At 38.6% G+C, this 144179-nt stretch overlaps 1 long non-coding RNA gene and 1 other non-coding gene across 4 annotated transcripts; one reads left to right on the plus strand and one right to left on the minus strand.

Moving 5' to 3' along the window:
* Window positions 1-32580: 32580 nt before the first annotated feature.
* Window positions 32581-105640, plus strand: LOC118148846 (uncharacterized). 3 transcript variants are annotated; one of them, XR_013528910.1, is made up of 5 exons: window positions 32581-32703; window positions 37251-37474; window positions 38184-38251; window positions 91687-91895; window positions 104690-105640. It is a non-coding gene; the product is annotated as an uncharacterized LOC118148846 (long non-coding RNA). The 3 variants fall into 3 exon arrangements; XR_013528909.1 differs by having other exon boundaries at window positions 37251-37452; window positions 104690-105637; XR_013528911.1 differs by lacking the exon at window positions 91687-91895 and having other exon boundaries at window positions 37251-37452; window positions 104690-105637.
* Window positions 46073-46206, minus strand: LOC118149060 (small nucleolar RNA SNORA22). Its single transcript, XR_004736226.1, has one exon. It is a non-coding gene; the product is annotated as a small nucleolar RNA SNORA22 (small nucleolar RNA).
* Window positions 105641-144179: the final 38539 nt, after the last annotated feature.

Genomic DNA, 144179 nt, shown 5'->3' on the forward strand with positions numbered 1-144179 from the left:
GCAGAGATTTCCATGCTGCTGAACAAGGCTGGGGTTCTGACGAAATAAAAACGAAGTCTATTTGTTAGGACCGTTTGAGTCTATGTCTCTAACCCCACATCTCTTTTAAGAAGGGCTTATTGAACAGCTATGTTATTTCATCAGTGCGTACATCTTGGATTTTTATTTCACCTATGACTCAAGGACCATAGGACCATATTATAGTTTATCTTTCACATTCACCCAAAATTACTAAAGTTGTGTTGCTGCATTTCATGGAAACAATACTGGTCATGAAATCAGAAGACATGGCCTTCAGTCGTGGCTTCTCACAAACTAGGTGACCTCCCCTGTGACATGGCTAAGATTTGGTTTGCTTACTTAATATGGCTATTGTGAAGGCCAAGAGGAGATAAATCAATTTATAGGGCTGTTAAGAGTAATACAAAATAAAGATTTTCTAAAATAGAAAAAATCTTATAATTACTGGCTCTACTGGACCATTGTGATCAATATCAGTATACCCATCTAAAGGGGTCACCCTGCACCTTCTAGTTGGCTTTTGTATTTAAGTAGACCTGGGCTCACATCCAGCCTATTTATTTTACAAGCTATTTAATCCCGAGGAAGGAATTGCAGCTCTCTGAGTACTACTTTTCACATATTTGCTATTTCACACGTGGTAAGGATTATAGCAAACACATATAACTGCCTAGAAGAGTCCTTGTCACCCAATCAATGACATTTTATTATCATTTCACTTTTTGACCTTTGGCAATTATAAAGAAACTCTGAGATATTATAGAACAAACTCTAAGATCATTATGGAACCTCTGTCTCTGGCTCAGATACTGACTCCAGAAGGAGGTGCTAAGTGTCCCTGAGGAAAAACTACCTCAGAGGCAAACTGTCACTGATTCTCAAATGACACTTTTTTTCATTTTTCTGTTCACATGGACCTAATTTTTGGCTCCGTAACTTCTTTTCGTGCCCACCTATGCTTGCCTGACTTTGAGCTCCCTGCGTAACTGCCTGCTCTGACCTTAGTTCATTGAATAATGCCACTTTTGCAACAATGACTGCAAAGGACAGGACGCAATGCCATCTCTCCTGTGTAACCGTCTCTGTCAGCAAGCCTGCACTGGGGTTCTGCCTCCAAAACTCACTTTGCAATTATTGTCTATACTCAAGCAATCATTGTCTGTAGCTCAAGTAGCACCTTTTCATTCTTTTCTCTAATTATCTAGACCACACAATATAGTACTATAAATACATGCATGCCCTGAGCTTTCTCTTTCTTTTGTGTATTGACCTCTTCGGATACATTCTGAATGGTTTTCTGGGTGTGAACTAAGCATTTTCTACCACTTAGCACTAATACAGAGTTTGCAGCCCATGGGGGTTTGGCCTATGGAGGGTTTTGATATAAACTTACTGTCTGATGGAAAGTCAAAGTGGTTTCTATAGTGAGGATCTGTTTATTTCATGCTTTGGCTAAAATTTAGAGGATTTTCTCAGGAGGCATATAAATTGCTTTGCTCTATTGAATACTTTTTAAGGGTTCTTAGGAAGGTTTGACCAAAGGCAGTACCCTGGAAGAGCAGAGGGCACCAGATAGGTATTCATATATTAAAGTTACTTGTTTTGTAAAATGCCAGACACAAACAAGTACATATAAAATCATTTACTTGTATAAGTTTCAAAAATAGACAAAATTATGTCCTTACCTCTACCCTGGGGTGTGCAGTGGTTGGAAGAGTATAGGAAGAGGTTTCTGGAAAAATGCAAATGTGCTAGTCTGTGTCTTGATATAAAAGAATGGTTAGATAAGCACGTTTAGCTTTGTAAAAAAAATTCCAGCTAAGTACTTACAATTTTTGCCAGTTGGTTTCTGTGTGCTATTCATTCATAAAAGAAAAAAAATCTTGTTTTTGTTCTCTTATTAATTTTATCTCACAAGAGCAAAAGCAACATCAGTTTGGACTCAGAATGAAGATGATATTATTGTGACTTACTTTAGATTCCTCCTCTCCTGTACACCTTGGAAATGAGAAAGGCTGCTCACATGAGATTGTCTCTGGGACTTAGAAACAAGATTTACAGAGAAGTGAAAGTTAGCCACCTATTTGAGGTAGAAAACCTAGAAGTTGTCTTGCCTAGACAACTCAGATGGCCTAGTAAGAAGTGGGGACAACTCTTGTTTATTGTCTGCTAAGATCAGACATCTCTCTATTCTTGGCGTAATTAAGAATGGCCATCTTACAAGTCTCAGAGATAGACAGTCATTTATGGAAAATGTTATTAAGGTGTTTGCATGTCCTTTTAGGTATCCAAGTCTCATGGTTTATTAAGGGATTCAAAATATCTGCCTGTGGTCTTTTTTCCTTTTTTGACTTACTAGGTCAACAGCATATCCTTACCAAGCACAAATTTCCTGGCTACAGACAAATTATTTTATATGTTTCTTTGCTTTTGCAGAAGGATTGACAAAGAAGCTCCAGTGACACTATTTTATGTTGTCTATCTACCTAGAAACAGGACCTGTGAAAGAACACAATTGCATTCCCTGAGCATTCATGAACTTAACTCATATCACAGGAAGAGAGACTAAAGTCTGTCAACACATCTGGGCAGGCTTTTGTCACAATTATTTTCTCTGCTGGCCCAGTAGACATTGTATCAGGCTGTTGTGTGTTTTCCAAACCCATTGAATACCCCTAAAAGTAACTTATTAGTCCTAAAATTGTCGCATGTTATGCATCTCTCCTTCCCCAATACAGGAGGGTATATAACATCTGTACACCATTTGGTTTTTGGGAAATAATTCTCCTCTAATTCCTTGATGCTATGCTGAAATGAAATTTTGTATATGTTTTCTCCCATGAATCTGCCTTTTTTCAGTTAATTTTTCAGCAGATTTTCAGAGGGTAAAAGGTGAGTTTGATCTTTACCCCTACAGTTTTGGCACAATGAGCAGGATAACTCAAAACCACTCTGCTCTTCGGGAAGCCACAGTCAGGGGAACCCAGGACCTGACAAACTGGCAGAAGGGCAAGAAATTTTTGCCAGCCAGACTCCTGGCCTGTCTCTGTGGAATCCAGTAGAGCTGATGGTAAAAATGACTGTGTTGTCTGTTTTTCCTTTTCCAAATTTAAGATTAATTAGAGAAAGGCTTTTATATAGACTAGCCTTAAGTGTAGTGACATTTTTGTTATGAATATTCAGAGTGTCTGATCTTTTCCCTCCCAGAAATAGTATTTATTTTTTTCTTTTCTTTTCTTTTTTTTTTTTTTTTTGAGACGGAGTTTCGCTCTTTTCACCCAGGCTGGAGTGCAATGGCATGATCTCGGCTCACCGCAACCTCCGCCTCCTGGGTTCAGGCAATTCTCCTGCCTCAGCCTCCTGAGTAGATGGGATTACAGGCATGCACCACCATGCCCAGCTAATTTTTTGTATTTTTAGTAGAGACGGGGTTTCACCATGTTGACCAAGATGGTCTCGATCTATTGACCTCGTGATCTACCCGCCTCGGCCTCCCACAGTGCTGGGATTACAGGCGTGAGTCACTGCGCCCGGCCTTATTTTTTTCTTTGTATCTTTCTGTGTTGTTTGACCCTCTTGTCTTGTTGTATGTCCATGAGAGCTTGACTTGTGATCAGGTAGCAATACTTCTTAGTCTGTACCATCCTGGGGGTATAATTTTTGGGAGTCATTTCCAGTGGTCAGCCTGAAAAGATTAGAAACCCCAAGACACCTAAGATATGAAGCATCACAGCTTGTTCTAAATATGCCAGGCTCTCAAAGAAGTTTGCCTTAATAACAAGTCCCAGGCCGGGCGCGGTGGCTCAAGCCTGTAATCCCAGCACTTTGGGAGGTCGAGGCGGGTGGATCACGAGGTCGAGAGATCGGGACCATCCTGGTCAACATGGTGAAACCCTGTCTCTACTAAAAATACAAAAAATTAGCTTGGCATGGTGGCACGTGCCTTTAATCCCAGCTACTCAGGAGGCTGAGGCAGGAGAATTGCCTGAACCCAAGAGGCGGAGGTTGCGGTGAGCCGAGATCACGCCATTGCACTTCAGCCTGGGTAACAAGAGCGAAACTCCGTCTCAAAAAAAAAAAAAAAAAAAAGCAAGTCCCATTCATAAGGGCTTTTGTTGTTTTATATTTTTGTTTATTAATTTTCTTCCAACTTTTATTACAAGTTCAAGGGGTATATGTGCAGGTTTGTTAAAGAGGTAAATTGCATGTGATAGGAGGTTTGTGTACAAATAATTCTGACACCCAGATAATCGGCATAATACTCCTCACACTCTCCTTCCTCAAATAGGCCCCAGTGTCTATTCCCTCCTTTGTGTCCATGTGAACTCAATGTATAGCTGTCATTGATAAGTGAGAATATGCAGTGTTTGGCTTTCTGTTCCTGCACCGATTTGCTGAGGATGATGGGCTGCAGCTTCATCCATGTTGCTGCAAAGGCATTGATCTCATTCTTTACGTCTGCTTAGTATTACATGGGATATATGTATCACATTTTCTTTATCCAGTTCACTTTGATGGGCATCTAGGTTGATTCCATGTCTGCTATTATGAAAAGTGCTGTATTGAACATACTGAGGCATGTGTTTTTGTGGTAGAATGATTTATATTCCTTTTGGTGTATGTCCAGTAACAGGATTGCTGGGTTGAATGGTAGTTCGATTTTAAGTTTTTAACAAGTCACCAGATTACTTTTCACAGTGGCTGAACTAATTTTCATTTTTAGCCATGGATGAGTGTTCCCTTTTCTTCACAAGCTTGCCAAAATCTGTTATTTTTTGACTTTTAATAGTAGCCATTCTGACTGGTGTGAGATGGTAGCTTATGATGGGATTAGTTATGTTGAACACTTTTTCATATGCTTCTTGACCATGTGTATGGCCTCTTTGGAGAAACGTCTGTTCATGTCTTTAAGCCTATTTTTAAATGAAGTGGTTTGTTTTTTGTTGGTTGATTTTCTTAAGTTTCTCATAGATTTGTGATATTAAACCTTTGTTGGATGTATAGTTTGCAAATATGTCTTCCCATTCTATAGATTGTCTGTTTGCTATGCAGAAGCGCTTTGGTTTAATTAGCTCCCACTAATTAATTTTTCCTTCACTTCAATTCTTTTGGAGTCTTTGTTGTAAAGTCTTTGCCTGGGCTGATGTCCTGGATGGTATTTACTAGGTTTTCTTCTAGGGTTGTTATAGTTTTAGGTTTTATATTTAAGTCTTTAATCCATCTTGATTTTATTTTTGTACATGGTATAAGAAATGGGTTCAGTTTCAACCTTCTGCATATGGCTAACCAGTTATCCCAGCACCATTTATTTAACAGGGAGTCCTTTCCCATTACTTAATTATTGTTGACTTTGTCAAAGATTGGATAGTTGTAGGTGTGTGGCTTTATTTTATGTGGTTCCATTAGTCTATGTGTCTGTTTTTGTACCAGTACAATGCTGTTTTACTTATTGTAGCCTTGAAGTATAGTTTGAATTTGAGTAATGTGGTGCCTCCACCTTTGTTCTTTTTGCTTATAATTGCTTTAACTATTTAGGCTCTTTTTTAGTTTTACATTAATTTTAGAATTTTATTTTCTCATTTTTTGAAAAATGTTTTTGGTAGTTTGATAGGAATTGCATTGAATCTGTAAATTGCTTTTGGCAATATGGCTGGTTTGACAGTATTAATTCTTACTATTCATGATGATGGAATGTTGTTCCATTTGTTTGTGTTGTCTCTTATTTATTTCAACAAGGTTTTGTAATTATTGTTGTAGAGATCTTTTACCTCCCTGGTTAGCTGTATTCTTAGGTATTTTATTCCTTTGTGGCTATTGTGAATGCAATTTTACTATTGATTTGGCTCTCAGCTTGAACATTATTAGTATATAGAAAAGCTACAGGGTTTTGTATATTGATTTTGTATCCTGAAACCTTACTGAAATTGTTTATCAGAATGAGGAGCATTTAGGCAGCTAGTATAGGGTTTTCTAAGTGTAGGATCATATCATCTGCAAAGAGAGATTGTCTATTTACTCCCTTTCTATTTTAATGCCTTTTATTTTATTCTCTTGCCTGATTGCTCTGGCTATGACTTCCAGTACTATGTGAAATAAGAGTGGTGAGAGTGAGCATACCTGTCTTGTTCCAGTTCCCAAAGGGAATGCTTCCAGCATTTTCCCATTCAGTATGATGTTTCCTGTGGGTTTGTTACAGATGGCTCTTATTATTTTAAGGTTGTTAAATAATACCTGAAAATACCTTCCATGCCTAGTTTGTTCAGAGTTTTTAACATGAAGCAATGTTAAATTTTATCAAAAGCCTTTTCTGCATGTATTGAGATAATCGTGGGAGGTTTTGTTTTTAGTTCTGTTTATGTGATGAGTCACATTTATTGATTTGTGTATGTTGAACCAACCTTGCTTCCCAGGAATAAGGCCTACTTGATTGTGGTGGATTAGCTTTGTGTTATTGATATGGTTTGGTATGTCCTCACCTTGATCTAATCTTGACTTCTCATGTGTTGTGGGAGGGACCTGGTAGGAGGTAATCAAATCATGGGGGCAAGTCTTTCTTAGGATGTTCTCATGATAGTGAATAAGTCTCATGAGATCTCTTAGTTTTAAAAAGGGCAGTTCCCCTGCACAGGCTTTCTCTTTTTGCCTGCTGCTATCCATGTAAGATATGACTTACTCTTCCTTGCCTTCTGCCATGATTGTGAGGCCTCCTTAGCCATGTGGAACTGTAAGTCCATTAAACCTCTTTCTTCTGTAAATTTCCCAGTCTTGGGTATGTCTTTATCAGCAGCGTGGAAATAGACTAACACAGTTGTGCTGCTGGATTTGGTTTGCTAGCATTTGGTTGAGGATTTTTGCATCTGTATTCACCAGGGATATTGGCATGAAGTTTTATTTCTTTCTTTCTTTTTTTTTTTGGTCTCTACCATGTTTTGGTATCAGACTGATGCTGACCTCATAGAATGAAAGGGAGGAGTCCTTCCTTCTCTATTTTTAGGATGAATTTCAGTAGGATTGGTACCAGCTCTTCTTTGTATGTCTGGGAAAATTGGGCTGTGAATCCTTCTAGTCCAAGGCGTTTTTCTGATTGGTATGATTTTACTAATGGTTCACTTTTGAACCATTAGTAAAATCATTGTTATTCATCTATTCCGAGTTTCTGTTTCTTCCTGGTTTAGTCTTTGGAGGTTTTACATTTCCAGGAATTTATTAATTTCTTTTAGGGTTTCTAGTTTGTGTCTATAGAGGTGTTCATAATAGTTTCTAATTTTTTTTTGTATTTTTATGGGGTTTGTGGTAAAGTCCTGTGTGCCATTTCTGATTGTATTTATTTGGACATTCTCCTCTTTTTATTTCTTAGTCTGGCTAGCAGTCTATCAATCTTACTCATTTCTTCAAAACACCAACTTTTGGTTTCATTGATCTTTTGTGTGTTGTTCTCATTTCCATCTTGTTCAGTTCAACTTTGACTTGGGTTATTTCTTTTACTGTACTAGCTTTGGAGTTGGTTTGCCCTTGTTTTTGAAGTTCCTCTAGGTGTGACATTAGATTGTTAATTTGAGATCCTTCTAACTTTTTGATTAGATCCTGTCATCATGTTGTTAGCTAGTTGTTATGTAGACTTGATGGTGTAGTTGCTTTACAGCATTGATGATCTATGGATTTCAGTATGTTTTTGTGGAGGCTGGTAATGTTTTTCATTTCCATGTCTAGCATTCCCTTAAGGGCCTCTTGGAAGGCATGGTGGTAACAAACTCCCTTAGCATTTGCTTCTCTGGAAAGGATTTTATTTCTCCTTTGCTTATGAAGCTCAGTTTGGCTGAGCATAAAATTCTTGGTGGAAATTTCTATTCTTTCAGGATGTTGAATATAGGCTGCCAATCGCTTCTGGCTTATAGGGTTTCTGCTAAAATGTCTGCTGTTAGACTGATGGTGTTCCCTTTGTAGATGCCCTGCCCCTTCTCTCTAGCAGCCTTTAGTTTGTTTTTGTCTCACATTCACCTCAGAGACTTTGGTAACTGTGTGTCTTAGGGATGGTCATTTTATATGGTGTCTCTCAGAGGTTCTTGAACTTTTCTGAATTTGTTTGTCAAGCTATCTATAAATGTTGGAGACATTTTCATGGATGATATCCTCAGCTATATTTTCCTAATTGCTTGTGCTCTCTCCTCTTTCAGGGACACCTGTGAGTTGTAGATTAAATCTCTTTACATAATTCCACATTTCTCTGAGACTTTATTTTTTAAAATTCTTTTTTATTTTTGTCTGACTGAACTAATTGGAATAACTGGTCTTTGGTCTCTAATATTCTTTCCTCAGCTTGTTCTATTCTGCTGTTAATACTTCCACTTGTGTTATTAAATTCTTATAATGAAGTTTTCATCACTGTTAGCTGAGTTTGGTTCTTTCTTAAAATAGTGATTTTCCTCTTTCATATCTTGAATCATTTTCCTGGATGCCTTGGATTCTTCAGAATAGGTTTCAAGTTTCTCCCGATCTTGATGGTCTTCATTACTGTCCAGATTCTGAATTCTGTTATTTCAGCCATTTCCTTCTAGAATCATTGCTCAGAAGCTAGTGTGGTTTTTAGCTGTGGTGTAATTTGAGTATAGTCAATTTGCTTCATTTCCAGATGTTTTTCAGAGGGCTGAGGCTTTGTACAGGATCCTTATTTGTGGCTGAATTCTTCTCCTTGGTTTCACAGGGAGGTATATCAGCAAAATATTTTTTGTGTTGAAGTTGGGGTTGCAATCCTGTAGGTGGTACTTAAGTGTAGGTAAGCTTTTCGTCAGCCACATGGCTCGTATGTATTTCCTGGTGTTTGCAGCTATGCTCCCTTTTAGTGCACTGAGAGTGTTGGTTTCTCTTCCACTTGTATCCTTGCTACAGATCTCAGATTGGCAGTCCCAGGCTGCACACTGCAGTCCTGGGGCAAGATTAGGCTTTTTGTTTCCTCCCCCACTTGGGAGCAACTGGGGTGAGGACCTTGACAATGGCAGTGGCAGAAGACCTTTCACTTGTCTCTTGGGGCTCCACCTCAGAGAAAAACAGAGCTGCTGCCAATCAAAATAATCAGCCCGGGGTGAGACAGCTGTGCTGCATCCCCAAGAAAGGGGCCCTTGCCTGGTGATGAGCAGGGGGAACAGGGCGCTTGCAGAGAAGACAGCCTGGCCTCTTCTCCATAAGGCAGCAGCAGCATGCTGGAGATGCAAGTAAAACATTCAGACTCTGTCTCTTCCCCAGCTTAGTGGCAGCAAAGGCAGGTATGGCTATTGTGGCAGTGGCAGGAAGGCTGACAGTGGCTTCTGGGGATTCCACCCTAGAGAGACACAGAACCACTGTGAATAATGGGAAGTTTCAGTCAAAGGTGGAGTGACTGTGCTATGGGCCCAAGCCAGGGCCCCTGCCTAGTAAAGAGCAGGAGATTGGGGGCTCACAGGGAAGATCCCTTAGGGATCCACGAGGGCCTGAATGGTATCTCTGCCTAGAATCCCAGAATCCGGGCATGTCTGCATGTCAGTCTGGAGGCCCCAGCAAGAGGGCATGGGGTTGAGGGGGAACCTTCTGTGTCTAGGGTTTCAATAATCTATGGCAGAAGTGAACTGTGGGAGCTCTCGCTCACTTGCCATTTCCTGTAATGGGGAGTCGATCCTTTGGCTCCATGCCATTTCCTGGTGGGTGGCTATCCTGCCTCACTGTCTCTGTTTTCTGTGGGTCACATTATTTCCTTGGTGAATCCCCTGTTTTAACTTTCGCTGCCTTGTTAATCCTGAGAAAGTTCAATCCTAGAAGGGCCGACCTGGTGTCAGGGATGAATGGGTTTATGATGGGCAGCCCCTCACAAATTTGTGCGATACTGAAGGTGCTATACACACAAACGCCATCCTCAACCATCTATGACAACAAGGCTTTTGCTACCTTAGCCTATTTCTGGGAGTGAATTTTTTTTGGGTGATGATAAGGGTTACACTGTCTTTGCCTACTTTAAAAATACTGCTTACATTTATGGTATTCTACACGTGGAAAGTTATCTCTGGGACTACCCATGAAAAAGGCTTATTGGCTTGATTTGCTTATGGAATAAATAAATTAGCTATATTTAAGAGAAAACTTTTTAGAGTTCTCTCGTTTTAAAGAGGTGTCTTATTGGTACCTATGAAAAGATACAAAAGGAACGTAACCTTAGAAATTCCTTTGACGAGATTTTTTTAAAAGGCAGAAATCAGAGGTAAAACAAAGTCCTTTGTATGCACAGACTGCCTGCTTCAGATCGTCTGTGAGATTTGCAAAAAAGGAGCTCAAGCCTGTCGTCTAGTGGCTAGGATTCTATGCTTGTAGTGCCGTGGCCAGGTCGAATTCCCAGTGAGGGAGCCAGTCCCTTGGAGGTACTTGATGTAAACCCTTTAAACCCAGGAGGAAAAATAAACGTTGATAAAAATTAGGCTGGGGCTCTCATGGAGGCAGCTAGCATGAAGCTGAGGAGCACTGAGCCTCATATGGTGCCCTGCATTGCCAAGACAAGTGAGCAATACAGTAATAATGGCTAAAGGTGACCTCAAAGACCCAAAAGGCAAAATATCTACTAATGTCTTCTTCGTGCAGACATGCAGAGAAGAACGTAAGAAGTTAAAACCAGATGACCCTGTCAGTTTTTTAGAATTTTTAAAAGTACTCTGAGGTAAAAGACAGTTTGGAGAAGGGAAGATAAGTTTTGTGAAATCTCAAAGGTGGATAAAATATGTTGATTGGGAAATGAAGGATTATGAATCAGCTGAGGGAGACAAGAAGAAAAAGGACCCTAATATCCCCCAAAGCCCATCGTCTGGATTCTTCCTGTTCTGTTCTGTTCCATTCAGAATTCTACCCAAACATCAAATCCACAAAACCTTGAATCTCTGTTGGAGATGTGACCAAAAAATGCTGGGTGAGATGTGGAATATTTAAGTGACAGTGAAGAGCAGCCTTTGCATCACTAAGGTGGTGAAGTCGAAGAAGTATGAGAAGGACGTTGCTGACTTTTAAGTTTAAAGGAAAGTTTGATGGTATAAAGGGCCCGACTAACAATGCCTTGGAAAAGGTGGAAAAAGGAAGAAAAAGGCAAAGAAGACAAGGATGAAGAGGAGGAGATGCCGGGGGAGGAAAATGAATAAAAACTGTTGATCTGACTCTGTGTGAATACCTTAGAAAAGGGGAGCGCCAAATTGACACATCTCTTATTGAAGTGTCTATTGCCCTCATTAGGTTTAATTATAAAATTTGATCATGATCATATTGTAGTCTCTCAGAGTGCTGTAGAAATTGTCAGTGATTTACATGAAGTAGCCATGGGTGCCTGGAACACCCAGAAACAGTATCAAAGTTGTACATATCTCTAAACATTTTTAAATTGAAAAGTCACTCTTGTGTTCTCCTCACTCTTTGTACTTTGCTGTTGGTGTGACAAGGCATTTGAAGATGTTCCTGGAATTTCTTTTTTAATTTGCAAGGTGGTATTAACTACATGGTTATTGACTAGAAATCCTGAATTATTGACGATTTGCATCTACATTTTGTAAAAGGAGCAAAACAACTAAAACCAACTCTCGAAGACCCTTGCTTGGCATTGAGCTGTGGAGCATGATGTCTTTTGAAAGGACCATAGCTCAAGTCATGCATGGTGAGGCTGGGCCTGTTTCCATTGTAATGGGCATCCCTTTAGCTTCAGAGTGTCTTATTTTTATATATTGTAACATCACATTCTGTTGCCATTTTTAGATGTGGAAAAGTGGAGATCAGTTTGCATGAGAAATGGTTGAATTTTTTTTTACATTAAGTGCAGAGTAGTTTTTAAACAAATGATAGAGTTCTTCATCGTTTGCAAAGCAAAGAGCCATTGCATCGAGGAAAGTTGAAGAACTGGCTAGGTGTGGTGGCTCATAACTCTAATTCTAGCACATTGGGAGGCCAAAGCAAGTGGATTGCTGGAACTCAGGAGTTCGAGAGCAACATGACAAAATCCCATCTCTACAAAAAAATACAGAAAATTAGCCAGGCATGGTGGCATGTGCCTAAAGTCCCAGCTTTGGGAGACTGAGGTGAGAGGATCACTCGAGCTCTGGAGGTCAAGGCTGCAGTGAACCATGATCACATCACTGCATTCCAGCATGGGCAACAGAACAAGGCTTTGCCCCCCACCCCCCCAAAAAAGTAAAGGTTTAAGAACCTTGTTTAAGAACATGATTTACTTTTTGTATGTTTAGCATACTGAAATGTTTTTGAAGTTAAATAAACAGTATTATATTTTTAAAAGTTAGCTTGAATTGTGTTTTGGATTTATATTTAGTGTCTATTGCTTTTTGGGTGATACACATTTGTTATTGATGTTTTTTGCTCCCCCGGTTAGCTATTGTTTTTCTGTTAAGTTGCTTTTTTCTGTTAGCTGTTTTTGGGAGTTACTCTGGATCTTGTGAGGTCTGCTTCTCGATATTCCTTTGGACACTCTTCATACCTCCTTGGTTAAGTCATAAAGATTTATTAGTTTTGGTTCTGAGTCACTAGGTAACTTTAGATTAAGAGAAAGGTGAAAAAATAATCAAGGGCCATAAATATTGGCTGTTTTTCCTGGCTAAAGTGGGATAATAAGAGATTTAAAAGACTTAAAGAAAAACCCTCCATGGCCAAAATTCAGCTTAATTAAAAGCTGATATTCGTGCCACAATTTTGTAAAGTTTCTCTGTTCTCTTTTGGATTCTGTTTCTCCCTTGGGATTTTTTTCCTCAGTTGACTGAAACCCCATTTTAATTACATGTTTAATCCTTCTGTTCACTTCCTTTTTGTTGGCATCATTTTTTTTTTTCTGAGAAAAATGTAAAATTACATTGGCCTTTTTTAGAAGCTTAAAATCTCCACAAATTGGCTCCTCAAAGACTTGTTCTTTCATTTGCTGTTAATTCTCCTTCCTTCTGCAATCTTTGATGCCACATGAAGAGATCTAGAGGGGACTTCTAATGACTCTGAGACCCCCTTGAGAAACACACACACACACACACACACACACACACACACGCACACACACACAGTCACCACCTACACCTTATTTTAGAGTTTTCTGTAGTTTTGTGATCCCCAAGAGTCATGGGTAGGCTCCTATTAGGTTTAAAGTTCTGATCTCTTACATTGAGCTCCCTCATCTCTTTGGCCTTTGTTTACATACATATATACATGTGTGTGTTGTATGTTGTGTCTATATGTATGAATATGTCTAAAATATAAATTTTATATTATCTATATGGTACCAAATTGACTTAAATAAGTACTCATAAATTTAGTAAATGAGCCAAAATAATTTTTTAAGTTCACATGACTCTAGTACTCTTTGGTAAATAAAAATAATGTTTGTTTAAATGTATGTACTTAAAACTACCAGAAATATGGAAAACAATTTTGTATGCAGCATATGCAAGAAAAACAAGATGTGTTTTTGGTGAGAAAAGTTATAAAAAACCATGAAGACCTGTGGCTTTATGGAGAAAAAAGCTAACTTTGTCTAGTTTAAAGGATATTTAAAGACTGTTTCAACATGCAGGGATAAAGTAAGAATGTGTAGATAAAACTGACTAGATATAGAAAGTTGGAGAAAGAAAGATAATAAAAAGATGGAAAGAGGATATAAAAGGAAATCCTTTTATGGAAATCTTACCTTGTGTGACCAAAGCCGACTAATATTGGATGGATTTATTTACCAAGTTTTGTTAAAATTAGCTTTAATATTAAAAGTACACTAATATAAGACTAAAATTTGGTTTTCTCTTTTAAATGAGATTTTCTGGTAGAATAAATAAAAGATAATAAAACATTTTTGTTCCCCTATGGAGTAAATTGTAGAGAGAGAGATGAAGAGAAAAGAAAGAGAAAGAGGAATAGGTTCTGTGTGCTCCATGTTATTAATCATATAATCAAAAGGTCTTTATTAGGCCTTTTGCTTATCTGGACAGTCTCCTTATCAAAGAGTAAAAGTTTTTGCTTTCAATTTTTTTTTTCAATTATCACCTTGGCTAAACAAATGACTATTATCCTACAGTGACCTGTGATTCTATTGTTGAAGTGTTTTAAACCCTGGACATATTTAACAGCTTCCAAAAATCAAATTTCAAATTCTAAATTAAGTATTTTGAAAATTATATTTTATATTCTGGGATACATGTGCAGAATGTGCATGTTTGTTACATATGTATACATGTGTCTTGGTGGTTTGCTGCACCCATCAGCCCGTCTTCTAGGTTTTAAGCCCTGGATGCATTCAGTATTTGTCTTAATGCTCTCCCTGCCCTTGCCCCTCATCCCCAACAGGCTCCAGTGTGTGATGTTCCCCTCCCTGTGTCCATATGTTCCCATTGTTCTGCTCCCATTTATGAGTGAGAACATGTGGTGTTTGGTTAGTTTGCTGAGAATGATGGTTTGCAACTTCATCCATGTCCCTGCAAAGGACATAAACGAATTCTTTTTTATGGCTTCATAGTGTTCTGTGGTATATATATATATATGCCACATTTTCTTTGTCCAGTCTACCATTGATGGGTATGTGGGTTTGTTTCAAGTCTTTGCTATTGTAAATAGTGCTGCAAAAAACATACATGTGCATGTGTCTGTATAGCAGAATGATTTATAATCCTTTGGGTGTATACCCAGTAATGGGATTGCTGGGTCAAATGGTATTTTGGGTTCTAGATCCTTGAGGAATCACCACACTGTCTTCCACAATGGTTGAACTAATGTAAACTCCCACCAATAGTGTAAAACCTTTCCTATTTCTCCACAGCCTCACTAGCATCTGTTGTTTCCTGTCTTTTTAGTAATTGCTCTTCTAACTGGAGTGAGACTTATTGTGGTTTTGATTTGCCTTTCTCTAATGACCAGTGATGATGAGCTTTTTTCCATGTTTTTTGGCCACATGAATGTCTTCTTTTGAGAAGTGTCTGTTCATATCCTTTGCCCATTTTTTGATGGGGTTGTTCGTTTGTTTTCTTGTAAATTTATTTAAGTTCCTTGTAGAGTCTGGATATTAGCCCTTTGTCAGATACATAGATTGCAAAAATTGTCTCCCATTCTGTAGGTTGCCTTTTCACTTTGATGATAGTTTTTTTGCTGTTTAGAAGCTCTTTAGTTTAATTAGATCCCATTTGTCAATTATGGCTTTTGTTGCCATTGCTTTCAGTGTTTTAGTTATGAAGTCTTCCCTCATGCCTCTGTCCTGAATGGTATTTATTAAGTTTTCTTCTAGATTTTTTATTGTTTTAGGTCTTACACTTAACTCTTTAATCCATCTTGAGTTAATTTTTGTGTGAGGTCTAAGGAAGCAGTCCAGTTTCAGTTTTCTGCATATGGCTAACCAGTTTTCCCAGCAGCATTTATTAAATAGAAAATCCTTTCTCTGTTGCTTGTTTTTGTCAGGTTTGTCAAAGGTCAGATGGTTGGAGATGTGTGGTTTTATTTCTGAGGCCTCTGTTCTATTCCAGTGGTCTATATATCTGTTTTGGTACCAGTACAATGCTGTTTTGATTATGGTAGCTTTGTAGTATAGTTTGAAGTCAGATAGTGTGATGCCTACAGCTTTGTTTTTTTTGCTTAGGATTGTCTTGGCTATATGGACTCTTTATTGGTTCCATGTGAAGTTTAAAAAAAAGTAGTTTTTTTCTAATTCTGTGATGAAAGTCAATGGCAACTTGATGGGAATAGCACTGATTCTATAAATTACTTCGGGCAGTATGGCCATTTTCATAAAATTCATTCTTTCTATCCATGAGCATGAAATGTTTTTCCATTTGTTTGTGAACTCTCTTATTTTCTTGAGCAGTGGTATGTAGTTCTCCTTGAAGAGGTCCTTCATATCCCTTTTAAGTGTATTCCTAAGTATTTTGTTCTCTTCATAGCAATTGTGAATGGGAGTTCACTCATGATTTGGCTCTCTGTCTATTATTGGTGTATAGGAATGCTTGTGATTTTTACACATTGGTTTTGTATCCCAAGACTTTGCTGCAGTTGCTTATCAGCTTAAGGAGATTTTGGGCTGATATGATGGGGTCTTCTAAATATACTATCATGTCATCGGCAAACAGAGATGATTTGACTCCCTCTTTTTCTATTTGAATATCCTTTATTTCTTTCTCTTGCCTGATTGCCCTGTCCAGAACTTCCAATACTATGTTAAATAGGAGTGGTGAGAGAGGGCATCCTTGTCTTGTGCTCGTTTTCAAAGAGAATGTTTCCAGCATTTACCCATTCAGTATGATACTGGCTATGGGTTTGTCATAAATAGCTCTTACTATTTTGAGATATGTTCTGTCCATAGTTTATTGAGAGTTTTTAGCATAAAAGCGTGTTGAGTTATATTGAAGGCCTTTTCTGCATCTGTTGAAATAATCGTGTGGTTTTTGTTATTGGTTCTGTTTATGTGATAGATTATGTTTCACCCCAAACTAATTTGGGGATGCTCCAAAGGGACCTTGAAGCATCCAAAAGTGAGATAACAAACATATTTATTTAATATGTTAAATTATATGGGAAAGATTCCAAAATAAGAAATTATGTTTAACCTTTTTAATGTTATTAATATGTATTCCAAAATTACATGTGATTCCTAAAAATCTGATATATCTTGGTGTATGCTATCCGTCATTATTACAATTATTATGTTGAATTGTTATGGGTCACAAAAAAAGATCAAATTTTTATGTCAGTTCCATCTTTAACCATTACCATTTTAAATCTGGTTGTCCACAGTTATTTGCTTTTCTCAGATGCTTCTTTTCCCCCTGAAAACAGTTTGCAAATTCTAAAGTGTGACTTCAAATAGGTTCATAAAAATGGTGAGAAAAAGCTTTGACAAATGCAGATTCTAGCAATTTTGAGATTGTATCATTAGATTGGGTAAAAATTTCTAGAACTCTAATAAAAAAATAAATACTGGGCTCATAAAATTGTAATCCAACATCAAGTAGAAGAAGAATTAATTAGAATTAATTACATTGAATTGAAATGATTTTTTATAACTTTTTTTTTTGCCTAAAACATTGCTGCTTCTTTTTATATTTTGTCTTCCAGAGTTAAGGAAATTTCTTTTTACTATGAAGCTTTGCAGTTATTTGGTAAAGTGTTCTTTTGTGAGAAAAATTAAAACATTTCTTTCTCTCTACCTGATCTCTCCAAAATTTGGAAACTATTCATAAGTATTTTTATGTGATGGCAATATAGTTGTCAGAATACATTCAATAAGAATTCTTTCTAAGTAACAGGACACTGTTGGAAACATTGCTGGGATGTTATTTCTTCAGTATGATCAGACAGCTTTAAGGAACTGAGATTTGAGATTGACTTTATAGAAGCAAAACCCACTCTATCTTGGAATGTCTGGCCTGGTATCTTGTTAACCTGGCTCCCTTACAGGTTTCTAGCCTTGTGTTAAGTAAAGAATGTCACTTTCTGATGGGTCTAGGAACCTCAAGATGTTTTTAAGACCTCGAGAACAGAAGAACTCAACTGGGCACAGCTTAATGATGAATCCTTGACTTGACTCCAAAGCCTGGAGAGACTTTTCAGAAAAGTCTAATCTGATGTTCCTTATGAAAAAGTTTTAGCAAAGCCAACGTAAAAAGAGTATATATGGCCAATCATTCTCACTAAACTTACAAAATCATTAGGTCAAAGCCTAAACTTATTTTACAAACAAACTAGTCTTCCTATAATTAATCTTTTGTAGAAAGGTGGGACTTGGGAGAGAAAAATTATATTTCAGAAAAAAACTAAAGTGAACCTGCTATTAGATTACAGCCCTGTTCATTTTTCAGTTTTTTAAAAAAATTTCTGGACTGAATTCTAAATTTTTAGTCTCCTCCAATATCTGGGTGCAACTCTCTTGACAAATGTTTTAAATTTTTCTCCCACCTTTTTGGCTTGAAATTACTAAAATTAAAACTGCCTTTTCCCTAACACCCTGAAAGATGAAGCTTGTCAACTTGGCTTTAAAGAAAAATTGCTGCAATGGTTTATATTTGGACAAACTTTACACAAAAACTACAACCGAGAAAAATCTGTTGGATTGCCACTGGTCTTCTCAAATAACTGCCAGACTCTAGATGAAACTAGTTTACAGACTACTCCAGACATTAATGTTCCTTTTCCTGGTTTCATAAACATGTCTCTTATTAAAATCTGTTTGCCTCAATATAGAGGCCAACCTTAAGATTTCACCTTCAACTCGATTTTCTAAAATGAGACTCAACTGTGTGATTGGACTGGCCTATTCTCAGACATGAGACTACCTCAATGGGATCTTTGTCATTTAGCTACTAACTCAGTTTTTCTCTTCACAGCCACCAACTCAGTTTTCAGTAGGTAAAACTTCTAGGGACATTTCAGATGGGGCTGTTGAGGCTCAGAAAACAGTATTCTACAATATGTGCTTTGACATGCTGAACTAAAGAACTGGCCTCAAGGTCACTCTGACCTTCCTCCCCTGACCATGAGACAAGAGAATGCTGGGACTTAGAAACCAGTATCACAAAATACACACTTTGACATACTGGACTAAAGGAGCAATTTTAAGGTCATTCTGACCTTCCTTCCCCTACACAACATCTATCTCTCAAGCCTCTGTCTCTCCCAAAGCACAGGACAAAGTTTTGTTTTATTTTTTTTTCTAAAGTTCCTTTATCTGCCTCAAAACTGGACCTGCCAAAGAAGAACACCATTATATTATCTGAGTTTTCATTAACTTAACCCAGATTGCAGAAAGAGAGACCCAAATCTGTCAACACATCTAGGCAGACTTCTGTCACAAACAACTGTTTGCTCTGTAGACCCAATAGACGTACAAACAGGCTGTGTGTGTGTTCTCTAAGCCCATTGAATCCCCCTAAAAATCATTTGCTATCCCTCAAATTACTATATTTTTTTAATCTCCTCTTCCTTCATGAAGATTATCTAAATATATGTATCTGGCTGGGCACGGTAGCTCAAGCCTGTAATCCCAGCACTTTGGGAGGCCGAGGCGGGTGGATCATGAGGTCAAGAGATCGAGACCATCTTGGTCAAGATGGTGAAACGCTGTCTCTACTAAAAATACAAAAAATTAGCTGGGCATGGTGGCGCGTGCTTGTAATCCCAGCTACTCAGGAGGCTGAGGCAGGAGAATTGCCTGAACCCAGAAGGCAGAGGTTGCAGTGAGCTTAGATGGCGCCATTGCACTCCAGCCTGGGTAACAAGAGCGAAACTCTGTCTCAAAAAAAAAAAAAAAAAAAAAAAAATATATATATATATATATATATGTATATATGTATCTAATTGGGTTATTGAATATTCTCCTACAATTTTTTCATACTGAGCATGTTAAAATCAAGTTTTAGGTCTTTTCTCCTGTTAATATGCCTTTTATCAGTAGATTTTTCAGGGAACTTTCAGAGAATAAAGGGTAAGTTTTTCCTTTGCCCTGCACTGTTCTTGGAGACAGAAATACTAAATGCCATGATAAAATAGATTTTGTGGCCATGTAACCAAGCCCTAGTATCGAGGTTTTCTCAGTTTCACCCTGGGACACCTGGGATGGTGTTTCTCAACCATGCATCAGAATCACCTGTGTTGATTATTAAAATATGAATTTCTAGTCCCCAGCTCACACATCATAAAGTCCTGGAAAGCAGGTCCCAGAATGCTACATTTTAAATAAGCTTTCATGGTGATTCTCATGTACACTATACCTTATGTGGCTACTGGCAAGTATAAAACATTTTGTGGGTGACCCAGGAAACTTCTTGAGAACATCTAGGGAAGAATTTGTGTTGGACACTTTTAGGAAGTTGGGTTCACAGTGCCACAAAGAGGAAGGCAGATCTTCTGAACCTAGGTGGGAAAGATGTGCAGTCATAACAGAGCTTATCTTCTACACAGCTAGACTAGCATTCTGCGTGTAGACAGAGAGCCTGCTGACCTTACACTTCTAGTGCTTTTGCTTCTAGGACCTTACGCTTCTCTGTCTTTCTGTGTTGGCAGGCATTCTGACTTTTGCATTCTCTTTGAATCACAAAATTGTCCTTTTCTGTGTGTTCCTTTTTGCCACTGCAGGCAATTTCTAAAAGAACAGTCTTGCCTTTCTTTTTGTGGATTGTTTTCTTTCTCCCTGAAAGACATTTGAAAGAATGCTACCTTCCATGTTTTGCTCAGTAGACTTTATTACAAGAATACACCACTAAAAAGCACATCTAGCAATGTGCTAGTCAGAGGAGGGCAGGCAGTGGGGACAGGGAGAAAATCTTTGTAGAAAAGTAACTAGAAATAACCCACGAGAGAAAAAAAAACTCTCTGGTGCAAATCAGTATGTCTTGGGAAATGCTTGCAAGGAGCAGCCCAAGGCACACTGGTTGGTTCCTTCCATTCTAATGTGGGTATTAGAATTAGAAGCATTGAGAATACCTAAGTATTATCTTATGATTTCACAATTTTAATCTCACAATCTGAGACAGTCTGGAATTGTGTTCAACTTTTTCTTTGGTGGATTAAAAAGTGGCAGATTTGCAAATGAAATAAGGAAGGTGTCAGGTTCAAGAGACCATATCTTAGAATTATAGATGTGAGAGTTTGGGTCCTCCACAGGAAGTTATAACATGTTACCCAACTACATGGACTTATTAATAACAAAGATAAGTATGAACCACCTACAAGACACCAAGGGGCACATGACAAGGAAGGCTGCATTTTAACCTAAAAACTTTGACACATGATTGTGAAAATTTTCAAAAACTTGGATTTCAATCAGTGACAATGCCTGAAGTCATTTTCAGTTGAGTATGTGCCACTGGCATCCAGCAGGCAGAGGCCAGGGACGCAGCTAAACAGCCTACCTGTTCAGGTTATTCCCCAGTCCCCAACAAGGAATTATCCAGTCTCACATGTCAAATAATCAATGTTAATTTTGAAAGCAGGGCACAGTATTGTCAAGATTAAGGAAACTCTCAGAATTATGATGGCACTGAAAACTGTTTCAACTATTTTTGGAACAATGGGTACCAGAAAGGCACACTGAAAAAAGTATCAAGTTTGTATCCTAAAAAAAAAATTTGGATATTAACATGATGAAAATAAAGGAGAATGTACAATTCCTATTTTTGTTTCCATTGTCTATAAAGTGAAAGCATTTTCCAACAGAAAAGAAGAAACTAAAGACAAAATAAGGCGATGTTATAGCCTAAGATACATGAAGAGTCAGTAAAAGAAAATCCAGTAAATTTAGAATAATTCATGTACTGGGAATAAAAGTGATCACGCCTATAAAATGCTAACAGAATTTAGATGCATGATTTCTGAGTCTGAGTCATTGTCAGTGACCTCCAAGGACTTATACAAGAGTTGTAAAAAATGGCAATAATCAAATAATTTCCAAATTCTCACAAAGCAAACTTCTGGTTGACATTAAATGGTAAGCTTGATACAATCTTACACAATTTTGAAATAGATTATTGAATTGTTTATGTACTCCTAAAAAGGCAAGGATTCATTGCCACTTGTTTGTATTCATTAAGAAGAATACATCTTTAGCCAATTTCAGTATCTTTATAGATACCTTGATGAGGTTGATGGATCTAATTAGACTTAGATCTAATAAGGAATTCTTATTGGCATATCTAGTTAGAATTCTTCTTGAGGACAGCAAAGCATTCTATAGTGTTAGATTCACAGCTGATTGTATGAATCTATGTCCTCGTGGGTAGAGGTTTCCCATGAAATTCCACAGGCCTCAACTTCTGGTCTTACAACTCTTGGTCTTTTTAAGCCAGTGACTGAATGAAATGACTGAAGCAAGGATGAATAATGAATATGTTGATTACAATAAAATTTCTATATATCCTGTCAGCAAATTAAAATGATCAGTAAAAATCTTCCAAAGGAAAGTTAAGAGTGGGAAAAATATGATCCTAAATTTTTCTCAAAAAGTTAAACATGGGAATAAAAATAAGGAAGACTTGGTTTGGCAGCAGCTTATGAAGAATGTCTGGGATTGTGATGGATCACAACCTGAACAATATTAGATAGTTATCAAGAGATAGAAACTAACCAATAAGACATTAGACTGCTCAGGAGAAGATCATAAGATGACTTTTTTTGCGCTGACTAGGCCACAAAGAAAATTCTATTGTGTTCTGGTATGATCTTTTAAAGAAGAATATTATAATTGAAAATTTATTAAGGTGAAGATGATGGTGAGTTGGTTTAGAGACCATATCCTGGGAGAAATATATGAAGGAGCTTAAGAAAGAAAGAAAGAAAGAGATGTACAGCAGACCTGATGATTAGCCTCCTCCACATTTTAGAAAAGTTATTACATAAGATGGATTATTCCATGCTAAGAATTAATATGGGGGTGTAGAAATTTTAAGATTTTTGCACTTCGTAGAAAATCACTCTCTAATAACTGAAATGACACGACGGATGATCCTGGCTGCTTGAGAGTAAAGTATCCCTAAGAGGTTGAAGCAAGGAAGTCGAAGAAAGAATTCCTTTATTTGAGGGAAGGTGGATTAAATCAGAAGGTCCTACACCTGGTTGCTTACTTGAATCACTAGGGATTTATTTTTTAAAAATACTAAAGTCAGAGAGATCCAACCCAGAGATTCTAGTTCAGTAGATGTGAAGCAGGGCCCAAAATTCCAGATTTTAAAACAAAAAGTTCCTCAGATGACTCAGATGTGCAGTCCAATTTAAGAACCACCAAGGCCTTCAAGCTCTCTCCAGCATTCAACTTCAGGCGGCTAGGTGAAGACAAGGAGCCATGGAGGCAGGTCTGACAGCACCCCGAGCTGGCTCTGTGGTTCTCCACTACAAACCTGCATTTCTTCTTTATCTCCTCACATTTTGTAGAGTGTCTGTCAGAGTTAGGCACCTCTGTAAGTTGCTTACATGGATTATTTTAGTTAATCTTCATAACAAGCCTCGCTTGTATAATCATTTTGTGTTTGTGGAAACTGAGATTCAGAGACATTAGAAAATGACTTAGTAGTAGAATTGGGATTCAGGTCTGGATTACCTGATGGCCAAGTTGGTTCTTTCCATTGATAAGTTATCCTTCCTTCCACTATGCCATTCTGAAAACAGAAATGTGTTAATTCCTAAGAAACATGAAGTTACATACCCTGGAAAAGGCAGGAAAATGACAAATGTGATAGATACTTCTTGTTTTTCTCTCCTTACCACCTCCTTGCTCAGATTCTTATCAGTTCTACAGGTCCTTCATTCTTCCTTCTCCCAACACATTAGTGAAGCATTTGTTACTTTTACTCTTTTTTTTTTTTTTTTTTTTTTGTGAGATGGAGTCTCACTGTGTTGCCCAGGCTGGAGTACAATGGCATGCTCTTGGCTCACACAACCTCCGCCTCCTGGGTTCAAGCAATTCTCCTGCCTCGGCCTCCCAACTAGCTGGGATTATAGGTGTGCACCACCACGCCTGGCTAATTTTTGTATTTTTAAGTAGAGACTGGATTTCACCATGTTGGTCAGGCTGGTCTCGAATCCCTGACCTCGTGATCTGCCCGCCTCAGCCTCCCAAAGTGCTGGGATTACAGACGTTAGCCACCTCACCTGGCTTACTTTTATTCTTAAAATAGAATGCCTTTACTTCTTAAACTGCCAAAGTAATTCTGGATCTTTGATTTTTTTTCCCAAATGAACATTAACAATATTTTCGTGGTCTATTTAGGATTTTATTTATACAGAATTTATTTGAATGGGTTGGAAAGAAGCTGTTTTAAGAAAAATCTCAGTAGGAGTGACCACCATGCCTTCATCCTTACAAGCATCTTGTCTCAGGCACAATCCATAGACTAGCTGTGACAAGAATTCAGGTAGGAATACAAAGAAAGATCCCCCAGCCAACTACCACCATAATGTGAATATCATTTCTTTAAAATCCCCTCTAAATTAAGCACAGTGTGCTTGGCTACAAGTCATGTGTGCTTGGCTACAAGACTGTACATGATTTGCATCATCAAGCATTTGCTCAGAGAATCATGTTTTTTTTTTTTTTACAATAATAACACTATATGTATGTATGTTTGTATGTAAGTATCTCTCTCTCTCTCTCTCTCTCTCTCTCTCTGAACTACTTGTCTCATTAAATATTTGAGTTGGGATTCTAATTTTCCCAACACAACTGCTAGAGGAGCAGACATTTTGAAAATATTTGTAATCAGCATGCTTTTGAATAAGTTTCATAAACACAACGGGCAAACAGTTCAGTATTTGTCATCTCTCATCGACTCCCATTCCAGTCTTCACAGAACAGGTTTCATATAGCTGATTACCTATCAACACAAATCAAATAAGTTCAATAGCCCTTTTATTACAAGCACAGATTGAATATACATATTTAAAATGACCTTTTTTAAGGAATAGTAAATTTAACTATAATCTACAAGCAGGCTGCTCAGATGTGTCTGACCTTTTTTGTAAATATGATATATGGAGTTCCAATGTAAACACTGTGCCCCAGGTAGAAAGTTCTGCCTTGTGGAATGGCAGGTCTCCAGGCAGAGGTAGATAGATGGGTTTTACCGAGCTGTTTCAAAAGAAAGATGAAAGGTGAGGGCGGACTGTGAAGCCTGCGCAGGCTTGCCAGAACTTTTTAATAAACCATTATTAGGCTGTAGGATTCTTTTCAGGCTTTCAGCTCTGCTCACACTTAACTGATGGCATGCCTTTTTCACAGCTGCTTCTCACATAACATCTTCAAGCACTCATTGGAGTCAGAGTGAGGTTTGAATTTCAGCCAAGCATTGGATTTCCATTAAATTAAACAAGGAGAAAAAGGCAGAAGAGGAAAGGTATATTTGAGGGAGATTGGGCATGCTGTCTGGTTTTCATGTTCTTTGAGAAATTCTGTTTCACTTAACAAACATCTGTGGCGCTCCAAGTTGGGGAGAAGCATGGTGCATCTAGAGGCTTGGGGGTCCTGTCTTAGGGCTGCTGCGAAACCGGGGGCAGGCAGGACCCATTCCTTCTGTGGACATAGGTTTATCTGGGTATTCAGGGGCTGACAGAAAATTTTTCTGACTGTTTTGGGCCCTGTGATTCTAGTGCAGGAGTTAGTAGATTTTCTTTGTCAAAGGCAAGCTAGTAAATATTTTAGGCTTTGTGGGCCAAGAGGCAAAATTGAAGATCTTGTATAGGTATTCATATAACAAGCGAGAAAAGAAATGTCCATACATTTTTTTTTTTTTTTTTTTTTGAGATGGAGTTTCACTCTTGTTACCCAGGCTGGAGTGCAATGGCGCCATCTCAGCTCACCGCAATCTCCGCCTCCTGGGTTCAGGCAATTCTTCCGCCTCAGCCTCCCGAGCAGCTGGGATTACAGGCACGCACCACCGTGCCCAGCTAATTTTTTGTAATTTTAGTAGAGACGGGGTTTCACCATGTTGACCAAGATGGTCTCGATCTGTTGACCTCGTGATCCACCCGCCTCGGCCTCCCAAAGTGCGGGGATTACAGGCTTGAGCCACTGCGCCCGGCCGCATGTCCATACATTTTTATTGAAACAATTCAGTATATTAATAACAGTCGAGTCCATTGTTTCTTGAAATGCAGATATTCTGTAAAGGAGAAGGACTTGTGGTTGCTGTTGTTGTTGGTGGGTAGATCACATCTTGCTTAACTGGGACTCAAAGATAGTGTTTCTCGTCATCAGATTAATTGCAAATGTTAATCTGTACAAATTATTTTTAGCTGTCAGGCTATTAAAAACCCAGGAGTGAAACCAATTTGGTGCATGGGATGTAGTATACCAACCACTGTCTAATGGCATAGGCTCTTTAAGAGGGTAACACAAGAACCGAGTTAGAAGTAGACAACCAAAAAAGGAAAGATGTCTCAGACAGATGGGAAAGCATGAACAAAAGAGTGAAAAATAGTTATGATAAATAGCAAGGTGATAGGGCAGTGGAAACTCAGCGGAACGTGAGGGGATTGGTTCTAGGTGAACAAGTCTTCAGGCCAATCACACAAGCAGAATGCTTCTTAATTCATAGGTGACCAATTAAAAATTGTTTTTACCTAATCTGATACAAATTTTTCACCTTTTTCACATTCTCTATGATCACTGTTATGATTATTTCATTATTAGTCATTATTCATGGGAATTCACTTTTTTAGTTGATTTCTGTAGCTTATAAAATTCTACATAACCTGCTATCAAAACTTAGTCATGAGTTTTGATAGATGATATAAACAAGCAACTCTGGGGGCTCAAGGCATTGCTGAACTCTGATTGGATGAAGTAACTTGTGTTATGATTTGTTTAAATGTCAGTCAGCCAAGGATGTACATTTTTAAGACTTGGATATTACCTCTGCAGTAAAGTCATGTTATATGCCTTATAGATTTTACATATTATATAATAGTTTTACATTTTTTATAAGTAAATATGTACAATGTAATGAATTATGTTGTTGATAAAAAAAATCAAATCTTCCAAAATATGCAGAAAATATGTACCCATTTTGTTTTATAATTTATGCAGACTTTGCCCGTGGGACCACAGCCAGAATGTTCCATGTTTCATTTTTGGCTAAGCAAATGTTGGGTGGTCCAGAGAGGAATCTATCCCATAGCTCTCTGTAGGGTCAATCATAGCCTGGGTTCCTGGAAAGTAGAGTCTGAGGAAAGGGTGAAAAACTGAGGATTTATTTGGGAGACAGTCTAGAGCACAAGAGTGAGGAAAAAAGAAAGCCAAGAAAGATGTGAAGTGACATGAAGTGCTGCATTACCTGCGCTCACTATTGCTTTATAATCAACATCAAGAGACACTTTGGTTTGTTTGGCTAATGTATTTATCGAATATAAGGGACATCCCCAGTCCGACTGGAGAAACTCCAGCTCAGAAAAGTCCATGAGAGCCAAACAGGAGGTGAAATTTATTTGCCCAACCCTCTCCCCAGCTTCACTTTGTCATTGGTCCACATGCATCTCATGGAACGTTAACTTTCCCCCACTTTCTGTTTTACATCATGTACCTTTTTGGTGGCAACCTGGGATACCAGACCTTCTCACTTGCAGTGTGGCATTTCATACAAGTCCAGAAGAGGTGAGAAAATGAGAGACTCTAGGCATGTGGCTGCTTGGGCCAAAGGCATGGCAATAACCCAGGATGAAGCTTAACATTCCCAATGTAGTATATGGATTCTACCAGGTCTTTTTATTCGGACGTCAGGTTAGCCTTAGAGGACCATTGCTTTTAGACAGAGTTCAATAGCTGAAGGTGGGATTGAACTGAATCCAAAATGTTTGGTGTAATTCACATTCATAGAGAAGTAGGGTGTGTCCTTCCTTATCAAGTAGTTAATAACAACTCAATACAGAGGTAAAAACCTGAGAACCAATGCTGGGGACGATGAGTAAGCTGTTCTTGCTGTAGTGATCTGAGATTTGTTTCTTTGTGTTGTATGTTTCCTCCTACCTTTCTACCTTTCCTCCCACCTTCATCTTAGCTAATGAAACAACTACAGTTTCACAGAGTCTCTTGGACTTTTCAACATGCACACATACTTCAGGGAAAGCTATCCTCACCTCAGACTTGGAGATTGAATCTTGATTAGTCAAAACCAATCTAGAAGATCTCATTTGCTATGACTGGCTGAGAGATGGGGATGTGACTTAATTATGCTCAGTGAACAGAAATCTGCTAAGGGATGCTGGGTGAGTTCCCTCATTAGAAAGAGATCTGGGTATATATGTTGTTAAGTTTGGATGTGATGCCTAGATTAGCTATCGCCATCTTAGGGCACTGAGGGAAGCCAGACCTGGGGAAAAAGTAAGGCAGCAGATGACAACAGGGAACCAAGTAAAGAACTTTGATCTTCAGTCAGATTTGGTCCATTATGTCAACAAATGTCCCCTTTTCCCTGTATCATGCTTGCTGACATTCCTCGGATTGATGAAAAGTCCTCTATACTACCGTGACAGAAGTTTTGACTTTTTCTGACCATATGTGAGTGTATTGTAGATAAGATGCTGACTTCATCTGGTTTCGACTATACTCAATAACCAGTAAATCACTTTCCAACTGTGGCATTCTGTTTTTCAGTGCTGTGTGTTCAATTCTCTGAGATCTTGATCTTTCTATATTTATGTTTCAGAATTTTTGCCATAGAAGAAGATTAATATTCAATGTACAGTTAGTACCTCTTGGAGTATTTCTACTCATAAGATCAGCCTCATTTCAAAAAGCAGAGAGCTTTTGTGAGTGCTAATATCCTAGAGTTAGCAATTAGTTATCGTCTCCCATCAAAATTTAATTTTAAAACTTGTACCAGGATGTGTTTACATGGCCTGAATAATTTACATGAAACACACTTGACAAGTGTTAAACTGAGCAGTATCAATGTTTGAAATGCCCATGTATTTATCAGCCTTGCTGGAATCATTCCATCCATATTGTATGTGACTTCATGTGATTCCTCAGCCTGAACTCCTGTCCTGTCCAGCTCATCTTTTTTTTTTTTTTTGAGACAGAGTTTTGCTCTTGTCACCCAGGCTGAAGTGCTGTGGCATGATCTCAGCTCACTGAATGAACCCTTGAACTTCTGGGATCAAGTGATCCTCCTACCTTAGTCTCCTGAGTATCTGGGACATGTATACCACCATGATTGGCAAATTTTTTATTTTCTATAGAGACAAGATTTTGCCACGTCTCCCAGGCTGGTCTTAAACTCCTGAGCTCAAGCAATTGCCTGCCTCAACCTCCCAAGTGCTGGGATTACAGGCATGAACCACCATGCCTGGCTTATTTTGTTCTTATTACAAAAGTAGTATATTGTCATTGCAGGTCTTTTAGGAAAACAAAATCTAACCATTTTAAACATTTGGTTATGTAACTGTTAAACTTTTTCTTTTTTCTTTTCTTTCCCTTTTTCCTTTTTTTCTTTCTTTTTCAGCATATTCACTATATATATAAAGACTCCCATGTAAAAATGAGGAAATTGGGTTGAAATAGTTTTGCTATCTGGTATCCTTCCTTTATTTTTCCTTTTCACATGTGGATTTCTTTCCACATGTGTTTACTTTCAAAGGTTGCATGGTGCTTTATCATCTGTAAGCATCATAACTTATTTACTCTATTTCTTATTTTGCTGTTGATGGAAATGAATATTTTCTACTTCTCTGCATAACAAACAATATTGAAATGAAAATATTGATCCACATATTTCACACTGTCCCATCATCATCTCCCTGCCAACTCTAAGAGAATCAATTTAAAAACTGTTAGAAAAATAAAAGTGCTGAGTACAGTGGTCAGTTACAAAATGAGTATATCAAAATCAAGCTTTCCTAATATACCAATAGGAATTAGTTAGAAAATTTAATAAAAAAGAAGATCTCATTCACAACAGCAACAAAAGAACAAAATACCTAGCAATAATGTAATAAAAGTGTCTAAGACCTATGTGAATGGAATTGTAATATTTTATAAAGAAAATATATGGGGAAATAGAAATAATTGTTCAGGTATTGAAAGAAGCAGTAAGAATGCAAATGTTCCTTAATCTATTCTAGCCACCCAGTCCCCATTGGAGTTTCAATTGGATGTTTATGGAAAAGAGAGCAAGAGTAGATTGAACAAACACACCTGTCTCTATTCCCACCCCAAATTCCTAGAAAGAATACAAAGCATAGATTTTAAAAATAAAATCTGTAACAGTGCTGAAAAACCAGAACAGATCCTATAGATGGATAGACATATATTATAAGAAATCCCTGAAGTAATTTGTTCAGATTGGATTGAAATAGGAAACCGACTTTCTAAAGCATGAACAGGGTAGTTTTTCTACACAAAATAGGAGCAGTGTCGGGAGAGTTTCAAAATCAGGAGTTTCCAGTAGAGGAGTAAGAGGCTCTGGAATAATTCTCAGAATGACAGTGTGAGGTTCTACAGAAGGAGAATCTGGGAGAGGCAGCAATGCTTGCTCCCCTCAATTGTGCCAAGCAACAGACAGCAGAATGTTTCCCCCGCAGAAACAATGAATGGGACTTGGGCCTTAGAGAAATGATAGTGGCTTAGGGTGTTGATAGTGCATGAGAGGGAGGGTCCCAATATTAATAAGACAGGCCTGTCTTCCCAAGCCACACTTAGTATCCACTGGGGGATTTGTTCTAGGATTCCTGTGGATACCAAAATTCATACATGTCCAACCCCCTTATATAAAATAGCATAATATTTGCATATAACCTACACATATCCTCCAGTGCAATCGGAATAGTTTCTAGATTACTTATAACTAATAAAATGTGAATACTATATAAATAGTTATAATTTATTTTTTATTTGTATTATTTATTCAGAATATTTTCATCTGTAAATGGTTCAGTCTACAGATGTGGAACCTATGGATATGGAGGGTCAACTGTACAGTATTCTCAGATAGTCTAATAGAGAATCTCAAAACAAAAGATACACACTACCAAGATTCATTAAGTTGTTGGGAAAACTAACATTATGAAAAAAGCCATTAGAATCAACAAATAGAAAAATGACCACCAGAGATCAGAATTAATAAAGAAAAGAGAAAAAGAATGCAAATATATTTTAGAATCTTCTCATAAGACTCAGCTTAACTTTACCTTATTCATTTAAGTATGTGCATAGTGTTCTAGAATGTGTCGTATAGTGTTTCATCCTTATCTTGTTGAAGGACATTTAAGCACTTTCAATTTTTAATTATTATATGCAATGTGCAAAGATGACTTACGTGAAAGCCTCTTTGAACATGTATGTGAATATAGCCGATAATTTCAGAGGAATGTGATAAGATACTGAAACCATTAAAAAAGTAAACTAGCCACATGTATTTCTTGAAGAGTAGGCATATCAACTATTCTGATAAAAAGTATTTTGGATGACATTCTTTAAACTTTGATGATTTTTTACATACTAATCTGACCAAACAGTGGCCTAATCAAATAACTTTAGGAGATATTTGCAAATATATTTTTTCTTGGAGGAATAAATGTTACTTCTTGGAGGAATAAAATTAAGCATTATTAAAATCTTATTTTGTTAAAGGCAAGTGTCTTATTACAGATGCCTCAAAAATTTTAAAGCTATGAGTATTACAACTATATTCCATGAAGTATTCAACATGGAACAGAATTTGGGGTCTCATTTGCTTAGTCACCCATGATATAGAGTTGATTCAAAACCATTTTCTGAGGAAAAGCTTGACTGGCTCTGCCTATGGGCTAATGAGAAAAGGAAATCCTGTGAGTTACACAATTCTCCCTGAGCTGTTGAGTTACTTCCTTTCTTTGGAACATTGTGAATTGTGTAGCTGGCCTGGTTTTCCCTTCCTCATTGGCTGCTCGCCACATTGTGGGTCACAATTTCACACAATGATGCGTGTTGTAAACTTCATTCCTGTTCTCTATTTATGTCTTCCTTTTTAGTTCCTCTTTTGCTTTACTTTTAATTTTTGCTGTTTCTTATATTTTAATGTCTCATTGTAAACTGTTTTAAATCACTTCTGAAATAAAGTGTTATAAAGATACATAGATAATATGAGTTGTGGCTAAATAAAAAATATATACATACAACGTGCAGGCCAGAAGTTATATTTCTTAATGAGTTTAACACCTAAAAAATATTTTATCTTGAGAGACTCTAAATGTATTATAATTGATGTTATCACTAACCAAAACATCTTTGAAATTTCTTTTTTAGGTTTTCCTCCCCACCTCTTGGCACAGTTTGTAAATGTTTGTAAGATGTTGTGGATCATGATTTTAAGACTTTGTGGGTCATAGTGGTTTTTAGAAAACAGCCCTAAGTATTTCATGGTAAAGCCTGCTAACCTAAATGGCTCAGTTAGCTGGGTACTCAAGTTGACTTTTCTTCCAAATATATAGTACATGTACATAAAGTGATACGACAATTTAAAAAAATGTACTTAATAAACTGGCAATGGAAGTGTTTTTCAAGGTACAGCTTCAGAGGAGTTTGTATGACTGTTGGCTTTGTTAGGGGAAGGACATGCCCTTTGAGGAAGTCCATTAATTTGGATGTATTTGTTCTGATGTGTTTTTTTAAAAAGCGTCTCACCACCCCCACCCTACCCCCACAATCAAGAGAAAAGGAGAAGGTTCAGTAAAGTGTTAGTCATGGTAATTAACACATCACAAGAAAAGTACATATAGACTCCCACTCATTTTTGGGGAATAGAGAAAATTGCTTAGGATCCTAGGCACGTCTAGTCGTTCTGTAATTCACCTACAATACAGGAGAGATGTGCTTTTTGTATATTCTGAGAGCATAGGGCTTCAAACCTATATTTCCATTGCTAATAGTGGTATTATGTAGTTATTTCTGGTTGGAAAACCTGAAACCATTTTGCCCCTGGTGAAGGACAATGTTTGAAAATCTGCTCATGATCTAGTATTTTAACTGCAGCCCAGCTTGTCTCTTTTGCTGAATGTTTTATGTTTAATAGCACTGCTACAGCACTATGACATCATAGAATGTTATTATTTAAAAAGGCCTTAGAGATTATCCAGGCTGTAGGGGTACAGGTAGGTATAGAACTGTGAGGCACACTGAGGTGTGTCATTCAAAGCCTCAATGCTTTGAATTGAATCTGTATGCCAGGGTTGAAGTTGCTTTAAGAACTACAAAACAAACTAAAGGTAATTAATATTGAGAAAGATTACTTAAGAGGATTCCAAATTCATCATAGACAAGCTTAGGAGACCAGTGGAAGAAGAGATAGGGATTGCCAGGACCTGAGACAATCATAAAAGTGACAAAATAATTTGTGGAAAGTGTCCTGTGTCCCCACCCAAATCTCATCTTGAATTGTAATCCCCATATGTCCAGGGAGGAACTTGGTGGGAGACGGTTGACTCATGGGGGCAGCTTCCCCCATGTTGTTTTCATAAGTTCTGATGGTTTAAAAGTGTTTGGAAGTTCCCCACATGGCTCTCCCTCTCTCCTGCCACCATGTAAGACATGACTTGCTTCCTCTTTGCCTTCCACCATGATTGTAAGTTTCTGGAGGCCTCCTCAATTACATGGAACTGTGGGTCGATTAAACATCTTTTGCTTATATGTTACCCAGTTTTGCGCAGTTCTTTATAGCAGCATGAAAACGGACTAATACATGACCCAAGATGATTTCTATGTCTAGGTTGAAGGATACAGATAATTAGACAGTGAAATTCAGATACAGTCATGCAGCAGTTCTTGTGAAGAATGTGGTAAAACATTAAAGCAGGGAATGATGAGTGGAGCATTGCTGGTAGAGAGTCTTTTCTATGCAGATAGATTGCTGAGTTGCATGTAGAGTTTCTCCTGACTAGGTTGATCTGGAGTTGCCCAAAGAAGTGCTTAGCACCCATTTAAATTAGATTAAGTAGAATTAAGAGTTGTCCTGTGGCACCAACATTACAGTCTCTTGATGCAGGGCTATAGGATATATCAGAAAGAAAAAAGGAGTCTAGTGGGCAAGATAATCTAACTCACTAATTTTAGAGTTGAGAAAACTAAGAATAAAGAGGTGACTAATAAAAATGAATCAAATTGTTGGGGCAAAGCTAAAACCATTAGTTGGGTCTCCTTCTATTTCTATTTCTTCTTAAGGATGTCTATTTGGAGCAAGAAAATCCTCTTTGGTAACTATCCCGAGGTTCAAAACTTCCTGGACTTATTGTTGATGGCTTCTCCTAGAGACTCTACTTTGTTGTGATTTCTTTAGAACTCTCTGTAGCATTTAAGAACTGCAACTACTTTTTCTAATTCTCTGTAAAAGAATTCTGCCTGCTGTGATGCTGCTCCCCTGAGGGGTATATTTCTTTTTTTTTTTTTACAAGGTGAAAAATTATGTACTTTATTTACACAAAGATGCACAGAACACTTTTATCTTTCAAAAGTCACATTAAGACAATTGGTTGTAATAAAAGCATGCTATATGAACCATGTATTCTTCAGGATTGATTAAACTGCAGGCTGTTTACTGCTTTTAGGTTTAGTCCCTGATTGACTTGAAACATAGAGTTTCAAGTCCCTGCTGCTTGCACCAGCACCTGTAGTTTAATTACAAGGGCAGCCTGTGAGAAAATTTCAATAGACGTATTTCTCACCTATATTGCACGTTTTTCCCAAGCCCTTGTGCAAGTGTGTGCCATGTGTAACTCTATTTACATGTAAATGCTGCTTTAAAAGTTTATCAAAATTCTTAAGTTTTTACAAAAGGTTTTAATATTCTTCTGCATTATATGCAATGTTGCAAATCTGCAGAGTAGTAAAACTTAGAGCACCTTTTGGTTTGCACCACTTATTACAGAAATGGGGATTTGTGAAAAGGACGGAATTTGATGTAGAGGGGCAAAGCCCTTTCGTGACTGCCATTCAAGAGTATTACTTAAAACCATCTGAAAGTTTATGCTAACCTCTATATTTATACTAGGGACCTGGGGAAATATCCATGACATTGAAGTACCTTGAGTGTGCCTTTTAAATATGAGCATTACTGCCAAGAATGTCCTATAAAAGTGCATAGTTTAATTCTCTAAGGGTTAAACAGCCATACCTTAACCCTTAGAGAAATAGCCATAGGGAAACAATCATTTATGTGGGAGAACCATGGGGGAAAAATCCAGCATTGGGACTCCTTTTTCTGGAGTTATGAATCAATGTTTTACCAACTGGTCTCACTTGGAGGTAGGTCTGTTTTCCCCTTTTTGAAAACTAGGGCTGCTGCTATAAGATTCTACCGGCCTTTTGCAAATCGTCAGGGATGTGCATAGCCATCTAATGTAGTGCCTGGCATATAACTGCTTATGCATTAAAACAATTGAAAGCTACTACAGCTTTTCCAATGTATAGGCCAGGAAAGCATTTTGACTAGTGTATTTTAAGACTGGATTGTATCAGGTTGGTGTGAGGGGTATATTTCTGAGCAATTATCCTGTCCATCCTTTGCCCTCCTGCTTTATAAACATCAGTGAAAAGGGGCTATAATTAAATAGGAATGAAAGCTGATTAACTCTCACCTATCCTTTTCAATGTTTTGTTTTTGAGTTGAGTCTCTAGTTATTAGAAATTTACTTTTCAAAAATGTCTCAGTGGCATTTTCTTTATTTCTAGAAGTATGTGTGTGTGTGTGTGTGTGTGTGTGTGTGTGTAGGGGTGAGGAATGTGGTATAGTGGGAGGAGATAACTGGAGAAGAGGGAAAAGAAGAACCACAGTGACTTCTATTGTTTCTTTCCTGGCTCTTCAATATTGGGCCCTGAAAAACTATTGATAGCCTGAGAGCACCAATTTTAATATTAAACAGACATGATTTGAAATCCTAGCTGGATGAACATGGGTAAGTCACTTAACCTCTGTACGATATTTTTCTTCTTTTGTAAGATAGAGCTAACAATGATGCGTATTTCTTAGGACCATTGTGAGTATTGAATAAGATAAATGAAAAGGGCTTAAATTAGTGCCTGGCACTGAATAGGCACTCCATAAGTGTTAGCTATTATTATAATCTTCTACCTTGAACAAGTAGACTTGCTGCACATTTAAAAAATGTGTTTGGAATATTGAGTTTGGCAAAAAATAGAATATATTATATGTTTCACTAGAGCAATTGAAATATAGAAAACATAGTGAATGCAATAGAATATGTGGGCATTTGGCCATGAAAGATTCATAAGACTTCATTTGGGTCAGGTAAAGATGCTCATTTGATTGGCTTTCCTGCTATAATCTGCATGGAATTAACACAAATTGGAGCAGAGCCCAGTCTCAATGACTTTCTTAGGGACCACGTCGATGCTGTACTTTTCTCCCCTTAATAAATTTTATCCCCCCTTCCCACAATGCCATTGCAGCATGTGGCCTGAACTGGAGTTGCCATCTTTTAAAATGTCTCCATTTCCTGGGCATGAGAATTGTTGAAGAGTAGGTCCTTACATTGAACAAGAGTAATCATATTTCTCTCTAAAGCAGTGGTTCTCAATACAAGAATATTTTGCTACCCCACAGTGAAAGACATTTGGCATTACAAACAATTCGTAATTGTTATGATGGGAATGATTGGGGGGGTGCTATTGGCAACTACTGGGTAAGAGTAAACAATGCTGCTAAACAGATTCAATGTCCAGGACAGACCTCACAACAAAGAATCATCCAAAATGTCAATAATGGTGCTGCTGAGAGACTTCACCCTAAATACTTTTTCATCAGCAGCTGGTAGTTGGGGGCTTTATATCCCAAGACAGTGATATTAGAGAGTGATGTTTCTGGGACCGTGTCCTTTACTATGTATAGAAATCAGTGTAGAGAGAAGAAAGAGAGAGGCTTAACTTTAAGTCCATCATGCTAGTCATTCTTAAAGCCAGTTTCAATTTCTTCTTTGTTTAAGGTTAATTAAGTATGTTATTTTGTTTAAACTAGTTTAAGTTTTTGTTACTTGTAACCTAATAGCTCTAATGCACTGAATATGTATACTGAGTACAACTCTGCATCTAACTTAATCGAGGATAATGTAGTAAAATTTGAGCTACTTCTTCTGTAGGGGTTGTTTCAGCATTGCCATCTAATAGCTCTCACCCTTGGGCCATTCAATCTCTCAAGCTTTAATTTCCATCGAAAGTAAGTGTATTAATATGATATATATAGATATTAAGAGATTTTATCTGAAGTGCTGAGCATGATGCATAGAATAGGGTAGGTATCTAGCCAATGTTAACTCTCTTCCTTTGCATTGTTTAAATATTTAAAGAATAATTTAAGAGTAATACTTTGGGGCATTCCTTGATTGCTTAATTTTGGATCTATTGGAATTTGGAATTTTTGATACAAATCTTGAGATTTATGGGGAAGTCTGACTTGAATTATTGGCAACTGATATAAAGGATTAAAAATGTTGAAAATGTAAAATGTTTAAAATGATTAAAAAAGAAATCTACAAAGCTTGTGTGTAGTTGTGGCCAAATGAATTTGCATTTTTTTATCTGAAGATTACAGTGAGAGAACTGACCAACTATGCAGGATAGTGCCTCCTAATGTTTAATATATTGATAGTAATTCCTACTTTCCATGTCATTCATAGTTTTTCGAGTATCTAGGTAGGCAACTTGATTCCTTTCGTTTGTTTGTTTTTGAATGTGTTTAGCTAACAGAGTTCCTATGCAATTCATATTTAACTAAGTTACTACATCTTTCTTTTTAATGGCACAGCGTCTTTGCTCTAGTGCTTTATGGTCAATTATGAGTAGTCATCTGAGAAAGTAAGATCAGATAGCGCCAAATGGCTTCATAGAAGAGACTCACGAAGCTTTGCAGCTAGAATGAAAGATAAAAGCCTGGCAAGAGAGTAAGCAGGAATAATAAGCTTCGGTGTAGATCTAATGACCTAACCAAGTTTACCGGAATATATGAGGTAAAAAATACGTGGAATTCCCGTAAGTATTATTTTATGATGAATTTAAATGTTTGATATAACCAGGTTAGCTGGGTATATTTATCTTAAGCCATGAAGCAATATGTTTCAAGGTTTGGGGTTTCTAGTGGAAAAAATCTTGTTTTATTCATTTTGAATGTGAAGTTAAATTCTGCCCAAACAGCCCCTGTTTTGTAGGTATTTTTTCTTGAAAATCTGTTCCCTTTGTGAATTTACAAATTATAGCTCAGAGGCCTAAAATGTAAATTTGTAACAGAAAGTAGCTTCATATAGTACAGTAATTTGGGGACTTTATTTTTCTTTTTAATGTCACTAAGGATTGTGTTTTGAAATATTTTTTTCTAACCTGCATGCATTAAACAATAAATAATTAGTTCCATCTGAGTTCTTACTGGCTTTACATTTTAGCATGGATCCAGATTTAAATGAATAATCCACATTTACCATCATATTATGAAAACACATAAATCATTACTTCAGTTATGGTGCTACTACATAATGAAGTTATACAGGCAATAAGCATCATTCATTGCTTTGGGTAACTTTAGCTGTCTCTGCATTTTAGTCTGAGTGAGCAGATTCTACTTAGATAGGGGTGTCTTCTTTACTTAATGGCTCTTGTGTCAGAGTCAGATCCACCAATCATATTTCAGGAAATTCTACCCTGAGGTAGCTTGTTATAATACACCAACTTCTTCAATCTTTTTCAGAAACTTTGTGGAGCTTCTGGCCAGCATGAGAACATCAGTGTGACCATACTGAATTTACATAATTTCAGGTAAAAGCAAAGAAAGATGCTTTTTAAATTTGTCTTCTATACTTATGTTATTAGATTTCCCTTCAGATCTCCAGAATTACTGAAAATGACTTGTAATCTTGTACTTTTCCTCATTGACTAACTGGGACTCTACACTGAATTTCACTGGTGTCTGAGAAAGAACCAAAGAGAAACCTTTGAAGACTGTGGTTCTCATTCCAGCCCAGGTATTAATAAGCTGGAAGGTCTATGGCATCATTTCCTACCTGCGAGCAACTTTAGTGCCACCAGATGTAAACATAAAGACTTTGAACTGAATGACACCACTGGGTCACTCAAAGTACTAAAAAGAGTTTATTTTACCATGAGATTGCTTTCTAGGGCTGTAAATCCATCGTGAAAGCTTCATGTATAATCATATTCTAAGAAGAACTTTTTGTAGATATTTTGCTAGCTCTAGATATCTTCATTTATTTCATTATATTGTGGAATATCACACAGAAAAATGACAAGGCCCAAATTCTTTAAAGAACTGAGTGTAGGAGGAGAAATTTCCTCTCTTACAAATAGTATATCCTGAGCTAATCTGCTTTCATTTATAATGCTGCTCTTAATCTCTTTGGAAATGGCAATCCATGGAGTCTGGTGAGGATCTGTTGAAATATTTCTAAACATTTTTCTGCTTTTTATATGTAGGAGACCATGGTTTATGCTATTTTTATTTTTTCTCAAAATATAGGCCATCTGCCTCAGAATAAATCAGTGAAGTTAAAAAAATGCAGATTCCTCAAAGTGTGACTGAATCAGATGTTTGGGAATCTTTATTTTTAATAACTTATACTAAGAAACACCAAATAAAGTACACAATAATCTTTGTTTATTGAAACTGTTTTGGTGCATTCTAATAAAAGCATTATTTTTTATTGAAATGGATGATGCATATTGGTGAAGCTTCTTGGAAAACCATGAAAAATGAGAGAGGAAAGATACCAGTTTTCCAACAAACATCTATCTGCCCCTGGTGTAGTAAAAAAAAACTTTCAATAAAATTGCTTGAAAAATGATTTTAGCTACTATTTATACACCTTTGCCACTTGCTAAGCATCATGCTAGTTATTTCACATAGGCTATCTCCATTTAGTTCTCTCGACAACACAGAGTTAGATATTAATTTCTTCATTTTACGGGTGAGGGGATCTAAGGCTTATGTAGGTTAATCAAAGTGGTTTGCAAAAATTGCCACAGCTAGTAAAGTAGTGAGGCCAGGACTCATTTTTATAGTAGTAGTCAGACTTGAATCCAGAATCTGTTTTACTGTGTAATTTGTGGTCTATTTTACACGTTTATGGTGGAACAACTAATAAATGATCATTGTTTTCTTCTACATACACTCCTGGTATAGTTTCCATTGATCATGTGATGACAGGTACCAGCTTCAGAGGATCCTGCTGTGGTGGTGATCAGCCTCAGGGCAGCCACCTGCAGTTGCTGCTGCTCTGTCTGTCGCTCCTGCAGCTTCCATATTGTCTGATGTGGCTCCAGTATTTCAAATAGCCTTAACATAATTCCCTGCCCTCCCTGTTTCTATAATCCTTTTCTGTTTCCTCTATTAGAGTTGTTTGGGATCTGGTCATTTGTTCTTTAAATTGTCCTCATAACAAACCTCTTGCCTCCTGAGAAAAGGAGGAGAGTATCAGAAGTGGGTGGCATTTTGACAGTGTGGGCAAAACAAGAACAATTTTATTTCTGGCCCAAAGTAAATTAAATGGTTCTAACATAATCTGAAAATATCTTCTCAATATGACTTTCAAGGTTGGAGAATGATATTTTGATTATCTGTCCTTGATAAAGTCTTCTGTTTATATACAACCAGTTAATGAGAAGTTTATGGTTTTAATTCTCATCTCAAGCTAGATAAATGAACTTGATTCAGATGAGACAGACACTTTGCACTCATCACACAGGGGATTCCAAAACTGCAATGCCTTGATGCTTTTTCTCTTCATAACAAACCTCATTTGTGTTGTGTTGACTTGACTTGAGGAACTGTATTTTCTCCTCAGTGTTCTTCTGTTTACATTTGCAGTAGATTGGATTGTCGGCAGTTTTTTTGCCCTTTGTCAGTAACTTTGCCATTTTTTCCCCTTGACTTTGGACTTCGCCACGTGACTTGGCTTGGCCAATGGGAAGTCAGCATATGTAATACAAGAAACACGCTGGTATATGTGCGATTATTTTTGCACCTCTGCCGTCTCTATGGGAAGAACTTCCTCTGATGAGCCCGTGATCTAAGGAAGATTAGAGAGAAGAAGAGCAGCCCAGCAGATCTGCATTACGAAGTAGAGCCATTGTAGCTAACCCACAGAGTTTAAAGAATATAATAATTTTAAGACACTAAATTTTAGAGTGGTTTGTTACACAGCAATAGCTGACTGAGGCAATATTTTTCAAATCGATTTTTATGGTGCAGCCAGCAAATCACTAGATAAAGAAGCCAGAGTTTTGAATTTTTATCACTGTTCTACCACTACCACTATGTAAGTTACTCACCTTCTTGAATTTCAGTGTATCCTTATTGCTAAAACAATTGCACTGAGGCAGAGGCAGAAAGCATAGCCTTATTCAGTTCAGAATATCTCTGATGTGGAAATATCACAATGTTGGTATTGGAGTAAAACTTCTCACCTAACTCAATGAGTGTGCCAGCCTTCTGATATGAAATTTGAATTTTCCTTCAGTAGGAAATACACAGGTTTTTGGAACATTTACTGATATAAAAGCAGAGGCTTAGTGTGTATGTATCATTTTATTTCTCATCATATGTATCCGGAAATCACCACAGCCATGGATGATATTTCCATCAGGCCTTATTCCTTTGTTTATGGTTTATCAGTTATTAGAAAAATCTAAATACAAGGGATTATTGATTATGCTGTTTCGGATAGAAAAGCCCCCATCACTGTTCTTTTTACCTCAATTCAACTAGTTTCACATTTCTGTTATCAAAATCTGAATGCTAAATTGCTTTCAGCTCAAAACTATTAGCTAATTAGATTTGTGCTTCACTAACGGAAAATTTCAGAGGTGGAGCAGCCTTTGGGCATAAACTGAGGTCCTGAATCTGTTTCTCTGCAATTGTCATTGCTTTACCTTCCCTGTGTATTGTGTCCATCCCCAGGGTAGCTTCCTCATGGTCACATGATGGTCACCAGCAAGAACTCATAGAGGCATGTGCCTCTATGTCTCTATCAGCATTTTGAAGAACATAGCTTCCCATGACTATTTGAATACAAGTCTTTATCCTCTCTCTGGATGGACCCTTTTTAACTCAATCACTCTAGCAAGAGATATAAATTTTGTTAATTGGCTTAAATCAATTGGGATCCTTTCTGGAGTTTGGGTCCTGTCAGTCCTATTCAAAATCACATTGCTGCTATACAATGGGGGTACTGTGGAATGAACATTGGGGAGTAACTACACTGTCCTTTGCAAAGAAAAGTATGTATGTTTAATTTATTTCAATGTGTGAAATTGCTAAACGTGTGTTGTAAACATTCATCGAAATAGTTAACTGAACTAACTATTCAGATAAGAACATTTTGGAACCAAGTGCTGCAAGAATTTAGTTTTGCTGAATTTCCTAGAACTTCCTAAGGTTAAGCCTTGTCACTGATATGACTCATTGAACTTGAAAATGCATTAGGTTATGCAAAACATTGCTAACTTGTTCAACAAAATGCAGGAAAAAGGCTGTCCTCATCCTCCTTTGGCAGATTCTTTCAAAATCAATATACTATCATATTTTGAAGACTTGAGTAACAATTTGTTGGAAAGACAACCATAATTTCCAAATAGATTCATTAATTTAACAATCCTTATTTATAATTAACTCTTTACCAGACTCACTCATACATGCTTTGAAAATATGGATCACCAGTTTTTCTGTAGCTGCTTTAAGGGGTCTAAATTATTAAGCTGCTTAATTTAAGAAGACTTAAGCTAAAGCATGCCTTGCCCACAGAATAAATAAGGGGTCCTAAAATTTTAGAAATGAAAAATTTGAATCTTGGAACTTTTATAATTGCTTTTATCAAGTGGGCCAAGTTTTTTGCTATATTTGAGTCCTCTTGACTCTATGGAAGCACATTCCCTAATTATAATTTCACTGAGAAGGATACAATCAGTGTAGGACCAATGAATTAGAACAGAAGCATACCAGGGGAATAACTTTAAGTTGTATGAGAATTGTTTACTCTGCTAAATATTCAATACTATATATTCCCCATAAATATATACTTTACTTTGTGTGCCTTGTATACAATATATTCTTTTTTTTTTTTTTGAGACGGAGTTTCGCTCTTGTTACCCAGGCTGGAGTTCAATGGCGTGATCTCAGCTCACCGCAATCTCCGCCTCCTGGATTCAGGCAATTCTCCTGCCTCAGTCTCCCGAGCAGCTGGGATTACAGGCACGCACCACCGTGCTCAGCTAATTTTTTGTAATTTTAGTAGAGACGGGGTTTCACCATGTTGACCAAGATGGTCTCGATCTGTTGACCTCGTGATCCACCCACCTTGGCCTCCCAAAGTGCCGGGATTACAGGCTTGAGCCACCGCGCCCGGCCTATACAATATATTCTTTAAAATTTATCCGATTATTTTGAATTGATCCCATGCTTTTTAATTCTAACTTTAATATTTTCGATCTAAAACATTAAATGAATGACAATCCCTAATATACTATCCATTAGTATGTGTCTATACACAGCCCTATTTTATTTTTGTATTTAAGAATCTGTAAAACTGACACAGAACCCCAAAACTGATTCATTAAATTAAATCTACTGTGTGCTCCTTCTTCACAATATCTCCCTGTTTTACCCCAAGAGGCAATCACTATCTTGTTTTTGTGTTTCTCGTTTCCATTATTTTATATATATATACACATCTGTGTGAAGATGACTTACTTGCTTTTTCTTTGATTCTTTCATCTTATCAGGAAGAACAATACTTTCTTTTTTGAGATGTGGTATCTATTTATTCATTTATCTATTTTTATATATATTTAAGATACACAACATGATGTTACGGTGTACATAGACATAGTTAAATGGTTACAACAGTCAAGCAAATTAACATAAACATCACCCTGGCATAGTTACCTTTTCTTTGGTGTGGTAAGAGCACCTAAAAGTCTACTCTCAGCAAATTTGCAATATATCATAATGTAGTAATAATAATGACATATAATAATAATATAATAATGACCATATAATATTGTTATGTACTGCATTCCACCCTGGGCAACACAGCGAGACCCTATCTCAATCAATCGACTGATCAATCAATCAATCAGTTAGACTTCATGTGATATTTTAAGACTAAACATTATGGCCCTGGATTTTAAAATGTTAAAATCTACTAACTTGGGTAAAATTGAATTACATAAAAGCTTAAGATAAATGTGTTTGTATAACCATATAAGGTTTGGGCACATATATAGTTTTCTTAAACACTGTTTTTAAACTTAAAAAAATAGTCTGGAAGCTGTGGCTCACACTTGTAATCCCAGCACTTTGGGAGGCCAAGGCAGGAGGATTGCTTGAGCTTAGGAGTTTGAGACCTGCCTGGACAACACAGTGAAATCCTGTCTCTAGAATAAATACAAAAATTAGCCAGGGATGGTGATACATTTCTGTAGTGCCAGCTGCTTGGGAGGCTAAGGTGGGATAATCACTTGAGCCCAGGAGGCAGAGATTGCAGTGAGCTATGACTGCACCACTGTACTCCAGCTTGGGCATCAGAGCAAGACCCTATTTCAGTAAATAAATAAGACTTCATGTGATATTCTCAGACTAAACATTATGGCCCTGGTTTTTAGAATGTTAAAATCTACTAACCTGGGTAAAATTGAACTATGTAAAGCTTAAGATAAATTTGTTTGTGTAAAAGCATGAAGACCGTAGTTAATAATTTAAAAAGCTAATCCAAAAGGCAGATGTGTATTGCCAAAATAAAAATTTGTCTAACTCACAGACTGTCTTGGGATGCTAAACTGGTCGGGTTTTATAGCAACAATCAGCATCACCATTTTTATTATCATGGCAGCTAGCTTCTAGGAGAGTATCAGCTAAGTTACAAGAACTGTGGTAAGATGACTTACTTGCATTTTTCTTTTATTCTTCCATCTTATCAGAAAAGAAAAATACTTTCTTTGATGAGATGATGTATGTATGTATGTATTTTTATATACATTTAAGATATACGACATATTATGATGTACATAGACATAATGAAATGGTTATGAAAGTCAAGCAAATCAACATATCCATCACCTGGTATAGTTACCTTTTTTTGTAGTAAGAGCACCTAAAATCTGCTCTCTCCACAAATTTTCAGTATGTATACATTATTAACTAGTCTTTATGCTGTGCATTAGGTCTCTAGAGTTATTCCTCCTGCATAACTGTGAGTTTGTACCTTTCTGACCTACATCTCCGCATTTCCTCCCCCTGCCCACTCCTGCTACCTACTATTCTACTCTTTCTACATATGCAATTTTTAAAGATTCCACATTAAATGTCACCATGCAGTAGTTATTTTTATTCTGTGCCTGGCTTATACTACTCAGTGTAATGCCCTTCAGGGTCATCTGTGTTTTTGCAAATGACAAGACCTCTTTATAACTGCTGAATGATATTCTCTTCTAATATATATGTGCCACAGTTTGTTTATCCATTTATTGTTGATTGACCCTTAGGTTGTGGGAATATCTTAGCTATTGTGAACAATGCTGCAATCCACATCTAGTGCAGGTATCCCTGTGAGGTGCTGAATTCATTTCCTTTAGATATATACCAAGCAGAAGGATTGCTAGGTTATGTGCTAGTTCTACTTTTAATTTATTGAGGAAATTCCATACTATTTTTGTTGTACTACTTTGCATTTTCAGGAACATTGTACAAGTATTTTATTTTCTCCACATTCTCACCGATACTTTTATTTTTTGACTTTTGGATAACAGCTTTCCTAACAGGTGTGAGGTGATATCTCATGGTTTTGATTTGCATTTTCCTGATTTACGTGGTTTACAAATATTTTCTACCACGCTGTAGGCTGCCTTTTCATTTTGTTGATTGTTTTCTTTACTGTGCAGCAGATTTTCAGTTTAATGTAGTCTCACTTGTTCATTGTTACATTTATTGCCTGAGCTTTTGGTGTGATAGCCAAGGAAATCATTGCCAAAGCCAACATCAAGGGCTTTCTCCCTATGTTTTCTTCCAGAAGTCTTGTGTTTTCAGATCTTACATCTTTATAGCATTTTGAGTGGACGTTTGTGTATGGTATAAGTCCAGCTCCACTCTATTGTATGTGGATATCTAGTTTTTCAGCACTATTTATTGAAGAGCTATCCTTTCTTTCCACATTGTGTCTTTGTGTGGCCTTGCCAGGAATTAGTTGCCTATCTATGATTGGCTTTATTGCTGGCTCATTATTCTGTTTCTTTGGTTTATGTGTCTGTTTTTAATGCCAGTAACATATTGTTTTGATTACTACGGCTTTGTAACGTCATTTGAAATCTGTAATTGCGATAGCTCCAACTTTTTCTTTCTTAAGATTGCTTTGTCTATTCCATATGAATTCTAGTATTGAATTTTCTATTTCTTTTTTTTTAATTTTTAAATTTTCAAATCCTTCAGTACTTATTCTGAAATGAAGGCCCTATAATAAACACACAATAACACTTGCATCTTCAATTAGATGCAATTATAGTTTATGATAAAGTTCAGATAACTTTTGAAGGGATATTCTGGATCATCATATCTTTGAACACAAGGTTATTTAATGTGCTGGCTTACTGAATACATTTAAAAGGATAAATATTCCTTTCAATGCAGAGAAGAAGAACAGGCAATACTCTAGCACAGGTTCAAAGCCAAGGGAACTATAAAGCACACTTGGGTGTTCACTGTGCAATGAATTCTCTATTTCTACAAAAAACATTAAAATTTTTATAGAGATTATGTTGCATAGGCATATTGTTTTGGAGGGTATAAAAATTTTAAATATTATTCAACCTGTTAATTGTGGATATATTTTCTTCATTTGTGTCTTCTTCAATTTCTTTTATTGATGTTTTATAGTTTTCCAATTTTTCACTTTCTTGGTTGAGTTTATTTCTAAGTATTATTTTTTTGATGCTACTGTAAATGTTACTGTAAATATTTTTTGATTTTTATATAGATCATTATTGGTGTAAAGAACTGATTTTTTTATCCTACTACTTTACTGAATTTGTTTATTAGTTCTAATATGTTTCTTTGTCTTTAGGGTTTTCTCTTTATAGAATTAGGTCATTTGCAAATAGGGATAATTTTATTTCTTCCAGGAAAGGATTATATTTATTCCTGTTTTATAGATAGAAAATGTATGACATAGAAGTTGAATAACTTTACAAAAGCCATACAATTAGTAAATGGAGGGATCCAGGACTGAAATGTAGGCAGGCTGGCCCAGGATCTGGTTCTCAGAGGAAAGATAAACATGTAACAGACCACAAAACCCACTTTGAGGTGCCACTTGGTTTTCAACCACAAATGAGAACACTTTCCTATTTGTCCAAGTGAAGGTTCATCTGTCGTTTGCTTTGGGAGAGGCAGCTTAGCAGAAAATGCAATAGAATGGGAGTCAGAAGTACTGGATTCTATGTTTCTAAGTAACCTTAGGACTTTGGGCAAGTAACTTAGCACTTATCCTTTAAAAAGGGATGAAAATACCTGTCCTGTCTCGTTTTAGTGGATAGTTATTAGGATCAATTGATACCATGTGTGTGAAAAGATATTATGAAATATAAAACTCTCTACAAATATTAGGCAGAGAGAGGAGCTTGGGGAATAAAGTATGTATGTTGAAAGAATTGAGCATTTTAGGATAAGAGAGGATGTTTTGTGACCTTTCCCATATACCTTTTTCCCATCCATTCTAGTTTTCATTCCCTCAGCTTGTGATTGTTTTTTGGTCTTTCATTCCTCCTGACCCATACATTAGGAGATTTTAAATTTTTGTGTGGGTGTGGGGAGTTCTGAGGACATTAACAAGACAGGGAGAAACTCAGGATCTCACTGAGATAAGTCATTCAGACTAGAATTAGGCTGAAAGTGCATGCAAAGTTGTTTCCCAACAGCATCTTCAGTGATTTTAGCAAAAAGTAAAGATACCTGAAACTGATTGCTTTTTAAGACCCTCAAATGCTTATTGAGGTTTCCAGCTGTCTTTAGATCATATTATGTGGTGGTTAGAATTTCAAGTACTTTTCCAGAGCCTCCTACCTTGAGAGCTCTGGACAGCCTCCTGGCATCACATCAGTGTAATTTGTATATTCTGATCCCCTGGTGCCTGGGGAGTGAATGATGAAATATTCATGCTGGTGACCATTCATTTTTCCCTCCACTAAAAGCCTCTGCTATCATCCTCTTGAAAGGGAGTTATAGAATTTACCTGCTGCTAAATGCCTGTGCTCTTATGAAAATGCCTAAATCAAGTTCACAAAATTAGGTTTCCAATTTGAATCAGCTTGGAGTGGATCCTAGAAAAAACTGTTAGTCTTTCTTGTGACTTCCCTTCATTGTTTTCAACCCCCACCTGAAAACTCGTTTGATTTTCCGTTCCCAGAGTTTCATTGTTGTTGAAGTATCCGAAGTATCCTTGTCTCACAGACTGATACATTTGTCAACTCAAGTGTGATGTAGATATTTTTATATCTTACTTTCTAACATCATAAGTCTCATTTTGGATTTATGACAGTTTAGAACTTCTGGATTATCCTGGAGGTAGCTCTCATTTAAACTTATGAGACTAAAGTCACAAAAATCAAGGGTTGCTGGGCGTGCTGACTCGCCTGTCATCATCACTTTGGGAGGCTGAGGCAGGAGGATCACTTGAGCCTGGGAGTTTGAGACTATCCTAGGCAACACAGTGAGACTCCCCATCTCTATAAAAATATTTAAAATTAGTCAGGTGTGGTAATGTGCACCAGCTTCTTGGGAGGCCTTGGTGGGAGGATGGCTTGAGCCTGGGTGGCAATGAGCCATGATGATGCCACAGCATTCTAGCCTAGGTGACAGAATGAGACCCTGTCTCAAAAGAAAACAAAAAGTCAATAGTTAATTTTAAGTAAATAAATTTGTCACTCAAATTGGAAACAACCTGTAAACAGTTTAAACCGTAAATCTTGAATTCTGTGAAAACATTTGCAGTCTCAAAGGAAACTGGCTAATCCATGTTCTGCTATTTGCAGGTCCACTGCAGCCAAAGGCCATCACCTCAGACAAGCAAGCAAGGAGTGAATAGCTAGGTATTCACTGTGTTGTGTGTTTCCTGTGATGCCACATCTCAGTTTAGGTTCTTGAGATGAGGGTCTAGGTGCAGGTAATATATTTGGGAGATGATCCCAGGAAACAAGGTAGAGGCAGAGGTAGAATGAGAGGTGAGGAGGATAAGTCAGCAACAGCAACAACCATAAAAAAAAAAGTGTGTGTTACTGATGTGGCCACTGTGGGAACTGGGTTTAATTCCACAGTAGACCCTCTAACGAAGCCTGCTTTCAAAAGGCAAGATGCTGGGTCAAGCGTCCACTGAAACCTTTCCCCCACTCTTTAATGGCTGTCTCCCAGATTATAAAGTGCCGTACCCTTCTGGCTGCTGCTGCATAGGGGCTAACACAGTTCTTGAACTTTGGAGGAAGCTCTGAGACAAAAAAATAGAAAGAGAGTAGAAAGCCTCTGTTACAGCTGCTTACAAATAAGAGGTGGGAAACAAGGTAGAGAGAGGGGCTTGGGGCCTAAATTACATATGTTGAAAGAATTGAGCATTTTAGGATAAGGGAAGATGTTTTGTGACCTTTCCCATATGCCTTTTCCCATCCATTCTAGCTTTCATTCCCTCACCTTGTGATTTTTTTTTTTTTGGTCTTTTATTCCTCCTGACCCATACATTAGGAGACTTTAATTTTTTTTTTTTTTTTTTTTTGAGACGGAGTTTCGCTCTTGTTACCCAGGCTGGAGTGCAATGGCGCGATCTCGGCTCACCGCAACCTCCGCCTCCTAGGTTCAGGCAATTCTCCTGCCTCAGCCTCCTGAGTAGCTGGGATTACAGGCACGCGCCACCATGCCCAGCTAATTTTTTTTGTATTTTAGTAGAGACGGGGTTTCACCATGTTGACCAGGTTGGTCTCGATCTCTCGACCTCGTGATCCACCCGCCTCGGCCTCCCAAAGTGCTGGGATTACAGGCTTGAGCCACCGCGCCCGGCAATTTTTTTAAAATTAAAAAAAAATTAAAAAAAATTTTTTTGTGGGTCAAAAGCATCTGCCACAAAAGCATCTGCCACAGTTAGTTCCAAAGGTTCTTCATATAAGGGGTATTACGGTTGCTCAAAGAGGAAAGTACAGGGTGGTAAGAGAGAAAATAAGTAGTAAAAGAAGAAGCATATAATTTTTAGGAACGTAGAAAAAGGAGGACCAGTAGTGGCTTTTGTGGGAGAGGCAAGGCTCAGTAGTGGCCCTGTGTAATGTCTTAAACACCCACAGGTTATTCACTACTTCCCACCACCCTCATCTCCTTTCTCTTCTCTGTTCCTTTGCCATACTGTTCTTTTGTCTTGGAAACTCCTCCTGCCAGACATTTCGTTAACAAATTCAACTTGACCTTTGAAGCCCAATGCAGCTAGCTCCTCCCTTGATGGCTCTTCAAATGGCACACTATGCAACCAGAATAAAACCACCCTTCCACATTCTCACACACTGTATCCATTCTGTGTTTTCATTCATTTATTTATTCTTCCGTTCAACAACTCTTTATTAAGTACTTACTACTGGCAAATAAACAGTCAAGTATTTGGATTAACTATATCTTATACCCAACCTTGTAAACCCAGGACCGTGTTTCAGCTGTCTAAGGCAGTGGTTATGTGGTTCCTAGCCCAGCAACGTCATCATTTCCTGGAAACTTATTAAAAATGTCATTTCTGGGTCCCATCCCAGATCTGCTGAATTAGAAACTCTGGGAATGGAGCCCAGCATTCTGCATTTTAACATGCTTTCCAGGTGATTCTAAGGGATGCAGTATTTTGAGAATCAGAGTATCTCCAGTAACTGGCCATATTAAGTAATCAATACATTTTCGTCGAATTGGTTTATATTTATTTAATACACTGTCAGGGATGCCCTAATCTAAAATCTTTGGCTCTTAAGAGTGATAAACTCTATTAAACAAAGGCACAAATAAATAGGACCCTTCTGTGTACCAACAGAATGATACATTCACTCATGAGGCAGTTGGCAGCTTGGGGTCTTCTCAGTGCATAGTCTACAGAAGTGTATAAACAAAGACGGCACTGCTGACCATAGCAAGATTAAGCTGCCCCCACCTCCCTTCCTGATCATTCCGCAGACCACACATCTGTCATGCCTGTGAGTGACAAGGTCTAAAGGGGGTCAGTACTTCTGTTGAGTTCTTTGTGACCTGCAAATCAATAGGAGGAAATGCCCAGTTCATGCAGGGAAATGAGTGTGCCCTCTGGAAGAAGAGAACCCTCAGGGTGATGCTTAAATCTTAAACCTAAGTTATTCCCTAGTTGGGTGTCAAGCCTTTCAGGCAACTACATCAAAACTGGTGTTTGATGATGCACAAACTTGCCAAAGTGTTCTAGTGAAGCGTAGTGTGTATATAGGTTCCTTAAAAATAAGATCTAGGCCTCTGAGTTGCTCTAGTCTGCATCTCCTGCAGCTTCTGGCTTCACTTCTCAGGGTCTGAGAAACCACATATCCCTTCACACCGTCACACTATGTCTAAACCGCTTTTAAAAGAATAGCGTAGATGCTTTAAAAATAAAAACATAACTGGAGAAATTCCAAGGAACCTTTGTAGCTTTATAAAACAAAGGTCAGGGAAGAAAACAAGCTTTTTTCAGTGTCACAGCCTGGGGAAGTACTTTTGCAATAGCAATATCTGCCTTGGGGCTCAGCATTTGTGGTTATGCTGCAGATATAATGATGCATTTTGGAAAATATACATGAGCACTGGCTGGAGGAATCCCCTGTAGATAAGAATGTTGCATTCAGTCACGATTCTTGGCATCCATCCTCAGAATGGAATCGTAACAATCTGTAATCATTTGCAGAGGCCATTTCCATCCTCTGCCTTCCAAAAGGGCTTTTCATCAAGTGGCAGAAGCAGCTTCCCAGTAGATGCAGAAGGTTAAATCTTGCCTTCTCAAAGAAATGGCTGGTCAGGGCAGGGGAGGAAATAGATAATATCATTAATGGCAAGCTTGTTTTAACCTGCCTTCCCACATATAAAAACTTAAGCATCCTCCTCAAATACTAATCTCTAGACTGCTCATTTATTCAGTTTGTATTATGTGTCTCAGACCTGTTCTTTTCATAACTAGACACATTCATCTTTATCAGTAGATAAACTCAAATTAAGTACTCTTTTAAGTTAGTTCAATAAGAATAAGTTGAGTCCTGCTAAATCAATGGATTTCAAATTACAGTGTGCAAAAGAAAACTTAAGTTCTGTGGGCAGAAAAAAAAAAACAAGTGAAACTTCATTAAAACTGCAAATGACCTGGCTTCACTTCAACCCACTGAAACTAAATTTTGACAGTGGCTGGTAGTGGGATTGGGAAGGAGAGAAGCCTGAAGGTCTGAGAACCTCTGGTTTAATCTAGATGATTGCAATGCAATTTTTGTGCTACACTGGGAGAGATGAGATATTAAATAATGATTATTTTAATAGTGATCTTCTGTGTCCAAGAGGAAGATCCTACTTAGCGTTAAATATTTGAACACTATAGCAGGAAAGCTGGAGCATGTAATGAGTTTGTCCATTTGTGATTTTATTTGGACAAGACAGCATACTCCTCAGGAGAATGGCCTTTGTACTGGTCTTATTTTGACATTTACTAATGTGTATCCTTGGACAAGTTGCTTAATCTTTTTGAGACTCAATTTCTAAATCTACAAAAATGATGAGATAATGCAGCAGAGTGGCTGGCATACTCCCTCCATGGGAGCTATTGTTACTGAGTAAGTGTATACAGAGATGAGTGAGAGATTGTTTAGAGCCATACAGGAGAAAAGTCACCTCTTAGAGCCCATGATACCTAGAAGTCTCAGAATTAAGGAAAACAAAATTGAAGTGAGCTGCAAAGCAATAGGGAATTGTGCTTAGTTCTTACAGTGAAATCTGAACAGAGATAAAGTTAAGACTTCATTCATTCATTTATTCAACACATCAAAACCTGGCAGGGGTAAACTGGGGACTTTCGTTAGATTATGCTTTGAATTTTAAATCCAGCCACACATTGAGGTTTAAACAAATGGAACCAGTTTTGTCACCATGGTCAATCATTTAAACAATTTTCTTGCTACCACTTTAAAGATTCTGTCCGCTGTTGGGTTTCCTCAAAGCTGCGTTTTAGGTCTTGTCCTCTTCCTATCCTATATATACTTTTCCTATATCATGCTACTAATGTTTATTTTATTAATTATTACCAATAATCTAACTGCTAAATAACCATCTCCAGTATAGACTTCTCCTCTGAAGTCTAGACTCATATATCTTATTGGTCTGCTCATTTAAAAAAAAATCTGGGTAACCGTAAGCCCCAATCTAAACTCATGGTCATCTCTCTACAAACCTGATCACTTTCCAGAATTCCTTGGCTAATATGGGATTTAACTGGACATGTCAGAAAACTAGTAATTCTCCTTGACATCTGCCTCTCCTTCCCTAACCTCCTTTACCCAACACAACCAATCTTCCCTCATGGATTGCAGTTTTTTTTTTTTTGAGACAGAGTTTCACTCTTGTTGCCCAAGCTGGAGTGCAATGGCACAGTCTTGGCTCACTGCAACCTCCACCTCCCATGTTCAATCAATTCTCCTGCCTCAGCCTCCTGAGTAGCTGGGATTACAGGGGCACACCACCATACCTGACTAATTTTTTCTATTTTTATTAGAAATGGGGTTTCACCATGTTAGCCAAGCTGGTCTCGAACTCCTGACCTCAGGTGATCCACCTACCTTGGGCTCCCACAGTGCTGGGATTACAGGCATGAGCCACCATGCCTGGCCAGATTGCAGATTTTTTTTTTTTAATCTCCAGAGAATAGCTATATATTCATCACCACTATTCTAAAAAAAAGCTACCATCATCTCTTGCCTAGATTTTAGTAACAGCCTATATAGCCTAATTTTCTCCTTCAATTCTGGGCTTCTCTTCAAGTCATTCCCAGTGTTCTGAAAATAAGGACCCAAAGCTTTAGCATGGCCTACAAAACTAGGCGCTTTCTAGCACAGAACTTTTGCATGGTCAATCACTTCTCTCTACTTTTGACCTCCTTGCTTTATTAACTACTATGCATCCTATGGATGTCAGCACCAGTTACTTTTTTAGGACTGTGCTAATTCCCTTCTGGTATTTTCAGATTCCTTTGTTGTGTACTCTAATAAAATAGTACTCCATTTTTTTGTTTTATTTGTCTAATTCATGTGTTTGTTAATGTGATTACCTGATTAACATCAGTATAACCTATTAAACAGTAATCTCCATGAGAGTGGAAATCATGCGTTTTATTTTTGTTGTTCATCATATTTCTTATGTGCCAAGCACATAATAGGTCCACAATAAACACTTATTGAATTAATGTATGAAAGCTTGCCTGTAAGCCCATCTATGTGTTAGGGAAGTGACCCTACCTAATTTTCCCTCTGGCCTCCTTGTTGCTAATAATTCTATGGTTATTCTGTGGCTAAGAATACAGTGAGCCGACATTATCTCCTGGTTCACTGTCCTTTCTTTGTTGAATGGGCATTTAGGAGCCTTTTATTAAGAAAATTGCTTGACAAAGTGAATAGCACTATTTGGAGAGGGAGGAAGAAAGAAGGATTAAAAATAGTCACTCTTTAGAAAAAAGTTCAGTGTCCAGTCCTTGACACTTTGGAGGAGCTTTCAGAGAAAAGCATGCTTTTTAATACAATCATCAGTGACCCAAACTGAATGTGAGTTTTCTTATTCTGTGAGATGAAATAGACAAGTACTTGCGTTTTTTAATATATCTTTGCTTTTGTCTTAAGGGAAACCAGCCTTCTAACTAAGATAGATTTTTACGTCTTTTTAATCCATGCCAAGGGAAATAAAAATTGGATCATATTTGCTGAATACCTACTAGTGTTTTTTTTTTTTTTTTTTTTGAGACAGAGTTTTGCTCTTGTTACCCAGGCTGGAGTATAATGGCGCGATCTCGGCTCACCACAACCTCCGCCTCCTGGGTTCAGGCAATTCTCCTGCCTCAGCCTCCTGAGTAGCTGGGATTATAGGCATGTGCCATCATGCCCAGCTAATTTTTTGTATTTTTAGTAAAGATGGGGTTTCACCATGTTGACCAGGATGATCTTGATCTCTTGACCTCATGATTCACCCTCCTCAGCCTCCCAAAGTGAATACTTTCTATTTTTAAGACACTGAGCTATGTTCATTTGATTAAAAATTGACACTGGTTATGCATTAGAATGATTTTTACAGGTCCAAAGAGACTTTTGCAACCTCTGGTCCTCAATGGGGTAAATGGACTAGAGGGAAATAACCACCAGAGGAAAGCATGGCATGACATTTAAACAATTTAGCAATTTTGCCTGGTAGTGAATTAATTATACTGCCCAGTTGATCCTTGGCTTCAATACTGACTTAACTTTCAGGGTTTAAGAGTTAATTTTAATTTGGATGTTTTTACTGCCAGATCAGCTTTGATTTCTGACATCTTGGTTTGGTGAATTTCAAAGTAGTTTCTACAGAAAAAGGAGTGAGCAACCAAGAGGTGGTCAGTGATGTGGTTTGGGTTTCCACCATTGGAAGTACATTGATGTTTAGTGACCTTTGTTAGCTGCTGCTCAAATTTCTCTCTGTTAGCTATCCTCTGTCACTTGCTGTATGACGTGTGGGGTCTCCAAAATAGTGCTAAGAAAAAAGTTTCCACCAGAGCTTCACAAAAGCATGGGTACCTGTTAATTAGTTTCATTTTCAGGGGAGCTTTCAATGAAACCACTAATGTGGCATGAAAATTCAAAGGTGTCTGGGAGAATCTCCTATTGGTTGGGAGTAGCAGATGGATGAAAGAAAATACATGAGCTGTACTGTAACCCTTGGGTCTATTTTTTTTTTCTTTTAATCTGACCTTGAAATTTATTTATATCAAGCCATAAATAACTCCCAGGGCATTTTGCTCCAATGTTCACAGCTTATGCTTTCAGCCAATGTTATTAGTATGAATTGTACTTTCTTCCACAGACTCAGAAAACACCCCCAAGACTCCAAGATACCCCAAATTTTATTTAATTCATTTTTTCTGCGTTTTGAAGGAAAATCTTAAAAGAATAGGGATTCTGGTATTTAAAAATTTATGTCTGAGCAATGTGCTAGGTCTTTTACATATGTGATCTGATTTACAGGTGTTTATATAGAATGTGGTTGTGCAAATACAGAAAACATATTCTGCAAAATTGTGCTTTAAAAAGAAGCAGTATAATAGAACAATAGACTTTGGGAAGACCACTCAAAACCTATTCAACTTTGCAGTGCAAACACTATCTTAATTTAAAAAATACCAGCTTAGTTAAAATAGCATAGACTTCATCTTTTTTTTAAAAAAGGTAAAGGTGGCTTGATGGACTGAGGCATAAAGAGGGGCTGCAGCTGCTGAGTTAAGGGAAAATTGCTAGATAACAATTTCAAAGCAGAGCATACAGCAAAACTGAGCCAAGAGGCAGAATGTAGGGAGAAATTAACATAACATGCGCTACTCTATGCCTCTGAGGCTTGCTGTACTTAGCTATGTTGGTGTACTTTGCATTCAGCTGTACTTTCTTAGCGGTGCAGGATATCATAGGCTGGAAAAAAAGTCAATAACCAATATGACCTCTGCGTTATACTGGCATAATTCCCTGTATAGCAATCACACATAAAATAATTCAAACTATAAAAATAAGCATTGTAGAAGAGCAGAGGATAATTATTATAATAATCTTTTTGGAGATTGGCAGACACACACACACACACACACACACACACACACACACATATACTTTGTATAACTGAGAAAACCAAGGAAAGAACATCCCCAATTTCATTCAGTTGTAGAGTAAAGCTAGGTCTGGGTTTAGAGCCAGGTTTATGCTTTTCTTCACCTAAGGGATCTCAGGCATTTTAAATGTTAAAATTCTATGATGCCTCTGGGGAAGAGGGTAGAAAGTCAACATATAATAAAGGTCTAGTCTGTACAAGCACTGAAATACACATTCACACACAAATTTCTTCAGGTTTCTTGAGGTGGATTATTATTCTCTTTAAACAAAAAGCCTGTGTTTCTACCCAAATCACACTCACACTGAATAGTTGATTTGTATTATTTCAGTTTGTAAAACCCTTCCTCTGCCCACGGTACCATTTGGTCCATCATGGCAGTACAAGGAAAGAGAGAGGAGTGCTTGTTCAATTGTAATTCTAGAACAAAGCCACTAAACGTCAAGATCTTTCCTTTTATGTCACCATCATGCTATCAGAAGGAAGATAATTAGTTATTAAGATGTTAAAAAAAAAGAAATCTCACTATAATGTCAAAGTTTGACATTAACAGTTAATTCTACACCCTATTCCTTCAAAACGACCACAAAGTTAGCAAATCATCATGAATGACATCCTGTTTCTAGAATCAAAAGGTTTGTTCTAGACCTATTATTTGCAAGGTGTGTAGTCTCATGAAACTAAAAAATGACACTGAAATGATAAGAATGAAAGCTTTTTGTAAACTGTATGGCCTGATTCAAATCTAAAATATGTATTATCATGATTCCTCGTAGTCTTCTCTTGGTCTCATTACATATAATACTGACTGGTTTCTTACAGCATCAGTACTGAAGTGTAAGTCATTTGAGCTTGCAGGGATTTCTAAGTATTGTCATAGATATTTATAATTGGAAGGGACAATAGCAATTACAGAGTTCAGAGCCTTAATTTTGTAGATGCTGAAACTGAAACCCAACAAAGTGAAGTGTCTTTCTAAAGGTCACCCAGATACTTAACAATTCCTTGATGTAAGTTTATTCCCTGATATAAATTATCTTTAATTTCTTTCTGAGAGAGGGTTCCATTCTCAGGCTTGTCAAAATTATTCTCCATCAAACAAACAAATGAAAATCAAACTGAACACAATAGACATGTTTCTGTTCTTGGACCTCACCTCATGAAATTGGAAATCTATCTATAAAATAGGTCTAGATTCAGCTGAATTGCCTCTGTTTTTAGCTTCACGTCATCTCTAAAGACTTGAATCTTGTTATGACATCTCACGAATCTGAAATCAGACAGGTTGAATAATTTGCTTTCTACAAAATGATTGGTTTCTAGTTTCCAGTAGAAATAGGTTCATCCTTTTGTTTGAGAACATTTGGAAGTCAAATATTTGAAACCCTATGTTATGCAATATTATATCTTTATATAAAAATAAGATACAGAAAATTACTTAAATACGAAAAAGGATGAAAAGTAGGTCCTTGATTTCAAGGAAGTTTATTTCAGAAATCATGTGTCTGTACTTCTTGTTGAAGCTAAGATAAAGATGGGTAACCTTATTTTGATCCCCAATTACTAACCTTTAGCCTCAGCTCATTTTTCCTATCACTTATAAAAATCAAGGTGACATCAACTTTTCCTTAAACATTGAAGTGTGTCACTGGAAGTGCCTTTTTCTCTAGATTAATTAGCAAAATTCTTTAGGGAAACAAAAAGCCATCCTGAACAAATTAGTTCAAAATACTAAAACTGGAAATGAAATGACTAGTATGATACTCTAGGACCCTGGAGTATCAACGAGCATTTTCCTCAGGTTTGGTTATGTCAAGTAATTTTTTTTTAAAAACCACACACAAAATGAAACAATTCAGATTAAGGTATAAAAAGAAGCTTCTTGGAGGTTTATAACTTAAGTGTGAATGTCCCTAGAAAACTCATCAGAGACAAACTCTGAGAGGCAAAATAGTGGCTTTTTGAAAAGGATTGGAACAATTTTTTTGTAAAGAACAAATGGTAAACAAAACCATCATTAGCTGCATTTTGCCTTCCTTAATGGGCAAGCAAATGCTCTTTAAATTTTTCCAAAACTATACATTCTTATATTCCTGGAAAGATAGATTGTTTCCTCTAAAATCTAACAGAGGGCTGATACAATTATATGGGAATTCCAGGGAAAGTAAAAACCAACTCTCTTACCCCTGCTCTACTAATATAAACAGAAACAAACAAAAATTAAAATTCAGCAAAAATGAAATCCATGGATATGTAGATTTATATCTATAACAATAAATAGAAGACAAATAACTTTTTCACTTAAAGAATCTTAGGAAATTTTAACTGACTTCCTAATGCTTGAACAATGCCGCATGAATGAGTGGCGCGATGCCTCAAGGTTTTAAAAAGCAGACTTTTTTCTGAGGTTTAGTTGCTCCTATATCATGATATAATCCCTGTCTCTTCCTGATTTCACACCACCACACCCCACACCCCACAATCCTTGATAATGAAAGCTGTAGGAGGGACTTTGATTTCATTTTGTTTTATTTTGGGAAGTTTTTCTGATTGTAATATTTTGTATGTTTGTTTTGAGACAGAGTCTTGCTCTGTCGTCCAGGCTGGAGTGCCGTGACATAATCTCGGCTCGCTGCAACCTCCACCTCTCAGGTTCAAGCGATTCTCCTATGTCAGCCTGACGAATAGCTGGGACTACAAGCGCACACAATGCCCCTGGCTAATTTTTGTATTTTTAGTAGAGACAGGGTTTTACCATGTTGGCCAGGCTGCTCTCAAACTCCTGACCTCAAATGATCTGCCCTCCTCGGTCTCCCAGAGTTCTGGGATTACAGGTGTGAGCCACCATGTCCAGCCTTATAGTTCTTAACTTTAATGTTCTGAGATCATAATTTCTTAGCAATTCAGACTCCCAAGTGTTCCTAATTGCAATACTTTAAAGGTTCCAAATTAACTCAATTTTATATAACAAATAATGAAACTACACATTCCAGGGACAGGACTATAAGAAAGAGTGTGGAGATGAATAATAGGACAGAGATATTCCAAAACAACTAGCCAAGGCAATGAAGATTCATTATATAAATCCCATGTCATTTAGCTAGGCAGGTTTCTGATTGGGGTCTAGAAAATGAGCTAGAAGGGTAGAATAAAACCTTTGCTTCTTAGATAGCTATCAACTCTATACATATTTCTTCTAGACTAACACATTCTAGATCTCTCTCTCTCTCTCTCTTTCTCTCTCTCTCTCTCTCTCGTAAGGGATCAGAGGAATGGGGGATATTAACATGATATTTTCTCAAGGAACACTTTTTGCCTAGCACCCACATTACCTCATTATATTGCTTTTTCTCAGAAGCCTGCACACAGGAGGCTGTGACAGCAGAGTATGCAATCCAATAAAAGGTCAAGGGTTCAGTTATACTATTTCCATAGTGATTCTTAGTCTGATCTATACACAGCACTCACCCTAAGTAAAAAAGAATGCAATCTGAAGTGATTAAGAAACACTTAGAAGATGATTTACCAGCCACTAACATGCACAAAAATGGATCAAGTGCCATTTAGCCAAGAACACTAATTCCAAAGCACAGGAAAGATGAGAAAAGTGAGAGAAGCCACCTCTATTCAATGAATGGAGTAATTATTCCATAATCTTTTATCATTGTTTTTTCTTAAAATCGTCAAAAAGGGCTCAGTTAGACAATGGAAAATTATACTTGTGGCACACATTAACATAGCTTTTAGCAAATATAAACACATACAAAACCTGATTCTCGCTCTGATCTGAAGGTCATGCAAGTCTGTAATTTACCAACTTGAGTTTTTAATGCATAGACTAATTTGGAGCCCTGCATTTCTCTCTCCATGTGCTCACTATTTACTGGAACTTATTGTTAATCCAACAAGAGGCTAAGCATGTCAGTAAAAAAACCAAATGAGTTAAGACCCTGCCATCAGAGTTTATTAGTGATAATAGCACTAGAAAAATAGCAACTTCAACTTGTCAATTGCCTCTTTTGTTCCCAGCACTGTGCCTGGGACTTTGCACACAAAGCCTTATTTAATTTTCCGGTGGACTCTGTGATGTACCTATTATTATCTCTGTTTATGTATAAAGAACTGAGACTCAACAGGATTAAGTAACTTGTTCGATACCAGGTTTTGTGCCCCTGATCTCTAGGGCCCCGAATCCTGCACTTTTTTTCTGCTATTCCAAACGTCTTTCATTAACTTTTACTCTAACAGGAGAGATTAGGTGAGACATATGATTGCATGTAAGTAGGCTTTGCAAACCAATGATTGCAGATGTGGTTCCATTAACATTATTGTCTAAATCTCTGTAGTTCTGGATGTCCTGTGGCACCAGTGACACTACTGTGATTTGTTGACAAATCAGCCCTTCTTGTTGCTGACTAGCTGAGGCAGGGGTCTGTTGCCCCATGCTCTTATGGTTCCATAGCTGAGAAGCTGAATTCCTTTCCAAGTCATGTTGGCCATTGATCTTCTGTAGGTACTGGTGTGATCAGAATCTGTCTTGTCTGACATTGGTAAAATTGCAATACTGGACCTCTGGTTAATGAAATGCATGCCCAGGTACTTAGAAAGGAGTATGATGATGTCTAAAACTTACTCTGAAATACATACAAAATTAGATGTATTAATGGATCAATAGATGAATAGACATGTGATAAAGCAAATAAAATACAATGTTAATTGCGGACTGTAGGCCATGGGTATGTAGATGTTCAATATAAAACTTCAGCTTTTCTTGATACTTATACATTTAAAAAATAAAATATGGAGAAAAATCGCAGTAGTTTTACTGTGTTTCAAAACCAAAGAAACTCAATAGTCAAGTCTGCATAATTAAAAACAAAATTCAATTTGTGACTTATTTGGTTTGGGATAGAAGAGAAGTCTCCCAGTGAGATGTTCCCTCCAAAGTATTGTAGGAGCAAAAGAATTCTTTCCATCCCTCTCCAAAGTTTTCATAAGTTGGGTCTATAAAACAAACTGAAAATGAACAGATTAGAAGGAAAAAAAAGGGATACAAATGTGTTTATGTGCATATGAAGGTGGGAGTCATACAAAAAGGGTGAGATCAAAGAAGAGCCAGATGACTGAAGTTTTATACTATCGAGTTCCAGACAGAGTAAGGGCTTGGAATTTCTGGGAGTGAAGGAAGGAGGTGGCATAACGGGTGATGAGAGAGAAAAGGGAGAAAATCAAGGCAACCAAACTCCATCTTGTAAATACCAACAGAAATCTTGCAGGTAATCTCAGAGCTGAAAGAATAAGTGGTGGCCTGTGGTAAAGTGTTTCCATCATTTAAAGTGTTGGACTTTTAATTCTTTGCCTGTGAGTTGTTCTAGACACGAATAAGGAAGACTGAGAAAAAGCTTGTTTACATCTATTGTTTACTTCACGTCATTAATATAGGTCTACATATCTTCAGATGCAAATCTCCCCACAAAAAAACAGTTTTTCATGGTTGTTCTTGTGTTTGCAGCCCGTTCGAATAGACACTCAAAATAAGCCAAATAAGTATATTTTGGGGTTGAGTATTCTGGTTTCTTTCAGTATTATGATAGTGTTCCACAATGAGCAGATCTGTGCAAACCTACTCCCAAAGGCAAAAGAGCTGAGAAACTGAAGAAAAGATGGCCAAATCCAGTTGTTTAGAAAGAAGCATTTAACAGGATTTAGAAACAGAAGCGATGTCTCAGGTGTGCACGAGAAAGTGAATTACTGTACCCGCAAATCAGAAAGTATCCCTTATACATCAAGCTGTTAGATTGAAGACATGTGAAGCTGGTCACGTCTTTCTTGCAAAATGGTGACCACCGTGGTGGTTAGATAAGCGTGTTTACGGTGGGGTATCTATGCTAAGGGCATTACTTAAAGAACTTGCTGCGAACACTGAATTATGCAGAGGTTAAACGTTGGTCCTCCTGGCAGTTTTTCTTTAAGATGGCATCACTCTTACTATGCAACACTCTGTTTTCCCAGAAATGGCGAATCTGCTTCTTTAATTCCCAGATACAGCCTTTTTCACCTAGGGCACATACCGCCTCAAGGGTTGAGTTGAGTTCAGGTATCTACACACGCCACTCTACCATAGTCCACAGTGTTCTTGAGCTCTGTTCCCGGTCCTTCCCTATTGTGTCAGCTATTTTAGGGCAAATTTTATCACAAAGCCTCATTGTTTTTTCGCTTTCTGTAATATACCTTTTATTGTGGCCACCCCATTCCATAAGATATTTGAAAATATCTGAATTCCATGAACGGGGAGGGGTTGAGGTCCAAGTGTTCTTGGTAGGGGGGTCCTCGGATACCTTTAAATCAGTGGCAGTGAATAATTAATCAGAAAGGAGATGTTGCTATTGGACATTTCTTAGGAGATTCTGAGTTCCAGTCTTCCCCAGATAAAACAAACTGTTAACACCATTAGAAAAATGGGCAAAGGACTTGAAGGGCAATTCACGATAAATAATATTCAAATGGCCAATACACATACAAAAGGTGCCAATTTCATTAGTCATTGGAGACATAAAAATTAAAACCACAATGTGAAGCTACAATGTACCCACAATAATATTTAAAATTGAAATAATATGAAATGTTGGCAAGAATGTAGAAAAAGTGAAAGTCTCATAAACTGCTGGGGGAGTGTAAATTGGAGCAAATAATTTGGAAAACTATTTGGCAATGTCCACTAAAGCAGAAAAGATTTTTGGGGCTCAGAAGACAATACTCCCCAAATGAAGTTCTCAGAAGTGGCCTTTGAAGCAAGTTTCTCTTTGTCTTTCTGCCCTCCTGTCTCTGGTCCCTCCATCTCCCCCACGGCTAGCCATAGAAACTAGAATCCCTCTTCCCCAAGGTGAGTCAAATTAACAAAACCCCATTTACTCAAAGATAGCCATAAAGCCTAGAAATATTACTCTAATTTTTCTCCACCTTCCTGTGTAAAAACTGGCCAAAATTTATTTGACTTACTTGATTTAGGTCATAAGACCTCCATTCCAGGGAGGGTCCCACTGCAAAGAGAGGCCAGGACAAATCCAGACAGACAAGCATTGCTGTTTCCCTACTCAGTCTGTTAGCATTAGATCTTACCATTTTGGCCCAATCATACTGCTACCCAGCTGTCTATACTTTGTTAAACCTAAGCATAAAAATGGACTGCTTTCCTGTATCTTTGTGTATTCATCTCGAAGGCTTCCATGTCATATAAAAATATGATCTAATATGTTTGTGAGCCTTTTCTCCTACTAATCTGCCTTTGTTAGTTGATTTTCAGCAAACCTTTAGAGGGCAGAGGGGATGTTTTCCAGCAGCCCTACACAATACAAACTTTTAATTAATAATTACATTTTTAGCTGTGTATCAACAGAAATGCCCCCATATGTTCACCAAACAGAATCGATCGGTACATTTTTAGCTATATTTCAACAGAAATGCCCCCATATATTCACCAAAAGACATAATAGGAATGTTTGTAGCAGCATTATCCATATTGGCCCCAAACAGAATGTATCTCAAATGTCCATCAATAGTAGAATGGAGAAATTAATGGTGCTGTATTCGTATAATGGAATACCATACAATAATGAAAATGAGAGAACTATTGCTACATGCAAAAACATGGATGGATCTCACAAAACAAACATTGATCAAAAGACATGAGACACAAAAGAACATGCCTGGTGTGCTTCCATTTATGTAAAGTACAAAACAACCAAAACTTATCTATGGTGTTATAAGTAAGGGGAGTAGTATCATTCCAAAGAAGAGGTGGAAGTAGGTAGTGAATAGTAACAGTGAGAGTTTACAGTGTTTGCTTTTTGAAGTAGTAGTAATTGCATGGAGGCACGTACTTGAAAAAAATTAACCTGTCCACTTCAGTTCTGTACATTCTAAATATATGTTATATTTCAATAAGCTGCTGAATATAAGTCCTAGGCCAGTAGTTTTATTAAAAAAAAAACTGGTAAGAATTTAAATAAGGGTACATGCAATCATCAGAAGAGGCTGCAGGACTTGGCTGGCAGGGAAGGGGACATGGAAGGATGCTAAAAGGGAAAGTGAGCCTGCCCCTGGATTTCCCTCGGGGTTGCGATGTGATACAAACATTTATTTCCCAATGCTTTCCAGCCAGGAGTGGCAACGTTCCCAATGTTAACAATGTATACTTTTGAACACTAACATTTTCATTCATTCTTCAAGTGTTTTTTGGGTGCCAACCACGTACCAGACTCTGTTTTGGGTGCTGAGGATATAGCAGTGAATAAAGTCCTCTGTTCTGTCGCAGCATGTATTCTAATAGGGGAGTCAGACAATAAACAAGATAAATAAGTTTATATATAAGGATTTGCAGTGATAAGTGCTGTCAGTTGAAAGGTTAAATAACAGATGCTGTAACTCAAATAAATTTAAAGTGGGTTTCATTCTGAGCCACGCTTTAGGACTAATAGTCTGAAAACACAGACTCGACACAAACCAAGAATGTGTCTCTGAGTGGGCTACACAAGACACACTATTTGTATATTTCTCCTACTTAGAAATGGGATAACAGGGTAGTGAAGCAAATTGTTGCAATTCCGAATGGTGCTCATGACATTACAGAAGATAAAGTAATATCTCCCTTTTGGTTGAAATCTTTCAAAGAAAGACTTGAAGACCAAGCAATATAATTTGAGGGATTCAAAAAGGACAGATCACTTTTCTTTAGCATTATATAGTATAAGGGAACAAATTAGAATTCTGAAATGAATTCTAATTGTTCCATTCTTCACTCCTATACAGAATGCCATCATCTGATTTGTCGGAGAGAATGCAAAAGTTCCTGTATTTCCTCTGGGGATTTGAAAGGCTCTTGTCTTATGCTAATATCTCTTAATTTCACAGAGAAACAAGACGGTCATTGCAATTAAGATATTTCCTTCGGAGCTGTCTAGATGTGATGATATGCTGTTGCATAGTCAGCAGTATTTGTGAGAGGACTTGAGTTGTGCAGAATATTAAATTTGATGTCTGATACAGTTTGAATGTGTGTCCCTGCCCAAATCTCACATTGAAATATAATCGTCAACGTTGGAGGTGGGGCCTGGTGGAGATGATTGGATTTTGGGGGTAGATTTGTCATTAATGATTTAGCACCATCCTCCGTGGTACTGTCCGGTTGGTAGTGAGTGAGTTCTTGTGAGATCTGGTTGTATAGAAGTGCGTAGCACTTCCCCTTTTGTTCTCTTGCTCTTGCTTTCAGCATGTGATTTGCAAGCTGCTACTTTGTCTTCCCCCATGATTGTAAGCTTCCACAGTACTCTCCAGATGCAGATGCCAGTATCATGTTTCCTGTACAGAACTATGCACCAATTAAACCTCTTTTCTTTATAAGTTACCCAGTTTCAGGTATTTCTTTATAGTAATGCGAGAACAGCCTGACACAGAAGATTGGTACTGAGGAGTGGGGCATTGCTATAAAGATACCTGAAAATGTGGATGCAGCTTTGGAATTGAGTAACAGGCAGAGGTTAGAAGAGTTTGGAGGGCACAGAAGAAGACAGGAAGACAAGGGAAAATTTGGAACATCTTACAGACCTAAATGATTGTGACCAAAACATTAATAGAAATATGAACAGTGAATGGCAGCTGATGAGATCTCAGATGGAAATGAGGAGTTTATCAGGAACTGGAGCAAAGGTCACATATGTTATGCCTTAGCAAAGAGCTTGGCTGCATTGTGTTCATGCCCTAGGATCTATGGAAGTTTGAACTTGAAAGTGATGATTCTGGTATCTGGTGGAAGAAATTTCCAAACAGCAAAACGTTGTACAGTTTAGCTGCACAATAATTAGTCGACAGCATCTGGTAAGATCCTTTCTATGAGGTTCAAGAGATTAGCTGATGTCTTTTGCAACAGATGTAGTCCCTTGGCTGGAGATCATGATACTTAAGATCCTCATCTTCTGGAGGAACTCTGTAAAAAGTCTTTTATCAATTTAAGTTTTTGGAAGAGAAGGTCAGTTAATTCTTGACAGTAACAAAGTTTGGTTCACATAATCCTCCATAATCAACAAGTTTGGTTCATATAATCCTCCATCCAATAGGTCGACCTGTAATTATCTCATGTGGGGATAATTGATGTGTTCCAAAAGGAGTTGCTGTTAGGTTAAGCAAAACTGATGGAAGAGCATGGGACCAAGCAATATGAAAATCTCTTAATTTTTCCAACTGAGTTTTTATTATTCTGTTTGTTCATTCCACTAATCCAGAGGACTAGAAATGGTGTGCACAATAAAAATGTTGAAAAATTGGCCAGATTTTACAAATTGAATGTACTATCTCTCTCATGAGTTTGTCTATCACTATGTAATTCAGAAGAAATTCTCCGAGAGAGAATTATCCATTCCAATAAATATTTTCCTACTGCTCATACTGTGGCTCTTCTGTAAGCAAATGCTTCAACCCAATTAGAAGGCATGCAAGTTGTAACCTGTACATATTTATAGCCTTGGGTTGGAGATAATTGGATAAAATCCATTTGCCAAATAATGAAAGATCCAGTGAGCAAAGAAAATTACCCTGGAGATCATAAAGAGGCTTCCCTGGATTATATTTAGGACAAATTGGGTTATTTTTCATAAAATGTATAAGCAACTGTGGGTAAGGGTTTCCAGTATTGTTTTTGCTAAGCAATCATTTTATCAGGTCCCTAGTGAATGGACTCCTGTTTGTACTATAACATAGAAAACTGAAATCTTGTAGGTAAAAATAGATCTGTCATTGACTCCATACCATGGCTTACAAGCAGGGGAGAGGCACCTCCCACCCCCTTGGTTAGCCATATCTGTTTTTCCCTCTTTGAAGCCTTGTCCTAAGCCTCTTGGAGCTCCTTCTTGATAGAGCTTATTTTAAACATAGGTGCCTCTATAGTTCATCCAATAATTGGTGTTAAGTGGCCCTTTCTGGCTGCTGCATCAGCAAAGTAACTTCCTTTATTCTCTCAGAGTCAATTTAGGAATGTTCAGGAATCTTAACAATAGTCCATTTTCCTTTGTTTTGGTAATTGGTTGGCTTCCAGCACATCAGAAACCTGAAAGCCATGTTTGATGGGTTGTCTAAAGGAGGTTAAATATACTTGTTTCCATAGCATTCCAAAGTCGTAGGCTACACCAAAAGAATAATGGCTGAGTATAAATTTTAACTGTTCGATTTTTTGCTAATTGACATACTCTGATGAGTACTATTAACTAAGTTAACTGTAATGATTTTACTTAGGGTAAGGGATTGCTCTCTATGATGTTCACAAGGGGCAAATGGCAGAGCCTGCCTGGTATTCCCCAGATTTATCCCCTAGATAGGGTCCAGTGAATCAGATAACATCCGATTCCATTTCCAGTGGTGTCCAGTAGTGTTCCAGTCCTGCCTCGACATCAAAAAGCTCATCTGTGGCCGGGCGCAGTGGCTCAAGCCTGTAATCCCAGCACTTTGGGAGGCTGAAACAGGTGGATCATGAAGTCAAGAGATCGAGACCGTCCTGGTCAATATGGTGAAACCCCCGTCTCTACTGAAAACACACAGAAAATTAGCTGGGCATGGTGTGGCGTGCCTGTAATCCCAGCTACTCAGGAGGCTGAGGCAAGAGAATTGCCTGAACCCGGGAGGCGGAGGTTGCGGTGAGCCGAGATCGCGCCATTGCACTCCAGCCTGGGTAACAAGAGGGAAACTCCGTCTCAAAAAAAAAAAAAAAAGGCTCATCTGTTAGTTAAATATAGTCGTGAGGTTTTTCATCAGATGCTTCAGGAAGTTATGTTGCAGGATTAGGAGTATTATAGCAAGAGATGGTAATATGTGAAGCAGAGAACAAAAGTACTTTATAAGAAACCAGTCTGTTAGCAGAAAAGCGTTGTGTATTATGTGAATTCAAAAAAAAAAAAATGTCTACAGAATGAGGTACATATTTGCTCAGGGGAGCCTCTGTTACAATTTCCTGAGTGGGTTCAACAAGCAAGACAATGGCTGAAATAGCTTTCATGGAAGCGGTCAGCCCTCACGCTATAGAGTAATTGATGACTGTACTAACAGTTAGGTCTGTTGCTCTGTGTTTTGAGGTTAGAACGCCCAGAATGCTGCCAGAGCTCTCAGGAACAAAAAGAAAAAATGGCAGTTAGTAATTTGGAGGGCCTAAAGCAGGGTCTTTCATGAGATTTTCTTTTATTTCTTAAATAATTTGTCCTTTCATTGTTCAGTGTCGTAGGTCAGGTCAATCTTCTTTTAACAATGCATATTGTGGCATGAGAGAAAAATTGGAGATTCAGCTACAGTAGTAGCCAACAAAACCTGAAAACTGACTTTACTGTCCTAATTTTTGGAGTGAGGTATGCGGGAATTCCAGTTACTTAGTCACTTAGTCTGGATTTATATGTAGTTTATCCTTAGAAATTAAAAGTCTCAAATATTTTACTTCTGTTAAGCAAAATGTGGTATCCTCTTTAGATACCTTATGAACTCCTTTTCTGCTAATTGTCCCAACAATTACAGGAAATCATTTAAACAATCTTGCAGATTGGCGGATCATAATGAGGAGTCATCCACATACTTATACTAAAGCAAAGTAAAATTTCTTTCAAAATTTAGTTTAGTCAATTCAGCCCTACTTGAAAAAGCAAGGTCCGAATCCCGGGCAACTCACCATATATACCTAGCGGCTCCGCGGAGATAATTGGTTAGAACACATTGAGTTTGTTCTGGTACCAAGTTCCAAGCCCAAGAAAACAAGTCCTGCTGGAATCCTGCCAACTACTCTATCTGTTGACGAAAAGGCTGAATAATAGGCACTAACTTAAATTTAAAGTGAGTTTTATTCAGAGCCAAGCTTAAGGACTAGAAGCCTGGAACACAGACTCAGTGCAACCTGAGAATATGTCCCTAAGTGGGTCACACAAGACACAGCTGTTGTATGTACTGTTACATAGAAATGGGAGAAGAGGTAGTGAAACAAAGGTGACATTTTTACAACTTTGATTGTTGCTCAATGACACTGTATGTAAGATACAGGAAATATGCTAACATATACAGGGTAGAAGGTTAATGAGCATGTTGCTGTCTTAGTGTCTGGTGGAGGATGATTGATTCTATTCTGCTTTTGTGCTTCATTTGATAATCAAGGTTGTAATCAGTACACGAACTATTGGACTGACTCCAGCTTTGCAGGCAGGAATTCAGCTTTAGCTGATATGCCTACTTTCATTACCCATATGTCCAACCTGCAGCCATCTTGGGCCTCTTCTAAAAGAAATGTTTCCTTCAGATTTTCCTTTTTCTGACAGTATCAAGGAGAAAAAGATAATAATCACAGGAGTGGAGTAAGAATCATCAGGAGAAGAGGTAATTTGTAAAGTTAGAGTAATCGGGGAAGTTCTCCAGAGAAGGTGACACTTGAACTCTTGAAGGGAGTGAAGGCCAGCCATGAAGGCATTACAGGGAGAGTGTTCTAAGTGGAGGGAATGGTGAGTGCAAAGGCAGGCATGGGGCTTTGTGTGTGGACAAGTCCCCAGAGGACCATGTGACTGGCAGAGGGCAAGCAAGGGTGTGCAGCTGGAGATGATGTCAGCAAGTTAACAAGGTTAAAGCTGGGGAAGGCTTTGACTTTGTCTTTGAGTTGAGTTTGGAGCAGTGGAATGATATGACCTGGTGTGTGTTATAGGAGGTTCCCTTTCTTACGTCAGCTCAGATCTATATTCTTAGCTCTCTTGTAAACATAGATTAACACAAAGCCAAACATAAGCTTTTCTCAGGCAAGGTTTAATAGGCTTGCTGATCAAGTAGGGAAGGGATTCCAGTGCTAGTTCCTGGATGGGCTGGGCCCTTGTCATTTTAAGGAAGTCGAGATGGAAAAGGGCATGAAGTAACAAGTCGTAATATGCATCGCATGACCAGAAAATGACAGATGAGCCTGCTTCGGGTGGAGATTTTAATATTGCAATGAGACTATGATGAAGAAAAAGTTGTTGAAAGGTCAGTGCTGAAGTCCATCTTGTCTTCAGACATCTGGATCTGGTCAGTTTCTTATTAAGAATGCCAGTCTTGCTTCAGTGACCTTGGAAGGCATTACTCAAAGAGTTAAATGGTTAAGTTTCTTCTCTCACAGTTAGGAATTCAGCCTGGCCAGCCAAGTTAGGAGAGGACTCCCTTCCTGCTACGTAACTTGAATCACCACGTTAGGGGAAGAAAAACGGTAGGGGAGGAAATATATCCAGACATGTAATTTCCATCAAGACTTTGGTTACTGTGTCACTTGTCTGCCAGCACAGAGTCTCTTCCCTGTACTTCCTCAACTCTGGAAGCTTTACTGAGGGGATACTAAGGAGGAATGGGACAGAAGCCAGGAGACCTGCTTCATGCAGGCGTGACAATGGTGGTTTGTACCAGGTAGTTACAATGAAGGTGGTGAAAAATATTCAGATACTGAATATGCTTGAAAGGTTGAGTGGAAAGAGTTTTTGAACTGATAAATTAGATATGTTGATGAAAAGAGTCAAACTCCATAAATTTATTCTGAGCGAAATATGAGTGACCATGGCCTATGACACAGCCTTCAGGAGGTTTTGAGAACCTGTGCTCAAGGTAGCTGGGGTGCAGCTTGGTTTTATACATTTTAGGGAGATATGAGACTTCAGATACATTTAAGAAATACATTGGTTTGGTCCAGAAAGGAGGTACAACTTGAATTGAGGGTGGGGGTGGGATTCCAGCTTATAGGTAGATTTAAAAATATTATGGGTCAGGCATGGTGGCTCAAGCCAGGACATTGGGAGGCTAAGGCAGGTGAATAATTTGAAGTCAGGAGTTTGAGCCTAGCTTGGCCAACATGGCTTTATTAGTCCATTTTCATGCTACTGATAAAGACATATCTGATACTAGGGAGAAAAAAAGATTTAATGGACTTATAGTTCCACATAGCTACAGATGCCTCACAACCATGATGAAAGGTGAAAGGCACATCTCACATGGCAGCAGACAAGAGAAGAGAGAGCTTGTGCAGGGAAACTCCCCCTTATATAATTATTAGATCTCATGAGACTTATTCACTATCACAAGAACAGCACAGAAAACATCTGCCTTCATGTTTCAATTATCTTCCACCAGATCCCTCCTATAACATGTGGGAATTCAAGATAAGATTTGGTAGGGGACACAGTCAAATCACATTATTCCACCCTGGCCCCTCCCAAATCTCATGTTCTCATATTTTAAAACCAATCATGCCTTCTCAACAGTCCTGCAAAGTCTTAACTCATTTCAGCATTAACTCAAAAGTCCACAGTCCAAAGTCTCACCTGAGATTAGGCAAGTCCCTTCTACTTATAAGCATATAAAATCAAAAGCAAGTTAGTTACTTCCTAGATACAATGGGGGTACAGGCATTGGGTAAATACACCCATTCCAAATGGGAGAAATTGGCCAAAATAAGGGGCTATAGGATCCATGCAAATTCAGGATCCAGTGAGGCAGTCAAATCTTACAGCTCCAAAATAATTTCCTTTCACTCCATGTCTCACATCCAAGTTACACTGATGCAAGAGGTGGGCTCACACAGCTTTGGGCAGCTATACTCCTGTGCTTTGTAGAGTATAGCTCCCCTCCTGACTGCTTTCACAGGCTGGCATTGAGTGTCTATGGCCTTTTTAGGCATGTGGTGCAAGTTGTCAGTAGATCTATCATTCTGAGATCTGGAGGATGGTGGCCTTTTTCTCACAGCCTCACTAGATGGTACCCCAAGAGGGACTCTGTGTGGGGGCTCCCCGCATTTCCTTTCTGTTCTGCCCTAGCAGAGGTTCTCCATGAGAGTCCTACCCCTGCAGCAAACATCTGCCTGGAAATCCATACATTTCTACACATCATCTGAAATCTAGGAGGAGGTTGCCAAAACTCAATTCTTGACTTCTATACACCCACAGGCTTAACATCACATGGGACTAGCACCCTCTGAAGCCACAGGCCGAGCTGTATCTTGGCCCCTTTTAGTGATGGCTTGAGCAGCTGGGATGCAGGGAACCAAGTCCCTAGACTATACACAGCACAGGGACCCTAAGCCTGGCCCATGAAATCATTTTTTTCCTCCTAGGCCTCCAGGCCTGTGATGAGAGGGGCCACAGTGAAGACCTTTGACATGCCCTGGAGACATTTTCCCCATTGTCTTGGGTATTAACATTTGGCTCTGATTTACTTATGCAAATTTCTGCAGCCAGCTCAAATTTCTCCTCAGAAAATGGAATTTTCTTTTCTATCACATTCAGGCTGCAACTTTTCCAAACTTTTATGCTCTGCTTCCCTTGAAAAACTGAATGCCTTTAAGTGTCAGTTTACAGCACTCAGGTCACCTCTTAAATGCTTTGCTGCTAAGAAATTTCTTTCACCAGATACCCTAAATCATGTCTCTCAAGTTCAAAGTTCCACAATCTCCAGGGGACAGGCAAAATGCCACCAGTCTCTTTGCTTTTCTCCAGTTCCCAAGAAGTTTGCCATCTTTATCTGTGATCATCTTAGACTGGACCTTATTGTTCACATTGCTGTCTGTATTTTTGTCATTCAACAAGTCTCTGGAAGTTCCAAACTTTCCCATATTTTCTCGTCTTTTTCTGAGCCCTCAAAACTGTTCCAACCTCTGCCTGTTACCCAGTTTCAAAGTCACTTCCACATTTTCAGGTATCTTTTCAGCAACACCCCACTCCTGGTACCAATTAACTGTATTAGTTCTTTTTGATGCTGCTGATAAAGACTGGGAATGGGAAGAAAAAGAGGTTTAATGGAATTACAGTTCCATGTGGCTGGGGATGCCTTACAATCATGGTGGAAGGTAAAAGGCACATTTCACATGGCAGCAGACTAGAGGAGAGAGCTTGTGTGGGGAAACTCCCCCTTATATAATCATCAGGTCTTATGAAACTTATTCACTATCATGACAACCACATAGGAAAGACCTCTCCCCATGATTCAATTACTTCCCACCAGCTCCCTCCCATAACATGTGGGAATTCAAGGTGAGATTTGGGTGGAGACACAGCCAAACCATATCAATGGAAAAACCCTGTCTCTACTAAAAATACAAACAATTAGCTGGGTATGGTGACATGCACCTGTAGTCCCAGCTACTCAGGAGGCTGAAGCAGGAGATTCTCTTGAACCTGGGAGGCAGAGGTTGCACTGAGCTGAGACCACACCACTGCACTCCAGAGTGAGACTCCATCTCAAAAGATAATAATAGTAATAATAATAATAATAATAATTTGCTGGTTGACAAATGGTTGAGTTCATCTAAAGACCTGGGATCAAAAGAAAGGAAATGTCTGGGTTAAGATAAAGGATGGTAGAGACCAAAGTTCTTATTTGCAAAGGAAGCCTTCACATAGTAGGCTTCTGAGTGAATATATTGTAAAATGTTTCTTATCAGACTTAAAGTCTGTGTTGATGTGAACGCCAGAGAGGTATAATGAAGCATGTCCGACCCTCATTTCCCATCACATCCTGGCGAGAAATCGTTTCTCAGGTTAAATTTTAAAAGAACCATGGCTGAGGAGCAAGTCCATTCAGGTGGTTGAGGGTCCTTAGAATTTTGTTTTTGGTTTATGTAAGCAGTAAGATAGAGAAGAGTTTAGGATTATTCTGTTAGGGTGCAGAAAATGATTCCCCAAATATAGCATTTGTGTTGAGTACTTTTGAAATAAGCCTCAGAATCAAGGTTCCTCTAACCTTGTCTTGTTCCTTCCCCTCACCCCCATGGACAAGGAGGGACTCTTTCTAAAATTTCTTATTTGACTAAGAAAGCTTATTACCAAAAGAAACATAATTGCCTTCCATTCCCTTCCTGTTACTTCATTATCTATTGCAGAAAAGAAGAGGATTCTTCAACCACACCTGGAAGACTTTTCTGCAAGATAATGCCAGCATGTCAGGCTCTTTCAAATTCCAAAGAGAGTCATTTATAAGTCAATTTCTGTCTCCCTGGTCCATCCATTCTCCCTAATAATTAGTTACTGCCCCTCAAAAGAATTGTCTATATTCCCCTTTCCTCCCTCCCCTATGAAAAAGGTATGTAAGTTCTGTACTCCACTGGGGGTGAGGGAAATCACTCTGTCATTCTCCCTCCTACATATTAAAAAATTTATATGCCATTTTTCCTGTTAATTTCCTTTTGTCAGTTGAATTTTCAGCAAACTTTTAGAGGATATAGGAGTTTTTCTTTGGCCCCTACAGATTCAAGTGTTTTAGCTTGAGCCAACAACTAGAAGGATGGAATTGGTATTTACTGAGATGTGGAAGACTGTAAAAGGAATTCATTTTTGGTGGGTTTTTTTTTAACTTATGGGAGTATAAACATAAAATAACATTCTAAGTCCCCAACAGATCAAATGGACCTTCTCTGGACCAAAGACATTTCAAAGTAAACCTGAAAAACTAGTTCGGGCCATGATGGCAGGTGAGGGGTTTGGAAGTTGCTCATATATCCTCCTCCTTTTGGAATTCAGGCACAACTAACCAACATTAACATTAAAACAAAGATCCTAAAAGTGACCAAACAGACTCTTGTAGCAATGTGATACACTAAATGACAGCAAGCATGCCCTGAATGAATTTCAAGTATTCAATCCTCAAATATATTTCTTTGATGTATTTTTAAATGGCCCTGCAAAGTTGTTATTTGTTGGGGAAATCTACTTTCTGTAGAGAATATTCCTCCCTTTCCAGGTATTTTCCTGATCCAGGAGAGACTAAGAATCTGGCAATAATTTAATGTCTGACAGCAAACATATACCATCTATTCTTTCTGAAGCCTGCTAGCTGGAGGCTTCATCTGCAAAATAAGAACCTTGGTCTTCACAACCCTTTATCTTAACCCAGACATTCCTTTCTGTTGATTCCAAATCTTTAGATAATAGCTTACTCTTTCAACCAATTGCCAATCAGAAACTCTTTGAATTCACCCAGGACTTGGAAATCCCAGCTTCAAGTTGTCCTGCCTTTCTGGATTCAGCCAGTGTATACCTTTCATGTGTTGAATGATGTCTGCTTGTAACTCACATCCACTTAAAATGTATATAATCAAGTTGTAATCCAACCACCTTGGACACCTATCCTCAGGCCTTTCTGAGGCTGTATCATGGGCATGTCCTTAACCTTGACAACATAAACTTCTAAGTAGATTGAAGCTGTCTCAGATAATTTTGGTTCACAGAAGGGAAGAATAAAGGGAAATAAAGAGCTCAGTTCTATACATTTTGGATTTGAGATGTTTGTTAAAAGTCCAAATGTGCATGTGTGTCAAGTAGGTAACTGGATATATACTTCTGAAGTGCAGAGAACACACCTGAGCTGGAGAAAACAGGGAATGAGATCAAAAAGGAGCGGAAATAGAAACAGGAGGGAATTTAGGAGCTAGTGGTATCCTACGAGTCATGGTACAAAAGAGTTTCATGTGTAGGGGTGAAGGGAAACCTTCCCTTTGCCTTGGGAAGGTTTGCCGAAAAATCATCTGACAAAAGGTAAATTAATAGGAGAAATGTCATACAAATGTATTAATGTGCACAGAGGGGAATCACAAAATTGCTCCACCCCTTTCGTGGGGTTCAGAAGGTTATATACTATTTTGAGGTAACAAAGAAGGGGGCTCGAATCCTCACAAAACAGGTTGTAGGAGAGGTGGAAGAGGGGACCTGGCTAGCAAAGGTGGTCTCGCCAAGTAGATGAAACTTTAGCAGCCCTCAGAGAGAATAGATGGTGAATGTTTCTTTCAAACCTTTGAAGGCGTCAGAGTCTCAGTTAATCTTTCCTATCTAGGACAGGCGAAGGCCCTCAGAGGAAGCCTGGCTGAGGCTGGTTGTGGTGGCTCACACCTGTAATCTCAGCACTTTGGGAGGCTGAAGCTGAAAAGATCATTTGAGGCCAGGACTCTGAGACCACCCTGGGCAGCATAGTAAGACTCTGTCTCTACAAAAAACAAAAACAAATGCTGGCATGGTGGCACATGACTGTAGTCTCAACTACTCTGGAGGCCGAGGGGGGAGGATTGTTTAAGCCCATGAGGTGGAGGCTGCAGTGAGCCATGAGTGTGTCATGGCACCCCAGCCTGGGTGACAGAGAGAGACTCTGTCTGAAAAAGATGAAGAAAAAGAAAAGAAAGGCTGGCTACATCAATGCATTTATTCTCTACAGATGCAAATCTCCCCGACAAAAAGACAGCTCCCGGGTCTAATTCTCTTTGCAGGCCATCTGAACAGCCATCTCAAAATATAACAAGGAAGAATATTTTAAGGTGAAATATTTTTTACTTCCTTCACATGGAGGAGGAAATGATCACCTATCCCTAATACTGTTAAGTCAAATAACTGAGAACTAAGAACTGATCACTGGATTTAGCAATGTGGAAGGCCTTTGGCAACCTTGACAGGCTGAGTTTTGGTGGAATGTAGAGGGTTGAAGGAAACCAATAATATTTCACCTCAAAATATACTACTTTGACATATTTAAGAGGGATTTTCAAAGGGTGCACAGGAATAGCTATAAACAGCTGTCTTTTGTGGAGGAGATTTGCATCTGTAAAGAAAATCTGCCTTGGTGAAATTATCAGCCAAGCTTTTTTGAGCCTCCTGTCCCATGTCCCGATCTAAGAAAAATTTACTCAACCAGGAGCTGCTGTCTGCTTTTTTCTGAATACTGCTGCCTGTGAGGTTTCACCTAAATAAAGAGAACTTTCGCCTCATGTCTTTCTTTTTCTGTCGATAACCTGTCTTGTCTTGCCACACTAACCTGAAGATGGTATAGGACTGTCAAGGCATCTGGCTCTTTGGGTTTTCATATTTTCCATGACTCACACACGTGTGTGCGTTAATAAATTTTGTATGCCTTTTCTCCTACAAATCTATCTTTTGTCAGCTGATTTTCAACAACTTTCAGAAGATGAAGGAAAGTTTTCTCTTTGTCTCTATGGTGTAAAGGTCTTTTGGAGAGGGTTAAAGAAAGAACAGGAGGAGAAAATTTAGAGGCAACTCTTTTAAGTTTTGCACTAAAGGAAAGGAGAGAAATGGGGAATTGCTGGAGGAGTAAGAGGAAAGACAGATTACTAGGTGTTTTCTTTTTTTTTTTTTTTTTTTTTTTAATTTTTTATTGGATTATAGGTTTTGGGGTACATGAGCAGAGCATGCAAGACAGTTGCGTAGGTACACACATGGCAGTGTGCTTTGCTTTTCTTCTCCCCTTCACCCACATTTGGCATTTCTCCCCAGGCTGTCCCTCCCCACCTCCCCCTCCCACTGGCCCTCCCCTTTTCCCCCCAATAGACCCCAGTGTTTAGTACTCCCCTCCCTGTGTCCATGTGTTCTCATTTTTCATCACCCACCTATGAGTGAGAATATGCGGTGTTTCATTTTCTGTTCTTGTGTCAGTTTGCTGAGGATGATGTTTTCCAGATTCATCCATGTCCCTACAAACGACACGAACTCATCATTTCTAATTGCTGCATAATATTCCATGGTGTATATGTGCCACATTTTTCCAATCCAGTCTATTATCACTGGGCATTTGGGTTGATTCCAGGTCTTTGCTATTGTAAACAGTGCTGCAATGAACATTCGTGTACATGTGTCCTTATAGTAGAACGATTTATAGTCTTTTGGATATATACCCAGTAATGGGATTGCTGGGTCAAATGGAATTTCTATTTCTAAGGCCTTGAGGAATCGCCACACTGTCTTCCACAATGGTTGAACTAATTTACACTCCCACCAACAGTGTAAAAGTGTTCCTTTTTCTCCACATCCTCTCCAGCATCTGTTGTCTCCAGATTTTTTGATGATCGCCATTCTAACTGGCGTGAGATGGTATCTCAATGTGGTTTTGATTTGCATCTCTCTGATGACCAGTGACGATGAGCATTTTTTCATATGATTGTTGGCCTCATATATGTCTTCTTTCGTAAAGTATCTGTTCATATCCTTTGCCCACTTTTGAATGGGCTTGTTTGTTTTTTTCCTGTAAATCTGCTTGAGTTGTTTGTAAATTCTGGATATCAGCCCTTTGTCAGATGGGTAGACTGCGAAAATTTTTTCCCATTCTGTTGGTTGCCGATCCACTCTAGTGACTGTTTCTTTTGCCGTGCAGAAGCTGTGGAGTTTCATTAGGTCCCATTTGTCTATTTTGGCTTTTGTTGCCAATGCTCTTGGTGTTTTGTTCATGAAGTCCTTGCCTACTCCTATGTCCTGGATAGTTTTGCCTAGATTTCCTTCTAGGGTTTTTATGGTGCCAGGTCTTATGTTTAAGTCTTTAATCCATCTGGAGTTAATTTTAGTGTAAGGTGTCAGGAAGGGGTCCAGTTTCTGCTTTCTGCACATGGATAGCCAGTTTTTCCAACACCATTTGTTAAACATGGAATCCTTGCCCCATTGCTTGTTTTTGTCAGGTTTATCAAAGATTGTATAGTTGTATGTATGTTGTGTTGCCTCCGGTGCCTCTGTTTTGTTCCATTGGTCTATATCTCTGTTTTGGTACCAGTACCATGCTGTTTTGATTACTGTAGCCTTGTAGTATAGTTTGAAATCCGGTAGTGTGATGCCCCCCGCTGTGTTCTTTTTGCTTAGAATTGACTTGGCTATGCGGGCTCTCTTTTGGTTCCATATGAAGTTCATGGTGGTTTTTTCCAGTTCTGTGAAGAAAGTCAATGGTAGCTTGATGGGGATAGCATTGATTCTGTAAATTACTTTGGGCAGTATAGCCATTTTCACAATATTAATTCTTCCTAACCATGAACATGGAATGTTTCTCCATCTGTTTGTGTCCTCTCTGATTTCGTTGAGCAGTGGTTTGTAGTTCTCCTTGAAGAGGTCCCTTACGTTCCTTGTGAGTTGTATTCCAAGGTATTTTATTCTTTTTGTAGCAATTGCGAATGGCAGTTCGCTCTTGATTTGGCTTTCTTTAAGTCTGTTATTGGTGTAGACGAATGCTTGTGATTTTTGCACATTGATTTTATATCCTGAGACTTTGCTGAAGTTGTTTATCAGTTTCAGGAGTTTTTGGGCTGAGGCAATGGGGTCTTCTAGGTATACTATCATGTCGTCTGCAAATAGAGACAATTTGGCTTCCACCTTTCCTATTTGAATACCCTTTATTTCTTTTTCTTGCCTGATTGCTCTGGCTAGAACTTCCAGTACTATATTGAATAGGAGTGGTGAGAGAGGGCATCCTTGTCTAGTACCAGATTTCAAAGGGAATGCTTCCAGTTTTTGCCCATTCAGTATGATATTGGCTGTTGGTTTGTCATAAATAGCTTTTATTACTTTGAGATACGTTCCATCGATACCGAGTTTATTGAGGGTTTTTAGCATAAAGGGCTGTTGAATTTTGTCAAATGCCTTCTCTGCGTCAATTGAGATAATCATGTGGTTTTTGTTTTTGGTTCTGTTTATGTGGTGAATTACGTTGATAGACTTGCGTATGTTGAACCAGCCTTGCATCCCCGGGATGAATCCTACTTGATCATGGTGAATAAGTTTTTTGATTTGCTGTTGCAATCGGCTTGCCAATATTTTATTGAAGATTTTTGCATCTATGTTCATCATGGATATTGGCCTGAAGTTTTCTTTTCTCGTTGGGTCTCTGCCAGGTTTTGGTATCAGGATGATGTTGGTCTCATAAAATGATTTGGGAAGGATTCCCTCTTTTTGGATTGTTTGAAATAGTTTTAGAAGGAATGGTACCAGCTCCTCCTTGTGTGTCTGGTAGAATTCGGCTGTGAACCCATCTGGACCTGGGCTTTTTTTGTGAGGTAGGCTCTTAATTGCTGCCTCGACTTCAGACCTTGTTATTGGTCTATTCATAGTTTCAGCTTCCTCCTGGTTTAGGCTTGGGAGGACACAGGAGTCCAGGAATTTATCCATTTCTTCCAGGTTTACTAGTTTATGTGCATAGAGTTGTTTGTAATATTCTCTGATGATGGTTTGAATTTCTGTGGAATCTGTGGTGATTTCCCCTTTATCATTTTTTATTGCATCTATTTGGTTGTTCTCTCTTTTCTTTTTAATCAATCTGGCTAGTGGTCTGTCTATTTTGTTGATCTTTTCAAAAAACCAGCTCTTGGATTTATTGATTTTTTGAAGGGTTTTTCGTGTCTCAATCTCCTTCAGCTCAGCTCTGATCTTAGTAATTTCTTGTCTTCTGCTGGGTTTTGAGTTTTTTTGATCTTGCTCCTCTAGCTCTTTCAATTTTGACGATAGGGTGTCAATTTTGGATCTCTCCATTCTCCTCATATGGGCACTTATTGCTATATACTTTCCTCTAGAGACTGCTTTAAATGTGTCCCAGAGGTTCTGGCACGTTGTGTCTTCGTTCTCATTGGTTTCGAAGAACTTCTTTATTTCTGCCTTCATTTCGTTGTTTACCCAGTCAACATTCAAGAGCCAGTTGTTCAGTTTCCATGAAGCTGTGCGGTTCTGGGTCGGTTTCTGTATTCTGAGTTCTAACTTGATTGCACTATGGTCTGAGAGGCTGTTTGTTATGATTTCAGTTGTTTTGCATTTGTTGAGCAGTGCTTTACTTCCAATTATGTGGTCAATTTTAGAGTAGGTGTGATGTGGTGCTGAGAAGAATGTGTATTCTGTGGATTTGGGGTGGAGAGTTCTGTAAATGTCCACCAGGTTTGCTTGCTCCAGGTCTGAGTTCAAGCCCTGGGTATCCTTGTTGATTTTCTGTCTGGTTGATCTGTCTAGTATTGACAGTGGAGTGTTAAAGTCTCCCACTATTATTGTGTGGGAGTCTAAGTCCTTCTGTAAGTCATTAAGAACTTGCCTTATGTATCTGGGTGCTCCTGTGTTGGGTCCATATATGTTTAGGATCGTTAGCTCTTCTTGTTGTATCGATCCTTTTACCATTATGTAATGGCCTTCTTTGTCTCTTTTGATCTTTGTTGCTTTAAAGTCTATTTTATCAGAGATGAGAATTGCAACTCCTGCTTTTTTTTGCTTTCCATTAGCTTGGTAAATCTTCCTCCATCCCTTTATTTTGAGCCTTTGTGTATCCTTGCATGTGAGATGGGTTTCCTGGATACAGCACACTGATGGGTTTTGGATTTTTATCCAATTTGCCAGTCTGTGTCTTTTGATTGGTGCATTTAGTCCATTTACATTTAGGGTTAATATTGTTATGTGTGAATTTGATACTGCCATTTTGATTCTAAGTGGCTGTTTTGCCTGTTAGTTCTTGTAGATTCTTCATTATGTTGAAGCTCTTTAGCATTCAGTGTGATTTTGGAATGGCTGGTACTGATTGCTCCTTTCTATGTGTAGTGCCTCTTTTAGGAGCTCTTGTAAAGCAGGCCTGGTGGTGACAAAATCTCTGAGTACTTGCTTGTTCGCAAAGGATTTTATTCTTCCTTCACTTCTGAAGCTCAGTTTGGCTGGATATGAAATTCTGGGTTGAAAGTTCTTTTCTTTAAGAATGTTGAATATTGGCCCCCACTCTCTTCTGGCTTGTAGTGTTTCTGCCGAGAGATCTGCTGTGAGTCTGATGGGCTTCCCTTTGTGGGTGACCCGACCTTTCTCTCTGGCTGCCCTTAGTATTCTCTCCTTTATTTCAACCCTGTTGAATCTGACGATTATGTGCCTTGGGGTTGCTCTTCTTGCGGAATATCTTTGTGGTGTTCTCTGTATTTCCTGTAATTGAGTGTTGGCTTGTCTTGCTAGGTGGGGGAAATTTTCCTGGATGATGTCCTGAAGAGTATTTTCCAGCTGGGATTCATTCTCTTCGTCCCCTTCTGGTACACCTATCAAACGTAGGTTAGGTCTTTTCACATAGTCCCACATTTCTTGGAGACTTTGTTCATTCCTTTTTGCGCTTTTTTCTCTGATCTTGGTTTCTCGTTTTATTTCATTGAGTTGGTCTTCGACTTCAGATATTCTTTCTTCTGCTTGGTCAATTCGGCTATTGAAACTTGTGCTTGCTTCGCGAAGTTCTCGTATTGTGTTTTTCAGCTCCTTTAATTCATTCATATTCCTCTCTAAGGTATCCATTCTTGTTATCATTTCCTCGAATCTTTTTTCAAATCTTTTTTCAAGGTTCTTAGTTTCTTTGCATTGATTTAATACATGATCTTTTAGCTCACAAAAGTTTCTCATTATCCATCTTCTGAAGTCTAATTCCGTCATTTCGTCACAGTCATTCTCCGTCCAGCTTTGTTCCCTTGCTGGTGAGGAGTTTTGGTCCTTTCTAGGAGGCGATGTGTTCTGGTTTCGGGTGTTTTCCTCCTTTTTGCGCTGGTTTCTTCCCATCTTTGTGGATTTGTCCGCTGGTCGTCTGCGTAGTTGCTGACTTTTCGTTTGGGTCTCTGAGTGGACACCCAGAATGTTGATGATGAAGTATTTCTGTTGCTTGGTTTTCCTTCTACCAGTCTAGCCCCTTCGCTGTACGACTGTTGAGGTCCGCTCCAGACCCTGCTTGTCTGGGGTGCACCTCTAGTAGCTGTGGCACAGCGAGGGATGCTACCAGTTTCTTTTTCTGCTCTCTTTGTCCCAGGATGATGCCTGCCTAATGACAGTCTTTTGGATATAGAGGGGTCAGGGAGCTGCTTGAGGAGACAGTTTGTACTTTATAGGGGTTTAATTGCTGAGCTGTGCACCCTGTTGTTCATTCAGGGCTGTTAGGCTGCTATGTTTGATTCTGCTGCAACACAGCTCATTAAACAACCCTTTTTTTTTCCTCAAATGCTCTGTGTTGAGGGGTTTGGGCTTTATTTTTGGATGTCCGATCAGGTGTCCTGCCCAGCTCGAAGGCAGACTAGCCACTGTTTGGCTGCCGAGGCTCCGCCCTGCTGTTGTGTGATTCGCGCTGTTCCTGCCGGCTCTGCTGTGGTCTCCACCACGCCCTGCGGCGGAGTCTCTTCGTTGTAGCGTGTTGCCTCAGCAACGGCAGGCTGCGTCAGCAGTGGGCGTGTATCTCAGTAGGGACGGGTTGCCTCGGCAACGGCTGGCTGCGTCAGCAGTGGGCGTGTATCTCAGTTGGGGCGGGTTGCCTCGGCAACGGCTGGCTGCCTCAGCAGTGGGCGTGTATATCAGTTGGGGCAGGTTGCCTCCGTAGTGGTGGACGCCCCTCCCCCACAGAGTATCTCGGACCGTCTGCCCGGGATAGTTTGAAATCGCGGTTTTGTTCGTCCCACTGGGTATCCCAAGCGATCTGTCCCTGCAATCCCCTGGGCTGGGCTACTGTGCAAGTCTTGTTCAGTCTCAAGTCCAGCCCTCTCAAGTCTCAGGTTGCCGGTTCAACAAGGCACCCGGACAAGCGCGCCCTGTGGGGATTGCTGGGTAGGGCCGGCCGCCGCCGCCCCAGCTGCCGGCTTCGCCAGGCAGACCTACTGCCTGGCGTCCCGTGTCTTTTTATACTTGGGAGTTTCCCCGTTCTGTGGGCAACAAAGATCAGTCTGGAAATGCAGCACTGACTCACCGTTTGCGAATTCAACGCGGGCTCCAATCCTGGGTTGTTCTCACAGCGCCATCTTGAGTCCCCTCCCACTAGGTGTTTTCTTATGATGTGAGTAGAATAATAATTAAGTAGAGGAAGAAAACCTGATCATGGAGGGAAGAAGGTTGAATTGCTGAAGCAGTCACCTTGAGTAGATGAGTGGAACTAGAATGTAAGGCTCAGGGAGCCTCAGCTAGGAGCATAGAAGGTACAACCCAGTTATAGGAGAAAAGGTAGATCATGTGCATCCAGATGTAGGTAGAAGTGTCTATATACAGTAATGGGAGCTAGGAGTAGAAACATACTCAACAAGGTATTTTAGTGTGGTAACTAATGCCAATGTTATGTTTTCTGGGAAATGTTAAAATTTCTGAGGAAAGTTAGTCTTGCAGATTATTCAAAGTGTTTTAATAGTCTTTTTGGAAAAAGAAATAACCAATAACTGAATGTAAGACACTCAGCAAATGTCAAGGGTTTTACAGTGAAACATTTTTCAAAATTTTTTATTTTCATGTGTAAAGAGTTTAAAGTATCTTTCCATTTAGAAAACTCAGACAATATCTCATAATATGATAATTCTGTAGTCAGTATTCTTTGCTTTGAGTATAAAGGTCAGTCCCATGGAAAAATGTTTTCTGTAGAAGCTTTAGTGCAAAATACAAAGTAACACATTAGGCTTGTATCAATATTTTCCCCTCACATTTATTTATTTATTTTTGCTAACGAAATTCAAACAACACACACACAACCAGAATTCCCCTTTACCATCATCTGCTGGTCCAGCTTCTTTTCCAGAGATGACAACTGCAAAGGTTTTGTACATATTCTTCTGGTCATTGGCCCATGTTTTTGTAAAATATGTGTTTATGGTATACATAATTGTACCTATAGAAATATAGAGTCTTTGTATATTTTTAAATTGGTGCCATATATTACATATTATTCTTCAACTTTGATCACTTGGTAAGAAAATTCTGTCTTGGAAATCTTCCTGTGTGAAATTATAGAGAACTATGCCAGTCTTTTCAACAGATTCTTAGAATTCCAGAGTAGAGTAAGGAAATGTCATATTTATTTTAATTATACATATTGTGGATGTCACATAAGTTGCACCCATATTTTCCTGTTGTAAACAATATTTGTCATAATCCTATTAAGTAAACTTTGCATAACCCTTCTTGGGCACTTATTCAAGGGTTTCTGTGAATATATACCTATATATGTATATATGTATTGAAGATGGAGTATCACTCTGTCACCAGGCTGGAGTGCAGTGGCACGATCTTGGCTCACTGCAACCTCCACCTCCTGGGTTCAAGTGATTCTCCTGCCTCAGCCTCCCAAGTAGCTGGGACTACAGGCATGTGCCATCACCCTTAGCTAATTTTTGCGTTTTTAGTAGGGACGGGGTTTCACCATGTTGGCCAGGGTGGTCTCAATTTCTTGACCTCATGATCTGCCTGTCTTGGCCTCCCAAAGTGGTGGGATTACAGGCCAGAGTTATTGCGCCCAACCCTATATATATATTTTTACAGATGGGGTCTTCCTGTATTGCCCAGGCTGGTTTTGAACTCCTAGCCTCAAGCAATCTTTCCACTACAGCCTCTTAAAATGTAGATAATTTAGTCATGGGGGCTAGATTTTCCTATACTGTTCTCATGGTAGTGAATAAGTCTCAGAGGAGCTGATGGTTTTGTAAAGGGGAGTTCTCCTGTACAAGCTCTCTTGCGTTCAGCCATGTAAGATGTGACTTTGCTCCTTGTTTGCTTCTGCCATGATTGTGAGACCTCCCCAGCCCTATGTAGAACTGTGGGTCAGCCCCATGTGGAGCCGTGGATCAACTAAACTTATTTATTTATTTATTTATTTATTTATTATTATTTTTTTGAGATGGAGTTTTGCTCTTTCACCCAGGCTGGAGTGCAGTGGTGCAATCTCAGCTCACTGCAACCTCTGCCTTTTGGTTTCCAGTGATTTTCCTCCCTCAGCCTCCCAAGTACCTGGGATTATAGGTGCCTGCCACTGTGCCTGGCTAAGTTTTGTATTTTTAGGAAAGACAGGGTTTCATTGTGTTGGCCAGGCTGATCTCAAACTCTTGACCTCATGATCCACCTGCCTTGGCCTCCCAAAGTGCTGGGATAACAGGCATGAGCCATTGCACCTGGCCTAAACCTCTCTTTGGTATAAATTACCCAGTCTTGGGTATGTCTTTATTAGCAGCCTGAGAACAGACTAATGCAATATGCTTTCATTTCTCTTGAGTAAATACCTAGGAGTGGAACCATTAGGCCATATGGTAAGCATACACTATCAAAACTGACTAATCACATTAATAGAGTTCCATACATATTTTAGTCTGAGTTCTGCAGCGTTGCATGGGAATGTATATTGTCTTATGTTTTCTAATTGCTTACTTAAGTCCTGCTACCTCTCTAGGTCATAAATTCTAGGCTGATAAGAGCCACAAATTATCATTTATTTCTTTTTACCATTTTTTTGCTTGAAACTTAAAACATAGGGCTCTGGGCATCTAATAAATGCTCGTTAACTTATTATTTTGTGTTTTATTAATACTCCATTTAACACACTGACTCTAAGTTTCAGTCCTTTTTAAGTTTAATTTGTAAAGTTGAGATTCACATTGAGTGCAAATCAGGTGGACATAAATTGCAACAGACTCCTTTTTCCCTTCTGAGTGAATGTGTGACTTAATGGAGCCACCTGGATCATCCTGAGACTTTTGCTGGAACATTAAGAAACAAGCTTCATGTTCCACTGGAGTTGTAAAGTCATAGGAAAGCAAGCTAGGGCTGCTGTTGCTATCTTCGCTACTTGAAGAGACTCTACCCCAAAATAAAGTCATCACAGAGGAAAGAGACAAATTTGTGATGACATATTGAGGGACTGATCAAAATATGCCATCAAGAGCCAGTAGTACCTCCTTCCAAACTTTTCATACTCATGTGTTTAAAATGAGTTTTATAAGTTGTTTTTGCAATAGTCCTATCTCATAAACCATAATGCCTTAGTAACACCAGTTCCAAATTATCCATCTACCATTTTAATGGTGAGACATAGCCAATGGATATTTTAGTATCTATCTATCTATCTATCTATCTATCTATCTATCTATCTATCTATCTATCTGAAAGATACTAGGGTTATACCTTTGTATAACTAAAATTATTTGTAAAACTGAATTTAAAGTGGACAGTCAATATTTAAAAGTATCAGAAAGTAGGTTTTTAATAAATTAACACATGACAGAAAAAGAGTGTTCAAGCATTCTTGCTGTAGTGAGACATAATTATAGTGATCTTACATGAGAGCACCATTAGTGCTGAACAATGTTATGATTCTAGCATGATGTTTGGCTTGTATTTGCCAAATTATTGCTTCAATTATCTGGTTCATATTGGCCATAAAGTCTTGACCAGGACATTTATTTTTGCTTCCTGCCTGAATCACTACTTGACGATACCATAATCACAACATTATCTTCATGTTGAAATGTTGGTAAGACTCAGATAATACATTTTCATCATTATTGTGGCTGGGTCGTCATCACTCTGTCTAGGCTAAGCAAGTCTATTGAGACAGTGTAACTGTATGGTGGGGTAGAGAGAGGCTTTCCCATTTAGGGCAGTTATAATTACATGTCGCCATAGTGACAATGGATGGACAGAGGAGATCTTTTTCAGGCGCTTATCGCTTTCTGGGAAAATTTCCATCAGATTTGATCATGGTCAATGTTGGGGATTTTCCCAGGTTAAAGGAAAAAACCTGTCACATTATCAGTTAAAATGGTGTGATTGGGGGAAGGCTTAGTTCATATTGGTTGCTATAGTAATCTTAGTAGCATATAAAGGCAGCAAAATTAAAGTTAGGTAATTCAGTGGGAGATGACATTTAAACTCCTAACTCTATAATATTTTGTAAAAAGAGAGATAGCAATTTCAGGGCCTACAAATGCCCTCATTTGATTTTTTTCATATTTGAAAAGTATTTGTGGAACATTTGCTTATACATTTATCTCATTTGTCTTAACAGACCCTGTGAGAACTTTTCACATGTGTGACAACATGCATGAATCTCAGGACTATTATATTGAGAAAACTGAGCCAGAGCCAAAGGGCATAAGTGAAATGATTTCATTTATGTGAATTTTAACTACAGGCAAAAATAATTTATGGAGATGAAAGTCATACATTTATACTTTTCTACATTGTTTCTCAACTTACAGGAAAAAGAACTATAAGAAACTTAAAACCCTAGAGTCAACTTTCAGCTTTGCTATTCACTAGCTGTGAGACCTTAGGTAGATTTCAGTTCTTTCATCTGTAAAATGAAGGTCCTTTCCATCTTCAATGTCCTAAATATTAATCTGAAAAACTCTTCTACCCATCCTTTCTAGGAGGTAGAATTGACAGGTAGCAGGCCAAGGAACATTATGGGTGATGAACACATTCCGTATGTTAATTGGTGTGCTAGTTACACAGATGTACATACTTGCTAAAACACATTGTGCTGTACATTGAAAATCTGTCAATTTTACTGGCAGTGAATATGCAGGAAATGTAAAAAGAATAACTTCGAGTTACTCTTATGGCCCACATTTTATTCATGAAACAACTAGGACTCAGAAAATTGGAGTGATGGTTTGCCCATGTTCATCATGGGAGCTGGGAAACCTATCTTATCTCATGAAAGTTGCAATCTTATCTTTCCAAAAGTATCAAGATTTTCACCATAACATTAATTATGAGCCTAATGCCTCTGTACTTAGTACATTAAAACAACTAACAAAAATGAAAACAGATGTTCCCGTATTCTGCCCTGTTTATGTGCACATTTACATGTTACAGAGGTAACTGGAAATGAGTAACTGTTTTTTTTCCCCTGAAAAGCAAAGAGAGAGGCTATCCCGCAGAGGAGGTCATGATTAGGCCATTTAATCAACAGTGTTTTCAGACATCTGCTGTGTAAAGAATTCCAGTAGATGTTTTTCTTTAGTGAGGTGAAAATCTGACATAACAGCTTCCACAGTCTGTGAAATAGAAACTGGAAAAGCACTCCCTGAACAAATCACCTGGTATGTTATTAAAAACATAGATTCTGATTCAGTGGGTCTGAAGTGATGCTTGTTCACCTGTAATTTTGACAAATTCTGAGGTGATGTTGCTATTGCTAGTCCCTAGACCATACTTTGAGTAGCAAAGATGAGGTCATTACAGCTGAAGTGAAATTTGAAATTTATCTAAGTTCTCAAATACAAATGGCAAGCTAAAAACAGAACTCATGATTTTAAAACTCTATGGCTTTTTCCTCTCATATAAATAAAAAACCTAATGAGAAGGCATATAAATATAATTATGTGGGATCAGGGAAAAAATTTGTTATGGCCATATATTTAAATTCGTCGTTTAGAATGATCTAAATGCAAAAAATTGGTTTCATTCTTATTTCTGTGTTTCTATATACAAAGCTTTAGGTTAGTGTCTTCCTAAATTCCCACAGAAGGTATTAATCTAATCAAGGATGCATTTGTAATCTTGGAAATGATAGCATAAAGTGACCCACAAAAGTATTAAATAACCACAACACACACACACACACACACACACACACACACACACACACATGCACACACAAGAAAGTTGTTGGTGTTGTGGTACCCATCCGTAAAGATGGCTCTCAATAATCCTTGCCTTCTGGTATTCATGCTGTTATATAATCTTCTTCCACCTTAAGTGGGCCTGACCTATGAAACCAATGGGATGATGAAGAAAGGATGGTGTGCAATTTCCAAAGAAAGGTCATGTAAGACAGTTTGGATTTTGCCTTGTTTCCTCTTGGATTGATTGCTGTCAAGGAATCCAGCCACCATGTTGTTAGGATGCTCAATCAGCCCATGCAGAGGCTTGGCAGTTCTTGGCAAGAACTGAGGCATCCTGCCAATAGTCCTGTAAATGAGTCATCCTGGAAGTAGTTCCTTCAGCTCCAGGCTTTTGAAGCAATCTATAATTAATATAGGTTTGAATAAAGAAAGATACTATATTTGGCAGATGTCAGACTTTTGACTTAGAAAATTAGACTCTGTTGTAAGTCCAAAAAATTATCTGTATTCACATTCTCTTTGATCTAACCCTAAGAGTTCTTCTGATTTCATGATTACCAGGACCCTATCCCAAAGAAATAAATGTTTTAGTGGAGGAAACAAGACAAAAATGCAAAATAATAAATTGGAGCACCTACCATTTATCCAATAAATAAAACCAGTAAGCTGTAAGATTTATTATTGGGTTACTCTTGTCTGCTCAGTCATATCTTAGTAAGGTCTTAGATTGAAATACTTACAGAGGAAATAGGTGGGGAGGAATATAAATAGATTATTTTGAATAATTGATAGGACTACATAATAAATTGATTTGATATATAAAGGGAAGGAAGAATGGAAGACACCTTCAAGAGTTTTTGCCCTAAAGGTTTAAGAATAATGACACATACTACTCAACAACGTAGAGGAGTTGGGAAGATAAGCCAGAAGTTTAGAAGTGGGGAAGAGGATGGAGGGCTCTGTTTTGGGAGGTGTTGAGTTTCACTTAACAAAAAAGTCCTGTGGGGGAAAAATGCCTTCTTTTTCTGAATTTTTACTGTATCCTTATATTACATAATGGTGATTTTTTTTTCATTCTCAAACCCTATCTCTGCAAAATAAACAGAGATAGCCAATTTATTTTTTAAGTATTTATTTTAGTGATGAAAAAAGCTTAGCAAACAAGAGGTTTAACAATATATTCACACCACAGACTTAGGGGTTGTCTGAAATCCAGGTTTCCTCAACCACAAGCTACGATTCTTTTCAGCTGGGATATGTATGCTGTGGGCATTGCGTAGCTTTCTTCTTCATGTTGGCTGCTGGTTCCATCCCCTGATGTCTGGAATTAATTATTGTTTTAAAATGGAAAAATGTTTGACTGGATGTTTTGGATAAGGTTCTAGCAGAGTATCTGTCCCTTGGTGGGACCTGGTAGGCTTTAGCTTTTACCTTTAAACTTTAATGCTATAGGTTCACAAGGACTTGTCGGGCTCTGGGGAATGCTATTGATACAGCCAAACTGATAGGAGATTGATTTGGGAAACTCAGTGCCAGAGTGTTAATTGACAAATGTATACATTTAACTTAAATAACTAGAACATTCATGTATCTTTTACTACGTTCCACCTCTGGAAGTGAGTTTAGCAACTAAAAAGTTACTTGGTGAGCCTAAAATTCAGAGAGACTCTACTTCTGTAAAATGAATCATATCTGTTGTGATGCAGTTTGCTGCAGAAAATCATTTCTTAGCACTTAAAACATTTATTCTTTTAATAATCATTATTTTCCTTGCACAGGGATTCTCCAAACCGTTATATGGTAAATATTTAAGAACTGTACCATGTACCACTGACTGCAATAGGAGTTGAGGATACAGTAGTAAATAACAGCCAAGTTTTAATCCTCAAGGAACTTGTATTTTAGTGGACAACTGATACCTTGTTAGTTTCCAGGTCTCCTTTTTTCAGTCATCAGAATCTTCTCTCCTCACATCCCTTTCCTTAATGACTTTCAGAATTACAGTTTGCTTTTAATTAACTGTATGTTTAGAATATCTTCCTGAGGAAATTTTAGAAAGACAGATTAATGCAAGAGATGACATAATTACAAACACTGCTTTAGATCTAGATTGCTTTAGTGAAGATGACTAGATTGGCTTTTATTTATCTATTTTATAATAACAGCTTTTTATTTTTATTTTTCTGTGTGTAGATTGTTGTTCAGTTTTAACAAGAAAGAAAACCAAATGGAAAAAATATGGCTAAACAAAAACCTGAATTATACTTACTCCATAGCATGAGATGTAAACAAATCTATAGGAGATGCATAACAAATTGGATGAATTTTAATTTGACAATAAACTTCAAGCAATTTACTTCAAAGACATTTGCGGCTAATGGGCTAATTATCCATTGCCTGAGGTAGGGAATATTTCCTTCGACTGACTTATTGATTTGTTGCCTTTTAACAAGAAATTATGCTGATCTAATTACAAAGAAGGGTTAAAAAGCTAATAACTTCAAATCTGAGGTTCTCCATAATGGAACAGAATGATTAATGGTCTAACAGAAACAACTTCCCATGAACCTTTCTCGAGACACTTGAAATACAATGTCACTAATGGAGGGGCTTGGAATACTCTGAGTTCTTTTTCTTCCTATATGAAAACAATGTTAAAATCTGCTAAACAGTGTAGGAACTGGACCCATGGTGTAGCAATGGCTTATGACAGGATCTCTAAATTTTGTTTGCTTATGATCTTTTTAGTATTACTCGCTTTTTAAAACAAAAATTCTGCTATGCTAAATATATTCATCAATGAAATACTATAAAACCTTCTGCAAAAACTTTCTATTTTTTTAAGTTAGTATGAGGATCATGAAGGAGAATATAATCAATGACTGACATCAGGAAACCTGGGAAGTCAAGGAAGGTTACCAGGTATTCACATAAATTTCCCTCTCTATTCCCTCCGACAGGAATTATGAAAGAAATTTGCCAGACTATAGTTAGGGCCATGTACGTAGGTGCTAAGATTTTCATACAAAACAGTTGAAATGAGGAAAATCAAATAGCATGGGTTCTATTTTCATACATGAAATTAGAGCAAGTTGGTGAAGGATATTAGTGTGACCATTCTTTAGAATATTTCCCAGCCTAATTCCAGCCCCAAATGCAGACTCGCACTTCTTTGTCCTGGAGCAGAAAGAGCTGTTATTGTTGGTTGAGCTGTGGAAGTTCTTGGGCAGTGTTGAAGCACAGGGTTAAGAGGGCTTTCCAGCTGCACCAGAGATTCTATTAATAGTACTGAGGTTGGGGTGGCACTATCAGCTCCTGAAGACTGTGGGAATGACTGGAAGCAGAGGACCAGGAACTTGGGAAGGTTGTAGAGAGCAGCCTGACTCTCCACTAAGAACTGAGAGCAGAACTGAGTAAAACTTGAGGCCTAAACATTGTGTTTTGAGGAAGAGAGTTCTATTTCTCCTGTTTCAAATAAGAAAAAAATAAAAATAACTTATGATTTCAACAACCCTTTCCTAGAAACAATGATAACTCCAAGGTGTACACAATTTTAAAAATGTTTCTTTCTTGCTAACTGGCTTGTTATTTGCCCTTTTCCTTCCATACACCCTGTTCCATTTTTAAAACTATCTTTACTTATTCTTTCACAATATAATTTTAAGTGGATGCTTTTTTTTTTTCTGATATGGAGTTTCGTTGCCCAGGCTGATGTTCAATGGTGCAATCTTGGCTCGCCGCAACCTCTGTCTCCTGGGTTCAAGTGTTCTCCTGCCTCAGCCTCCCGAGTAGCTGGGATTACAGGCATGCACCACCACAGCCTGCTAATTTTTTTGTGTATTTTTAGTAGAGATGAGGTTTCTCCATGTTGGTCAGGCTGATCTTGAACTCCCTACCTCAGGTGATCCTTTCACCCTGGCCTCCCAAAGTGCTGGGATTACAGGTGTGAGCCATCACACCTGGCTTTTTTTTTTTTTAAGATGGAGTCTTACTCTGTCACCCAGGCTGAAGTGCAATGGCATGATCTCAGCTCACTGCAATGTCCACCTCCCAGGTTCAAGTGATTCTCCTGCCGCAGCCTCCCGAGTAGCTGGGATTACTATGCCCAGCTAATTTTTGTATTTTTGTAGAGACGGGGTTTCACTATATTGGCCAGGCTGATCTTGAACTCCTCACCTCAAGTAATCTACCTTCCTTGGCCTCCCAAAGTGCTGGAATTAAAGGCATGAGCCACCGTGCCTGGCAACTTTTCTTTTAAGTTCAGGAGTACATGTGAAGACTTGTAATACAGGTGAACTCATGTCATGGATGTTTATTGTACAAATTATTTTATCACCTAGGTTTAATCCTAGTACCCAATAGCTATTTTTTCTGCTCCTTTCCCTCCTCCCACCCTCCACCCTCTGGTAGACCCAAGTCTGTTCCCTCCTTTGTGTTCATGACTTCTCATCATTTAGCTCCTACTTATAAGTGAGAGCATGCTGTATTTGGTTTTCTGTTCCTGTATTGGTTTGCTAAGGATGATTGCCTCCAGCTCCATCCATGTTCCCATAAGAGACAGAATCTTAATTCCTTTTTATGGCTGCATAGTATTCCATGGTGTTCATGTGCTACATTTTCTTTATCCAATCTGTTATTGATGGGCATTTAGGTTGATTTCACATCTTTGCTATTGTAAATAGTGCTGCAATGAGCATTCCCGTGAATGGGTCTTTATGGTAAAATGATTTATTTTCCTCTGAGTATATACTCAGTAATGGAATTGTTGGGTCAAATGGTAGCACTGCCTTTAACTCTTTGAGGAATCATTATACTGCCTTCCACGTGGTTGAACTAACGCATACTCCCGCTAACAGTAAGTAAGCAGTCGCTTTTCCTCACAATGTTGCCAGCATTTGTTTTCTGTTTGTTTTTTACTTTTTAGTAACAGCCATTCTGGCTGATGTGAGATGGTATCTCAGTGTAATTTTGATTTGTGTTTAGATCAGTGATAGTGAACATTTCTTTCATATGCTCGTTGGTCACATGTGTGTTTTCTTTTGAAAATGCCTGTTCATATCATTTGCCAACTTTTTAATGGGTTATTTTTCTCTTGTAAATGTGTTTACATTCCTTATAGATGATGAATATTTGACCTTTGTCAGATAGATTGCAAATATTTTCTCTCATTCTGTAGGTTGTCTGTTTAGTCTGATGATAGTTTCTTTTTGCTGTACAGAAGCTTGTAAGTTTAATTAGATTTCATTTCTCAAGTTTTGCTTTTGTTTTGAATGCTTTTGGTGTCTTTGTCATGAAATCTTTCCTCGTTCTTATGCCCAGGATGGTATTGCTTAGGTTATCTTCCAGGATTTGTACAGTGTTGGGGTTTACATTTAAGTTTTTAATCCATCTTGAATGATTTTTCATGTGGTCTAAGGAAGTAGTCCGGTTTCAATCTTCTGCCTATGGCTAGCCAGTTATTCTTGCACCATTTATTGAATAGTGAGTGTCTTCCCCGTTGCTTATTTTTGTCAGCTTTGTAAAAGAGCAGATGGGGCCAGGCGCAGTGGCTCATGCCGATAATCCCAGCACTTTGGGAGGCCGAGGCGGGTGGATCATGAGGTCAAGAGATCAAGACCATCCTGGTCAAAAAGATAAAACCCCGTCTCTACTAAAAAAAAAAAAAAATACAAAAATTAGCTGGGCATGGTGGTGCATGCCTGTAGTCCTAGCTACTTGGGAGACTGAGGCAGGAGAATTGCTTGAACCCAGAAGGGGGAGGTTGCAGTGAGCCGAGATTGTGCCATTACACTTCAGTCTGGGTAACAACAGCGAAACTCTGTCTCAAAAAAAAAAAAAGAGCATATGGTCATAGGTGTGGGACCTTATTTCTGGGCTATCTATGCTGTTCTATTGGTCTTCATGCCTGTTTTTGTACTAGTAACATGCTTATTATTATTATTTCTTTAGCTCTGTAGTATAGTTTGAAGTTGGGTAACATTGATACCTCCAACTTTGTTCTTTTTACTTAGGACTGCCTTGGCTGTTCGGGCTCCTTTTTAGCTCAATGCGAATTTTGAAATTTTTTTTTCTAGTTCTATAAAGAGTATCTTTGGCTGTTTGACAGGAATGGCACTGAGTCTTTCAACTGTGTTGAGCAGTATGGTCATTTTAATGATGTGGAGTCTTCCTATCCACAAGCATGGGATATTTTTCCATTTGTTTGTGTCTTCTCTGATTTCTTTGAGCAGTGTTTTACAATTCTCATTGTGCAGACCATTGACCTCCTTGGTGAGCTGTATTTCTAGGCAGTTGTAAATGGGGTTGTTTCTGATTTCGCTCTTGGCTCACCTGTTGTTGATGTGCAGGAATACTAGTGAATTTTGTACATGGATTTTGTATCCTGAAACTGCTGAATTTGTTTATCAGCTGAAGGAGCTTTTGGGATGAGACTGTGGGGTTTTATAGGTTTAGAATCATGTCGCTAGTCACTCCGATTTTTTAGTACCTGATGTATAATAATGAAGGCTATGCAACACCAGCGATGCCAGCCTGACTCTTCCTCTTGGAGCTCTGTCCCAGGCAGGGACGGAACTGTTGCTGGCCTGAACACACCGGTAGGAGGTAGCTGGAGACCATGCCTGGGAGGTCCCGCTCAGAGAGCAGGAATGGGATCAGGTACCTGCTTAAAAACACAGTCCGGCGACATTTTCATAGAGCAGCTTTACTGTGCTGTGGGTTCACTCCAAGTCCCTAGTTGCCTTGGACTCTGTGAAGGCTGAAGGCTGGAATGGCTAAGTCACCCCAACAGCAAAGATGGCAGCCTACCCCTTACCCTGGGCGCTCCATCTCAAGGAGGTGTTATGGTGCCTCTGGAGCCTAGCTGGATTCCCAAGCCAGTGGGACTTACCCTGTGAGGTGCTATGGCAGTGGGGCCTGCAGACTGTTGTTGCTCAGCCCCTTGGATTCAGCCCCTGTTCTAGGAGTATACACAGTAACCTTCTGCTTTGCTGGCATTACAGCTGCTTTTGTTGGGAAGACCAGAAAGCCTGCGTCTCTAAGTTTCCCAGGTCTCCATGTCTGTCTGAGCAGCTGCTCTGCCGAGAGTCTATATTGCTCTCTGTGTCAAACTGAAGGTCCTGGTGGAGTGGGTTTATGAGGCGCTCTCCTGACGTGAGGGTTGCAAAGATCCATGGGAGGAAAGTGGGTTCCCCAGATACCACATTCACAAACCCTTTCCTTGCTGTGGGGGGACATCCCCTAACTCCGTGTTGCTCCCAGGTGGGCTGTCGTCCTGCCTTGCTTTTCTCCATTCTCCATGGGTCAAGCTGTTTTTTTGATTAGTCCCAATGCATGTACCTTGATATCTCAGTTGAAGGTACCGTATTTACTAGCCCCTTCTTTTCCTCTTTGAGAGAGCAGCACACACTAGCTGCTTCCAGTTGGCCATCTTGGCCACCTTCCACTTAACATTTAGTTACAATATTTTTCTATTGTTAAGGTCATTATAAAAAATATTTCTAATATAACCCAGATCCTCGTTTTGCTTTATTTTCATATAGATATGCTCCAAATACCCCCAACTCCTGCGTTTAGCCACTTTAATGTTATTTTTCCCAATGTCTGTTGTGCAGGCAGGAGTGACTGTGAGGTTTTCTTTGCTTTTGTCTTACTACCCTCTTCCACGGCTTTCTTCTTGGATATGGGCTCAGTGCCCAACCAGAGGGCTAAAACTAGGGGCAGTTTCTGTATTTATGGAGACTAGAGGGGAAGGGGATAAGCTAATAGGAATGGTTTATTTCTCTTTTGTTTCTTACTCTTCCAAGAGTGGTCCATGGACCAGCACTGATAGCATTTCCTGTGAGCTGGTTAGAAATATAGAATCTCAGGACCCATTCCTGAATCAGAATTTGTATTTAGGATATGCTAGTGATTCACATTCAGGTGAAAGCTTGAGAAGTATCGCTTTAGTTCATTACCATTAATTATCCTTTGATTATTCCTATACCAGAGACTCTCCAACTTGTCCTCTCAATGGAATTACCAGGGGAGCAACCCAGAACACTCACATTGTGCCCATCTCTAAGACATTATGATTTAACTGATCTGGGATGTGGCTTGGGCACCAGGATCATTAAGTGATTCCCTAAGTGATATGAATGTGTGATTTAGGAATCACTGCCATGTACCTTCTACACTAGTTCTGTCCTGTTTGAAGAGTTTTCCTAGCTCTGCTTCCTGTACTATTTTGAGTTGTAATTTTCTCTGCCTACCATTTTTATTCTTTATGCCTCCTATTTTGAGGAAATTCCTATAAAACGCTATTTCATTAATGGTATGTGCTTTTTTTATTCCCTGATACAGTTATGTATTTAAATTTTAAGATTCAACTCTTTCAAAGAGAAGTACAATTCAGGTAGGATACTTTTATAGATTGATATAACATTTACTTTCCTTCATTTTTCTTTTTCACGTTCTTTCTTCTTCTTGGCATGGCCAGATTCCTTAAAATCTAACCTGGCTGCATCATTTATCATCCCCTTGTTCTCAGCTGTTGGTCTGTCTTTTTGACACCTTGTTGTGTCTGTTGGTGCTCCTGAGGACTACGGTTATAGCAGGGTTTTGTAATAGTGGTGCTATTGACATTTTAGGCTGAATAATTCCTTTATGTAGGTGGCTGTCTTGCATGTAATTAGATGTTTAGCATTATCTCTGGCCTTTGCCCACTAAATGCCAGTAGCACTCCCGACCTTGCCCTTTACTATACAGATTGTGACAAAAATGGTTCCGTGTACTGCCAAAAATAGCATAGGGGCAAAATTCTGTCTAGATTGAGAACCACTGAGCTATAGGGTTGTCAAGCATTCTCAATTCTCAATAAATACTACAGCAAGTATACTTTAAAAATATTTCACAAGTGAGACACTGTTTACTATCTTTATGATAGCTCTGTACTTTTTAATTGAATTTATCTATACACTGGTTTATAGATTATCCTGAGTTTGCCAAATTTTGTTCTTCATTACTAAGATGATTTAGCACATACAAAAAATGTGATTTAATTGTTATGTGTTATTAAGACTTGTAATATGAAGGAATTTACAAATCTAAAGATAAACAGGTAGATAGATACATTGATGGATAGCTAGCTAGTTATATAGATAGATTACAGAATAGGGGTCCCGATATTAGAATAAGAAAAATATTATCAAATGATCAGTCTACAATCACTCCACAATTTGGAGTGAATTGTGGCTAAAATTACTTTAACTTGGAAAACAAGAACACATTTACCCAACATGCTGATCTTTCAGTTCTATTCCCAAGGTTAGTATATGAGGATTCTATCTTTATTAATGTCCTTTTAAGATGGAGTATATATTAAAATGATTTTTGAATCTACACCTGGAAGTGGAATACTGGGTCAGATGGTAGTTCTATTTTTAATATTTTGAGAACCTTCAATACATTTGTTTATAATGGCTCTACTATTAATTTACACTGACAGTGTGTGAGTTCCCTTTTTTTTCCCAGCATACTCTCCAACACTGTTCTTTCAGCTTTTTGATACAAGTCATTTTAAGAGGTGTGAGGTGGTATCTCATTGGGGTTTTAATTTGTGTTTTCCTAATCATTAATACTGTTGAAAACTTTCTAATGTTTCTATTGGCCATTTTTGCATCTTAAATTGAAGTAGGGGGAATCTTATAATTTCTGATACGATGAATGAATTTGGAGGATGTTATGTTAAGTGAAATAAGCCAGGCACAGAAAGGCAAATACTGCATGATCTTTTAGATATGGAAGCTAATAGGGCTGAACTAATAGAAGTAGAGATTAGAATGATAGTTACCAGAGGCTGAGGGGCAGCAGGGTAGGGAGCAAGGAAATTGGAAGTTGTTGATCAATGAGTACAAAATTTCACATAGGAGTAATAAGTTTTGTAATCTGTTGCACAGCAGGGTGACTAGTCAATAATAATGTATTATCTATTTCAAAATAACTAAAATAATACATTTCAAATGTCTTATTAAAAAATGATAGGTAAACAAGGTGATAGGTTAATTAGGTTGACTTAATCATACCACATTGTATCCATATATCAGAACATCACCCTATACCACATAAATTGATACAGCTATGATGTGTCAATCAAAAATAATTTAATAAATTTAAAGATTAAAAAGTACATTTTTATAAAAAATAAAGACCAAGTCCCTGTCACAGATTGAAACTAAGAAGATAACAATTAAATACAATGTGTGATCCTGGGTTGGACTCTGGACTAGAAAAGGACAGTTGTGAAAAAAACTAGTGAGATTCAAATGAAGTCTGCAGATTAGTTAATAGTATTGCATCAGTGATAATTTCCTGGTTTTGATCATTGTTATTTAGGATATTAATATTAGGAAAGGTGAGTGAAGAATATGTAGGAACTCACTATATTTATTTTTCAGCTTGTTTTAAGTCTAAATTTATTTCAAAATAAAAAGGAAAACCAAACAGAACCAAAAATGCATCTACATTTTTAACATATATTTGTTTCTTTCATTTTATACCATGGAACCTGGCTAACTGTTAAATCCTCATAATTCTGGTGAACAAAGACCCTCCATGAACACATTATGAAAGGAGATGATAGAAGTATAAACTCAGAAGCATACATCCTGAACTTATTTCTTTCTCTACTGATGGGATTAGCTGGAGATAAGATAGATCTTAAGTCTACCAGTCAGAGGGCCTATGCAGCAGTAGTCACAGAAGTGAAATTCAGTTTCCAAAGGGAAAGTTCCTCTTCCATACACATTGTATTTCCTTTAAGCTACGTTTGGCATGATTCATTAACATTCTTGAGCTAAGATTTTAGTTAAAACATGGCTAAATCCAGTCATAATGCTAATAGTCTTTCATTCACTGAAAAAAGATTGCAAAAAGGCAGTAAGAGGTTGAAGTGAAGGTTCACAATTGGAAATTGAATCTTGTCCCCCAGACGAAGGGGGCTTTTGTGCAGTGTAGATTCAAAGAAGTGTTTTCTATTGTGCTTTGCATTTCTAAAGCCAACATTTGAGCAACAGCTTCTTTTCTCTCTTAGACATTTTGGAAATAAGGAGCCTTCATTTCCATGACGATTGCAAGGCTAATTTCCACAGTACTGCCTAATCATGTGTCTTGCATCAAGTTTCTCTGGTCTGTGCTGGCCTTTAGCAGAATGCTGCTGAATTATCAGGATGTAGCTCAGTGGTTTGTCCTCAACTCCGTGGAGAGACAAGCAACTTTCCTTGAAAGAGAAAATTTAAAAGGGAAAGTTATTTTATTTCACAGAACAGTTTTTGTTGCTACGGATTTGACAAGGCATAGATTGATTCTTCATTTAATTTCATTTTAGTTTGTCCCATTCAGCATTTCTCTTCCATTTATGAACAGTTTTGGAAACTCTAGCAGCAAATGGGCTTGCCCCCCAACACTTGGCTTGATATTCTGCATATAACAAATGTCTTTTCCTATGGAATGCATTCTCTCAACAACCTGACCACTTTGGTTCGTCCACCCTTGCTTTGACCTGAAATAGCTGAAAATCAAATCAATCTGGTTGGATTCTGAATTCAGTCCATTCACTTTCTTTTCTCTTTTGCAGGTTACGTAACTGAGTACCTCCACTTTTCTAACAGGTGGTTTATTTTTTCCTCTCTTGTTTTCCCATTTCCCTGGTTCCACACTTCCAACTTAGCCCTTTTGAAATGCAAATATAACCTTTACCTCCTCCTCACCAAACACTCCATACTGGGCAAGTTCATCTCTGTGCTCCAGAGAGGGCTCTCTTCTCTTCGCAGTAGATTTGCAGACCTAGTATGCCATGATGGAACTCTCACAATAGATAGAAAGGTAGTCTCCCAAGAGATAGACACACCTGCAGGGGTTCGCCTTAGGAGTGCATATTGAAAGCATGCCCACTTGGCCACTTCTACATCTTCTGTCCAGGAAGGTACCAACTCAACTGCCTGGTTGACAAGGCAATAGCCAGCAGCTGCCCTGGCTCATTTCCTCCTCTACCTCATAAAAATGCCCTTTTTCTGCTCCAGAAGTGAAGCAGTGTGGTAGGACATCTGTGCGTCTTCCCCAAGCTGGATAAATTCACTTCCTTTGTGTCAGACCTCTGTTATTAATTGGACTCTGCGTGTGGCAAACAACTAACCCACATTTCAGTTACAGTTATACTACACAATGCTTCCTACAGTGGTATTGCTAAAGTAGGTAGTTAGACATGAGTGGGGCAAGAGAGCTCCCCCCACTCCAGGAATGTCAGATGACCATCAGGTGATGTTCAGGCGGTTGTTAAGCTATTTCTCTAAAATAATAATTGATCACTGCTAGGGCCAGGGAAATGTAGTCTCCCAACAGATAGAAACGCCTGAAACTGGTGATCAGCAGCTTCCCGGTAAGATCACAGGAGTTGCATAAGAGGGCTCAAGTATGCACATGAAGAGGCAAAATGGCAGCGTTTAACTGGCATATGATCTAGGAACACTTGACTGCAAGCGGAAAACGCGTCAAGTGAGCGTACACACAACTCCAGTGAAAGCACTGTGCATGCTCCCCTCCAAAGTACTAGCAGGCCACTGTGCATGAGGATAGCCTACCCCAAAAGAAGAAGCAGGAGAGAAGGAACATAAGACCCCAGAAATATGCCAGCATATAAAACCCCAAGCCAAAGGTGGCACTAAATTCTTCAAGTCACCCACCTGGCCCATTTCCAAGTGTACTTTCCTTCCTTTTGTTTCTGTTCCAAAGCTTTCTCATAATTTTTCTCTCCTGCTCTATACCTTGCCTTGGTCTCTTACTCTGCCTTATGTCTCTCAGTCCAATTCTTTCTTCTGAGAAGGAAATATTTGAGGTTGCTGCAGACCCATACAGATTTGCTGCTGCTAAATAGTGTGCTGCATAACTCAGAGACATTCCCTAGTGCGAATAGTATGGGCTCCTATCATAAACGTTTTGGGACCAATTAATGCCTATTAGCTATCCTTAAATATAGGGAAAATGAATCATTGTAGCAATCACAATAATAACGATAATAACAGATTTGGCATCTCACATTTGTCTGACACTTTACTCTGGAACAAGTGCTTTTCTACATATTGCTACATTTTTAATCTTACAGCAGCCCTAATAAAAGGTCATCTGAGTGCCAGCCTCTGTCTAACCATCTCTCAACTCTGACTCTGGAAACCATGACACACAATGCGGATCTTCACGTTAGGTATTCTACACAGGGAAGAGAATGAACTTCATGCTGACATCACCTGCCAGCTTCCCAGAGACCCTCCTTAGCTGTCTTTCAGTCTCTCCAAATTTTCACCCCGCAGCAGGGACTGACACCCACCCCTCTGGACTCACACATCCCTCTGCTCTCCCATAGTTCCCACAGTCTCTCAAGATATGCCATTTCTAGTTTTTAGGTCCCTCTTTCTTGGTACCAGTTTTATTCTTCCTTCACCTGCACTCCAGCTCCTGGGAGTACAGTTTGCCTCAAGATAAACATCATTCCCTCAACCCAGAATTGTGGTATAAACATTTCTGCACTTTGTTTCACATGTATGAGTAAATGGAGGCAAAATAACTAGCAATTGCCTAAGATCACCCAGCTTGTAACTGAAAATCTGAATTTGAGCTAGAGACTGACTAATAACTGTGTTCTTTACTTCCAACCAGTTTTCCTTGTAATCCTGTCATCTGTATTATTACCTTGTTTATGTCAAGGCTGAATGTCAGATTCGATGTTTCCCATCATCACGATTTGGACAGACTGATTACTTGGAATCAGAGCTGACAAGTCCAAGTGTGCTCAGAGGAGTTTTAAATGGGTTAGAAACGCATAGTTGGTTTGTTTATTTAAAAAGGAAACAAAACAACCCTTAGGTTATAAAGTTGGATGCAGCATAATTAAACAGGCATCCCAAGATGGCAGTCTTTTAAAAGACTTCCTAGACTAAAAGATCTCTTCTTCATCCACCCACACTACCATCACCACTCTGACGGATCTTCCCTTAGGGAAATCAATACAGTCACTCAACATCAACGTCCTTAGCTGTCACTGGCCCCCGGCCATAGCTTTTGTTTTGCCTTTACCAAGTGAATGATAGTGAATGAATGAGATTTTATAGTATTTTCTTTTTAGTGCAATGAACCTCTGCTTGACAGACTCCTACAGTCTCCTATTTAGGCCTCCACCTGGTCTGATGGGGTTTTGTGTTCTTTTTTCCTTAGCTTCTTCCTTTCAGAAAAAGCTAAGGTTTCACATCTCACGCCACTAGTTCTCCAGCCTGACTGCACACTGATACCACCCTGGGAACTTCTATAAAATATTGATGTCTAGACCTTATTACTAATCAAATCAGAATCCTGGAGGGTGGGGAGGAGTCTATTGTGCAACTGCTGGCTTAGGTGACCATTATACTAAAATAAGTTCCTAAGTTCCCATTGAGATTTGAATACGGGACACGTAGTTCAGGAGATGACAAAAGAGGTTGTACTTACAGTGTCAGCATGGAATTTAGCAACTGTTTATGCTATTCTTGCTTCTAATGGAGAGTTTATCAATCAGACTTGACGTAATGAAATGGAGTGACAAACCACTTCCAAACTCAGCAGCTTACATCAAGGAGCATTTATTTCTTGCTCATGGGTCTATAGGCGACAGGTTTGGCTGGTTTAAGCTGGACTCTGCTGTGTGTTTTTCATCGTGCTTTGAATGAGTTACAGTTTACTCCAGGTGGGAATGTGGTTCAGGTTTCTTTCACATCTGTCTCATCTTCCTTGGACCATCCATTGAGTGTCCAAGGCACCTACTTTTCATAACAGATCACTGTCATGTAAATTGTGTTTCAAGATCTCTCCTTGTCTCCTGCCCATTAATGTGTCTTTAGGTAAAATAATTTATATGACCCAGCTCAACACTAATGGGATGGAGACACATACTTTGCCCACAGTAAGAGAAGAAAGAAGAGAAATATTTTCTTACAAAGTCCACACTCTCTTAACAATATGGATAAGAGACTGGGAAATACTGGGTAGAAGAGGGTGGTTCCCTGGCAAAGACCCCACCCTCAAGCCTGGGTACCCATGACCCTAAATGGGAATAGTCATTCCTGTTTTTGTGCCAAAAAGATTGCCTTCTGGCACAACGTGTCCCCCTATTCTGTGCCCATATAAACCCCAGACTGCAGGCTCCAGAAGGAGATGAGAAGATGAACAGAAGAGCAGGAGGATGGAAGAATATCATGGCAGAGAGAAGAAAAGGAGCATCTGAATGCCAAGAGGAGTTTGACTGGGGTCTGTCAGAGGAGAGTTCAGCCACTGGATGACCCAACTCCAGGGGAAGATCATCTTCCCATTTCATCCCTCTGTTAGTCCCCCATCCATCCCACTGAGAGCCACCTCCACCACCCAGTAAAACCCCCGTATTTACCACTCTTAAGTCTATGTGTGACTTGATTCTTCTGGGATGCGAGACAAGAGCTTGGGATACAGAAAGCTGTCATGCTGGCCTTCTGCCCTTGTGAAAAGGCAGAGGGTTCACTGAACTGGTTAATGAGTAAGCTCTTTGCAGAGGGCAAAGCTGAAAGAATGCACTGTAACACATGCCACACCCACTTGGGCTTTGGGAGTTGCAGACCCTCACCCCTAGAAGCTACCATGGGGCCAGAACCCCAGAGCACTCACCCTGGCTCCTGTGCCTGCCTGCCGGTGTGCTCCCCCTCCTTTGAAAGGTTTGAGTGTGTAGTGGCTGAACAGATGAGCCACACCCCCGTCACACATTCTTCAAGTGGTTCAGAGAGTTCTTCTGTTACAATAAGGAGAAATATAAACTTGTTGACAATCTTAGAACTTAACTGATAAAAGATGGACTGAATTTTCCGCTATCCTGTAAATCTAAATTATTTTAAAAAAAGTTTATTAACAAAGAAACAAAAACAAAAAAAAAGTAAGCTACTCTGTGATGGAGGGGATAGCTGTAGTCACTGGAAGTGTTGAAACAGAGTATAGAAATTCTGTCGTGGGACATGTGTACAAAGGACTGGAGCATGAGTCAATTATTGAGTATATTTGTTAGATTTATTTTGACATGTCATGGAGAGGAGGGGACAGAAAGTATAGTACATGACAAATTCAAGATTAAAAGTTGTCATGGCCAGGTTGCAGCCAACCAGGTAAAATACCAAAGGGATAAACATAATGTCACACATTTCAGTTTACAATCTCAATTGTTTTATATACACTAAATAAAAATTTATGGTATGTAATTAATGAGTGTATGGTCTATATTTTATTAAATCATTGCTTAAATACAGCACTCATTAGAATTTCTAAATATCCTTGAGCATCCCATGGCAGAATTAGTATGCAAGGCATCTTTATGCCTAAGGCTTTAGTTGGTCATAAAGAACTACTGGCTGGGGTTAACACTACTAACAATAACATAAGCAGCAGTTAATATTTGCGGAGTGTTTACTGCGAGTCAATTGGAGCTACGTGCTTTACATAGATTAGTTCATCCTCAAAGAATCCCTGGGAGGAAGAATTAATGGCTTCCCCATTTTACAGATGACAGAGAAACTGAGGTTTCTGCTGAGTGAGTTAAAGTAAACTGCCTGAGGTCCCACAATTCATGATTGGTATTGCTGAAGGTTCAACTCAGGGTATCTGATCTTGTAACCTGTTGGTGTAAGCATTACAGTCTATTGCCTGTGCATTTGAACTGGCATAACACTTAAATACTAGTACTTTCCCCAGGCGCCTGTTCTGTGTATTAAAGGGCTGCCACCTGACAATGCGCTGTTATGACACATTCTTAGCGTTATCTTAAGATGCTGTTATGTCTATTTTAGATCTTCTCTCTGGGACTGCTTCATAAGTTTCTTATAACCAAAATGTGTTCTAGAAGCTGCCATAAATCAGAATTTCTTTCCCAAATCTAAGTGACCACTCTCGCCACCACCAGAATCTATTTGAGACACAATCTCCATTGTTGTAACTGCCTCCCACTTTGCTATTGATTATTTCCAGCTTGCTGAAGGGAGCTAACGGCTAGAGGCTGGTATTTCCCAATCAGTCATCATTAGCACTGCATTTACTATAAAGTCACTTTCAGAGCCGGAATGACAACTTTAACAATGAAAAGAAAACATAAGAGCTCGTTCTGTAATGTGAATATAGCTCTCTTCAGGGAGCAGCTAGATTTAGCCTAAGAAATGCACTTGCAAATGGCCTTTTTGTCTGATGCATAGTTGTTTCTCACATAAGCACATCCAAGAAAATATAAGTCCAGGACTGCTCTCAAAAGGGGTGTGGAGCCCAACAGATTGTGTGTGTGTGTGTGTGTCTTTTGAACTTGAGGAAGAATTTTTTTTTTTTTTTTTTAGACGGAGTTTTGCTCTTGTTACCCAGGCTGGAGTGCAATGGCACGATCTCGGCTCACTGCAACCTCTGCCTCCTGGGTTCAGGCAATTCTCCTGCCTCAGCCTCCTGAGTAGCTGGGATTACAGGCACACGCCATCATGCCCAGCTAATTTTTTGTATTTTTTTTAGTAGAAATGGGGTTTCACCATGTTGACCAGAATGGTCTCCATCTCTTGACCTTGTGATCCACCCGCCTCGGCCTCCCAAAGTGCTGGAGCAAGAAATTTAAGTCACCAGTGTGATTCACCAAACTTGAATATTAAAAAGGAACAGGGGAAAATGAAAGAACTAACTTGGTAGTACATCTGAAAACAACGACAGTTCATACTTCTGCTGAAACTGAATGGACAGAGGGGCAATAAGGCTATAAAAAAGCCAGACAAATGGAGAATTTGTCAAAATGGGAGTAAGAATCAGCAGACAAGACTTTGAAGGGTACTTTGTTGTGAAAAGCAAGATGTCCCTAAGCAAGTTTTGTCCTACTGAAATGTCTTGAAATTAGGAAAAGAGAACAGAACACATTTTATAGAATCAAATGAAGGTACTCACTGTGAATCATGAAATAATGTGCTATATTTTCTCACAAGTTATTTATTTATTTATTTATTTATTTATTTATTTATTTATTTTGATAAGAAAACTATCGGTAATTACTCAATTTTCCAGAGTTACCATTCAGGCCTAATGGGAAACAGGTATTCTAAGTTTGTTTGGTTAATATATTTTCTGAAATAAAATAGATAAAATGCCTCAAAGAAAGAGAAAGAAAACCCATGGTTTCCTAGAAGGTGATCTTTTAGGTTTTCCCGAATTTGCCTTCTACTTCCTGTCCCCTTTGCCAGCTTATTGGGTCTGTCAACTGAAGAATGACAAAGTTCATAAATTTGGAAAGGAGGATTTTATTTCTCATAAAGGTTTGGAGCCTCTAAGTTTGCCATTCCAAAAGGCTGGGAAACATAGCCTCCAGCAAGAAGCCAAAAACAGAGACTGAAGGGGCAATGGGAGCAGGAATTTATGCTGAGTGAGGCAGCTGAATATGCATATTCAATAAGCTATAGGAGGAGTCATGAATATTTATGAAAGGAGAAAGTGTGCATATGCAGTTAAGCTTATTGCAGTTAGAGAGGGAGGGAATATGATGAGGGGTGTCTGACCTTCCAGCCCTGCACAGCTAATAACTTAGTTTCAAAGTTACTCTGGGGTCTCCTTGGCCAAGAGAGGTTCTGGTCAGTCAGTTGGTGGCTTAGGACTTTATTTTTATTTCTCAGTGTTCACATCATTTGTTTTTCAATCAATTTCTTATTTAATTTGCCTTTCAGACTTTTCATCCTCAGAGTTCTTTGGGATGTTGGATCTTAGAAAGGTCTCCAAGTTGAAGTTATCTGGTGACTTTCTCCTCATTCTTAAGAATGTGTTTAGAATTAGTTGCAGTAGCCTTGCTGGAGAGCTCAACAAGCCTAGCAAATATTGTTAGCATTGAGCATGGAATACACCTCAGATATAGGATTGGCTTATAAGTTAATCAGAGCACTTCTAGAAATAGCAGAAGAGGGAAACTCCAGGAGCAAATGCAGACTCTGGGGGTGAGAATACTTCAGATTAGTTGCCTTAAGACCTGGGCCTACCTCCCAGTTATAAATAGTGGATTCCCAGTTCTTTTAAACCTTGAAGCATCAACAGATGGGGAGAAAATCTGTCTACACTTAAGCCATCAATTAGAGTGGGGGCTAAGTGTGATATGAGTGAAATGTCTTGCACTTTCTGGGAGGCAGATAATATTGATTACATTTTTAAAATACATAGAGCTGCTGCTTTTTATTACATTTGGAGACTTCATATTTTCAGGCCATTTTATAAAAACCACCTATAAATGGATAAAAAGGCAGATAGCTAACTGGATACATAGGTACATAGACAAATGGGTAAAGCCAAATTCCATAGGCAGTAGTTTTTAAAGATAAATAGCATACATTGGCATTCTTGACACAGAAAAAGGGAAATTTGGCTTTGGAAAAATGGGAAGTTTTGTTTTTCTCCAAGATGGAGGATGAGAAGCTTTTAGCATGCCTCAGTTACTTGAAAAGAACAATAATATATAAAGACCAACTCTGAGAGCTTTAATTCAAGAAGGAAAATGGGAATTCACTGGAATAGTGAAGGACAACCCAGACCCTGGGGAGGAGAAGGTGAGCGAGCAGCCCCTGTGACAGCATTTAGCTGATAATTTTGAGTGAAACCCATGAGAGGCGCAGTCAGTTTCCTTCTGTGACTCACTTTTTCACTATGGATCTGTGCAACCCAGGTCAAGGGAAAGCATCCTGTTTCTCCCAAGACCTGGACCTAACTTGGGGAGAGGCTGAGAGATGGAGAGAAGGAAAGACACCAGGAAAAGCTGCAGGCATTTTCTCTGACTTGGGGCCGACAGAAGGATGCCAGTTTTAATCTGGTCTCATACAAAGTCAGACATCGATGGCCTGGTAGTAGTGGCCACAACAGGCCTTTTAGAATTTCAGAGCACAAAAACCAATCTTTTAAATCAACTAACTCAAGCAAAAGTAAAGAAAAACTAATTAAAATGAAAAAAGGCTTCAAGCTATATAGGATTATGTAAATTGGTCAAATCTATGACTTACTGGCATTCCTAAGAAAGTAGAGAAAGTAAGCAACTTGAAAACATATGTGATAATATCATTCAGGAAATGTTTTCCAAGTTTGCTAGACATGTCAATATACAGATACCAGAAATCCAGAGGATTCCTACAAGATACTATACAATATGACCAACCTCAAGGCACCTGGTCATCATACTATCCAATATCAATGTGAAAGAAAAACATCCATATGATTTTATACTGAGGCTCTGCCAAAAGATTCTGCCAAAAGATGTCTAGACATCATAAAGTACTTCAGTAAAGTCTCAGGATACAGTATCAATGTATATAAATCAGTAGCATTTCTATACATCAGTTACATTCAAGCTGAGAACCAATTCAAGAATGCAATGCTATTTACAGTAATCATGCACATGACAATAAAATACCTAGGAATGCATCTAACCAGGGAGGTGAAAGATCTCTACAAAGAGAACTACAAAACACTGCTGAAAAAAATCAGATAACACAAACAAAAGGAAAGGCATTTCATTCCCATGGATTGCAAGAATCAATATCATTAAGATTTCCCTACTGCCCAAAGCAATATGAGCTTCAATCCTATTCTTATCAAACTACCAGTGTCATTTTTCACTGTATTAGAACAACTATTCTGAAATTTATATTGAACTGAAAAAGGGCCTGAATAACCAAAACAATCCTAAGCACAAAGAACAAAGCTGTGGGCATCCCATTACCTTCCAGCAAATATACTACAAGGCTACAGTAACCAAAACAGCATGGTTAAATACAAAATAAAATATAAAGATACAAAAATAGACACATAGATTGATGGAATAGAATACAGAACCCAGAAATAAAACCACATATTTACAACCAACTGATTTTTAACAAAATTGACAAAAATAAGCAATGGGTTAAGGATACCCTATTCAATAATGGTGCTGGGAAAACTCTCTAAACATATGCAGAAGAAGGAACTGGACCCATACCTCTCACCAAATACAAAAATTAACTCAAAATAGATTAAAAACTTAAATGTAAGACAAAAATAAAAATCCTAGACAAAAACATAGGAAATATTCTTCTAGACATTGACCAAGGCAAAAACTTTATGAACAAGTCCTCAAAAGTAAACCAAATAAAAGCCCAAAACTGACAAGTTAGACCTAATTAAATTAAATACCTTCTACATAGCAAAAGATATCATCAGAGTAAACAGGCAACTTACAGAATGGGAGAAAATAATTTCAAGCTATGCACCTGATAATGAATCTATAAGGAACTTAAACAAATCAACAAAAAAGAATTCCATTTAAAAGTGGACAAAAGATAAGAACAGACAATTCTCAAAAGAAGATATATAAGTGGCCAAAAAACTTATGAAAAAATGTTTAATATCAGTAATCATAATAGAGATGCAAATCAAAACCACAATCAGATATCATCTTACACAAGTCAGAGTGGCTATTACTAAAAAGCCTGAAAACTACAGATGTTGGTGATATGGAGAAAAGATAATGCTTATACATTCTTAGTGGGGATGCAAATTAGTTTATCCCCTGTGGAAAGCAGTTTGGAAATTCTTCAAAGAACTAAAAGTAGAATTACCATTCGACCCAGCAGTCCCATTACTGGGTATATACCCAAAGGAAAATAAATTGTTCTACCAAATAAACACCGGCACTAATGTTTATCACAGCACTATTCACAATAGCAAAGATATGGAATCAACACAGATGCCCATCAGTAGTGGACGGGGTAAAGAAAGTGTGGTACATATATACCATGTGATACTATGCAACCATGAAAAAGAAAGAAATCATGTCCTTTTTAGCAACATAGTTGCAGTTGGAGATCATTATCCGAAGCAAATTAACACTGAAATAGAAAATCAAATACCACATGTTCTCACTTCTAAAGTTGAAGCTAAACATTGGGCATATGGGCAAAAAGATGAGAACAATAGACACTAGAGATTCCAAGAGATGGGAGGGATAGAGGAGGGCAGTGGAATCATTGGAAGCCCAAATCTCAATATCAGTCAGTTGTTTGCTACTCATCAGTGAGGACTCATTGTTCAGGAGCTCCTGGGTTTCCACCACTCATTTTCAGCAATGGTGTACGGGCCCCTTCCTCACCTAGCACAGTAGACACTGCAGCCAATTTAACAACCGTATCATCTCCAGTAGTAAAAATAGCCTCAATCTGTAGCATTTGCCCATTTCTGTGATATAAATACTGCCATTGTGGCCAGTTTTAAGATACCAATGTGATGGCACTGAACCTCCAATAAGGAAGAGATGCTCACAGTTGCCTTGCACAGACCTGTACAAGTTGGCTCCAGCATTTCTCTGAATACCTTGCTTCAGAATCCATTATATTTTCAGGAAACTGTGGCCAGTTTCTAAGTTGTTGGTGGCTTCCAGGTGGCTCAGGCAGGCAGACTGGGGGTGGGGGTGGGGGGTGTGTAAGAAGACTCAATCCACTTGTACTATCAAACAAACAGTTCATATGCTCCACACTTTTCCACTATTGCTACAACCATCAGTTCAAAATCATGGAGTTGTTGATATGGTTTGGATGCGTCCTCACCCAAATCTCATCTTGAATTGTAGTTCACATAATCCCCATGTGTTGTGGGAGGGATCTGGTGGGAGGTAATTGAATCACGGGGGTGAGTTTTCCTGTACTACTCTCATGATAGTGAATAAGTCTCATGAGATCTGATGGTTTTATAAAGGGCAGTTCGCCTGCACATGCTCTCTTGCCTACTGCCATGTAAGATGTGCTTTTGTTCCTCCTTTGCCTTCCAACATGATTCTGAGGCCTCCCTAGACATGTGGAACTGTGAGTCCATTAAATCTCTTTTTCTCTATATATTACCCAGTCTCTAGCATTTCTTCATAGCAGTATGGCAATGGACTATTACATTACTACTTCTCATTTCCTTACTAACTTTTTGGACTTAATTTTGGTGAGTTTCCCTTTGATGTACATTTTAAAAGATGTAAGTTAAAATATGTATGATATGTTTGGGACGCTGAGAAGATAAATATCTTGCTGGAGGTCACACAGCCTCTTAGTGTTAGAGCTGGGATTTGAACCCAGATAGGCTGGCTCCAGAGTTTTGACTGTCAGTGGGAAATAGTGGAAAGTTTTCTCAACAATGCTGTGAGTTCTCTGGAGAACAGTGAGTAGGAATCTGACAAACTGTAAGGAAAGTACTTCCCTGATAGATAAAGCAGAAATAGTGAGTTGCTGGAAGAATGGATGAGATTTAGGGAGAACTTTGCCTCTACTTTGAGGAAGATTGTAGGTCAAACATCTCATATGATTAGAATCTCATGGAAATGAAATGATTTGCTCCTGATCACTTACTTCATTTCATCACCTGAACTCTTACCTGAATATGGGATACAGCCTGGCTGATTCACTTCTTGTATTTAACAGACAAATTGAGGCTCAGAATTTTAATGGTTATATTTCTTTCCAAAAGTAAATATGTGTGTAAATGATCAATTTCTCTTATTATTTAATAGTAAAATATAGATTATTATTAGGAATGCCACTAATCATTGTGGCAGTGGAAAATATCTAGATCTGAAAACTCAACCAATATCAGATTTTTTTGTGGGAAACAATTGCTAAGTTCACTGGACAGTGTAGGACAGATCACAGACTCAGGAATTAATCCATCATTGATGGCTTCTTACTAAAAACCCATCTACTTACACAGTAAGAGAACGAAGAATAAAACCTCGTTTATGTAGAACTTAGCTCCCTAGCAATGGGACTTATTTGGAGCTTTTCAAAGAATGAAGGGATAAAACTAGTGTTTTCAGTTAAAATTAATATCGACTGAATAAAAAAGATAACACAACCATGACTTAAACGCACAAGGTTTCATGTTTCTTTCACATAACGTAATCTGGAGTTATGCATTTTCAGATTGGCACTGGAAGTCCGTAATTATCACTATCCTGGCCTCCATCTAATTTTGTACCCCGTCATCCTTAGCCCGTGGTCATCTCAAGGTTCAACCCACTGAATATTGAGATGTCCTGTTGGTCCTGTTGCTATCATACTTATCCAAATACCAGGATGAACTAAGTAGCTGGAGAAGAGCAAAAAGGCACACTCTGGCCACTTATCCCCTTTCTGAGAATTCTTCTACAAAGACTCCTCCAACACTTACACTTCCATCTTATTGGCCAGAATGTACTCACATGGCCTCACTGAAATAAAAGGCAAACTAAGAAATATGATATTTTAGCTGGGCACAGTATTCCCTTAAATAACATTAAGGCACTTTGCTTTGGAAAAAAGAGGAGAATGGGTAGTGGGAAGGGAATAGGCAGACATAGATTCTAAGATGACATTAGAAATTACTGAGCTGCCATAATTAATGAGACATGGCTTGTGCACTTTCCTGATGAAAGAAACTCTGAGGCTCTCCTGCAGAAATGATTTACTCCTTCTTTCGTTGAGCTCCATCCACTTTGGCATGTACATATCATTAAGATGCTAATTTTCTACTTGCTAGGGGTAAAGTGAATACAGGTTCTTTTTCTTCTAAATAAGAGATAATAGATTCACAAAATGCAATAAAAAATAAAAGCAAACTTTGGTGCTACTGCCCAACTCTCCCAAGGTCCGGTGAAGAAAAAATGGGGAGGAAACTTTAGACCAAATGAGTACACAGAGGATGATGAACTAAAGTCACAAAAAAGAGAGTGGATCTTATTTCCATGAACAGCAGCTTCCCCAGGTAACTAGGTCTTGCTTCAGGCCATCAGAGAGTGAACGCTAATTGTCCTGTGAGTATACATCAGAGAAATGGCACGGGCAGGGGAGGATTGGTTTACTTATGGTCAAGCTGCCCTCTAGGGAAAGACCATAGAGATCTCACTTGATGGGATTAGCAGGTATAATCTTGGATCTTATCAAGCATTACCTAATAACGTACCTTCCAAACTTCTTGGTTTTATTTTTTGCTTTCATGTTATTTTAAATTGACACATAATTATACATATGTAAAGGGTACAGTGTAATACTTTGATTTATATTTATGACATATAATGATCAAATCAGAGTAATCAGCATGTCTGTCACCTTAAACATTTATCATTTCTTTGTGTTGAGAACTTTCAAAATCTTCTCTTCTAGCTATTTGAAAGTATATAATAAATTGTTAATTATAGTCACCTTAGAGTGCTATAGAACACCAGATTTATTTCTCCTACTGAGCTGTACTTTGTGTTCATTAGCCAACCTTTGTCTGGTGAATAGATGCAAAAGTACTCCCACTACACTCTTCTATCACTAGTAATCCCTGTTCTACTCTCTAATTCCATGAGATCAACAATTTTAGCTTCCACATATGAAATTTATATTTCTGTACCTGGTTTATTTCACTTAATATAATGTCCTCTAATTTTATTCATGTTTCTGCAAATTACAAGGTTTTGTTCTTTATTATGTTTGAATAATATTTCATCGTGTATATGTAACTCATTTTCTTTCTTCATTTATTTATTAATGGACACTGTGCTGGGTACTACTAAATGTCAACTTGATTGGATTGAAGGATGCAAAGTATTGTTTCTGGGGGTATCTGTGAGGGTGCTGCCAAAGGAGATAAACATTTAAGTTAGTGTACTGGGAGAGACAGGCCCACCCTCAATCTAGGTGGACACCATCTAATCAGCTGCCAGTGTGGCTAGAATAAAGCAGATAGAAGAAAGTGGAATGAACAGACCTGCTGAGTCTTTCAGCCTTCATCTTTCTCCCATGCTGGATGTTTCCTGACCTTGAATATCAGATGTCAAGTTCTTCAGCTTTTGGACCCTTGGACTTATACCAGTGATTTGCCAGGGGCTCTTGGACCTTTGGACACAGACTGAAGACCGCACTGTTGGCTTTTCTGCTTTTGAGGGTTTGGGATTCAGAATGGTTTCCTTCCTCCTTAGCTTGCAGACCACTTATCGTGGGACTTCACTCTGGTCATGTGAGTCAGTTCTCATAATAAACTCCTCTTCATATATGCACATATCCTATCAGTTCTCTTTAGAAAACCCTGACTAACCCAGACATTAGGTTGATTCCATATCTTGGCTTTTATGAGTAGTACTGCAATAAACACAGAAATGCAGATGATGCCGATATTTCTTTGACAAACTGATTTCCTTTCCTTTGGATAAATACTCAGTAGTGGGATTGCTGGATCATATGGTAGTTCTATTTTTATTTCTTTGGGTTCTATTTCCATTATTTTCCATAATGGCCATACTGACTTACCAACAATGTGTAAGGACTTTATATGGTTTGGATATCTGGCCATCCGTCCCTTCTGAGAATTCTTCTTCAAAGATATATAATGATCTCAGGTTAAGATGTGGCATTCAGAGTTGGAGGAGAGCCTAGTGGGAAGTGTTTGGGTTATAGGAGTGGATCTCTTATGAGTGGCTTAATGCTTTCCGCATGGTAATGTGCTCATGGAAATACTGGTTGTTTAAGGAACCTGGTGACTTCTCTCTCTGTCTCTTTCGACTCCTCTTGCCATGTGGCATGCCAGTTTCTCCTTTATTTTCTGCCATGATTGTAAGTTTCCTGAGTCCCCACCAGGAACAGATGCTGGTGCCATGCTTGTATAGCTTGCAGAACCACGAGCCAAATGAACCTCTGGCCTTTGCAAATTACCCAGCCTCAGGTATTCCTTTATAGCAATGCAAACAGACTAGCACAGGCACTGCTTTCTCTGCATTCTTGCTAGGATTTGTTATTTTTTTGTCATTTTTGATAATAGCTATTCTAATGAGGGTAAGATGATAGCTCATTTTGGTTTTCATTTGATTTTCCTAATGTTGAGTAATATTTTTTGCTTTTGAGTTGAGTTTTCTAAATATCCCAAATATTAATTCCTTGTTGTAGAAATAATTTTCAAATATGTTATCCCATTATTCAGATTGTCTCTTCACTTTTGATTATTTCCTTTCCTGTGCAGAAGCTTTTTAGTTTGATATAATCCTATTTATCAGTTTTTCCTTTTGTTGCCTGTGCTTTTGAGATCCTCTTTATAAAATCATTGCCCAGATGAATGTCCTAAAGCATTTCTGTAATGTTTTCTTCTAGTAGTTTCATAGTTTTGGGTCTAAGATTTTAATTCTTTTTTTTTTTTTTTTTTTTTGAGAGGGAGTCTCACTTTGTCACCCAGGCTAGAGTACAGTGGCACGATCTTGGTGCAGTGGCATGATCTCCGTCCACTGCAATCTCTGCACCCCAGGTTCAAGTGATTCTGCTGCCTCAGCCTCCTGAGTAGCTGGAATCACAGGTGTGTGCCACCATGCTCAGCTAATTTTTGTATTTTTAGTAGAGACAAGGTTTCACCATGTTGGTCAAGCTGCTCTCCAACTCCTGATCTTGTGATCTGCTCACCTTAGCCTCCCAAAGTGCCGGGATTACAGGCATGAGCCACCAGGACAAGCTGGATTTTAACTCTTTAATCCATTTTGAATTGATTTTTGTTTATAGTGAGAGAAAGGGATATAGTATTATTTTCCTGCATATGGTTTTTAGTTTTCACAGCATCATTTATTAAAGAGATTGTCCCTTTCTCATTGAATTTAAAAAAAAATCTTTTTCTAAAAGTTGGCTGTAAATACATAGATTTACTTCTGATTCTGTATTCTGTTCTGTTAGTCTATATGTCTGTTTTTAGGCAAGTACCATATTGTTTTGGTTACTATAGTTTGGTAGTATATTTGGAAGTTGGGTAGTGTGGTGCCTCCAGCTTTGTTCGTTTTGCTCAGGATTGCTTTGGCTATTTAGCTACAGGATTTCTGTTTGGTTCTATTTAATGATTTCTATCTCTTTGTTCAATTTCTTGTTCATATTGTTACTTTTTTTCCTGATTTCATTGGACTGTCAATCTGTATTTTACTGTATTGCATGTACCTTCCTTAAGATTATTGTTTTAAATTCCTTTTCCGGGCAATTTATTGAATTCCTTTTTATTGCAGTCTGTTACTAGAGAGATATTATATTCCTTTGGTGGTGTCATATTCCCTTGCTTTTTCATTTCTTCATGTGCCTGTGTTGATAATTCTACCTCTGGTGGAGCAAACTTTCTAAAGTACATATATCAAGAAATGTTTTCATCTGCAGTTGGGAAAGGGGTGGTGACTCTTTTCATATAAGTGCAGTGGTATAGTTTCCATGTAGCTTCTTCAGCTGCATTCAGTGTCAGCAATAACCGTGAGCAGCCCAGGGGCTTAGGCTATAAAAGTTTGTGACAGCAACCATGGCAGCTGTATTAATTCATTTTCACATTGCTATACAGAACTATCTGAGACTGGGTAATTTATAAAGGAAGAAGTTTAATAGACTCACAGTTCTATAGACTGTACAGGAAGCATGGCTGGGGAGGCCTCAAGAAATTTACAATCATGGTGGAAGGTGAAGGGAAAGGACTCATATCTTACGTGGCTGGAGAAGAAGGAAGAGGGAGAGAAGGGGAAAGTGCTATACACTTTTGTAAATGAATCTTGTGAGAACTCACTATTATGAGAACAGCAAGGGAGAAATCTGTCCCCATCATCCAATCACCCCCCACAAGGCTCCTCTTCCAACATTGGGGATTATAATTTGCCATGAGATTTGGGTGGGAACACAGACCTAAACCATATCAACAGCATAGGTTGTTAATATCCTCTATCTCAAGGGCTTTTGGAATTCTATTATCATTTTCTCCACAATTGGGAGACATAGTTCAAGTGATCTCTTTTGGTGTCAGGTCTGACATAGCCTACAAGCAGCTTCAGTAGTACTGGGTTCCTGGTGCTAACAGTTGAGGGACTATAAGCTGGGGTCCTAGGCTCAGAATTTCATGAACCTAGCATGCACCTGGGTCTTGTGTGAGGTTCACCACCTTGTGGCAGAGTTAGTTGTTGGTTGCCCACAGAGCCATGGTCTGTGACTCTGAGGCACCCCTAGCAGCCTGAGTCCAAGGAGCCAGGTTTTAGCTCCTACGGTTGGGGAGAAAGGCAAAGTACTGTAATTTTACATTTGGGGAGAAAGGCACAGTACTTGCCTGACTGCAGAAGAAAGGGAGTTCTGGATGAGTGGGCTGGGAAGCAAGGTATAGCTGAAATTTGGGAACCTGTGCAAGTAGCACTCAGTGGCAACTTGGATTTCAAGGGATGAGGTGCCAAGTAGTTGTGATTCTAGACCCTGGGGTTGTGGGGCTTGACAGTATCACAGGCTCTGTGAGGCCAGGTGCCATGGCAGCAAGTACCCCAGAATGGCAAAACACAGGTGTTATTTGAGCCCTAAGGGACAGGGAACAGCACAGCAATGACTTCACTCCCTAGGGAGAGGGGAGTCTCAGAAGCTCAAAGTCTAGGGAAGTAGTCAAACTCCAAGAAGCAGTTTAGTAGAGTAATTTGGCTTGTAAGGCAGTATGTCTCAGCTCAGCCTCTGCACTGTTTATTTAGCAGATGGTGTATTATGTCAGGTCAGCCCTGAGATGTGTAGCTGCTCAGCCAGGGCACCAATTCCTCATGGGATGATACTTCACTTTACTTCAGGCCTGGAGATTATGACTATTCTGGGTGGCCCAAGCCCCATTTCCCTGAATACAGGGCACCACTTGAGCTTAGGTACTATGGTGCATGACTACTCTGGTGGTCAAGGAACCATTTCTTGGGATGTAGGCTACTGCTTTAATTTGGGCACAGAGAAAGCATGACCGTTCTGAGTGGCCTAAGTACTGCTTTCTGGAGGCAGGGCATTGCTTTAGCTCAGGCCTGAGGAGGGAGAGGAAAGAGTAGGTTGAGTGGCTCCACTATCACTCAGTCCCATAAGAAAGGATGTAACACTGTTCAAAGCTTGGCTTAGCGAGGATGGGCCACCAGGTAGGGGTGCTTTGGCAATGGCTTAACTTCAGGATTGAAGAGGTTCCATGCCTACTCACCCCTGAAGCAAGACACACTCCAGCCATAGTTCCATACGCAAGATGGCATAGTGCAGTAGCTATAGGCCAAAGGGGATAGAGTATAGTGTTGGCTTCTCTGGGGGAGCACAGCCATGTGAACCTTAGGCAGCTCCCTCAGCTGAGCATACTGCCTGTGATGATTTTAGGGGACCCCAGTGGTAAGGTCTGCAGGTATTCAAAATATTGATGGGGCTCATTGGGATCCTCTTCCTTACCACCTTGCCACAGGGAAAAGTTACTCCTGGTTCTTAGCTGATTTCGGTTGGGGGATGGACTGGTAGAGACCCAGTGTTTCCTTTCATTCTTGATGTGGCTATTCCAAGCTTCTGTGCTCACCAGAGTTTCTGCTATCCCTCTGATGTGCTTCGGCACTCTACTTCAGTTATTTTCATTAAAATGTAGTTGTTTGTTCATTTTTCTGTCTGTTATTGTGAAGGGAATGAGGCTTCTAATGGCCCTTCTTGTTGACATCACCCTCTCCTCCCAAATTTCTTAAAATCTGTTTCTAAAAAGCTGTAATATCCTTACACTTCAACTACACACTTGGCATAAATTAAAATTATAACATTATATTAAGTTGAACCAGCCAATGTTTCCTGTTTAAGGCCTAGATTCTTTAACAAACTTGGGGCATGATCACCGAAATCAATGGTTCACCAACATATGCATTTATTTAGGCGGGGAAGGGGCACCTAAAGGAATTTTCCTTGACACTTGCCCCATTGCACATAGTTCACTTGTTGTAAAATTTTGTTGCAGTAGATTAGAGGAGAAAATTAAAAGAGGCATTGTTAGAGTTAAGCACATCCAAAAAGCAAATGCGAATACTAATAGCCCGATATCAATGAATGAGTGAAAAATGCATATAAAATGGCAAATGCCTATATATTTGAAAAAAATCATAACATACTTTTGGAAAAATTGGGTGGATTAAATGAAAATAAGTTTCAATTTGGGATCATGTAGCATTGGGGCAAATTGTCAGTAGACTGGATCATTATAACAGAGATGTTCAGAAAAAAATTACGTCTTTAGAGAAATACAAGATTAAATTCAAAACACATGGCTAAAGAAAGCAGAGAAATACTTTAAGTATTAGAAAAATTTCATCTACAGTTGTCAAAACATGTTTTAAATTATTGTTTAAAGGGAGTGATAAATTCATTACTTTTTCACTAAGAGCTTTAGTCTGATAAAATTCTACTGCAACATAACAGTTATTTTTAAGGAGTTTAAAAAAATGTACAATGCTGTAAGGTCACATTACACACTTTGCAAACTTTCGATGAATATGCCATTAGGTAGCATCATACTTATTTGGTTGATAGAAATTATTGTCCAAATTGTTTAAACAATTTTATTAAAATCACAGGACACCATGATGGCAGAACTAGCAATCACATCTGTTGAATGACAGTTGAACACATCCTAAATTTTCTGACCAATTGACTTCTAAATAAATATATCTATCTGTATCAAATACGTGAAACCAAAGTCCCTATATCTCTCTACATCTGTTTTTTTACTGCCCATGCTAGCAACCTGGCAATTTCCCCGAACTCACCTCTTAGACCCATATGTCAGTCACCTACTGCTACTACCTACATACTGTAAGTATGCCACCTGGACAGCTTCTGAACCTAGCCCCCAGAGTCTTTCTTCAATTCTTTATTTTTTCTTGCCTTGCCTGTGACTCTAACCTTAACTCCTGTTCAGGCTTTTTTCTTTCTTCACTCCTTTTCATTAGATATATCTATCTGTATCATTGAACCTTTAACATTATTTTCTCTAGATTCCAGTCTAATTACTTTTACTCCCTCACTTGAAAACTTCCAGGGCTCCTTATTGCCTACAAGAAAAAGCCCAAATCTCTTAGTATGAGCTGGAAACTTTTCATCACATTGCACCTTGCCTGCATCTCTGACTATCCTCTGCCATTTTTTCATGAGAATGTCTTCTGCCCCATATTCTTATGCTCCTTCCTGACTTCGTACTGGCTGTTATGCCTGCCTGCCCATGCATCCCTCTTCTACTTGATACATTCCCATTATTCTTTTACTCTGCTTACATTTGATCCTGCTCAAACATATATTTATTTGTATAGATTTACTAAAATCGTCCAGGAAAAATTGGTTGTTTTGAGTTCCTAGTGTTTAATCTACGTATCTTCTATTACATATGATAACATATCCTTCCTTTTGCCCTCTATTTGTGCATTTTCCCCTTAGACTTAGTCCTTTATTCGGCTCAATATCTTCAGCACACTAGCACAGAAACTTTTACGTGGTAGATTTTTAGTAAACATCTTGCGAGTGGATTTATCATTTTTCAGTACTTTTGAATAGTAAAAGAAAATGCTTTCTCTCTCTCGGTGCTTGTTTCTCTTACAGCAGGCTTGATTCTCTTTCGAATCTTGTTATAATTAAGAGTAAAGGGCATCCATGTTCCTTCATGCTCAACTTCCTATTATCAACAAGCTGATGAAAGTGAGCTGATAGCATTGCTCTTTTATTAGCTATGTTTTATAATTGGTCAGAAATTTCACGTTTTATTAACACAAGTTGCCGTACCTTTCCCACTAGCATGAATTATTGAGTGTTCAGTATGCATGACTCATATGGCTGGGAAAATTATATTTGGCATGCCTGGAAAAGTCAGACTATGATCTTGAAGTAAGTTAGAATAGAATTAGAATGAGTGAGGGGTATTAAAATATGTAAAATATCATAGTTCATTTTCCTAAAAGGGAAAAGAGACCCCCACATCTCATCAAGTTGTTCTAAATGTGATGCCTAAAAATGTTACCACTGGGTTTTTAAGTAGCAGGTCAAATGTCTGGCAGCAAAATACCTTCTTTTTAAACACTCATCACAAATGAGCTAATTAGATTTACTCCAGGACATTTCTGGCATGATTGAAGGCATATCAAAAAGACCAACGAGAAGCAGGGCACATTTGCTATATCTGGAATAATACCAACATAAATGTGTTAGATTAGGAAATTTCCATGGCACTGCTTTTTACATTTTTTTAATGGATTTTTAAATGTCCAGTACATATATAGTTTACAACCTTGAACTTTGGATGTCCATTTTAATCTCTCATAGTATCACTAGAGTACATTTTTATATAATTCCTGCTGATATGTAAAGTTTATTCCCAGAATGATTCAATGGTTGGTTAGATAGATGGAAGCGAGATGGATTTTAGATCTTTGATGCTGTCGTAAATGGGATTTTTTTTCTTTTCAAATTGCTTATAAAGGTAGAGTATATTCACAATTTTATTCATAGTATATTCACATGCACATAATATAAATTAGATAAAATATTATAATTAATTTGGTCTTCCTCAATAGCTCAGACTTATTTGTTTTGTCAAGGAAAATAGAAACTTCTAATCATATACATTTAGAAATTTAATCTATTCTGTTAACTAAACAGCCCTTTTAGTTTTTATTTTATATCTTTTTTAAGCAAAAAAATTATTTTGAGATAATCATCAATTCACATATATTTTATATGCAAGAATTAATAATGAGAGCTCTGTATATTCTTTCCCGTTTTCCGCAGTGGTAGCATCTTATAAAGCTGTAGCACGATATCCCAATCAAGATGTTGTCATTGATGCTCTAAGATACAGAATCTGTCTGTCACTGCAAGCATCACTCATGCTGCTCTTCTGTAGCCACACTCACTTCCCTCCCAGCTCTGCTCCCTCCTTAACCATTGGCAGCCACAAATCTGTTCTCCATTTGTATTTGTCATGTCAAGAATGTCATTGCTGAACCATATAGTATGCGAATTTGGGGGTTGACATTCTTTACTTAGCATTATTCTTTTTTTTTCTTAGTATTATTTTTTTAAAAAACGTATTTTTAATTTTTGTGGGTATGTAGTAGGTTGGTGTAGATATTTATAGAGTACATGAGATGTTTTGATTCAAGGATGCCATGTGAAATAAGCACAGCATAAAGAATGGGGTCTCCATCCCCTCAAGCATTTATCCATTGGGTTTCAAAGAATTCAATTACACTCTTAAATAGTCCTTTTAAATGATGTTCTTAATTTCCAGATTTCTCTATCCTGTCTTCTTCCTTTTTTAACTTTTATTCTTATCTGAGATTTTAGTATAAAAGCATGTGCTCATTGTAAACACTTCCAAGAATACAGAAATAAACAATGAGAAACTGGAACTATGGCAATGTCAGCTGGCCTTATTTATAGCCCCAGAAACATTTTTAAAAGGACATTTTTATTCTAGTTGGGATTCCTGGGTCAGTTTCTGCAGGTCACCTCGGCAGCCCTACAGGCTGAACCCCATCTGTCCCCATTGTGACTGGGCAGCCCTCATTGTCTACTTCCTGGGCATTCACAAACCATGCTCCTGGGTGAGGACACTCTCAGCATGACTTGGACAAATGGAGTCTTGACCAAGAACATCTCCATCACTGAGGGAAGGCTATCCCCATCACCCTCCACCAGCCAGGCCCTGCAACCCTGGTCCTTCCCACAGGGAGAGGCTTTCACATTTCCTGTTCCTGACACTTCCAGACTTTCTTCAGGATGACTGCTGTTCTTTGCCCATTTTGTTTGTCTTAGAGGCCGCTACAAGGAGGGGGACATGTGAGCATGTCTTGCAGGTGAGCACATGTTGGAGGGGCTCAGGGGACGTGTAGGACAGGCTCTGCTGGGTTAGAAGAGGTACAGCCTCAGACCCTGGCTGCCCCTGCTTTCCCTTACCAGGGAAGAGCAGCCCTGAGAAGCTATTGAGCACAAACCTGGCTCATGCATAACCAGGAACCCATGGCCAGCCCCCTTCACCACTGTGTTTTAATTTTTCAGTGGGTGAAATGATTGTCTTTGTTTCCTCTTCTTTTCAGTTTTGGAGTCCTTATTAACAGGGTTTCTAATCAGAAAGTCAAACACGACACCTTCATTGCCGTCTAAATCTTTCATGGTTCTCTCTTTTACACACAAAGCTTAGAACCTTTATTTTTTCCAACTGGAAAACCGGTTTTTCCAACACCTTTTCTTGAATAAATTATTCTTTTATCATATGCTGAAAGCTCTACACATAACAGTCCCACTTCTGGCTTTTGACTCTGTTCACTGATCCTTAATTGCTCCCTAAACTGACCTTTTGGCGATGTTCAGTGAAAGGGGTGGCTTTAAAACTTCTTCAATTGTAGATCATCCAGAATCTTCAAGTCAGACTGAAGATTCTGAAGGTTAGAGGTGCCCTCATGAATTGGCACAAGGTATCATGCCAGTCATGGGCTGTGGCCACCCAGATGTGAACAGGAACAGAGGGCTTCCGATAGGCACCAGTGGTGATCCACACATACCGCTGGTGTGGGACGGCATGCAGTCAGATGTACTTCTTTGAAAGGCATTGTCTGTCTCTGGTGGAGCACATGGGCCCCAGGAACCCGTGACAAGGCTGGTTCCAGCATGTGCACGTGGCTCCCAGGGTTGGGGAGGTGGTAGGTCAGAGGCTGGCTGGGGCACAAGGCCCATGCAGAGGCCAGAGTGTCTTGTTCTCTTGGCAGAGACCCTAGAAAAAGCCAACGGGGCATTATCAGAGCCAGGGGCTCAAGAAGGGTGGCCTAGAGCAGCTGCAGGCCATTGGCCAGGACAGAAGATTGTGAGAAAGCATGAGGCACTTGGAGAGGACCCAGAAGGGGTAGACAGCTCGGAGCAACTCTGAGTCCTGCATTTGACATTTGTGTTTCATTTGGTAATTCCTAAAGCAGGTATTTTTTTTTTTTTTGAGTCTCTTGCTCTGTGCAATGGTGCAATCTCAGCTTACTGAAACCTCCGGATTCAAGCGTTCTCCTGCCTCAGCCTCCTGAGTAGCTGGAATTACAGGTGCCTGCCACCATGCCTGGCTAATTTTTGTACTTTTTAGTAGAGACAGGGTTTCACTATGTTGGTCAGGCTGGTCTTGAACCCCTGACCTCTGGTGATCCACCCACCTGGGCCTACCAAAGTGCTAGGATTACAGGCATGAACCACTATGCCCAGCCAAAACCAGGTTTTTATCTTCACCTCCGAGAGTTGCATCTTCTTGGCCAGCTTCCTCCACTCCAGGCAGCCCAGGTACTGGTGGTGCTGGAAGACGCCCTCCAAAGTGCGGACCTGAGCTGTGGGGAAGGTTGTGTAGATGCGCAAGGCTGCCAGGGGTTTGGCTCCTTGCTCAACCCCGACACAGGTGTCTCTGGCACAGAAAGATATGAGGACTTAAACTCCTTGATGCTGACAGTGTGAGGAAGCTCTCTGGTGCTGGATGCCTGGCCTGTGTCATGGACACTCCCCCAAGAAACTTCAGCAGGCATGGAGGTGTGGGTCAGCCTTGAGCAGCTGCCTGAGAGAGCTAGTCCGCTGAGCCAAGGCTGGAGGGCTGGTGTCAGCCATGGGGCAGGACAGAGGAGAGAGACATGATGGTCAGGTGGACCCACCAGGCATGGCCCGGTGGGGTTGGCAGGACAGAGGATCTGCTCTGTCTTCTTTCTAAAATGACATGTGAACCTAGTGCCATAGGGGAATGAAGCTTATGTAGCTCTGCTAAGAGAATAGTGGAGATCCTCAAATGTGTTTTCCGAGGGCTTCGTGGTTCTCAGAGGCGATGTCTCTGTTATTAGCTGTTTGCTGTTCATCCTGCAGCCATTCCCTCCTGAAACTGGCAGTTGGAACTTAGGATCTGTCTCTCTGATTGGTGAAGGAAACTGGTAACTCCGAGTGACCATATCAACCTTGGGTTTCTGCTGACTCCTAAGTCTATGACATATTCATCCGCAGGTTCTTTTAGGTCATCTCATCCCTCATCATGGTTAGTGTCATAGCAAGGAGGGTGGCTTTCAACTTAGCCACCTTCTGATTCTCCTCAAGGGGCTGAAGGAAGTTCTGCACCTGACTGATGCAACCCCTAAATCAGAAAACATCAAGGGTTTTGCCTGCCAAGTTTAGTTAATGGTTGTAATAATGAGAGATACTGCTATTGAAATCGGTTTCCTCATTTCATTAGAGCTCATAGAATTCTGGGGCAGATGATAAAGACAAATCATCTGCAAAATGCCTAGAAAGGGATGGTCCCATAATAATGTCAAAGTTAGACTAAAAATCAGAGTGAACTGGCCTTCGGAGAATTTTGAAAGTACATTATAGATCATTGAATTCCTAAGACCAAAACAGAAGGTCAGTCTGTTAAAATCTTTCTTGGTCTGAATAACTGGAAAAAACCATGAAAAAGAATGACTTGCATTACCATCCTCAGAGCTGCTTAATACAGTGACAGGTGGGGCCTGACACAGTGACTCATGCCTGTAATTCTAGCATTTTGGGAGGCCAAGGCAAGCGAATCACAAGATCAAGAGTTCGAGACCAACCTGGACAAAAGACCAGCTTGGCTAATATGGTGAAACCCCATCTCTACTAAGAATACAAAAATTAGGCAGGTGTGGTGGCAGGTGCCTGTAATCTCAGCGATCTGAGAGCCTGAGGCAGGGAAATTGTTTGAGCCCAGGAGGTGGAGGTTGCAGTGAGCAGAGATTGCACCATTGCACTCCAGCCTGTGTGACAGTGTGAGACTCCAACTCAAAAACAAAAACAAAAACAAAAACAAATGACAGTTGGGTCCCCTTAAAGAAGAACCATGCTATAACATCCGAACTTGGTAATACGACTTTTCAGTCATCTGTAAGGAAAGCTGAGATCCTTTACTAACGCGATGGAGCCTTCAGGCAAGGGACATATTTAGACTTTGTGTACAATACTATACATTCATTTCATTTTTTAAAAAAATTAACATTTTTTATTTATTTTTAATTAACAAGCAAAAATTTTTATACATATAGTGTAAACACGATGTTTTTGGTTTATATACACTGTGGAATGGCTAAATGAAGCTATTTAACATATGAATTACCTCACATACTTATCATTTTTCAGTGTAGTGGGAGCACTTTCAATCCACTCTTTCGGTAATTTTCAAATATATAATATATTGTTGCTGACTGTAGTCACATGATATACAATAGGTCTCTTTTGATTCCTCCTCAGTTGTTCCTCCTGTCTAACTGAAGTTTTGTAGCCTTTGACCAATATCTCCTGAATTCCTCTACCACTCAGGCTCTGGTCACCACCATTTTTTCTGACTTGAGCGTTCATTTGGACTTAACGAAAATTCTGTGAGATTCCCAATACTTCTGAGGTCCACTGGTCATTGGGAGGCTCATGAGGATCAGTTAATAAATGGAATTTTGTTTCAAGTTTATCTCATGGTAGGCTTAGCAGGGCCATTAGACAATTCTGTAGATATTTTCCAAATGTCTGAGTGCACTCTTGGCATCAGAATCCCCATAATGGCTTTTTGACTTAGGAAGAAAAGGCTTTTATAGTACAAAGGATCAAATGGAACTCCCTGCAGTGTCCCTTCCCCATAAGAATTATACCAGAAAGTGATACTGCATCCATGGGAGAGTCATACAAATTAATGCAATTAATAAAGATTGGGAAGATGAAAAGTTATACTCTCTATCAGATCCTCATCTAAAGTCCTTTACTAGCCTCTGCTGAAAGCAGATGGATTTTGAAGAATAGAAAACTGCTGAGGATATAATAGGGATTGTTCCAAATGTACTTTTTTTTTTTATTTTTTCATGGAACATGTACCCTGGCACCTGTATTTTAGTCTGAATATTCTACTGATTTGTATTTCAATTAATGAGTTCTCTCTGCTGTGTCAAGCCTGCTGTAAAAAAATCTATTGAGTTTTATATTTTTGTTGTTGTATTTTTACTTTCTAGACATATTAAATTTTTGTTTTTGTTTTTGTTTTCTTTGAGACAGGATCTTGCTTTGTGACCCAGACTGTAGTGCAGTGGCACAATAATGGCTCATCATTTAATGTTTGTTTTGTTTGGTTTTGTTTTTTCGAGACAGAGTCTCAGTCTGTTGCCCAGACTACAGTGTAGTGGCATTATCTTGGCTCAGTTCAACCTCTATCTCCTGGGTTCAAGTGATTCTCCTGCCTTGGCCTCCCGAGTAGCTAAGACTACAACTATGCCTGGCTAATTTTTTGTATTTTTACTAGAGACAAGTTTTCACCATGTTGGCCAGGCTGGTCTTGAACTCCCAACCTCAAGTGATCACCCACCTCCCATCTTACAAAATGCTAGGATTACAGGCATGAGCCACCACATCCGGCCAATAAAAAAAAAAAAAAATCATTTGGCTCATAAAGAACTCCAGAATGTGTTAATCTCAGTTATTTCCAAGTATGTACCTAATTACTTATAACTAGGTTGCCTGTGGTTATAGTCTATTGTTTGTTTTTTTCCTCTGGGTTTTATTTTATGATATACTTTATTTAACTCTATGACAAATTGTGGATGCTCTGGATGATGTAGAGGCAGATCAGCTTAATCCGATCAAGGATAGAGCTGGCTCAGACTAGGTTTTTATAAGGCTTAGTCTATTTCTGATATCCTTTTATTTTTAGGACATATTTCTCCATGGTTTTTGACTGAGAGCGTAGAGACAATACTGCTTGGGAACCAATTCTGGAATTTCAATTTTTAGCTCATTAGCACCATGAAACTGCCAGAAACATCTTTGTGCCTTTTTTAGACTGTGTGTATGGAATTTTAACCTCCCTGATTGAATAGCTTGATAATTCAGTAAATGTCTTTGGGGGATACCAAAGTGTCACTATTCTGTATTATCTTTCTCTGGGATATTGGCTGCTCCATTCCTGGCTGCCTCTGTCAGTCCCGAATTCTATTTTTTTCTTCCAATTTCTGAGAGATTGGCAAAGCCTTGCTGATTTTTCTGCCTCTTTTGAGTATTCATTTGCTTGAATCTCCAGGCTTCCATTCCTGTTCCATGAGTCAGCAGGTGCTCCAAAGAGAACAGTAGCGTACAGAGCATCAGTTCACCTGTTAGGGCTTCTTTCTTTTTGGTATTTTGGTTTTCTAAGGCCTAAATGCCTTTGAAGCCCTACAATTACTTCACAGAGATGTACTTTGAATTGTAGGCTGAGTTCTCTAATTCTTGATGAGATCATCGTTTTTACGTGTTCCTTTATGAAAGGTAGATGCCGTAATCCTGATTTAGTCTGCAATGAGGCATCACTCTTTTTGGAAACCCTAGATGATTTTCAAATGAAGTCCAAATTGAAATACATTGTTTTTTTTTTTGTGGGGGGGGAGGTATTTCATAAAACACTCTTTTTGTATTTTGCTGGTTTGTTCTTACCATATCATCTGGGGTCAATTTTAATTTTCACAGACTTTTCAAATTAATGTATGTATATAGAGTTAAATAAACTATTGCTTACATTAAAAATTTTTTTCTTTTATCTGCAGTTTTTTCCTATTCTTTCATTTTTATTATTTATATTTGTACCTTCCTTTATGGCTTGATAGCTACATATTGGTTTATTTTGTTTTCTACATATCAACTCTGATTATCTCTATTTGATATAAGCTCATTTATTTTGTCTATTTTTTCTATTTCATTATTTTTTGATTTTTAACATTGTAAATCGATTCTTCTTCCTTAGTTTTATCTACTTGTTTTCTATAATTGTTGTACTTGAATGTTAATTTTATTATTTTTATTAGTTAATATACATATTTAAGACTATGAATTCTTCTCCGAAAACACATGCAACCACATTCCATAGGTACTAGGTAGGTACTAGGTAGGTACATAGGTATTAGGTTCACTCACATTATTGTCTCTCAATTTTGAACTTGTGGCTATTTGGCCCATAGTAATCTGTCCAGTGGGTTTACACTTTGAATAACATTCAATGTTTATAAATTATGTCTTATTTTAATGGAGTTTTCAAACTGTTTAAAAGGGGACCATTTCCATAATAATGTGAAACAGAAATTAGTCCAAGTTTTGAGTAGAAAATGGATCTACTCACTGTTTAAAAAGATTCTGGGTTTTTATTGTAGGTGTCCTTTGAAAACTTAGTGCAGTCCACTACTTAAAAATTACTTTTTTAGCTTTGGTTTTATTTTCTCTTCTGAAATAGGAAGGCCAAGAACTAGCTGTGGCTGCCTAGCAATTGGGTCCGTCATAGTCAAGTGAAGTGAGCCCCACGTCTGCTGGAAGTCTCAGTAACTTTTTGTCTTTAAAGAACTAGTAAAACTATGATTTGGGGTTGAAAGTCAGGTTTACTTCTCATTGTTGCTTAGTCCTTGTCCTTCAGTAACTCATAGATTCTTTGATGATGAATGTTAATTAAAATGTATTTGCAAAAGGGAACACAGATTTTTTTTTTTAAAGAAGGAATAGAGGTTACCAAGGGATTTATGAGTGTCCGAGACTTGGCTTTATTTCCCATTAAGTGATTTGTCACCACATTTCTTCAATTTATTTTTTCCTATTAAACCTTTCCTTGTATTTTTAATGGTTAGTATATACTCAAAATGATGTTAACTGATAACATACTAAATGCATTACATTTACAGTTGGCCCTTCTTATTCACTGGTTTTGCATCCTTGAATTCGACTAACCACAGAATTAGATATATTAATATAGAAATAAATGTTTAAAATGAAAATACAACTCTAAAAATAATACAAATAGAAATACATATAGCAACTACTTAGATAGCATTTATATTGTGTTAGTTTTTACAAATAACCCAGGGATGACTTGGAGTATATGGGAAAAGTTGCATACATTGTATGCAAATACTGCTCCATTTTATAAAAGGGACATGAATATCTGCATATTTGGGTACCCTTACGGTGGTCTTGGACCCGATCCCCCAACAGATACCGAGGGAAAACTGTACTACAAATGTACTGAAACTGTATTGGACAGCTATAGAGGGCATGGCATGGGGGAAAAGGAAAAGGAAAAAGCCATTGCCAGAGAGAAAAACAAAGGAGAAAATACATAAATAGCTTCTTATCTAGGAGGAAAGCAAAAATACTTACTACTTTAATTTGATCTAAGGCAAATCCATAATTGACATTAGAGTGAAGGGCATTTTTGGCTTGTCCCAGGTGATTTCATTTCGGAAACCTTTCAACTAGGGCAATAATTCATCACTTTCACTTTCTGAGCTGTAGTCAGAGCTGTGGTCAATGATATCATAAGGAATGATCCAGAGAACAGTCCTTGGAAAAACAATTTTTAAAAAGCTGTTTGCACATTTAGATAGCCTATCTGTCATTGCACTAATTCCTGAGGAAATCAAATAAGACAACCACTCAATTTACTCTTTAATTTACTCATCAAGACACTCAGGAAGAGGCTGAAGGAGATCACTGGGTCTGCAAGGAACAGGAAATAAGAGTATAAAGAAGCAAAGTGATTGTACCCATCAGGAGAGCTGTATTTGCTGTTTCAAGATCATGTATATAACACAAAGGAATCCTACTGTGACTTTAAGATAGGTATAACATTCTGTTGGCATAGGAGTCATTTCTGAAGGCCCTGGGACACCCAGCCACCAGCTGCATCGCTCTGCTTCTTTTTAATATCTTGGTAGGCCAATGCATGTGAGATTATATACTATGTATTAAGAAGCATATATAATTATGTCAAGAATAGAGGTGATTGAACCTTCAAATTCTGTGAAAGACTCTTCATTTAAACCTTATTTTTTTTCACTTTCTTCTCTGTCCTTGACATTATAGAATTTGACACATTCCAATGAACAGGACAGAGGTGAAATGTTTTAAGGTGAAAGCACACAGATAAGTGCTAACCCAGGCCATTGGAAAGGAAATCTTTCTGTTTTCAAGTAATAAAATTTGCTGCTTCTTTCCCTTCCCCTTTGTTTGCTGGAAAATTCTTTTTCCACATAACAAATTTCTAAAAGTAGATGATAAACTTCCATGGGGCATAGACTGAAGGACTGCATTTTTCCTCCAAATCTCTTTCTTGTTTTCCTCAACTCTCCTTCCACGCACATTAGCACTTAGTATATGGTATGAGAAAAAGTAAATCAACTGATTAATCAAATAATCATATACCTTTTACATACTAATTTGTGTTTCAACCTTCCATGTGACCCTGTGTGGTGTCATAGGTATTGCAGTTGTGATGCCCATGTGAGACCATTTTGGATCCTCCCTTTATAAACTCCCTTATGCTTGTGCAGTAGATTTGTAAAAATCCTTTAAGGTAGTAAAAATCTTCATTGACTCAATATGCATTTTTAATAGTATCTATTATATCTCTGCATCTATTGTACCTTTAAAATATGCATAGAGAATCTACTATGAACTTGTATTATGTGCAATGCAAATGTCATCTCCATGGCTGGGAACCCCCTGAAATAGTCTGGATTATGATTTTTCAGTGCATCGAAACTCGTTTCTATACTGCAGTGGCAGTGTTTTCTCCCACATGCCTGTCCTTACAACTTTTCTTTAGAACCAAAAAGTTCCATTAACATATTAATTAAACTGTAGTATTATATAACACATATCAATCATATGATAGATTATAGATGGTAAGAATGCCCAGACAATCTCAATATTTTGACAACAGTTCCATTCTTTTACTTTAACTTATTCTTGGCCCCATACTTTAGGATATGTGCAGTTTCTTCTTGATTTTTCTAAGCGTGCCTATTTTGGTTTTCAAGACTTTTGTCAGTCATCATTTTACATAGAGTCTTTGCCCACTCACTTCCTGAAGGTGGTACTGGCAAACAGCACTTGCTTGTTTTTGGAGATAGATGAAAAACAAAAACAAAAAACCACTCAGATTCATTCGAGGCAAACCAGCTGTATTAGTCAGCTCTCATGCTGCTAATGAAAACATACCCGAGACTGGGCAATTTATAAAGGAAAGAGGTTTAATGTACTCACAGATCGACATGGCTGGGGAGGCTTCACAGTCATGGCAGAAGATGAAGGAAGAACAAAGATATGTCTTGCATGGCGGTAGGCAAGAGGGTGTATGCAGGAACTGCACTTTGTGAAACCATCAGAGCTCATGACACTTATTCACTACCATGAGAACAGAACTGGAAAAACCTACTTCCATGCTTCAGTTACCTCCTACTGATTTCCTCCCATGACACTTGGGGGTTATGGGAGCTGTAATTCCAAATGAGATTTGAGTGGTGACAAACCATATTACCAACATTATCTGGACTTTCTGTAATAGTCACCATAGCATTCCCCGCCTTCTCAGTCTCTCTGTCTCCACTCCACCCCACCCCCACCCCATTGAAATGCCTGAGAAGAGGAAAGAGAAAACCATTTCTGCTTATAGAAGAGCCAGTCAGAGCACCCAACATGGCTCTCTTCTGTAATCAAGCCCAGTCATCTCTCTTCAGTTCTTCTGGGTTATACACCAAAAATTAATGAGACATGCTATCTTCCAGAAAAGCATGTCTTTCTAAAATGGATTTGATTTTGAGGGAATCAAATGCCTTTCAAGGCTATGTCTAGAGAAGAATTTAGATGATCAGGCTGAGGAATTTCATCATTTGAGTTTTTATGTCTAAAATGCATTGTTGTGTTCCAGACTAGGTATAAAGTAGTAAACAAGTAACATTATATCTATACATATAAAGTTTTTATTTATTTATTTATTTATTTTTGAGATGGAGTCTTACTCTGTCATCCAGGCTGCAGTGCAGTGGCACTATCTCGGCTCACTGCAACCTCCCAGGTTTAAATGATTCTCCTGCCTCAGCCTCCCGAAGAGGTTTTAATTAAAAACATATACACTTTTAATTAAAACCTCAGTGTCCATGCTGGGTTTGTTCCAAGGAACCCTTACAGATAACAAAATCCACAAATGCTAAAATGTTTTCTATGAAATGGTATAATATTTGCATCTAACCCGCACACATCTTCCTATATACTTTAAATCATGTCTGGGTTACTTGCCATGCCAAATATAGTGTAAATTCTATGTAAATAGTTGTTATAACATATTTTTAATTTTTTTATAGTTGTATTGTCATTTTTTACTTTTATGAATATTTTCTTTCTGTATTTAGTTGAATCTGAAGATGAAGAACATGTGAATACAGAGAGCTGATTTTACACATACCTAGAAGTTAGGACTTTTGAAGGCTTCTGCTTTTCATATGGCTAAGATAGTGTTCATAATGTCTTTGCTAACCAGTTATTTACCAGACCAGCAGTTCTAACAGCCTCCGATCACTTTCATTTGCTCACTTTCACTAGTTTTGAAGGGTGATTAAAATAAAGCAAGGCTCTATTCTAGTAGAGCTGTTGCCTTGGGGTTAGAGCTATGCAAGGCAATTCCCATGCCATTTTGCTTTCTTTGTTGCTGTTAATGAGGATGACTATTGGGGAGGCAGGAAGAGGTTCAGAAATAATTAAATCTCTACATTTGGGCATTTTTGAACTGAAGTGATTTACCTGGGCATGTAATTGCTTTTTCACTTACTTATAATTTCTAGGAAGAAATGAGAGAGAAGAAAGAGAATATTAAAGTTCATAGAAATTATACTGAATATTTGGCTATTTCAACTTTGCTATTTAGCAGAGTAGTTTTGCACTCATTACCCGAAGCATTAATATTTTCAGATCTGGGTCAGTTTGAGTTATGTGAGATGTGACACTGAATCCTGAGTAGAGGAGGTTTATTGGGAGTAAAAGATAAAAATGGAGGAAGCCAGGTAGTGTAGGGAGATCTTCTGATGATATGCAGACCTAACAAAGATTCAGCCAAGGATCAACCCCATGGCGAGATCTATAGCAAAGATTTTCCTTAAGAGAAGTCCTGTTTTAGGTGGAAACAGCTAAGCCCTAGACAGCTGCTGTGGTCAGTCATTGGCTGGAGGGGTTACAGGAAGAGCAAGGCATCAGCTTAACATCCTGTAGGCTCTATAGCTGAATGCTGCTCAGCTAACTTTTTACCTTACAGCTGAATGGCAAATTCTTTCTTGAAGGGTTGTCAGACAGCACACTCCCATGGCTGCCACAGTCTCAGGTATGTCTTTCAGCCTCTGCTCCTTCCCCCACTGGGGCAACTGGACCTTGAAAGACTTAGGTAGAGATGTCATACAGAAATATGGAGGGTAAGAAATAGTCAAGTCTTGGCTTTGAGTTCTAAAATAATATGCTTGACTGTGACCATTGTTTGAGAGAAAAGTCATTATAGTTATCAAAAACCTATGTCATAGTCAGAGAAATGTAGAATAGGAGAATTTTGTGATTAGAAGATGTATTGTCCCCTTCTAGATGAGGAAGAAGAAGGATGAAAATGAAAGGAGAGATGGAAGAAGCTGAAGTATCTGGGCTCCATCCTGGAGGGAAGGACAGAATGAGATGACTCAGGAAGATGAGGGATCTGAGAGCTTGACCTTGGGACAGCTCTCTGCACACAATTGTGCAAGTTGTGCCCTGCTTTTGGGCTCCAGGCTGAGAGTGAGGCTGAAATTCAGTTTGCAGTCTGCCCCACAAGCCATCAGACCAGGAAGAAAGGAGGCTTCTTCTCATTGTTCTGCCTGCAAGGGGCATATCTTTGCAATTTTTCCATAAAGAAGAAACATTTTTTTTCCTAACTTGCACAGTTTTCTTGTATACTAGTAGGGGCTCTGCCAATACACTGCTTTCTGCTAAGAGTCTGAGAAATCACAAGGACTTAACAGCCTCTCCGTCCAATCAAGGTACAGATGAGTAGAGAATAAATGTCAAGTGGATTATTCATGATCACAGGCCTGAAGGAGCCTCATCAGGTCTTATACAACAATCCAGCACAGCATTGGGAGATCTAGAATGTCTCCTCTTGAAGTTGAAAGCAGTGCTGAGGTTGTACTAGAGCCAGAAGACCTGAAGAGGTCTTACAGAAGGAGCTTTTCTAGAGAAGTAAGGAACTGAGGGCCAAAGAGCATGTGAGAGTTAGTGTAGGGCAAGTGGATACGTAATGTTGACTTAGAGTTCATTTTTCCCTAATGAGTCACCGGGGGACTCAGTGACAGCTCTGGGGAGAAATGGGAAGGATCTTTAACTGATGGAGAAAACTCATTTATGTCAAATTAACTGATTTAAATATATGCCTTTCTGAAAAATATGGGAACTAAGTATTAATAGTTGAGTGGGAGAAAAATTATAATATTTACATTGGTTTTGCAGCTTAGTATTTTACTTGAATAATTAGAACCTCTTGGATGTTAATAAATAACTAAGTTTCCAAGTTGAAGTGAATTGCTTAAGGTATGAGAAATAGTTAGTGAAAGTGTAGGACTTGGACTCAGGCTTTCTGACACCAACCACAGTGTTCTTGAACTTACAGCATCCTGCTTTCTCTCTGCAATCTGCTTGGAAGGTCAGCTAGCACTGCGCAGTGTTTGGCACACAGCAGATGCTAGGTAAATGCATGTTAGTGAATGGTAATGAACTCATTTACTGCATCCCCGAAGGTTGAATTAGCCACACACGCAAGGCTGAGAGGATTTAGTCCCATGCTTTAATAAGTAAGCCATGACAAGCTAAAGTGCCTTAGAAGAAGGGAAAGAGAGAGGCAGCTGAAACTGGGATTTTAAACGATAGGAACTGCTGCTCTGTTTACACACATGATGCCAGGATCTCACTGGTGAGTATTATAGAAGGATTTCCATAGCCAAAGTGTTGTGCACAGAGCTAGAACCCTGCAATGACAGCTAGAGCTGCATTTACGTGTTTTTCCTCAGGAGTATACCACCTACTGTTTATTCCAGGCAGCAGGCCTCTCAGTCCTGGGAGGCTCTTTCAGCAGACTGTCTCCCTCTACCCGCTTATGTCTACCCCATCACTATGAAATCTGGGAGCCAGACCAACTTAATTTTATATTTCAAAAGCAAAGGATCTAACATTCTTACATTGATTCACAAAGTAAATTTCACTTTAATATGCACATGAACACATATACACAAAGCAAAATGTGCATCTGCTGACCGATATCTTTTTTAAATAAAAAAAAAATGTGTTTATATTTTTAGAGATGGGCCTCTCAATGTTGCCAAGATTGGACTCAAACTCTTGAGTTCAAATGATCCTCCTGCCTCAGCCTGTCAAGTAGTTGGGATGACAGGCACATAGCATCATGTCTGAATTGCCGAAAGATTTCTTAATTTGTGGAGCCATCGCAAGAGAAGAAAAAATAGTGCTTAAAATGAGACAAAACCAGAAAAAATTCAAATGTCCATCAACAGGGAAATGGATAAAGAAACAGGTGCATTTACACATGGAATAGTACTCAGTTACATGAAAGAACAAACTGCTTACACTTACAACAGCAGGAATGGGACTCAAAAACATTATGCTGAGCAAAAGAAGCCAGGAGCACACACATACAAAATACTACACTTATAAAGTTGTGGGACAGGCAAAAGACGTGTTTGCTTAAAAATAATAGAAAATCGGGCCAGGCGCAGTAGCTCACGCTTGTAATACCAGAACTTCGGGAAGCTGAGGCGGGCAGATCACGAGGTCAAGAGATCGAGACCATGGTGAAACCCTGTCTCTACTAAAAAAATACAAAAATAAGTTGGGTGTGGTGGCATGTGCCTGTGGTCCCAGCTACTCAGGAGACTGAGGCAGAAGAATTGCTTGAATCTGGGAGGTTGCAGTGAGCCGAGATAGCGCCACTGCATTCCAGCCTGGCAACAGAGTGAGACATCTACAAATAAGTAAGTAAATAATAATAGAAACTTGGTTGCCTCTAGAGTGAGGGTTGCCTGGAAAAGGGTACAAGAAAACTTTCTGGAATGATAGAATTATACATTTAGCATCTGTGAATTTTACTGTGTGTCAGTTATACCTCAACACAAATAAATATGTTGAATTTAAAAAGTAAAGTTCTCAAAAGAGGCTGGAGAAGTGACTGCGGATGATGTCAAGCGATGGCCATGTGTTGATCGCCATTATCTGCATTGTCTCCAATATGATATCTGCTTTCTTTGGCATTACTGGACTCTTATTAACAGAAGTGCTGAATGGTTTTATAGTGGACAGACATTAGGTATTATAACTCCTTAAATAATTTGTCATTGGCTCTATGAAGAATATTTTAAGTCATTTTTTAAATAAAGCTCATTTTATATTTTACATGGGAGGGAATACCAGTTTAGAACAGGTATATGTCATAATAATCAATTAAACATTTAAAAAATAATTCACCCATCCTTTTATTAAAGAAACTCAGGGTCAAGGATTTCAACCTGAAGTTGTGATATTTTAGTCTTGAATGAACTCCTTGTTTTTATTTATGAATTTGTATATGGTGGTTGTTATAAGGACCAAATAGAGTGTCATATATAATCGCACCTTGTAAATAATAAAGCACTACATAAATGAACACCACCTAATGTGGAAACAGCAATCAAGCTTTTATTTGTATTTATTTATCTTTTTGAGATGGAGTCTTCCTCTGTTGCCCAGGCTGGAGTGCAGTGGTGTAATCTAGGCTCACTGCAACCTCTGCCTCCGGGGTTGAAGTGATTCTCCTGCCTCAGCCTCCTGGGTAGCTAGGACTACAGGCATGTGCCACCACGCCCAGCTAGTTTTTTGTGTGTTTTTAGTAGAGACAGGGTTTCACCTTATTGGCCAGGCTGGTCCTGAACTCCTAACCTTGTGATCCACCCTCCTTGGCCTCCCAAAGTGTTGGGATTACAGGCATGAGCCACCACACTCAGCCAATAATCAGACATTTTACCTTTAAGTTAGAAGAATGCTAGGGATACCATAAGAATAACACATTAAATAGACATTCTATTCTCCTACAGTGATTTTGACCAGTTTCATATAAAAATTGTGTTGTATTTACATTTGGCTATATATATATATATTATATTTACCCACCCTCACCTAACACTCCAGTACATTTTCCATTCACCCTAATTTTTAGCAATGATCTGCAGAAAAAGTAACCAATTATGGTATAAATCTTCATTTAAACGCTATTTTGACAAGCACCAGGTACTTAGTGTAGGGTTGGCATAGGGGTATAGCATGAAGAGTGGAATGGATGGCAGAATCTCGGCTCACCGCAACCTCTGCCTCCTGGGTTCAAAGGATTCTCCTGCCTCAGCCTCCCAAGCAGCTGGGATTACAGGCATGTGCCACCACACCCAGCTTATTTTGTATTTTTAGTAAAGACCTGGTTTCTCCATGTTGGTCAGGCTGTTCTCAAACTCCCAACCTCAGGTGATCCGCCCACCTCGGCCTCCCAAAGTGCTGGGATTATAGGCTTACTGGATTACTGCACCTGGCCTTACATTGGCTTCTCTAAATCACTGTGTCAGCTTATTTCAATGTAAAGCACTTTGATTTTTCATTTTTGCTGTGTCTGCTCATTTGTTTTCTTCCTTTAATTATTTTATATGGTTGCCTTTGCTGAAAGTATTTTATTTTAGCTTCACAAAAAAAGAAGTGTCAGGTAAGTAGAATTTGGCACCATCTGCTTGGAACTTAGTCATGATGTATTGGTGCCTTTTTCTAGATGATAAAAATCTGGAAATGCTAAGTGCACATTGAAAGCAATATTGCAGTAATTTAATGCACAGGTGTCTAAGGCACTGCTGGCAAGATGGACAAGATCATTTAAATGCTGAATGTAACTGCCTCGGGCTTTAGGAAATTAAAGAAACCCACCGAGAGAGGAAGTTCCTCCAGATTTCTGGCTCTTCATTGTAATCCATATGAATTATCTCAGAATATATTTAGTCCACATTATTTGTTAAATATTTCTAGGATTTTAGAATTAATTCAAGTGAACAGATTTTTGCAATGCCCATGAAAGCTTAGAGGCTCTCCTCAAAAGAGAAAATAGTGTTCAAAATAAAATGCTGCAGAAATATATGACTGATAATTTGGAAATAAGGTAAAAGGCAGTTCGCTAGAGTGTTTTCCAGTGTGGATTCTGGAATGTGAAAGACCCCTCTTCAGGTATTTATCTATCATTTCCTTGGAAGGAATCTATAGTGCTCTACAATTAACTACACTCTCTTAAGCTTCAGGTTTTAGTTTCTTTATCTATAAAATGGCTGTATTAGTAGTAACTATTTCAGTTATTGATTGTTGTGAAACAAAGCACCCCCTAGATTTATTTATTTCCTTTTAACTTTTAAGTTCAGGGGTACATGTACAGGCTTGTTACATAAGTAAATTTGTGTCACAGAGGTTTGTCGTACAGATTATTTTGTCACCCAGGTGTTAAGCCTAGTACCCATTTGTTATTTTTCCTGTCCTATCCCTCCTCCCACCCTCCTCCCTCTGGTAGTCCCTGGCACCTGTTGTTCCCCTTTATATGTTCATGTGCTGTCATCATTTAGCTCTCACTTGTAAGTGAGAATATGTAGTATTTGGTTTTCTTTTCTGCGTTAATTCACTAAGGATAATGACCTCCAGCTCCATCCATGTTCTCTCAAATGACAAAATCTCATTCTTTGTAATGGCTGCATAGAATTCCATTTCCAAAATTTAAAATACCAATTGATTACATAATTATTTGGGTGGAGCGGGTTTTATTTATTTCTTCATGAGGTATCAGCTTGGGCACTAGAAAGACTGGGGTCATTTGGAATCTCAATGTGGACTTAGAGCTGGAAATTGGGGGCCCTTGGTTCTTTTCCACATGGTGCTTGGACTGCCTTGCTATATGGCATCTGGGTTTCTTAATGAAATATTCCCAGAGTAAACAATCCAAGAAAGGAGAAAGTGGAAGCGTTCAGGCCAGTTAAGAGTAGAACCAGAATTGGTAGCACCATTTCAACTGTATTCTATTCATTGATTGTGAAGATTAATAAAATAAAATTTAAGTATTTTACACAGACCTAGTTATAATAAACCTTTATTTGGGTTTTGCTAATGTTGATATTATACACCAGTATACAGTTATAACTAATTATAGAAATTGGTGTCAGGACAACTAGATAAAGGCTTAAGAAAATGAAATACATGTAGACACTATAAATGGAGGGTCTTTAAAGGTCAACTGGCCAACGTAACTCATTTTATAGAATTATAATTCTATAAAATCAGTCTTAAAGAGGGGCATGACTTACTCAAGGTCACACAGCTTATAGAAGAGTTGAAACTTAGACTCCTACCTAGACCATTGCTTTTTAGAATGGACAAGTTTCTTCCTTTCTCTGGGGCTTCAATTCCTTCATCTATAAAATGGAGATAGCAATAGTACTTCTCTTAAAGTATCATAAAGATTTCATGAGTTGATGCATACAAAGTGCTTGTTACTGTGTTTAAAAAGCATGTTGAGTAACCGATACCACTTCTGAAACAATACTTCCAAGATTGTATTTGCATCATTATCATCACCCCATGCTGTTATAGGAGCTGCTTGAGTACATCTTGGTTGGATTGATGTTATTCTGGATTTTGAGTCCAAGTTTTATTTCACACAATGTCCTCCCAGAATAGGAGTTTGGCATTAATTAAAGATGAAATTAATTTTCCTACACTCAGCACTGTTGCCAGCTCTGTATCCTTTCTTTTCTTCATGTGAAGAGGCCACAGCGCACTGAAGGTCTGCCAATTCACTCTGAAGCTGCTTTGAGTATTGAGTATTTCCTGCAACCAGGAGTGAAACCATCCCTGTGCCCTTAAACACTATTTTTATCCCAGTGGTCTCTATGTTATAGATGCAGTTTGGAATTAAATACTCAACACCACTCTTTAGGTGTCTAAGAGTCATCTCAAACACCAAAATTGAACTCCTGATTTTCCACTGAAACTGATTCAGCTTTCCCCATTTCAGTTGATGACAACTCTGTCTTTCCATTTCCTCAGGCTAAAAAATTAGAGGCCCAAAAAACCTTTATATTTGACTCCTCTCTTTCTCTCACACTCTGTGTCCAGTATTTTAAAGACCTGTTGGCTTTATCTCCAAAATATACTCAGAATCTGAATAGTGCTCCACACCTTCACAGATACCACCCTGGCCTAATCCATTATCATTACCTCTCTGCAGGGTTTCTGTGATAGCCTCCCAATTAGTCTCCTGTTTCCCCCCTTGCTTTTCCCAAAACTTATTCTCAACATGGTAGCTATAGAGATCCTTCTAATAAAATGTAAGTCAGATTACTCTACTGCTACTCCCCTACTCCCCAAACTGCCTTTTTCCTTCTCCCCATGTTGCAACTTCCTCTCTTATGACTCTTCCTCTCATTGCTCACTTTTTTGCAGCCACACCACCTCCCTTGCTATTCAGCAAACACAGCAGGGATAGTCCAACCTTGGTCTCTTTGCTTACCCGATCTTCCACTTATAACATTCTTCTACCAAATATGTACTTAGATAGCTTATTAGTTTTCTCTCTTTAAGTCTGTGCTTGAAACTCATTTTTGGCTGGGTGCGGTGGGTTGCACCTGTAATCCTAGCACTTTGGGAGGCCAAGGCAGGCACATCACCTGAGGTCAGGAGTTCAAGACAAGCCTGGCCAAAATGGTGACACCCTGTCTCTACTAACAAATGCAAAAATTAGCCTGGCGTGGTGGCAGACACCTATAATACCAGCTACTTCGGAGGCTGAGGCTGGAGAATCACTTCAACCTGAGAGTTGAAAGTTGCAGTGAGCCAAGATTGCACCATTGCACTGCATCCTGGGTAATAGAGCAAGACTCCATCTCAAAAAAAAAAAAAAAAGAAAAGAAAAAGAAAGAAAGAAATTCATTTTCTCAATGCCATCTGTCTCGACCATCATCTTTTATAAAGCATTCTCTTTCTACTATTTCTACCCCACTGTCCTTCACATCTCTCACCCCCCTTTTCTACTCAATTATTTTTTGTTTTGCCATAGTACATATCACTTACCAACATACTGTATAATTTACTGACTTATTATGTTTATTTTTTGTCCTTCTACATTTGAATATAAACTTAACAAGGTAAAATTTATTTACTCTGTTTATTTATAGGTATATATTCCAAGTGCCTAGAAGAGTGCCTAAAAGATGTAATTGCTTAATAAACATTTGCAGATGAATGAACAATTTTTAGAGTTTAACAAAAATAAATTGCCCTCAAACCAGGAAAGCTGCCTCTAAAGGCTATAATGTCTCTTATCTCGTCCACTCATGTGGCTTTCATACAGGTTCTACATAAGAATTTCTCCAGCAATTCTTCCATCTCTTCTCTCTCTCTTCCTTCCATACTCCAAGTTTAATGTATAGCTCCCTACAAAGTATTTCTGTGTGGATAACCTAAAAACATATGAAATTTAACATGTGAAACCTGGATTCTTAATCCACTGTATTCTCTTTCTTCTCTTGTGTGCACTATCTCAGTGAATGATGTCATCATCCATTGAATCATTTCATGCAAAAACTATTGAGCTAGAATGTTATTACTCAGATTGAGGCCTGACAGTTATTACAATCAGTCACAAACACAGAAGCAAAATAATGCTATTTTTTGGTCACTGTTTCAGATAAAAAGCAGATGAATACTTGCATTTAATCATGGCTGCTAAGTCAATGCAAGATGTATGCAAGGGTATAATTTTAGTGATGGGCCATCAAATCTCATTTAGGTAAGGCATAAATTGAGTACACGGCGGTATAGTACAGAAAAAAGAGGTTCAGTAATTAGATTAAAAGTTAAAGTTGATGGAGTTGAATAATTGTCAGAATCAAGATACCAAAGTTAGAAGGCTAGAAATATAGGAAAGTTTTAAATTTTGAT

Source organism: Callithrix jacchus, chromosome 17, assembly GCF_049354715.1.
Source record: "Callithrix jacchus isolate 240 chromosome 17, calJac240_pri, whole genome shotgun sequence".
In the NCBI taxonomy this organism is placed as follows: domain Eukaryota; kingdom Metazoa; phylum Chordata; class Mammalia; order Primates; family Cebidae; genus Callithrix; species Callithrix jacchus.